This window comes from Leuresthes tenuis, unplaced genomic scaffold, assembly GCF_036924035.1.
Source record: "Leuresthes tenuis unplaced genomic scaffold, fLeuTen1.0.hap1 SCAF_22, whole genome shotgun sequence".
Taxonomy (NCBI): Eukaryota; Metazoa; Chordata; class Actinopteri; order Atheriniformes; family Atherinopsidae; genus Leuresthes; species Leuresthes tenuis.
The window spans coordinates 15,708,141-15,849,098 of record NW_027325376.1 but is presented as its reverse complement, the minus strand read 5'-3'; the positions used below and the strand labels follow the sequence as shown (position 1 = coordinate 15,849,098).

At 39.6% G+C, this 140,958-nt stretch overlaps 10 protein-coding genes and 6 long non-coding RNA genes across 18 annotated transcripts in view; 5 read left to right on the top strand and 11 right to left on the bottom strand.

The window, feature by feature from the left end:
* Nucleotides 1-9,608, top strand: part of casq1b (calsequestrin 1b) — a 22,943-nt gene extending 13,335 nt beyond the window's left edge. Inside the window, exons 2-11 of the mRNA XM_072376814.1 lie at nucleotides 4,749-4,842; nucleotides 6,081-6,181; nucleotides 6,430-6,541; nucleotides 6,658-6,731; nucleotides 6,915-7,045; nucleotides 7,224-7,269; nucleotides 7,388-7,442; nucleotides 7,519-7,619; nucleotides 7,739-7,813; nucleotides 8,792-9,608. Of these exons, the coding sequence (XP_072232915.1) occupies nucleotides 4,749-4,842; nucleotides 6,081-6,181; nucleotides 6,430-6,541; nucleotides 6,658-6,731; nucleotides 6,915-7,045; nucleotides 7,224-7,269; nucleotides 7,388-7,442; nucleotides 7,519-7,619; nucleotides 7,739-7,813; nucleotides 8,792-9,070 (1,068 nt within the window). The 3' untranslated portion in view covers nucleotides 9,071-9,608. The remainder of the gene's footprint in view (nucleotides 1-4,748; nucleotides 4,843-6,080; nucleotides 6,182-6,429; nucleotides 6,542-6,657; nucleotides 6,732-6,914; nucleotides 7,046-7,223; nucleotides 7,270-7,387; nucleotides 7,443-7,518; nucleotides 7,620-7,738; nucleotides 7,814-8,791) is intronic.
* Nucleotides 9,609-17,298: 7,690 nt separating this feature from the next.
* Nucleotides 17,299-20,119, bottom strand: LOC140282237 (uncharacterized). The gene is made up of 3 exons (XR_011909827.1): nucleotides 20,013-20,119; nucleotides 18,477-18,666; nucleotides 17,299-18,154 (listed from the first exon to the last, which is right to left on the bottom strand). It is a non-coding gene; the product is annotated as an uncharacterized lncRNA (long non-coding RNA).
* Nucleotides 20,120-28,257: 8,138 nt separating this feature from the next.
* LOC140282239 (uncharacterized) lies at nucleotides 28,258-39,345 on the bottom strand. The gene is made up of 4 exons (XR_011909829.1): nucleotides 39,312-39,345; nucleotides 29,032-29,149; nucleotides 28,716-28,905; nucleotides 28,258-28,380 (listed from the first exon to the last, which is right to left on the bottom strand). It is a non-coding gene; the product is annotated as an uncharacterized lncRNA (long non-coding RNA).
* On the top strand, nucleotides 31,436-32,475 carry LOC140282240 (uncharacterized). The gene is made up of 3 exons (XR_011909830.1): nucleotides 31,436-31,507; nucleotides 31,634-31,823; nucleotides 32,159-32,475. It is a non-coding gene; the product is annotated as an uncharacterized lncRNA (long non-coding RNA).
* Nucleotides 38,479-48,149, top strand: LOC140282243 (uncharacterized). Its single transcript, XR_011909833.1, has 2 exons — nucleotides 38,479-38,539; nucleotides 48,072-48,149. It is a non-coding gene; the product is annotated as an uncharacterized lncRNA (long non-coding RNA).
* LOC140282238 (uncharacterized) lies at nucleotides 48,119-51,906 on the bottom strand. The gene is made up of 3 exons (XR_011909828.1): nucleotides 51,799-51,906; nucleotides 48,524-48,713; nucleotides 48,119-48,200 (listed from the first exon to the last, which is right to left on the bottom strand). It is a non-coding gene; the product is annotated as an uncharacterized lncRNA (long non-coding RNA).
* Nucleotides 51,907-59,244: 7,338 nt separating this feature from the next.
* Nucleotides 59,245-62,124, bottom strand: LOC140282235 (uncharacterized). The gene is made up of 3 exons (XR_011909826.1): nucleotides 62,015-62,124; nucleotides 60,415-60,604; nucleotides 59,245-60,092 (listed from the first exon to the last, which is right to left on the bottom strand). It is a non-coding gene; the product is annotated as an uncharacterized lncRNA (long non-coding RNA).
* Nucleotides 62,125-69,543: 7,419 nt separating this feature from the next.
* LOC140282220 (uncharacterized) lies at nucleotides 69,544-80,515 on the bottom strand. Its single transcript, XM_072376809.1, has 20 exons — nucleotides 80,463-80,515; nucleotides 78,274-78,496; nucleotides 77,739-78,020; nucleotides 77,214-77,485; nucleotides 77,028-77,109; nucleotides 76,859-76,932; nucleotides 76,617-76,704; nucleotides 76,191-76,316; nucleotides 75,978-76,103; nucleotides 75,765-75,890; nucleotides 75,552-75,677; nucleotides 75,339-75,464; nucleotides 75,163-75,251; nucleotides 73,071-73,169; nucleotides 72,422-72,517; nucleotides 72,237-72,340; nucleotides 71,954-72,062; nucleotides 71,648-71,783; nucleotides 71,511-71,537; nucleotides 69,544-70,182 (listed from the first exon to the last, which is right to left on the bottom strand). The coding sequence occupies exons 2-20, from the start codon at nucleotides 78,485-78,487 to the stop codon at nucleotides 69,638-69,640; spliced, it is 2,847 nt and encodes a 948-aa protein (XP_072232910.1). The 5' UTR covers nucleotides 78,488-78,496; nucleotides 80,463-80,515; the 3' UTR covers nucleotides 69,544-69,637.
* A 279-nt stretch (nucleotides 80,516-80,794) lies between these two features.
* Nucleotides 80,795-88,327, bottom strand: LOC140282221 (uncharacterized). 2 transcript variants are annotated; one of them, XM_072376810.1, is made up of 16 exons: nucleotides 88,120-88,327; nucleotides 87,782-87,999; nucleotides 87,595-87,695; nucleotides 87,435-87,526; nucleotides 86,983-87,200; nucleotides 86,750-86,896; nucleotides 86,559-86,654; nucleotides 86,155-86,430; nucleotides 85,941-86,007; nucleotides 85,776-85,846; nucleotides 84,208-84,268; nucleotides 84,026-84,066; nucleotides 83,833-83,919; nucleotides 83,421-83,522; nucleotides 83,199-83,285; nucleotides 80,795-82,079 (listed from the first exon to the last, which is right to left on the bottom strand). In XM_072376810.1, the coding sequence occupies exons 1-15, from the start codon at nucleotides 88,319-88,321 to the stop codon at nucleotides 83,208-83,210; spliced, it is 1,857 nt and encodes a 618-aa protein (XP_072232911.1). In that variant the 5' UTR covers nucleotides 88,322-88,327; the 3' UTR covers nucleotides 80,795-82,079; nucleotides 83,199-83,207. The 2 variants fall into 2 exon arrangements, with proteins under 2 accessions (XP_072232911.1, XP_072232912.1); XM_072376811.1 differs by lacking the exon at nucleotides 87,595-87,695 and having other exon boundaries at nucleotides 87,435-87,531.
* A 1,317-nt stretch (nucleotides 88,328-89,644) lies between these two features.
* Nucleotides 89,645-111,022, bottom strand: LOC140281713 (uncharacterized). The gene is made up of 14 exons (XM_072376206.1): nucleotides 111,016-111,022; nucleotides 106,884-107,449; nucleotides 106,555-106,650; nucleotides 105,650-105,883; nucleotides 105,317-105,491; nucleotides 104,606-105,145; nucleotides 97,225-97,655; nucleotides 96,219-96,449; nucleotides 92,889-93,494; nucleotides 92,685-92,780; nucleotides 91,470-91,703; nucleotides 91,162-91,309; nucleotides 91,049-91,075; nucleotides 89,645-90,953 (listed from the first exon to the last, which is right to left on the bottom strand). The coding sequence occupies exons 1-14, from the start codon at nucleotides 111,020-111,022 to the stop codon at nucleotides 90,343-90,345; spliced, it is 4,002 nt and encodes a 1,333-aa protein (XP_072232307.1). The 3' UTR covers nucleotides 89,645-90,342.
* Nucleotides 99,504-102,777, bottom strand: LOC140282233 (E3 ubiquitin-protein ligase TRIM39-like). Its single transcript, XM_072376825.1, has 7 exons — nucleotides 102,720-102,777; nucleotides 101,819-102,404; nucleotides 101,616-101,711; nucleotides 101,302-101,535; nucleotides 100,217-100,364; nucleotides 100,104-100,130; nucleotides 99,504-100,021 (listed from the first exon to the last, which is right to left on the bottom strand). The coding sequence occupies exons 2-7, from the start codon at nucleotides 102,395-102,397 to the stop codon at nucleotides 99,504-99,506; spliced, it is 1,602 nt and encodes a 533-aa protein (XP_072232926.1). The 5' UTR covers nucleotides 102,398-102,404; nucleotides 102,720-102,777.
* Nucleotides 111,023-111,502: 480 nt separating the features above from the next.
* Nucleotides 111,503-111,976, bottom strand: LOC140281712 (E3 ubiquitin-protein ligase TRIM47-like). The gene is given in 3 exon segments (XM_072376205.1): nucleotides 111,503-111,642; nucleotides 111,645-111,936; nucleotides 111,938-111,976. Coding segments are annotated over 3 exon segments (471 nt in total).
* Nucleotides 111,977-112,995: 1,019 nt separating this feature from the next.
* LOC140281711 (uncharacterized) lies at nucleotides 112,996-114,075 on the top strand. Its single transcript, XM_072376204.1, has 5 exons — nucleotides 112,996-113,038; nucleotides 113,197-113,541; nucleotides 113,616-113,735; nucleotides 113,829-113,863; nucleotides 113,956-114,075. The coding sequence occupies exons 1-5, from the start codon at nucleotides 112,996-112,998 to the stop codon at nucleotides 114,073-114,075; spliced, it is 663 nt and encodes a 220-aa protein (XP_072232305.1).
* A 4,781-nt stretch (nucleotides 114,076-118,856) lies between these two features.
* LOC140282228 (uncharacterized) lies at nucleotides 118,857-120,033 on the top strand. Its single transcript, XM_072376821.1, has 5 exons — nucleotides 118,857-118,920; nucleotides 119,030-119,374; nucleotides 119,465-119,575; nucleotides 119,669-119,703; nucleotides 119,797-120,033. Exons 1-5 carry the CDS (start codon nucleotides 118,878-118,880, stop codon nucleotides 119,914-119,916), a joined length of 654 nt encoding a protein of 217 aa, XP_072232922.1. The 5' UTR covers nucleotides 118,857-118,877; the 3' UTR covers nucleotides 119,917-120,033.
* Nucleotides 120,034-121,745: 1,712 nt separating this feature from the next.
* Nucleotides 121,746-131,890, bottom strand: LOC140282234 (uncharacterized). The gene is made up of 5 exons (XM_072376826.1): nucleotides 131,626-131,890; nucleotides 131,218-131,550; nucleotides 126,010-126,120; nucleotides 122,038-122,072; nucleotides 121,746-121,942 (listed from the first exon to the last, which is right to left on the bottom strand). Exons 1-5 carry the CDS (start codon nucleotides 131,756-131,758, stop codon nucleotides 121,823-121,825), a joined length of 732 nt encoding a protein of 243 aa, XP_072232927.1. The 5' UTR covers nucleotides 131,759-131,890; the 3' UTR covers nucleotides 121,746-121,822.
* A 1,708-nt stretch (nucleotides 131,891-133,598) lies between these two features.
* LOC140282226 (uncharacterized) lies at nucleotides 133,599-135,947 on the bottom strand. 2 transcript variants are annotated; one of them, XM_072376817.1, is made up of 6 exons: nucleotides 135,894-135,947; nucleotides 135,486-135,818; nucleotides 135,287-135,328; nucleotides 135,068-135,178; nucleotides 134,929-134,963; nucleotides 133,599-133,841 (listed from the first exon to the last, which is right to left on the bottom strand). In XM_072376817.1, exons 1-6 carry the CDS (start codon nucleotides 135,937-135,939, stop codon nucleotides 133,719-133,721), a joined length of 690 nt encoding a protein of 229 aa, XP_072232918.1. In that variant the 5' UTR covers nucleotides 135,940-135,947; the 3' UTR covers nucleotides 133,599-133,718. The 2 variants fall into 2 exon arrangements, with proteins under 2 accessions (XP_072232918.1, XP_072232919.1); XM_072376818.1 differs by lacking the exon at nucleotides 135,068-135,178.
* Nucleotides 135,948-140,958: the final 5,011 nt, after the last annotated feature.

Sequence of the window (140,958 nt, the reverse complement as noted above, 5' to 3'; positions counted from 1 at the left end):
CAGAGGTTATAGCTGAATCCTTGCTTTTTCTTCCAGTCACAGTCAACAACAGTAAACAATGGCAACCGAGGTGGAGCAGCTGTATTTGCAGCTGGAGTTCATCAATATTGAAGAACAAATGCTTAAATTGCAAATGTTGAAGCACAGGCGACAGAGAAGACGTTCGCGGGGGTGGTCTGTACGACCGGCCGAGGCTGAACGGGTGAATTTACAACCTGGATGAACAAATTTACTTTAGATAATTTCAAATGTCAGCGAGCTTCTTTGCCGTATACAACCATTAAGACTGGAAAAGGCAACTGCCGGAAATTACGTTCTGAGCGGACCAATCACAGCCCTTACGGCCTGCATCTTTGCGACGTGTAGTTAGAATTTTTTGAAGGTGCACGTCAGGCTACGGCGGAGGGGTCAACGAAATTATGTTAAAGTATAAACTACGACTTAGCCTGCTCAGTAGAAACGGGGGAAAATGGCATTTGACCTGCTGTTGGAGGGGTTTGGGTTCTGTCCACTTACAAAAAAAGAAATTGCCCTTACCACCTCAATAATGTGGAATTTCAGTGTTCATTCACTTTTGGTGTCGCATTGTTAATGTTGATTCGATGTTCTCTTTACATTTACAAAATGGGTTTGTTTTGTGGAATGATGTCATTTGGTCTGTTATGTCGTTTTCTGAAATGTGGCGTCTGTTTTTCTTTTTCCTAAACTTGTCCTGACGAACATTACTGTAAACATTTGTGTTGCCCTTTTCTAAACATTTATTACAAAACAATTCCCGTTGTCAACAGAAGAAAAATAAAATCATGTAAATAAAAAAATAGAAAAAACCCAATATTTTGTGTATTTTTGAGCATCCATTTTGTTGTCTTTTCTGTTTTGTTAATGTTTTTGTGAAATGTGTTTTTTTGAGATGTTGTGACGCATTGTGTTATCTGTTTGCTTTTATTTGTGGAATTTTGTGAAATTCTTTATTTGGGAAAAGTTGTGTTTTGTGACATGCAGTTGTATAGCAGGAGGTGTTGAATCTTCTGACCAAACTCCATATTTGGATATCATGGAAGTGTAACTTGAGAAATTTTCAATCCCTCGATGTTTGTATTATCTTTATTAAAATTTTATTAAACACAAGGACACCGTTCTAATATTGGGAACAACTCAAAATTATTGAAATTAAAAAGCACTTTTTATCCAATGATGCTTTTTCTTGTTCTGTGCATAAACTTTGTGGTTGAAATTTCAATTAATGGACTGCACATACGGCGCATCTGCACATGAGATCCTAAAGTATTGGTAGTCCCGTGTTGCCATGATGAATTTCTGTGTAAGTTTGGGTCCGTATGGTCTCCTGTGAAGACCATTTGTGTTAAACCTGGAGGCTCTGACTATTGTGCTTTCCTCTAAAGCGTTACCTCTTCTTGCAGTTGATGTTTCACAGAAGTTTCACAGAAAATGTCTTTCAGGTATGTTGAGCTCGGCCTCTTGTGTCAAATGTTTCAAAGCTGGGCTGTGAGATTTGGATTGTCCTGCTGCTGCAGGGCCTGCTAATTGTTCCACTTTTTTCACTCCTTGACTGCAATTTAGTTTAGAAAGAAATTAAATTACGTGAAGTAACAACTTACATCGCAGACCAATGGAGACTGAACCGCTTTCAAAGTCTAGTAACAGCAGCAGCTTGGGCTGTGACACATTAAGTTCACATTGGTGAAAACAAAAGTAAGTGTATGTGGTTTGAAAAAGCCCCCGTTTAATCTGTTAATCAATTTCTAACATGTCCATCCATCCTCACAACCATTTACTCAATCACGCAGGCAAGTTCACCCAAATAATTGAAAAAAAACCCAGTCACTTCATTTGATTTGCTACTAGGGATTTTCCAGTTTGGGATTTCTTTTAGTTTTATCACCACTCTAATAGAGTGGAAATTATGTTTATGTGAGAAGCATAAAATAAAAGTTTTGACAGCTAGTTCTTAGGAAGCTTTAGTAGACATTTGCAGATCTTATGTTCCGGTACAAAATCCCCAAAACAGTTGAAACAGTTGAGTGTGACTTTTGTTGCCAGCAACAGCTACTCCAACCATTTTGCAGCAAAGAATGCTCATATGAATTCACAGAATATTTTCTTGCTCTAGCTTTTTAGGCTCAAAAAGAAGTACAAGGTCAGTTCTCTTTTTATGATTGTGGTGCGCATCTTTGTTCAGGGGTGGGCAAAGTTGGCAGATCATCATTTACAGCAGGAGTTCAGTGTGGATGACATGCAGTTCACTGCAAACTTGACAAAACAAGAGACAGTTTAAAGAAGATACTGGACCCACAATAGTGCAATGTAAACAACGCGTCATAATGAACACTGGTTAAGTCCTCCACTCCATACTTTACAACCTTATGGGTCACATGTCCACATGTGCTGGTTTTGAACTGGTTTTGCTTACCATTTAATTTATTCTTTCCTTCATTTTAGCAATCCCAGCTACTTAGTTAGGATTAATGGAATCGGTTTCTTGGTGAGGTTTAGGTACCAATGGTGTTCAGACTGAAACTGAAGTGAAAAAAATAAACTTGCTTTTACAGCGCAAATTTCACTACTGTGCACCTTTTTACCGTGCACCCAGTTAACTTCCACCATCAACAGTACCTTGTACCTGTCACATAACGTTAACATTTTAGTCAATATTATACATCTCAAAATTATAAAAACGTGGTCAATTTAACAAGACTGAGGGTACTCTGTCCTAAATCTGTCAAACGTTTTTGGAGTAGCACGGCAGCTAATGTCCTTGCTAGGTATCGAGGTAACTGAGCGTCATAAAAAAAACTTACCCAGCATAGAGCAGCTTTATCTTAGCAAGTCTTTTACAGTTTTCCACTCGTTGTTATGGGGTTTTAGTCAAACCAATAAGCCTGCTAAACTTATTGAGGCTGCCAATGCTAGTGCAAAGTTAATCCACAATAGAATACAAGCAATAGTTGAAATCCAGTAACAGAAACACATTTTAAGTACCTACCTGGTAGTCCCGCAGCTGTGCTTACTTTTTTCCATGCCTGCACTTGGACCCAAATGCAAACATGCTCACAGGTGGCAGACAGATGGTGGAATTAAAAAAGAAACTTAACAAAAGATTACAGCAGCAATGAACTAGCAAACACTAAGAGAGCTATTAACACTTGGAAGGGTTGATGAGTAGATCAACAGCAGGGGAGAGATTAACAGGGAATGTGTGCATTGACACTAATGGACAAGACCAAGGCAACTGAGACAATGGTAGGAATATGAGTAGCTTCAGCTGACCCAAGGACTGAAAAAAAACAACTAGTGACTAAATAGAACACATGTGGAATGCAAGCTCAAGAGAAACATGATTCAAAAGAGAGACAAACTCTTATGACAAACACAAGAATTTAGCAGAATCTAACACAAATGACCAAAGACTAAAACAGATTGCAGAAAGAATTGAGCTTGAACAAAATACCTGAACTCAAACAGCAACTGAACCAAAACACAGACCAGAGACCAAACCAGGGCTCTTAGAAGAGCTAAATCAAAGCACTGCGCAAAAACCAAAGCAATGATAATAATCAAGCAAAGGAGACGACTGAAGTGACGTGTTCTATTAAATATATTTGTCTTCGAAGATCATTGCTGTAATAGCAGAACTCCAGGAACCTTATGGTATTTTTATGGTGAAATTTTAACATTTTTTAATTAACTATGAGCTTATTCTTTACTGATTTAATTTCTCAGCTTTCAGCTGGAAACATGGAACTGTGTATAGACACTAAGGGAGGTATTGCGCCGTTTTTTATGATTTGGGTGAACTTTAAAAAACACTTTAAAGTAAAAGTAATCTTGCTGTACTGTCAATTAAACCGTTCCCATCAGATGTGATGTAGTCATAACCCAACCTAATCTTTTCAATATAGTCAGGTCTCTAATCTGGAGATAAAAAGAAGGGATGGCATGAAGCAATGTCCCTGAAAAGCAACATATGACACACTAAAACACTATAAATAGTGTATGGCTATTTGTGCTGGTGCTGTGGGGCATTTGGCTGCTTACAGTATGAAACCATTTTGCAGTGCTGCTTTGCAACCTGCTACAACGCTTTGGACTCACTTCACACAAAGAGTAACCTCACTTTTCAAGAGCCAATTGAATTTTTTAACCTCCTATAGATGCTAAATAATGTGAAAAAGCAACAAGAAGTGAGAACAAGTAGAACACACGCAGTGATAATTAATTGCTACAGGTAAAGAGAGAAGTGCGCTCAAGTTTGTGTGTTTACAGTGAAAATATATCAGTATGTATGGGCATTGTGCTGCATCGTTACTTTTGCAGAGTGTGAGCTCTTCTCCTTTTCCACCACACCTGTTGCAGCATCTCTTCCCTTCGACATAGTTGGCTCAAGTTCTGCCCCTCTTGTTCTTCTGGAAGCCCTGCTGTCCATCCTTCTCCCATGTCTGCTATGAGGCCTGTCAATTGTTGGCTTTGGTTTCACTCAGATTTAGAAAGTGCAAGGCAGCACTTCAGAACTGTTGGTTGGAAGGCCTTGAAACTGAGATGAAATGCCAAGGGTTTGCACACGTACATGAAACTGAAAGTATGCTTTTAATGGTATTCAAGGATTTTGAAATGTCTAATCCCATGAAAGTCGGTCAGGGATCACATCAACACTCACAGTATTAAATACAGCAGTCACTTTATATGACTTTTGCTCCATCCACCTCTTTTGTGTCTCTGTCACTGTCCAGCTTGCAGCCCAAGTTCTGGATGAACTTGAAGATGAAGATATTGGATTCGCCCTGGTGGATGAAAAGAAAGCTTCTGCGGTTGCCAAGAAGCTGGGTAAGCTTGGCGGAAATATATTAATACCAATATAACTCTGTGGCTAAATGAAAGTAATTTGTTTTAAGACACTGATACTTTTCTCAAGGCCTTTCCTAACTAAACTAATCAAATCAGTTACAATATACTATCAGAACTCTAGACTTAGCTCTTTTTGGCCCTTTTTATATAGGTATCTGATGAATAATTGATGATCATTGTATCTTATTCAACAATATAAGCTGCAAAGACCATTAATGTGGTTGATGAAAAATGTTATATTGGAATCTCTCCGTATGGGTTTCCAACTGATGTCTGTCAGGGAAAGACTGGCTGGGAAAGCAGATTATAGGCAGCACGTGAACCAACCCTGCCCTCAAGTGTTCACCAGAGACATGAAAGCTTCTTTCTGATAGCAGCTGCTTTAAAACTGAACTGTGAAAATAAAAAAATTAAAAAAAAACCAAACCCATTACTTAAAAGTGTAAAAGCAAAACTGTGTGGTGAGAACCAACCTTGATTTATTTAATGCTTGTTAAGCAGCAGGCCAAATCCCTCCTCTGGCAAAAGCTGTATCAGTTGGGTATTCAAACCTTTAAGGACGTCCCTTCTTGTCTGGCACCAGTACACCAACACCTTCGGGTCCCATAGATCGCAGGATGGGGAATCGGTTGATCTGGTTTGCATTAGAACATCCCACAGTTACCCAGTCAGGTTGGATGTAGGGACATTGGAGACCAGGTCATTGCTCTTGGCTCTTTGTCTGCTCTCATAAGGTGTTCATGAAGATTTCTTTATTTAGTTTTAATTGTGAAGGGGAGCACTGACCTAATGGGGGAGGCTTCTGCTGTCAGGGGACACCAGTAGCATGGAAGGGTTTGCTTGGCCTGAAATGACTTTTTGATGGGTGGTACATTTCACCTTTCAGTTGATCTTAACACATAATGAACAGAATCCAACAAAATCAGTGTTATTAAAAAATATATTTTTATGGAAAATGTTGTGTAAGGTGAGAAATCAAGTGAGAAGAAGGGACATGTTCTAATTCATGATCAATTCTTTAACCTGAGAAGTCTCCCCCTGCTGGCTATTTAAAAGAATGCAGGTAACAGGTTCCTTTATGGTTTAATTTTTAAATGAGGAAGCTCTGTATGTCCATCTATTATGGAGTCTACGTCAACACACTCTGCTAGAGTTGTAAAAAGCAAAAAAATAATTGATTTGAAAGTAAATGTGGAAAAAAATTTCTCTCTCTCCAGGTCTGGATGAAGTGGAGAGCATCTTCATCTTTGCGGACAATGAGATGATTGAGTATGATGGAGAGCTGGCTGCAGACACCATTGTTGAGTTCCTCTATGATGTAAGCAATGCAAGATCGCTGAAGAGAGACAGCGCCGTGTTCTGTGTTTACATTATACTTCTACAAATGTTAGATGGTAGAAGTAGTATGGCTGTATGGTAGTATGAGCTTTGTGAAATATACTTCCTTGCCCGTCTATAATAAGATGCTAATAAAGTGTAATACGGAATGAGTAGTAATGTGAATGACAAAAAAAAAGATACTTTGGTCATAACACTTTCCAATTATTTGTCTTCTGTCCCTTTAAGGTAATTGAAGACCCTGTGGAGATCATTGACAATGAACGTGAGCTGAAGGGTTTCTACAACATAGATGATGTCATCAAGCTGGTCGGCTACTTTAAGAGCGAGAGATCCTCTCGTAGGTTGACTATTGTGATCTTAAGTCTACATTTTAGTCACACCACTCTTCTGTTGCACAAAACCGCTGTTATGAGCTCGAAAATTGATCCTTTTCTCCGCATTTTCTCCATCCAGATTTCTTTGAATACGATGACGCCGCGGAAGAGTTCCACCCCTTTGTCAAATTCTACGCCACATTTGACCCCAAGGTTTAAGTTGTTGTACCTACACAGTAGATGTAAAAATGTTAAGGTTTTATACTTGATTTAGAATTTTCTTTAACTTCTGTTGTGTTTTTTTTTTTTTGTGTGGTTTATTAAGATATAAAGAGTTCCTAGTTCTTAAAAAACGTGTGGTTCTCTAACTTTGCATGTTTTGGTTCTTCTTTTCAGATCGCAAAGAAGCTGAAGCTGAAGATGAATGAGGTTGATTTCTATGAACCATTCATGAACGAACCCGTCACCATACCAGGAAAGCCCTACATTGAGTCTGAGCTTGTTGACTACATTGAGGAGCACGACAGGTGAGAGTCTGTGACATGCTAAAATAAATGGTCAAAGTCTATCCATGAGGACCTACAGTGCCCCTTACAGTATATGTTCTGATTCATTGCTGATATATTCAAACTCAAAGCAAATCTAAACCATAGAGGTGGCAGATGTGAAACCACTTTTTTTATTTTTTATATTCTAATGTTTCAGACCCACTCTGAGGAAGCTTGAGCCTCACAGCATGTATGAGATCTGGGTAAGAGATCCGAAGTTTTTGCAAATAAAACAGTATCGGTATTTACGGGTATTTCCATTTAAGGAGCAGAGTGGAAATACAGAACAACCCGTGATTAATTCTCTTTGTATGTACACAGGAGGATGACATTGATGGAGAGCACATTGTTGCCTTTGCAGAGGAGGATGACCCAGGTGAATCTATGTTGTTTATAACGTGATATTCGGTGCCAATCACATCACTACAGCTGTCCTTTTAACTATTGTCCAGATGGTTTTGAATTCCTGGAAATCCTGAAGGAAGTGGCCCAGGAGAACACTGATAACCCCAACCTGAGCATCATCTGGATTGACCCAGACGATTTCCCCCTGGTATGAATATTTCCGATCGTTTTGATCCCTGCGTTGTTTCTAATGTTTCTTCTTCTTGTTCGTGACCACAGTACATAGGGCTCATGCTGCTCTCCCTCCCATCTGTGTCTCACTTTCAGCTGGTTCCATATTGGGAGAAAACCTTCGGCATTGACCTCTCCTCTCCTCAGATCGGTGTAGTTGATGTCCAGGACGTAAGCAAACTTTTCCATCTCTTCCAAGCAAAAAGAAAACAAAAGGAAAACATAGTTTCAGGTTGTTTGTAACTGGTTTTTAGTGGTATAATGGTGTCCACACCAGAAAACAAGACTGTGTGTGTTCACTCTCAAAGTGGCTTAAACAGCTGTAATAAAAATGACAAAATGAAATGAATGTGGTAGCGCAGGAGGAACATTTTCAGTCCCTCTCAAGTTGGCCACATGTGGTCAGACTCATCTTAATATGGATTCCAAAAGCCTGGTAGAGTGTTTTGTTAATTCATAGGAACTAATAGAGAAATGTCTCAGTTACACGAGCACAAAGTCTGTTCACACAGTAGTTAGTTAAAGTAATATACGGCCATGTTCAGGTCCCTCCTCAGATCTTTTTATACTGGGTTCAGGTCCAGATTCTGGAGCAGCTTTTGACTCTCAATGTTTTTCAACAGCCATCTTTTCCTGTCCTGACTGGTGCCCCACCCTTATGATGCTGTACTTAACTATGTCCAATTGATCAGCGCAAGTGAAGTTGTAAAAAGTTTTTGGGGTTAACAATAGGGAACAATGAGATCTTTCAGCTAAGATGGAGCCGTGCCATTGAACACTAGGCATGATAAGGAAGTTGCATTTTACTGTAGATTTTACAGGATGCCTGTGTAGAGAGGCCAAAGCAAGAGGGACATAATCTTTCTCGATGGCACCAGTCAGTACACTGGCTGCACTGTTTCGAATCAACTGCAAAATTTTCATGGAGTTATTTGTCGATGGAATATTTCGGCCTTTGAGTTGTAATGAATGTACACGGCTGGTTGTTTTCCATTGTGAAAAGCCGTACGAGGAACGAGGAGGAAATCAGCAGACCGAATGTGTTTGAAGAATCTTAAACTAGATTCGGTTATTTTCATTCCTCATCAGCTTTATATCAGGAAGTCACTTACTTACACTTACTATCTGTTACTTTCTGGTATTTGGCAGGCTGACAGCGTGTGGATGGACATGGATGACCAGGATGACATGCCCACCGCTGATGAGCTGGAACAGTGGATCGAGGATGTTCTGTCTGGAGAGATCGATCCAGATGATGATGATGATGATGATGAAGATGATGATGATGACGACGATGATGACGACGACGATGATGACGATGATGACGATGATGACGATGACGACGATGATGACGATGATGATGACGATGATGACGATGACGACGATGACGACGATGATGACGACGATGATGACGATGATGATGAATAATTGCTAGCATCATCTTCTACTACATCACAAATGTCAAAGCCCCAAAGTAGAGTCATTCATTTTAAACATCTTGCAGCGGACAGAAATGTCTCTTTGCTTCCCACACGGGGCAGATATGATGACCTTGTGGGAAAAAAATGAGGGAAGGAGATTTCCAATGAATCAGAGGGTTTCTCTCTCTGATGATGAGCAGTGTTGCAGCTTGAAATGACGAAGAGTTATAGCTCTTTAGTAGCGTTCTTCAGTCATCTCTCATCTCTGACGCTCTCAATGAATGTGAAGCAAAAAAGGCTAAACCGAAGCTCCGAGTTCCCATATGTTTTTCAAACCTATGTCGCAGACTGGGATTTCTCCCTTTCTCCTTTTCTTAATTCACTGTTCTCTTGTTTCAGTACCATGTTTTTACTTGATTAAGAGGAGAAAAATGACACTTTCGTGTGCAGTTGTCAAAGAAAATAAGCCTGGTCTCACTGGACAGTCTTAAGACCCTTACAGCCTTTGTAAATTGATGTTCTGGGTAAAAACATTTACAGCATCATTTGTTCCTTCTCTCATATTTAAAGAAATTACAAATCAATGTTTTTTTTTGTGTGTGTCTTTTTTATATTCACAGCCAATCACAAAGATGACATTCAGTATGGCATCAGGATAAAATGTAGGACTCTTCAACACGACACAGCTTTTATCATTAGTGCTTACAGTCATATGCCTCTCATGTGCAACTACACTTTTAGTTTGGGTATGAAAATGATGGTGTCTGTGGTCTGGTAAATTAATAAAAGGTATAACATCTGGGTAGAGCCAGAAATTGTAAACAGTCAGAATTTAGCGTATGTATGCTCCCCCAGGAAGCTTTTTTCTGTTAATTTGTGGAAGGTACACTATATTTCCAAAAGTATTCACTCATCTGCCTTTTATGGTATGCTGAAGCATTCAGAGTTCCTTTCACTGGAACTAAGGGGCCAAGCCCAGCTCCCGAAGAACAACCCCACACCATAACCCCACCTCCACCAAACTTTACACTTGGCACAATGCAGTCAGATAAGTAATCAAAAATAGTCATAATTAAGACATTGTAATTTTACGGTTATGTGGCTCGATTGCAATCCTAGATGATCTTAATGGCCCATGAGAGACTAACTCAGAGGGACAGTTGGAGCCTTCGACAGCATCACAACGGCACTCACAAACATCGATACGCCAAACAGTCTTCCACAGGTAAAATTTACATTCTCCTTCCTGTCTGTGTTGATAAAGAAAATTTACTTCCTGTAATTAGGTGAAAGGGCTTTCATAACGTCTTCATGTCTTTATTACGTCCATGTTGAGTAAATCTAGCAAAATATAAATAACTTGTTTTTTTTTGTTTACATGTGTTCACAGACTTTAACATTTAACACTGTTTAACTCAAGGCTGACATACTAAAAACAAAAAGTTGGCATCAGTTATTGACACGATATTTGGTCAAGGACAAATGCTTGGTATGAACTGAGGATATAGATGATATTGATAAGCCTTTTAATGCCTAACTTTCTACTGTCTCAGCTTGCCACTTTTCATGCCTTGCGGAAAGCTTTGTAAATTTCTGAGATTCGAAGAGATACTGTACGCAAATAAAATTCTCAGACAGCAACTGCCTTTGAGTTAAACACTAACAACTGATAAAGTGGCTTTGCTTGTATGTATGTTCTTACTTCCTTATTGCTGTTCAGCTGATCTTAACTTAAGCGACTTGAAAGAATTGCTTCAAGGACTTAGATAAAAGAAAAAACTATAAAGACCAATGGCGTTGTTAAAGTTTAACAGGTGGTCATTAAACAGAGTTTGGGGCCATGAGGGAAAAAACTCAGAACCATTGAAAGCAGGGTCAATGAGAGCGAAGCCCGGCTCAAGGAAAGTGAAGCCAGGCTGAAGGAAAGTTAAGCCAGGCTCAAGGAAAGTGAAACCCGTCTGAGCACACTTATGTCAAGCCAGGCTGAAAAACAGTGAACTCCAGATTTTGGAACTGTGGCGCAAATGTAAAGAGGAATCAAAGTGTGAATTTAGTGATGCATTTATCAAGAATTTGGTGAATTGTGGCAGAGAACATAAAAAATCTGACTTCAACAAAACACGTTCTCCAAAACAAAACCAACAAAAGCTAAATCTAGCATTTTAGTCTGTCTTCTGTCATAAAAGTTAAACTTCACTTGGTTGTGAGGGTTTCCCGAGAATATTTGTTTTCCCAGAAAGAACAAAGGTGATATTTAGCGCAGTACTGGGAGCAGGCGATATTGCAATTGGACCCTTCAACATAAACACACCTTTAACGTACAGAAGAGTGCTTCCAAATGTTGGCAATGCCTACAATCAGTACACAGGTAAGAGATGTTTGTGTTGACGGTGTGTATATGTTATTCATATTTGTATGTGTACAAAATGGTCCTGGTAAATGATTTATCAGTGATTTATTGCAAGGATTAAATGAATCACTTGAAGCAACTTTCTGAAAGAGGAAGGCTCAGCCGGTAACTGTACATTTGCATCTTTGTCACTGATTTGAATTTAAACAAAATGAAACTATAATTATAAGGGAGTAATCCAATTAACCTCAGAAGTCGTAAGAATCACCTGGATCAAAGATATAACTGGTTGGCAGCCCTTTGTTTCATCAGCTTGAGGTAGTTTGATTGAACTATTTGGTTGTGAAGCAATCTAATGAATTATTATGTAATAATTACTCAAAGTGATGAGATTTATTTTAGCAATTTAAAAAAAAAATTTGACTGCCATCCTATTATTTCCCCAGGAATCTTTACGGCACCTGTTCCAGGAGTTTTCCCTTTTTTATCATTCTGGAACAAACGGAACACTGTTCCTGTACAACAACAACCAGCTGATCACCACGACTGGTCACAATGCTCCACATGGAAGTCACAACGGAGGGAACGCTGTGTTTGTGCAGATGCGGCGCAGTGACCAAGTGTATGTGCACTTGCCTGAAAAAAAACAGGGTTTGGGGATCCAACTTACATACTACTTTCAGCGGCTATTTGGTGACTCAGATTTGAGGAGTCCATTTAACCTGAAGATGTCATTCTTTCACTCCCATTGCTCTTTAAACTGTGAAAGATTAAAGATCATGTATAATTAAAAATGAAGATAGTGTATTTTGTATTCCATACATTTATCGTTGTTTTACTGATTTGAGTCTGATGTACATTATTTTATTTTAGTCTACATTTTTTGATTTTGTCTGACCTTGTTTCTCTCAGGTAAAGCGTTTAGCCACCCCTGTTTGATGATAGATTTAAATACATGACATCATACAAAACATTAAAGATGATCTTTCCTTATTTTTCTTAAAAAAAAAAAATCAACAACCATTTTCAAAATGCAATAAGACAGAAGTGTATTCAAATAATGGTATTAGCCCTATGAAGCTTGCAGTATAAAGAATGCCCCATGTTTAGACATGTTTATCCCTGAAAGAGCTAATCTAAGATTGTGGTGGCTGTAATTTACGGCCTGCATATGTAGTACATTACCACAGTTGACCACAATATACTCTCTACTCATTCATACTACACAAGTACTGTTGATCGTGATTTTTTTTAGGCAGACTTTCCAGAAATTGCTCACACTCTCTCATAAGCCACATTTACAGATATCGCTGCAACTGTATGGGACATTTCACCATATTTGATCACTCACTACTACGAGAAACGTGTGTAAAGTATTTATTCTTTATTCTATGGTGGCACACTCAGAAATGCAACTGGAATATTGACTCAAAACAAGATCAAGCAGAACTATATTACAGTGAAACAGAGAATGTAAAAATGTTTGAATACTCACATGAGGATGAGGATGGCCATTATGATGAAAGGGGCGTGACATCAGTGTTGCCAGATCTCGCGATAGAAACAAGCAACCAGCTCCAGGAAAACAAGCCCAAAACAAGCCAACAGGTGACCTACCACATCATGTAAAGAGTGGATAACTCTTGATAACTGTATAAATACAAAGAGTAAACACAGTCCTCATAAACACTTTGAATAACTTCATTTTTAAACCTTGATGAAAAAAAAACAAAAAACATGTGTTTTAGGCATAAATAAAAGCAAATTGACAATAAACATAAAAACTTTGAATGATTTGCACGGGGCAGTTGCATGATTTATTAATGCAGTGCATTTGGTCCGGTGTATTTTGATTTCTTTGTCAGTCAAGGACGGAAGATCCAATTAGTTCACCTGGATCCACAGCACTATCTTTAACTCGTTTGATTGTCTTGTCTCATTTGGTTTTGAGGATGTGAAACCAACCTCTGTAAGTCTCATGGAAGAGGAAGGAGCAGAGTTTTTTTTGTGCTTTTCTGTGCCGGGATGCTGTATCAAATCAGCACGGTGAGCAGGTATCTCACATTTACAGACTCAACAGAATGCCTTTGTGTTATCTTCCATCTGAGGTCATATCCAGTCTTTCAATCCACTCTCTTTCTCCCACTTTTTAGTATATTTCTTTCCATATTTTCCCCACGTTTTCCCGCTCATTGTTACTCCCTCTGTTGTTGATCTTCATGAAAGTGGGCGGGTCATGGAAAAGGACAAACTATGGCGTTGTCGTGTTCGTGTGTCTCGTTAGAGAGCTGGGAGAGAGGCAGCAAAGCAATCCCAAATAAGCGACTTCACAGAAAAACAAGAACAAAATCGCTTATAATAAGTGGACCTGGCAACAATGCGTGGCATCCTCTTCAAGTAAATGAGCTTTATCTTCAAATGTGTATGACAATAAAACTATGCAGGTATATGTTAAAAGGCAAATCAGAGTAATCTTAAAACAGCATTTTTTATTTTTTGATACCATGAGATATTTGGTGAACAAACACGCTCACAAAAAGACTAAACAAATAGATAAATAAAGAGAATGTTCTACTTTCTCTGTAATACAGTTAGCTTTTTCTGATTTACATTTTTTAGGGATTTGAAATAACAGGGCAACTAAGTTTTGTTCTATTTCCCCTGTTTCCCCATGGTAACAGATCTACAGCTTCAAATGAGTGTTTTCACCATCCCACCTCATACTGACAGAGAATTTTGAAGTCAATAAGATGCTTTTACTTGACAAATGTGAAGGGAGCGACACAGAATAACCAGAGTAAAGAGTGTGATGCTGGGCTGTGCCCGTGTGGAAGCATACTGAAGCCCACAGATTAGGTGCCCACATGAAAAGGGAATCAGTAACCTATATCTCACTGTGTGTCCTCTTGACTCAAAACTTTGCCCACTGATGAGCCACACTAAAAAAGGCTTTCAATAGTTTTGGGAAGAAAATGTGGAAGCAATGCTTTAGTAGACACCGGCATTAAAAGCAATCACTAACCTCATAAAGAGATTCAACTATCTCAATGTGGGACTTCTCTGTTAGGACAGAAGGAGGTCATATTTTAGCTTAATTGCTAGTTTCAGAGTTTCAGAAGGGACCAATCTCAATCTTTAGTTCTGCTCCATCCACAGAGCTATAAATTTGATGTGCAAGTAAAATTTTTGGGTAAACCTTGCATCACATCCCAGCAAATGAACTGGGTCTGGTGGATAGTCATGTGTTTTTATTTCCTGAGTTTAACGGTTGGATGAACCGACTGATTCAAAGTCCTCAAACATACACCAACAACAAAAAGGAAAGTAGGACGGTCATAATTAAAAGGTGGTGAGTATACAGCAAAAAAGCAGGTGGAGGGATCACACATATCAAAGATTTGGATTTGAATTGGATGTTTAATCATTTGGCTGTTTAGAAAAAAAAAGAAATGTGTGATTTTTGATTGATGAACAATTTAGATTCTCGTGTTTTTTAATAGGAACACCTGATTGGAACTTGGAAAACTGTGACCAGTAGTCTGTTCATTCCCCAGGTATCTTCACAGCACCTGTTGCTGGTGTCTACTACTTTTCTTTCTTCGATCACGCGACTCAATGCTGTATCTGTACAAGACCGACCAGCTGATGATCACGACCCACGATCACAAGTCAGATACTGACACAGCTGATAATGGAGGAAGCGCAGCATTCTTTCAGGGGCCGAGTTTCTGCGGCTCTGGCTGCACACATCTGGAAATCCAGCTACCATGCAACTTTCAGTGGTTGTTTGGCCACTCAGATGTGAGGAAATAATAAATGTACGGTGAAGCTGTACATTCACCTAGTTCCAGTCCGTTTGAGCTTTATTCCTAATTTCTTTTTATATGATTCTAATGCTTTTGTGTTCTGTAAATAACCCTAACCCTTGGAGATGCTTCCATGTTTGAAATGCTCTCTAACAGTGAAGCTGCCTCGGGCTGACTGCAACACACCTGGTCAAAAACATTAACAGCACCTATAAACACACAGGTAGGACTAACAAATACCTATTAAGACATGTCTACGGCAAACAGAGTCTGTCTAACATGTTGCCAAAATTTTTGTTCAATTCTTATTTTCTTATTTACTTATTTTTATTTGCATGCATCAATATTATTTTCAACCGAATATAGAAATATGATCAAATCTGCATTTAAAAAGAATTTGGAAGGGTATGACTTAAACACAACAGACCCTCAGACCACCTCTGCTTTAGGTGACCTCAGATCAGTCATACCACAAGTCAGACTGACCCCGAGAGCAAAGAAAGAAATCCAGGATACAAAAAAAAGAAGAAAAAAAAATGTAATGTAATGTAATTTTTTGAAAGTTGCCATTAAAGTTTTTGTGCTACAATCCTAACTGTCCGCCTGAAGACATGTTTGCTGTTAAAACTTGTTTTGAAACTTCTTTTAAAACTTTTTTTGCGTTATATTTGCATGGTTATTGTTAGAGTTTTTAGTTGTTATCTCATGATATACCCTGTTTTACAATTATATTCCTGTGCTTTAATTGCACTCATATGCTATGCCATAAAAATCATATGTGTGATGTATGGATCTTATAGTGCATTAGTTCTAATCATGTGATGATGAAATGTGTGTGTGAGTGTGAACAAAGGGAGATGCTTCAGGACAGAGCCTTCCAGAGGGCAACTGAGTTTAACTGAGTTCAAACTACAACGCACAATGCCTGATTCAAACTAGTTTGTAGATGTATCTCTTTGAATGATTATCGTCATGGTCTCACACTCTGAAGTTGCAGATGTGTCTCAAAATGTTAGACAGATTCACACGCTCTGAAGTTTCTATGCAACCTTTTGTTTTGTAAAGCTCTTCCCCTTTTCTTATCCTTGAATAAAACCAGGCTGCTGCAAGGAGGGAGTCGGAGATTGCTGGAGGTTGCTTAGACACATACACCTGTGGCTGAAGCAGCGACGGCTCTCCCCTTTTGCAAAAGCTGAACTTGATATTGATCTCTTGTGTGGTTCTTTCTGTTTAAGGTGGGACTTCGTTAATAAGAACGAAAACCCTGTCAACTATGGTAACAAAAAGTCCCTGGTCACTTTGACTCTTTACTTCACATAAAGAGTGCGAAGGCTTTCCAGCCTTGTTACAAAATAGCCAGAGTGAAATGCCTGGCAGGGTGCAAAGTCAGGATAACACTTTGTCCACTTTGGGAAAAAGTGAGAAAAAATTCTCTGAATATGTTCAAATCCTTCGTTCATTATTTTATAACTTGTCAAATTCAAAAGATTAAACACAACAAAACACCTCTCAGATCTGAGTTATCAGGATAATCCTCTTGGAACGCCTTTGCTCTTTAACTTCCTTCATTTTTGTTGAAACAAAGCTAATGTTATCATAAGATTATTTCACACCAGGTGAAGGAGCAGGTCAAGTTGATACAGTGGCGCCATCTGGTGGACTATAAGGCAAATTACTTCTGACAGTTATGTTTTCATTTGAACGGGGCACAAATGCTCAAAATCTCTCAAGTTTGAACACGTTTGCACCTCGAGTAACGTGCCTCAGAACTAGGATGAGAACTAAAAGAAACTCAAATGAATGAAGAAACAAAACAAACTGACTTACCTACACAGATACATAAGAGGAACTGAAAATACACTGGTGCTGAGGTGTGGATATTATCATGTGTATCTGGCCATCACAAACTGCTGTACAAAAAGTCCCCTCATAATTTCTATCCACAATGGGGCTGCGGATGAATAAAACATCTCTGTATGTGTGTGTGGGGCTTTTACAGAAGCCGAGAGCAGCCTTGCCTGCAAACATTTTGGATATCTGACATGTTTAGCTGTTGGACAAAAGAAACAGAAATACATGTGAGCGAGAGCAGTTTTATTGGATATTCAGCAGTATGAATTCATAGTTACACTTTGCTGTTTTTACAGAAAAAAAAGGAAGTTCAGGGCATGGACAGAGCACCTGAGTCCATTTGAGGCCTGTTGAACTACATCAACTACTGCAATGTTTTTGACAATATCCTGTATAAAGCAGAACAAATGGAAATTCTGTGTTTGGATACAGTGTAATTGTTGAAAGTAATAGTTTCCCTGTCAAAGAATCATAAAGCATTCTGTTTTTTCATGGCTACAAAGAATATTTTGCTGTAATAAAAAAATCTCCCTCACAGTGGTTAATACATCGATTTTACATTCAGCCTTAATGTAATATCTGGAATTTTCCCCTGTCGAGCAGAGCATGTGTTCATTTAATTGTGTTCATCAAACTAAATGCTATTGGAACGTGTTGAGATATGTGAAGAAGGGAGTGTAATGTCGCCAAAGCAGAAAAACTTTATATGCGGAATTGATTATTTTAGGCAGCAAGGAATGATAAAGCTAAGCTTGTCAGATGACTTGAATTTCAAGCCTATGGACCGCAGACTTCGTTGCTGGATGGTCGATGATCGTTACTTTTTTCATAATGAACAGGGAGACATTGGTTCACAACAATGTCACAAGCCACATACACATAATTTGTAGCTGACCGTACTTCTCTGACAATGCAATTACTGTTAACTGTGACATCATACACCAGTATCTCTGAGGTACTGAAGCACAAGTTGCCAGACCAGCGCTTTCCGTACCCCTGACAGATCTGGTCAACGAGGGTCTGATCCGAACTCCTGATGAAGGACTGTTTAGGTCTGTCACAGAGTGTCATGTTCCTTATGTACCTGAAGAATGAGATCAATGTCCAGAGTTATTGGAAATTAAACATTTGTTTATAAAAGTAAAACAAAGAATTTGTCCAAAGAAATCTTGGCTGTAAAAAATGTCCAGGAATGTTTACTAAATGTTTAGTACAAAGTAAACTGTCAGAATTATTCTCTTTCAATCATAATCTGTGCCAATATGAAGCTGTATAAAGCTAATATACTGTACAATAATATAAACAGTAGGATATATCATCAGGTGAAATCATCATATTTATTATTAAAAAGAGATCTAATTTATTTTCCTGTGGTCTTCAGTTGAGAACTTTGCAGTTTAACTCACATTTGCCATTCATGGTTTAATGTAGTGTTGAAGGACGCCTGAAGGATGTGTCTGTGAACAAAGTTGTTGTAAGCATTGTTGTTACGTCTGCTCGTACATGGAAGATTGGCGTAGGCTCCTACCCCTTCCGGGATAAGAACAACGGCAGTAGTGAAGATGACAGTGATCAGGATAACCATGTTCATCTTGTCTAGAGTGAGAAGAAACATAAGTAGTTCACAAAATAGAAATCAGCAAGCTTACATACACAGTTGAGCTACAGTTGCAGTTATAACTGGGCTGTTTAGTTTGGACACCGTCCTTGTTTCATTATACATGTCAGAGAGTGGAATCAAGATATCAACCAAAGTGATCATTCAAGACACTCTGATACTTCTGTAACTTTCTCTGTGGGAGATCATCATACATGCACAGGCGTTGTCTTTAAGTTAATGGAATGGTTATTTTGTCAGATGATGCAGCAGTTATGAAATTATTAAGGCTGAGGACCTACAAACATCTAACAGAACTTTTTTTTTCTGGACTCAGAGGTACAGGCATCAGCAAAGCCAAAGCTCACAGTGGCAATGTTCTCATCATGGGTTGCAGCTCCATTGTTTGTTTGTTTTCATGAAAGGAGAGATTAAAGAAAGAGGAGAGTGAAGGGAGAGGAAAGGAGAGAGCGAAAGGAGAGAGAAATTTAGACACCAATCACCAAAAACCGGGTAACCAACTGCTGCATCTGTGGAGAGAAATAAACTGCGACCATACCCGGGATCGTCAAGATCGCCTTCAGAAACATAAATGGGAAGAAACACACAGCAAAAAAACAAACAAACAGCAACAATATCACCAGCAGCAAGTATATGATTATCATGAAAGCCAAAAATCCCATTGTAATAGTGGGGTGAGCATGTGAGTGAATGAATGCTTGTGCTTATGTGTGTGTGTGTGTGTGTCAATTATACTCCAAAGGCTTTACATGAATAAAAGACGAGCGCAGGCCAAGAGCCCCACATGCCCAAGGACCACACATCCACCAGGCATGGAATTATTTTGAATTAATTTGTCAATAAGTTAAAAATTAAATCTGTGGAACATACTTTTTAAAAAATCTATTCTGTAAATAAAAACAGAACGGTAATCTGAAAGTCAGCCATATCGTGTGTGCTTCAGTGAAACTCTTAAGAAAAGAGGAAGTCACTGAAACAAGTTCAGCACCATTCAGCAGTTCAAATTCTGCTGTTGGACAGATAGAATGACATTGTTTAATTTCTCACTTTTTATTGCCATTTTATTTCTTTTTATTAATTTAATTTATTTGTTGTTAAATCTCAATAAAAAAAGGTAAATGCTGGTAAAAGTCACAAACAGCACTTATATCTTGTTTTTTCACAAGTTATTATATTTTTCTTGCAGATTACTGCGCCTTTGAACAAAAAAAAAACACCTCAGAACAACCACAGTGTTATTGAGATGAATTAAATGGATAAAACACAGATTCCACTGTAAGAGAAAACGGTTAATGTTTGTTTGCTGTGAATAAATTATTCTCACCTGCTCAGATCAGTCTGTCTCTGGAAGATCAACGCTGGTGTCTGAAGGAGATGAATATCAGCTGAAGGCGAAGTATATGATGGAGCCTGGAAATACTGCTTCCTTTATAAAGCTCTGTGTGTGAAAAAACTCAACCTATCACCTAAACCCAGAGCAAACAGCCAATCAAACCACTATAAACTTCCCTCTCACCATACATGTTCAAAAGCATTATCAAGACAGTGGTGCAATAAGGAAGTGTTTCAGTGAGACTTCTTAACCACATTAAGAATGATCACATTAACTCATGCCTATTACACTACGATCAAATTATATTAGATATCATAAAACTATCTAAGTTTCTTCACAATATATATCCATCTATCATTGTGCCTGTAATATTATGCCTCTAATCGTTGTTGAACTGTGAAGTATGCTGTATAGTTTGATCTGGAACTTTAGCTGATGTCATTTAGAACACAGAGAAAACAGATGGGAGTTTCGTTGATGGAGTCTGGTAGAGATCACCACAAACTGAAGATGAGGTCTCTGATAGGAGGCTGGAAATATTTCTGCCCTTCGCTGCCACTTGCCTTATTAGGAAAAAAAATTAAATAAACACAGGCGATATTAATAATCCACTATAAGCAGCCAATCAAAGACCTGTACATGACTTTTCCCCACCATATACATCTGTGATCACAACCACTGAATTAGTACAATAGACAAGTGTTTGTTCATAGCAAGGGATTCCTGTAAATGAGTCCACTCTTCCAGGAAGATACACTGTGTGTGTCGCTATGGGGGTGGGCAACAGTGGTTAAAATCTAATGTGTGAAAGTACGTGTTAAGTTTAAAAAAAAAAAGAAAAATGATCCATTCTGCTCAAGGTCTGCAGCCAGACCAGTGTCTGTAAAACTAAACTAAGATCTGGTGCAGGCCTTCACAAGTCATGTCAGTTCAATTCCATCTGTTCACTTGTGTGCAGTGTAAGATAATGACCCCAAGCATACCAGGGGTTTATAAGGACAATTAAATGTGTTGGAATAACCAAATCCCACACTTCCGTCTTAGTGAACATGCATGTTATTATGTATAGTAAAGCTGTTATTGCTACATAAAGGTGGCTCTGAAAAGGACTAACTCGGGGAGTTATGCATGTAATTGAACTTTTTTAATTAGTTTGTTTCATAATTAGTATTTTACACCTTCAAGTCATATTGGGTTGACCAAATTATACAAATGCCACCAAAATACAACGAACAAAAAATTTGACAGGCAACAAAAAGAAGAAGAAATGGCAGAAAAGGGGAGAATGCTTTCTAAATGCCTTTAAAATGTTTTTGTGTGCAAGACTGAAAAAGATTAACCACGTTAACCAATTCCTGTTGCGTGTTTACTCTCAGTGACATTAACAGCAGTTTATTTACTTTGTCACATGTCTTATAAACATGAAATGACTTTTCGCACTACTCACACAGTGTTGTAGCCAGTTAATCTTCACAAGTTCTGCTGAAGAAGAAGCAGAAGTGGTAATCGGATGGAGTCAGTTGTTAAAGAGACCTTAGTGCAAAAGCTGTGACAATGCCACACTGCGAATAGTAAGATTCAAAGATTCTTTATTGTCATTACGACACATGTTAAAAACATGGGGTGAAACTAAAGGAATTACTCTGATCCCAGTGCAAGCCCAATAAAAAAATAGAATAAAAAGACATAGCTAACTAAGGATATGTACAACATGTTCATGTATTTGGCAGACACTTTTCTCCAAAGCAACTTACACTGGTAGGAGGGTAGGGTAAGGGGGTTTTGTGTAAGGACCCCCAGTAAGGACCCACTGTTTGCCTGTGTGCTTGCAGGGTGAGTGGGGTCCTTTGTCATGCTGGAGGCCTGCTTCCTGCATCTGGAGGTGTAAATGTCCGTGGTAGTGTACAGGCTGTGTCCCATAGTCCTTTGTGCAGCTTTCACCACCCTTGGCAGCGCCTTCTTCTCTGCCGCAGAGCAGCTGCCATGTCACACGGTGATGCAGAAGCAGAGGACGCTCTCCACCTCACATCTGTACTTCTGTAGAACGATGTCAGGACTGAGAGCCCAAGTCTGGCGCGCCTCAACCTCCTGCGGAAGTAGAGACGCTGGTGTGCCTTCCTAATCAGATCCCAGGAATGCTTTATGGTTAAATACAATACAAAAAAAGGTTTAATACTCAAAAAATCACACTCAACTTCTATGGACCCAAGAGTAAAGACAGGTGATTTGTTCCATCAACAATATTCATTACATTTTTTTATTTTTTTAGCCACCCAACCCAAGGGAAGTGTGGTGGAAGACACTGCCACCAGAAAGGCCACTTCTGAAAAGACCCTCATTAAAAAACCAGAAGCACCTTTCAGCTGTTGATGAAGAACTCTGAGGGTCAACAGCTAGCAAAAGGCCTCATGCTGGCAGTGAAAAACATACATACATACAAACATACATACATACAAAATTTCCCTATTTTAGACTTCGAAATCAAGTAAGTCATGTGCTTGAAATAATAATCGCAATGCTAGCGAGGGCAGTGCCCGGAAAAAAAGAAAGAAAGAAACTGAGCCTCACAGCAGAACATTAAGGCAAAGCACAATGAGCAAATCAGCGTTTTTTCACCAAGCACTTGAGTAGTAGCAGCATTGACATTGGGTATGTCCTGATTAAGCTAGTATACATCAAACTAGGCTGAGAATCCATGTCATGCATGAAACAGCATGTTAGCATAGAACTTATGTAATGAGGAAACACTTGATTGGGTGGACTTCCCATACCCCTATGACAGTGTCTCTTTACACCAAAGAGGAAGGACGCTTGAATCTTATACAGCTATGAATAATATTTACTCAATGCAAAACCCTTATTTAATATCAATGATCAGCAACAAGAAAGAAACACTTACGATAGCAATGATACGACAGCAAATGTTACAGAGCAGCTACAAGATCTGAAATGTAGAGGAGACTCATAGCTGCATAACAGCACATGTATTCAGTTCCAGAGGAGAGGTCAGAGCTTGGCAGCAATACTAACTGCCATCTGCTTTTTGTACATAAAACCTAAAATGCATATCCTGCTACAATCATGGAAACTATGGTGATAAAGCAAGTTAACCTCAACAGATTTGAAATAACTTGAAGAGCCATTCCAAAAGTTATGAATCCTCCAAAACTTGTGTTCCTGAGTATTGCACATTTACATTTTTTCCCATAGAAAAATCTGTCATTGCCCTGAATTTGCTCTAGGTATACTGTACATGTGCACCTCCTACTGTGATAAGAGATTAAGGATCTTTGAACATGTTAATCTCCTTATCTATAAGTGAAGAAACCTGAGGAAGAGATTGTGCTTTCAAAGGTTTCTCCACCAGTGAACCGCAGGGCCAAGACCACTCATTCATGGGTCAGCATTCATGGCCACAGGCCCGAATGCCAAGAGATTCGTAGCCTGAGTCCCGGGGTTACAAACAAGTGCTAGAAAGAGACAGGAGAATCAATAAAAATATACTAGTTGACTCACAAGCCTGTTCTTGTTGACACATTGGACAGTGGTCTTGGTCCTACCGTTCATATACTCAGTGTTGTTATTCATGGTCGAAGAGATTACTGACCGATAGTACAAGATCGCAGATACAAGCGTCTAAAAAGGGTTTCCTTCGGAGGGTGGCTGGGCTCAGCATTAGAGATAGGTTAAGGAGCTCGACCATTCAGAGGGAGCTTGGAGGAGAGCGCTACTCCTCTGCATTGAAAGGAATCAGCTGAGCTGGTTCGGGCATCTGGTTAGGATGTCTCCTGGCCACCTCCTTTTTGGCCTGGGAATCCTGGATCCCCCAGGAGGAGCTGGAGGGTGTCGCTGGGGAGAAGGATGTCTGGGTTTCTCTCCTGGACCTGTTGCCACCACAACCCGACCTCAGATAAGCAAATGAAAATGGATGGATGGAAGAGATTAAGGCAGTGGACTTAAATGCAGTGAAGTAAAAAGGTCTTTATGAAATATAACCAAACTAAGAGTGCTGCCAAAGAGGACATGAATGTGCCCTAACAAAAGGAAGATGTCAATAAAACTAACAAAGGACGCTCTACTAACTTGACTTGAAACATTATAATTATTTATTTGGGTCACACTTGACATATATTTTACTCGGACAGAAGAAAATGAACTTAAAGAAACAAAGGGAGACTCAGACTAATTCAACACAAGAGAATGGGGAACAGGTGGAAACAATCAGCAATCAGGGGAAGACAATCAGATAGATAAGTCAAATGGGTCTACAATACACTTTTTTATTTGAAAGAAGAAAAGATGAAATACATTTTTTCTTTATGTTTATTTGATTCTAACTCTGTATTTTGATTATAGACATCAATCGTTAGTTAACTATGGATAAAATGTGATTAATCGCGATTAAATTCTTTTTTAATTGTTTCACAGCCCTAATTTCTATGCATCAATTTTAATCGATTAAGCTTTTTCAGTGTATTCCTCAAAAACATTTTCCCAGAGGGAATCGGGATTTTTCGCTTCCTGAACTTCTTTTAAAACTTTTTTTTTTCCTGATAGGTTTATGCATTATACTTACATGGTTATGGTTACAAAAAGTCCCTGTTCACTTTGACTCTTTACTCCACATAAATAGCGCGAAGGCTTTCCAGCCTTGTTACAAAATAGCCAGAGTAAAATGCCTGGCAGGGTGCAAAGTCAGGATAACACTTTGTCCGCTTTAGGAAAAAAGAAATTCAAATTGGAATAAATATGAAATAAACATGCAATTCTCTGAATGTGTTCAAACCCTTCGTCCTTATTGTCGTTCATTACTTTATAACTTTTAAAATCCAAAAGATTAAACAAAACACCTCTCAGATCTGAGTTATCAGGATAATCCTCTTGGAACGGCTTTGCTCTGTAGCTTTCTACTTTTTTGTTGAAACAAAGCTAATGTTATCATAAGATTATTTCACTTGGAGGTTACCAGGTGAAGGAGCAGGTCAACTTGATACAAGGGTGGCCTCTGGTGGACTACGAGGCAAGTTACTTCTGACAGTTTTCATTTGAACGGGGCACAAATCCTCAAAATCTCTCAAGTTTGAACATGTTTGCACCTTGAGCAAAATGCCTGTGTATGTTTTAGGCCACTGCCTTGAAAATCTCATTTATGAACATATGAAAATTTTTGCAATATTAAAAGTTTCAAAGCTCATTTTTTGTTAAATCTTGTTTTCAGGTTTTTGTCATGTTTTTAGATTCAGTTCTTGTCATGTTTCTCCCCTGCCATCAGCTTCACTCACGTCACCTGTTTCATTGTCATCAGCTGCACGTCATTCACTGATCACTCCCTCCACAGCATTTAGTCTCCTGGTTTCCTTTCAGTCATTGCAGAATCCTCACTTCCCTTTCATGCCAAATTCACGAAAAGCTAGGTCTGGTTTCCTGCCTCATAGTCTAGCCGTAGTCATAGTACATCATAGTCATAGTCTCGTTCAAGTATTTATTCATAGTTTTGTCTCGTTTTCATAGTCTTGTTTATTATTAATTCACAGCATTTTTTTAATTCGGCTCTGCCGCGCCCTCTGTTTTGCCTTGCTCCCTGTTTTTGTGTTTTTGGAAATAAATCTTTTTTTTTTTTTTTTTTAATTGATAGAGCTGCATCTGGGTCAACCCTCACCGGGTGGCAACACCCATTCCGAAATCCCACCATTCCGACATCCCGCTATTCCGACATTCAAACGTCCCACCATTCCGACAAGACTTTCCGTATATGGAAATGTGAGTTACTCAACAGGTGAGCCCCTTCTTTCTGTTCATGCAATTTATATGTTTAACACATGTTTACAGATAAGCCTTATTAAAAACACAAAGTCTTGGCAACTGGAGGAGGAGAAGCAGTACGCGGTGGTTTTCAATCACACACTCCAATGCCACTTGTTTCAACTTCCCAAAATTTAAACCAGGAAAAAAAGGCTTACAAACATGGACCGAAACGGCTCCATAATACGCATAAGAATCCAAAATAAACGAAAGTTAACTAAAATAAAGCAAATAAAAATGAAGTGGTCAGAATCGGTTTTACGCATTCCTATGTGCGTCTGGCAGATGCGTCTTTGGGCTCTCCCACGTTGGTTTGTGGATGAAAGCTATATATTCAGCTCCCCTTACATGTAAAAACAATCGCTACATGACATTTACTCCCAGGTGTGACCAGTTAGGGTGAGGAGCTTGACCATTAGATATCAACAGGCTGTATAAAGCCTTGCGCAACGGCTGTGTGTTTGTGCCAAATGCGCAAAGCCCATCCGCGCTTCCCATAATTGGAGCTCATAAATCACGTGAATAACATGAATAAACGTTTTTACTGCATTTTGTTGTGTTTTATACATTCTATGCTGTCATTTCTCTCCTCTCCTATTGGCAAGGCAAGGCAAAGTGCTCGCAACTGTGTCCTGTGCAGTAGCCGTGATATCTGCAATTGCAATTATTACTTTTGCATATGATGACAGCGGGCAAAAGACGCATGGGCTCTGTGGAGAGCTCCGCTCCAGCTGGCTGCTGTGACAGCTCACTGACACTATTTCTGCTTAATCAGTTTCAGTCTCGCCAGAGTTACATTAATATCTGTATTTTTATATTTGAAATTTCAGGGGATTTTGATAATAGATTATTAAAGTTTGTTTGCGAGGCTGTGGCCTCTGTATGTGCAGAGTTTGTGCGCCAAACTTTAGGGCGTATTTGTGCCGGCATATCATTAGTGCAAAATGTTTTGGGTAAAACATAGGCTATTAAAAGGAACTGTCGGAATGGCGGTATGTTTTAAACATTTTTTTTTTTTTTTTAAATACCGCCATTCCGACAATTGGAGGCCAATGTCGAAATGGCAGCAACTTCACCAACAACCCTGAAAAAAAGTCCAGCGAAACAGCCCTATGAAAGAGATCAACCTAACAGAACTAGGCTCAGAAGTAAAAAGAAATAGACAAAACAAACTGATCTGCCTACCCCAAACCATGCAACATATGGATCATTCCAATAAGGATGGCTGCTGCATATAAGAGTCATCAGCCCTTGGCCACACCTTTTGCTGCACCAGGAAGGAGAAGCCAAATTGCAGGCAGCTCAAAAGAAAGAAATTAGTATCAAGACAAAGTAAACAGAATCTGACCTTGCAGTGTTTGAATGTGTGCACTCCATGTCATCATTACAAGGTGAGAAAAATAAACTGATTTGTAAAAGAAATAACATGTTGAGTCGTGTGTCTGAATGTTTGCAGTAGTGACTGTAAAGTAGATTAAAACTGAAAATACTCTGGTGCTGAGGTGTGGATATTACCATGTATCTGGCCATTACAAACTGCTGTACAGAAAGTCCCATCATAATAACTATCCACCATGTGGCTGCAGAGCACACCGTGAATAAAACATCTCTGTATGTGTGTGTGGGGCTTTTACAGAAGCCGAGAGCAGCCTTGCCTGCAAACATTTTGATATCTGACATGTTTAGCTGTTGGACAAAAGAAACAGAAATACATGTGAGCGAGAGCAGTTTTATTGGATATTCGGCAGTATGAATTCATAGTTACACTTTGCTGTTTTTACAGAAAAAAGGAAGTTCAGGGCATGGACACAGCACCTGAATCCATTTGAGGCCTGTTGAACCACATCAACTACTGCAATGTTTTTGACAATATCCTGTATAAAGCAGAACAAATGGAAATTCTGTATTTGGAATCATGAAGCATTCCGTTTTTTCACGGCGACAAAGAAGATTTTGCTGTAATAAAAAAAAAAAAAAATTCCTCACAGTGGTTAATACATCGTTTTTACATCCAGCCTGAATGTAAAAACTGGAATCTTCCCTGTCGTGCAGAGCTCATGTTCATTTGATTGTTTAACAAACTAAATGCTGTTGGTAAGTCTTGATATGTGAAGAAGAGAGTGTAATGTCACCGAAGTACAAAACCATTGGAGTACGTCTGGAATTTAATTTATAATTTTGCAAGCATAAAGGCATCACTTAGCTAAGCCTGACAGAGGATTTAAAAACAAAGGCCCGTGTTCAACTCCAAACTCTGCAGCGTTGACCTTTGCGTGGTGGTCGGTTGACACTTCCTTGGTAATGAACAGGAAAACATTGGTTTGCAACTTTGTCACAAGCCACAATCACAAATCTTCTTTTTTTTGCTATATGTTTCACTCTGCAACACCTGGTGTCAACTCTGACATCATACACCACCATGCTTGAGGTACTGGTGCACAAGTTGAGGTACTGGCGAATACCTGAGCCATTACAGGTCTGCACAACAAGCTTCCGATCCTTTTGCCTGATGAAGGACTGTAAAGGCCTGTCACAGAGTCTCATGTTCTTAATGTACCTGTAGACAGAGAGATCAATGCCCAGTGTCATTACAAATTAAACAATTATTTATAAAAGTGAAACATAGACTTAAAAGAATTAATCCAAAGAGATAATGGCGACAAAAAAATGTGTATGAATGTTTACTAATAAGTAAACCGTCAGATTTATTCTCTTTCAAATGTAATCTGTGTCAATATGAAGCTGAATACAGCTAATATACTGTACAATAAGATAGACAGTAGGATATATCATCAGGTTATGAGGTTTTAGTGAAATTATATGACTGATTACAAACAGGATCCTCTTTATTTTCCTATAGTCTTTAGTTGAGAACTTTGGAGTTTAACTCACTTTTCCCATTTACGCTTTGATCCAGTGTTGAAGGACGCCTGAAGGATGTGTCTGCGAACAAAGATGTTGTAGGCATTGTTGTTATTGTTCGGCTGACATGGAAGACGATTACCGGCTCCTACCCCTTCCGGGATCAGAACAAGGGCAGTAGTGAAGATGAGAGTGATCAGGATGACCATGTTCATCTTGTCTAGAGTGAGAAGAAATATGTAGTTCACAAACAATCAGTAAGGTTACAGTTCAACTGGGCTGTTTAGTTCGACCACCAAACGTGATCAAACTTAATTTTTGTTAGCTGTGAATAGGTTATTCTCACCTGCTCAGATCAGTCTGTCTCTGGAAGATCAACGCTGGTGTTTGTCTGAAGGAGATGAATATCAGCTGAAGGCGAAGTCTCTGCTAGAGCCTGGAAATACTGCTTCCTTTATAAAGCTCTGCATGCGAAAAACAAACTCAACCTATCACCTCAACTCAGAGATAACAGCCAATCAAACCACTGTAAACTTCCCTCTCACCATACATGTTCAAGAGCATTATCAAGACAGTGGTGCAATAGGCATTAGTTTAAGTAACATTTCTTAATGTGATTAAGAAAGCAATTATGATTAAGAAATGTCAGCTTCAATGGAGGTCAAGTTGAGGTCTGGAAGACCTAAAATGTCTGAGAACTGTGTGCGGGATTGTATGAAAGGCAAATCCAAATCTATGTTTGACTGTGAGAAGGTCTTCAGGAATATCTAATTGACTATGAAGAGGTGGTGCACAGTTTTCTTTGCACTCACCCCTGCAGAAATATCATGCATGGAGGTCTCCTCTGAAGGAAAGTTTCCCTCCATCTTCAGCATAGAATTCAGCTTCCCAAGGTTGCAAAGTAACATCTTAACATCCATCTTTTTCTATACCCGCATAATCCAATTCAGGGTTAGGGGGTCCTATTTTTATTGGGTATTCAGCAGTATGAATTCACACTTACACTTTACTGTTTTTACAAAAAGAGGAAGGTTTTAGAGCATGTACAGAGCACCTGAGTCCATTTGAGGCCTGTTGAACTACAATTGCATTATCTGGCTGTGTTAGTTCGGTTTTGAGAAACTCTGTTTTGGTTGGAGTAACGTGTTTAAATCCATTTACAAACTTTGGGTTTGGTCGGACTGACAAATATGAATCATAACGCACAAGAAAAGGATCCATGGTGGTTTGTCATTCATTCATCTATTTTCTGAACCCGCTCCATGCAAGTCAGGGTCACAGGGACAGTTGAAGTCTTTTTCCAGCTGCCATCAAAAGAGAGGCAAGGTTGCTCCTGGAACAGATGCAAGTTCATCACAGAGACCAACAGCTCTTAGTCATTCCCACGTTCAATTTAGAATCACCAGCTAACCTCACATGCATGTTTCAGGACTGTTGGAATATGCATGAGTATCCATACAGACCCCACGCATGCACAGAGACACATAATTACACCACACAGAGAGGTCTGAATGGAAATTTAAACCAGGAACCTTTGTGCTGTGAAGCCACAATGCTAACTATCACACACTCTCCAGGGTTATGCAAAGTGTTTGACAATATCCTGTATAAAGCAGAACAAATGGAAATGCTTTGTTTGGATACAGTGTAACTGTTGAAACTAATAGTTCCCCTAAAAAATAATCATAAAGCATTCTGGGTTTATTTCATGGCTGCGAAGAAGCTTTTGCTATTCTAAAAAAAAAAAAAATCTCCCTCACAGTGGTTAATTCATCAATTGTACATCCAGACTTAATGTAATATCTGGAATTTTCCCTGTCGAGCAGAGCACATGTTCATTCAAACTAAATGTTGTTGGAACGTGTTGAGATACGTGAAGAAGAGAGTGTAATGTTGCCAAAGTTTATTTATATGTGGAATTGAATTTTTTAGGCAAAGAGGAATAATTAAACCCAGTTTGTCAGATGGACTTGAATTTCAAGCCAATGGACTGCAGGCCGCAGCATACTTTGCATAACCCTGGATAAGTTTGAAAATGGATTTAATAACATTACTCCAACCAAAACAGAGTTTCTCAAAACCGAACTAACACAGCCAGATAATGCAATTGTAGTTCAACAGGCCTCAAATGGACTCAGGTGCTCTGTACATGCTCTAAAACATTCGTCTTTTTGTAAAAACAGTAAAGTGTAAGTGTGAATTCATACTGCTGAATACCCAATAAAAATAGGACCCCGTAACCCTGAATTGGATTAAAAATGGATGGATGGATGTTAAGATGTTACTTTGCAACCTTGGGAAGCTGAATTCTATGCTGAAGATGGAGGGAAACTTTCCTTCAGAGGAGACCTCCATGCATGATATTTCTGCAGGGGTGAGTGTAAAGTCAATAGTCAATTAGATATTCCTGAAGACCTTCTCACAGTCAAACATAGATTTGGATTTGCCTTTCATGCAATCCCGCACACAGTTCTCAGACATTTTAGGTCTTCCAGACCTCAACTTGACCTCCATTGAAGCTGACATTTCTTAATCATAATTGCTTTCTTAATCACATTAAGAAATGTTACTTAAACACATGCCTATTGCACCACTGTCTTGATAATGATCTTGAACATGTATGGTGAGAGGGAAGTTTACAGTGGTTTGATTGGCTGTTATCTCTGAGTTGAGGTGATAGGTTGAGTTTGTTTTTCGCATGCAGAGCTTTATAAAGGAAGCAGTATTTCCAGGCTCTAGCAGAGACTTCGCCTTCAACTGATATTTACCTCCTTCAGAGAGACGCCAGCATTGATCTTCCAGAGACAGACTGATCTGAGCAGGTGAGAATAACCTATTCACAGCTAACAAAAATTAAGTTTGATCACGTTTGGTGGTCGAACTAAACAGCCCAGTTGAACTGTAACCTTACTGATTGTTTGTGAACTACATATTTCTTCTCACTCTAGACAAGATGAACATGGTCATCCTGATCACTCTCATCTTCACTACTGCCCTTGTTCTGATCCCGGAAGGGGTAGGAGCCGGTAATCGTCTTCCATGTCAGCCGAACTATAACAACAATGCCTACAACATCTTTGTTCGCAGACACATCCTTCAGGCGTCCTTCAACACTGGATCAAAGCGTAAATGGGAAAAGTGAGTTAAACTCCAAAGTTCTCAACTAAAGACTATAGGAAAATAAAGAGGATCCTTTTTGTAATCAGTCATATAATTTCACTAAAACCTCATAACCTGATGATATATCCTACTGTCTATCTTATTGTACAGTATATTAGCTGTATTCAGCTTCATATTGACACAGATTACATTTGAAAGAGAATAATTCTGACGGTTTACTTATTAGTAAACATTCATACACATTTTTTTGTAGCCATTATCTCTTTGGATTAAATCTTTTAAGTCTATGTTTCACTTTTATAAATAATTGTTTCATTTGTAATGACACTGGGCATTGATCTCTCTGTCTACAGGTACATTAAGAACATGAGACTCTGTGACAGGCCTTTACAGTCCTTCATCAGGCAAAAGGATCGGAAGCTTGTTGTGCAGACCTGTAATGGCTCAGGTATTCGCCAGTACCTCAACTTGTGCACCAGTACCTCAAGCATGGTGGTGTATGATGTCAGAGTTGACACCAGGTGTTGCAGAGTTAAACATATAGCAAAAAAAAGAAGATTTGTGATTGTGGCTTGTGACAAAGTTGCAAACCAATGTTTTCCTGTTCATTACCAAGGAAGTGTCAACCGACCACCACGCAAAGGTCAACGCTGCAGAGTTTGGAGTTGAACACGGGCCTTTGTTTTTAAATCCTCTGTCAGGCTTAGCTAAGTGATGCCTTTATGCTTGCAAAATTCTAAATTAAATTCCAGACGTACTCCAATGGTTTTGTACTTCGGTGACATTACACTCTCTTCTTCACATATCAAGACGTTCCAACAGCATTTAGTTTGATAAACACAATCAAATGAACATGAGCTCTGCACGACAGGGAAGATTCCAGTTTTTAAATTCAGGCTGGATGTAAAAAAAACAACAACATGAATTCAATTCCAGACATCCTCCAATGGTTTTGTACTTTGGCGACATTACACTCTTTCCTTCACATATCTCAACACGTTCCAACAGAATTTAGTTTGATGAACACAATTTTTTATTACAGCAAAAGCTTCTTTGCAGCCATGAAAAAACAGAATGCTTTATGATTCTTTGACAGGGAAACTATTACTTTCAACAATTACACTGTATCCAAACACAGAATTTCCATTTGTTCTGCTTTATACAGGATATTGTCAAAAAACATTGCAGTAGTTGATGTAGTTCAACAGGCCTCAAATGGACTCAGGTGCTCTGTCCATGCCCTGAACTTCCTTTTTTTTCTCTAAAAACAGCAAAGTTTAACTATGAATTCATACTGCTGAATATCCAATAAAACTGCTTTCGCTCACATGTATTTCTGTTTCTTTTGTCCAACAGCTAAACATGTCAGATATCAAAATGTTTGCAGGCAAGGCTGCTCTCGGCTTCTGTAAAAGCCCCACACACACATACAGAAATGTTTTATTCACGGTGTGCTCTGCAGCCACATGGTGGATAGTTATTATGATGGGACTTTCTGTACAGCAGTTTGTGATGGCCAGAGACATGGTAATATCCACACCTCAGCACCAGAGTATTTTCAGTTTTAATCTACTTTACAGTCACTACTGCAAACATTCAGACACACGACTCAACATATTACTTCTTTACCAAATCAGTTTATTTTTCTCACCTTGTAATGATGACATGGAGTGCACACATTCAAACACTGCAAGGTCAGATTCTGTTTACTTTGTCTTGATACTAATTTCTTTCTTTTGAGCTGCCTGCGATTTGGCTTCTCCTTCCTGGTGCAGCAAAAGGTGTGGCCAAGGGCTGATGACTCTTATATGCAGCAGCCATCCTTATTTGAATGATCCATATGTTGCATGGTTTGGGGTTTATTTAGTGCTTTTTCTGTTGTTTTCAGTGTAGCGCCTGTTTCACCAACGCCCCTCCGTTATATATTTAACCGGTTTCCCCTTTTGTATCGGTGTAGGTAGGTCAGTTTGTTTTGTTTATTTCATTCATTCGGGTTTCTTTTACTTCTTAGCCTAATTCTGTTAAGTTGACCTCTTTCATAGGGCTGTTTCGCTGGACTTTTAATATTGCAACATTTTTCATATGTTCAAGGCAGTGGCCTAAAACATACACAGGCATTTTGTTCAAAGTGCAAACATGTTCAAACTTAAGAGATTTTGAGCATTTGTTTGAGCATTGATTTTAAAAGTTATAAAGTAATGAGCGACGAAAAGGACGAAAGGTTTGAACACATTCAGAGAATTGCATGTTTATTTCATATTTATTCCAATTTGAATTTCTTTTTTCTAAAGCGGACAAAGTGTTATCCTGACTTTGCACCCTGCCTGGCATTTCACTCTGGCTATTTTGTAACAAGGCTGGAAAGCCTTCGCACTATTTATGTGGAGTAAAGAGTCAAAGTGACCAGGGACTTTTTGTAACCATAACCATGTAAGTATAATGCATAATCCAAGTAGGTAGAAAAAAAAAAAATAAAAAAAATAATCTAAAAAAAGTTTAATTCAAGTTTGATTTAAATTTAATCACGATTAATCACATTTTTTCCATAGTTAACTAATGATTAATCTCTATAATCAAAATATATAGTTGGAATCAAATAAACACAAATTAATGTAAAGTAAATGTCTTATCTTTTATTTCTTCTTTCAAATAAAAAAGTGTATTGTAGACTCACTTGACATATCTATTTAAAAAACACAGCACTTAATTTCTTTTGTTTTGTTGAGTGAGCCGTCTTGAAGTGTTTGTGAAACAAACCATTCAGAAGCCATGGGGTATTTTTTTCTATGACCACGGTTTGAATAGAAGAAGTATCCCTCTCAATCTTCTTCTTCGTCTCTGCAGTTGGTAACCAACTTGAAGGTGCCTTACCGCCACCTAGAGGTCCCACACTCCAGTCTAGTGGAGGACAAACTGGGCCGCAATGAACCGCAATAAAAAAAAATTAACTCGTTAATTATTTTAATTAATCGCATTGCGATTAACGCATTAACTATGACAGCCCTAATATAAATACATTTATAGTTATTTTTAGTTGTTAAGTTCAGTTTACAGTTTGTTGAAAATGACCTTATCCAAAGCGTGTAAGGTCACTGAATTATTTAACATTTGGGCAGTGGTCATTCAGACTTATATTTGCCACAATAGAGAACATTTATTTGTTGGATAATACATAAAGTTCTTTTCAAACTAACGGAATGCTATTTTCTTTTTCTTTAAAAATAAAAGTCATGGACGCTGCCTCCTAGAAAATCTGTCGACTCCATCAGCAGATGGCAGTATAGGCTAAGATGGTCTGACTGTTATTAACTCTACAGTAGTGACTAATGACGGTGAGTGTTGGCAATATACGTTATTAGTTGTAACGTGTTGGGAGTTTTAGTACGACTTAATTTTACAGCCTTTTGTTGCACATGTGATACATAGATGTTCTGTCTCGTCAAGTTTGTTCAATTTAGTTATGTTCATGTTCAGTGTTTTTATGTTCAAGCACTTTTTGTTTTATTTCGTATTCACCTTTTTCCCTCTCGTTTCAGGTCCCTTGCCCTTCCCTCATGTGTCACCGGTCTGATTGTCTTCCCCTGATTGCTGATTGCTTCCACCTGTTCCCCATTCTCTTGTGTTTAAATAGTCTGAGTCTCCCTTTGTTTCTTTAAGTTCATTTTCTTCTGTCCGAGTAAAATATATGTCAAGTGTGACCCAAATAAATAATTATTTCAAGTCAAGTTATTAGAGCGTCCTTTGTTAGTTTTATCGACTTCCTCCTTAAGATTGTCTTGTGTTCTTGTTATTTTTTTACCTGAAATGATATGTCAGATTTTTAAGCATGCTTTTGCCTCGACTGGTTGGAAAATTAGTCCATATAGCTTCCACAGATGGACAGAGAAAAACTTCCTGGGGGAGAATACATGAACTAAGTTCTAACTGTTTACAATTTCTGGCTCTGCCCAGATGTTATACCTTTTATTCATTTACCAGACCACAGATATCATAATTTTCAAACCCAAACTAGTTGCACGTGAGAGGCATGCGACTGTAAGCACTTATGATGTTTGTAATAATAGAAGTTGTGGCGTGTTGAAGAGTATAGATTTTATATGCTTTAATTTGAAGTGTATACGTTTATTTAAAGGTATATACTTTCAGTCATAATCTTTTTGGAACATCATTGAATCACCTTGTATTGTTATTTATTTCAAGTTCACTTTAGTTTTCTAATTATCATCATTGCATTGGTTTTTGTTCTATACTCGATATTTTGTCTTCTTCATAGTTAGTTTTTTTTTATTTTTAGGGCATATTCATGTCCAGCTTGGTCGCACTCTCAGTTTGGTTATATTTCATGAAGGCCTTTTTACTTCAGTGTCTGCTTTGTAGGAGCATGTCTGCATGCCTTCCATCGCCTTCATCTCTTCCATCCATCCATTTTCATCTGCTTATCTGAGGTCGGGTTGCGGAGGCAACGGGTCCAGGAGAGAAACCCAGACATCTCTCTCCACAGCGACACTCTCCACCTCCTCTCCAGGATTCTCAGGCCAGAAGGGACATATAACCCCTTCAATGAGTCCTTGGTCTGCCAAGGGGGCCTCCATCCCAGTAGAACATGCCCAGAAAACTTCCAATGTGAGGTGACCAGGAGGCATCCTAACCAGATGCCTGAACCACCTCAGCTGACTCCTTTCGATGGGGAAGAGCAGCACCTCTACTCCAAGCTCCCTCTGAATGGTCAAGCTCCTCACCTCTCCTTACCTCTTCCTCTCCGAGGAAACCCATTTCGGACGCTTGTATCTGCGATCTTGTACTTTCGGTCACTAATCTCTTCGACCAACAATAACAACACTGAGTATATGGATGATAGGACAAAGACCACTGTCCCATGTGTCAACAAGAACAGGCTTGTGAGTCAACGAGTATATTTTTATGGATTCTTTCCTCTCTCTTTCTAGCACTTGTTTGTAATCCCAGCACTCAGGCTACGAATCTCTTGGCATTTGGGCCTGTGGGCCTTTTTAGGGATTCATAACTTTTGGAATGGGTCTTCAAGTTATTTAAAATCTGTTGAGGTCAACTTTCTTTATCACCATAGTTCCTGGGATTGTAGCAGGATGTGCATTTTAGGTTTTGTGTACAAAAAGCAGTCAGTATTGCTGCCAAGCTCTGACCTTTGCTATTGTATCATTGCTATCGTTAGTGTTTCAATCTTGTTGCTGATCATTGGTATTAAATAAGTGTTTTGCTTTGGGTGTGAGGCTAAGTTTCTTTCTTTCTATTTTTTTTTGTGCAGAGCCCTCGCAAGCAGTCACTGTCAGGAAGTAATTTGCCTTGTTGTCCACCAGAGGCCGACCTTGTATCAACTTAACCTATCCCTCCGCCTGGTAACCTCCAAGTAAAATAATCTTATGATAACATTAGTTTTGTTTCAACAAAAAAAGAAGGAAATTGAAGAGCAAAGGCATTCCAAGATGATTATCCTGATAATTCAGGTCTGAGAGGTGTTTTGTTTTGTTTAATCTTTTTGATTTGACAGGTTATAAAATAATGAACGATGGTAAGGACACAGTGTTTGAACACATTCAGAGAATTGCATGTTTATTTCATATTTATTCCAATTTGAATTTGTTTTTTCGCAAAGTGGACAAAGTGTTATCCTGACTTTGACAAAATTTGGAAAGACTCTGGCTGCTGCAGCTGCATGTCCAGTAATTTAAAGACAACTTCTGTGCGTGTACAATAATCACCCACAGAGAAAGTGACAGAAGCATCAGAATATCACACAGACTACAGCATCAGATCACTTCGCTTGATAACTCGATTCCACTCTCTGACATGTATAATGGGACAAGGACGGTGTTCAAACTAAACAGCCCAGTTATGACTGTAACCATTCAGAGGGAGTTCGGAGTAGATTGCTTGGAGATTGAGAGCAATACCGCGAAGGCTTTTGTTTCAGCAGCCTTGCCTGCAAACATTTGGATATCTGACATGTTTAGCTGTTGGACAAAAGAACCAGAAATACATGCGAGCGAGAGAAGTTTTATTGGATATTCAGCAGTATGAATTTACAGTTACACTTTGCTGGTTTTACAGAAAAAAGGAAGTTCAGGGCATGGACAGAGCACCTGAGTCCATTTGAGGCCTGTTGAACTACATCAACTACTGCAATGTTTTTGACAATATCCTGTATAAAGCAGAACAAATGGAAATTCTGTATTTGGATACAGTGTAATTGTTGAAAGTAATAGTTTCCCTGTCAAAGAATCATAAAGCATTCCGTTTTTTCATGGCGAGAAAGAAGTTTTTGCTTTGATAAAAAAAAAAATCTCCCTCACAGTGGTTAATACATCGTTTTTACATCCAGCCTGAATGTAAAAACTGGAATCTTCCCTGTCGTGCAGAGCACATGTTCATTTAATTGTGTTTATCAAACTAAATGAGTGTAATGTCGGCAAAGTACAAAACCATTGGAGGATGTCTGGAATTGAATAAATTTTTTGCAAGCAAAAAGGCATCACTTAGCTAAGCCTGACAGAGGATTTGAATATAAAGGCACATGTTTAACTCAGCAGCGTTTACCACGGCCTGGTGCTTGCTCGACACTGTCTTGAAAATGAACAGGACGACATCGGTTATCAACTTTGTCGCAAGCCACAATCACATATTTTTTTTTTGTTAATACTTTTGTAACTTTGCAACTAACGGTGTCAACTCTGACATCATACACCACCATGCTTGAGGTACCGGTGCACAAGTTGAGAGACTGGCGAATACCTGAGCCATTACAGATCCGCACAACACTGTTCTGACTCGAACTCTTGAGGAAGGACTGATGAGCTCTGTCACAGAGTCTCATGTTTCTAATGTACCTGAAGATAGAGAGATCAATGCCCAGTGTCATTACAAATGACACGATTATTTATAAAAGTGAAACATAGACTTAAAAGAATTAATCCAAAGAGATAATGGCTACAAAAATGTGTATGAATGTTTATTAATAAGTAAACCGTCAGAATTATTCTCTTTCAAATGTAATCTGTGTCAATATGAAGCCGAATACAGCTAATATACTGTACAATAAGACAGACAGTAGGATATATCATCAGGTTAGGAGGTTTTAGTGAAATTATGATTGATTACAAACAGGATCCCATTTATTTTCTGTGGACTTCAGTTGAGAACTTTGGAGTCTAACTCACCTTTCCCATTCACTGTTTGATGCAGTGTTGAAGGTGTCCTGAAGGATGTGTTTGTGAAGAAAGTCGTTATAAGCATTCTTGTCATAGTTCGGCTGACATGGAAGAGGATTGATGACTCCTTCCCCTTCTGGGATCAGAACAAGGGCAGTAGTGAAGATGATAGTGATCAGGATAATCATGTTCATCTTGTCTAGAGTGAGAAGAAATATGTAGTTCACAAACAATCAGTAAGGTTACAGTTCGACTGGGCTGTTTTCTTCGACCACCAAACGTGATCAAACTTAATTTTTAGCTGTGAATAGGTTATTCTCACCTGCTCAGATCAGTCTGTCTCTGGAAGATCAACGCTGGCGTTTGTCTGGAGATAAATATCAGCTGAAGGCGAAGTCTCTGATAGGACCTGGAAATACTGCTTCCTTTATAAAGCTCTGCATGTAAAAAAAAAAAAAAACTCAGCCTATCACCTCGATCCAGAGCAAACAGCCAATCAGACCAAACTCCTCACATGGACCATACGTGCTCAAGTTTATTATCAAGACAGTGGTGCAATAGGCAAGTGTTTGTTAAGTAACATTTCTTTATGTGATTAAGTCAAATTGTTTGCCAATATGATTAAGAAATGTCCTATCCTAGCTGTCATTGGGCAACAGGCAGTGTACATCCTGGATAGGTTGCCTGTTCATCACAGGGCCACACTGACACACTCACTCATTGGGACAATTTAGAGTCAGTAATTAATCTAACATGCAAGTTTTTGGGCGGTGGGAGGAAAACTTTACACAGAAAGTATCAGGAACCGGCAGGACACGGATGCAGGATCAATTTCAGAATAAGATTGTTTATTATAAATAAACTCTCTTCACAGGTTTCCGAACAGAGAAAATAATCACTATGAAAATTACTATGGCACTGATCACTATAACTATAGTTGACAGATGCCGGTATAAAACTTAATCAAAAGAAACAGTCTCTCCACTCTAGGAGGAAAACGAAAATTCTATAAAAGATTATCGCTTTAAATTTCACACTCTCTTCAAAAGAGGTGAACAAAGAAAATCTCTCCTTCTATTGGAGGCACTACAAGATTAAACGAAGACCAGAAAACGAGCTTCCACTCCTATAACAGGAGGAGCTATGAAACATTACAACAAAAAACTCTTGAAAAGAGGAAACCAAAAATGACTATGAAAATTTAGTCAAAAGCTAAGCTGAGATAATCACAAAAAACATTTACCAAAAGAAACTCTGAAGGAGAAACACTCGACTTCAGGAATCCACCAATGGGTCAAAACACAAGGTACCACAATGGTCAAGAATCTGGGTTTTTTCAGAACAACGAGGGCTATTCGGAGGCTAGGATGAAGACTGTAAAGTACAACACACTGGCAACGAGACACTTGGGTAATCAGGGGAGACACGCAGACACAGGACATAGGAGGAAGAGCAAGTTAACTGAAACGAGTTAATTTTCAAAATAAAATCGGAAATGACAAGTTTTAAAACTAAAAGTATACAGGAATCATGACAGAAAGTTGCTAGCCACCACACCACCTCGCCGCCCCAACATATTAACAAATCTTTAAAATTTTGTAAACACGTCTGTGGATAAAGAACACTTAAGTGGAAGTTTTTGGCAACAATGAAGAAAGCTATATTTGTAGAAATAAGCGATTCAGAATTTTAAGAAAAGAGCCGCTTTCAAACTCTTCATATGGATTGATCGTGATTTGATCTTGTGTTGCATCCAGTGGCGTAGAGAGCATTTCACTGTTAGAGGGATTAATTGAGCGATTCAAAATACCGCAGAAATATGGGAGCAAATTTCAAACAATCAGTCAGGAAAAAAGTTGAAAAGTTATTTGTTTGATTCAAATGTAAATTTCAAAGAATGGCACACGCAGGGTTTTAGTCATTCATAGTCTTTCATAGGGGTGTCCAAACTTTTTTCAAGGTTTGCTTCAAATGTAACACTGTCAATGGTCAGTTACAGCACCAAACCAGTATTTTTGCAGTAATGTCGTAAACAGCAGTATATCCAGTACCTCATCTTTGACAAACAGGAACGCCTATGAAATCAACATTGTATCTTTCTGCATAATCAAAACGGCTTCATCAGTTCCTCTTCATGTGTGCTGTTGAGAAAGAAGAGAGATGTTAAGCTACAGTAAGAAAGCAGAACTACAGTAATAGAAATTCAGACCTCAGCTGTAAGATAACTTTAAACTAGGTCTCAGACTTGAGTTGAGGATGACTGTACTTGAGTCCCTAGTCAATTCCTGGTGGACCAGGTTTCTTCACCCAGAGCCTCATTGTCTACATCACCTCTGTGTTGGTTCTTTGGATCATAATGAAGGTTGAATGGGGCTGCACGGTGGTGTGGTGGTTAGCACCGTCGCCTCACAGCAAGTGGGTTTAAAATCCCTGCTGGGGCCTTTCTGCGCGGATTTTGCATTATCTCCCCGTGTATGCGTGGATTCTCTCCGGTTACTCCTGCTTCCTCCCACCGTCCAAAAACATAAATGTCAGGTTAATTGGTGACTCTAAATTGTCGCTCGTAGTGAGTGTGAGCGTGCATGGTTGTGTGTCTCGTATGTCTTTGTGTGGCCCTGTGATGGACTGAAGACCTGTCCATGGTGGACCCCGCCTCTGGCCCAATGACAGCTGGGATAGGCTGTGGTCCCCCACGACTCTAAATTGGATTAAGCGGGTATAGAAAATGGATGAATGCCGGGGTGCAGATGGGATTCTTGAACTTTGGGGATCAAGCTGTCAACAAATGATTTCAACTCAATAAGTTATTTTTGAGTAATCTGGGCACTAACTGGCACTCAAGTATTTACTTTTGTAATACCCAAGGGCCAATAGTTTGCACTAAAAAGCCATTGTAGAATTATTTGAAATAATGGATAAACAACAAAGAACATTGTTAAACAAAGGCCTGCCCAATTAACACCAGCCATACATTATGAAACTGTCTGGTATACCAATCACCCACCAAAACCTCATGCTTGACGCAAAGTATGTTTTACTTAAACATTTGTGTGTGACCTTGGAATTGGAAACCACAACATATTTTTATAAACCAAAATAAGTATGCATACTGTCAATGGTTCTCATTTTAAATGACATGAGTGGTACAAAAAGGAAATACCATTGTCACGTCTGTGGGTTTTGTTGTGTTTTTGGTTCTTGATTTTTCTGTTTTTCATGTTTTAGGTTTCTATTAAGTCATTAGTTTTACCATTGTTTTTGTCAATCTTGCCCAGTCATTAGGTTCGTCCACTTCACCTGTTTTGTTCTCAGCTGCACTCCATCACCAATCACCTCCCCTCAGTATTTAGTTTCCAGGTTCCCTCATGTTCACTGCGAAATCCTCACCGTCAATACTTCCACAGATGCTCATGTTATGTCTTGTCATGTGTTTTCCACAGCCAAAGTTTTGTTTTGTTAGTTTTTCCTCATAGTCTTAGTTACGTTTTTGTATTGTACAGTTGAGAAAACAAACAGATGTTTGTTAATTATGACGTTTCAATTCAGATTGTGTCACTGGTTCTTATCTCTGGCACAAGCTGCCTGCTGACCTAAGGTCTGACACAACCATGTCAAGATCAAACTGAAAACTTCTTTCCTCAAAAGGCATTGGTTAATCACTTTGAGCACATTTTGGTTAGTACTCCAGTGATACTAATTTCTACATGTGCTTCTACTGGTTTGTGCTTTTGGGGTTGAGTTACTGTGCAATACTTTGGATGTACACACAGGATATGATTTAGTAAATAATATTCTATATATCCTCTGACTGTGTTGTTTGTTTAACTTTTGTTTTCATAATTATTGTGTCTTTCAGTGTAAAGTTTATATGCAATGAAATGTGTAATATAATAAAATGCCATATTTTGAGATTGTTAAACAAAGCTACACTACTGCTGGGACAAAATCTGAGGTGAATCTTTAGTTTCATACCACGCACAGAAGTTGTCTTTAAGTTACTGGACATGCAGCTGCAGCAGCCCGAATCTTTCCAAATTTTGCTAAATTTTTGTTCAAGTCTGACTTTTTGTTTATGTAATTGTTTTTATATTATTAGAGCACGCATCAATAATTTTTATAGTGAATATAGAAATATGTCTGCTTTGAGCGACCTCAGATCAGCCAGACCAAACATCCACCTAGGTAGCGCAGCTGATCCTGAGAGGAATGAATGAAAGCCAAGATGTTGTGTTTGCGAGTGTCCTGTCAAGTGGATAGAAAATATAAAAAAAATACATTCCTACTAATGAAAGGGTCAATCATGTTTACCAGGTTTGTGGTGGAGCTACAATCCCAACTGTCAGCCTGCAGACACACATTTGTTGTCCCAGCCAGCGCTGTCTAAGCTTCTTTTAACACTTGTTTTGTTTTTTGTCATTGTTTATTTATTATTTTTTTTCCTGCAAGGATTAAGCATTAACCTTATATACAAAAAGTCTCTGGTCACTTTGACTCTTTAGTTCACATATATAGGCTTTCCAGTCTTGTTGCAAAATAGCCAGAGTGAAATGCCTGGCAGGCTGCAAAGTCAGGATAACACTTTGTAATACATAAATATGAAATAAACATGCAATTCTCTGAATTTGTTCAAATCCTTCATTCATTACTTTAACTCCCAATCTAAAAGATTAAATTAAACAAAACACCTCTCAGACCTGAGTTATCAAGATAATCCTGTTGGAACGCCTTTGCTCTTTCGTTTCCTCCTTTTTTTGTTGAAACAAAGCAAACGTTATCATAAGATTATTTTACTTGTGTCACGAACCGTGAAGCACTGGACGCAGATGCAGGGTAGAAACAATAACCAGATTTTATTTATGTAATGATAGTCACTTGCAGAGCAAAGCAATAGATTATGAATTCCTAACTCACTCTTCTCGATACCTATGGGGAGAAGAGTGCGACTATAAAACTTATCAAAAGAAAACTCTCTCCACGCTAGGAGGAAATGGAGGGTATGGTCCAACAAAGCAGGGTACCAGCTTGGGTGAGGGAACCTTGAGGCGGAGGTGTTTTGCAGACAGCCATTTTTCTTTCTGCCCGGGTTGGTACTCTGGGGCGGGCTGTCTCCTCCGGTTGGCAGACCCCTTGATCCTATCGCCTTGTCGTGCTAGCACCTGTCTGGCGGCGGCCCAGATGCGATGGCAACGACGCACCATGGCGTGGGCGGAGGGAACTGTGGACTCAGTCTCGGAACTTGGAAACAATGGAGGTTGGTAACCGTACACACAGTGGAATGGTGACAGACCAGTAGCAGAGGTAGGCAGGGTGTTGTGTGCATACTCAACCCAGACCAGGTGGGAACTCCAGGAAGCCGGGTTCTGGGACACCAAGCATCGGAGGCCGGTTCCAATTGTTGGTTGACACGTGATAACCTTGGGGTGATAACCTGATGTCAGACTGGATCTGGCACCAATGAGCCTGCAGAACTCCCTCCAGAACCGTAAGACAAACTGGGGCCCCCGGTCTGAGACAATGTCCTTAGGGAACCCATGAAATACCTCTTTCATCATTATGTCGGTCATTTCTTTGGCGTTGGGTAACTTTGGCAGGGCTATGAAGTGGACCATTTTAGAAAACCGATCTACTACTGTTAGTACGACGGTATTACCCTTAGAAACCGGGAGCCCCGTGATGAAGTCCATGGAGACATCTGTCCACGGTCTGGAGGGAATAGGAAGAGGCTGCAGGAGAACCATACGTGGGCTGGACGAGGTCTTATTCCTAGCGCAGACCGAGCATGCCCCGATGTACACCCGAACCTTTGAGAAATGACAAACATAGTGCGGCGGACCCCCGGATGGCAGGTAAGCAGCGAGGTGTGGGCCCAATGAATCACCTGAGGGCGCAGGTCGACTGGTACATACAACCGATTCTCAGGGCAGCCCTCAGGTGGTGGTGCCCCACCGTTCGCTTGTTTTACCTCTTCTTCTATGTGCCAGGAAACTGCCCTAACCACACAGGTTCGTGAGAGGATGGGCTCTGGTTCCTTGGCAACTGGTTCTGGGTCGTAAAGCCGAGACAGGGCATCTGGCTTTACGTTCCGGGAGCCCGGCCTGTAGGATAGGGTGAACGAGAAGTGGTTAAAAAACAGTGTCCACCTGGCCTGGCGAGAATTAAGCCTTTTGGCCTGCCTGATATATTCCAGGTTCTTGTGGTCTGTCCAAACCACAAACGGATGCACGGCCCCTTCCAGCCAATGTCTCCATTCCTCCAGGGCAATCTTCACCACCAACAGTTCCCTGTTGCCGACGTCGTAGTTGCGCCTCACTGAACTGAGCCTGGGCGGAATGCACAGGGATGCATTTGGCCATCTGCCGACCGTTCGGACAGGACCGCCCCAACCCCGTCGTTAGACGCATCCACCTCCACCACAAACTGCTGCTGAGGGTCTGGAAGGGTGAGGATGGGTGCTGATGTGAAGCGGCCTTTCAGTTCCTTAAAGGCGCTCTCCGCCTCTGGGGACCAGAAAAATTGAACCCGGGGTGAGGTGAGGGCATGAAGAGGAGCCGCGATGGAACTGAACCCCCTAATAAAGCGTCGGTAAAAGTTGGCCAATTGGCCACCGCGCTGATCTTGGCTGGGTCCATCTCCACTTTTCCTGGAGCTACAATAAATCCTAAAAAGGAAATGGTGTTCACGTGGAACTCGCTTTTTTCAGCCTTTACATACAGGTGATTGTCTAGAAGACGTTGTAACACTTGGTTAACATGATTTCTGTGGGACACAAGATCAGTGGAATAGATTAAAATGTCATCAAGATAAACATACACAAACTTGTCCAAAAACTCTTGTAGTACATCATTTATCATGGCTTGAAAAACGGCTGGAGCGTTCGTAAGTCCAAAAGGCATGACCGAGTATTCGTAGTGTCCTCTGGGGGTGTTAAACCCGGTCTTCCACTCGTCCCCCTCCCTGATGCGTACTAGATGGTACGCGTTGCGGAGATCCAGTTTGGTGAACACTTTAGCTTGTTGAAGCTGGTCAAAGACGGAGGACATGAGTGGTAGAGGATACCGGTTCTAGTCGATGCAGGGCCTCAAGGACCCATCCTTTTTTTTCCACAAAGAAGAAGCCAGCCCCTGCTGGTGATGATGGGTGAATGAGGCCATTCTCCAGTGAAGCCTCAATGTACTCATTCATTGCCTGGCGCTCAGGATTAGACATGGAGTAGAGTCGGCCCTTTGGGATGGCGGCGCCTGGCAGGAGGTCGATGCCACAATCGTAAGGTCGGTGAGGAGGTAGTGAGGTGGCCTTGGTCTTATTGAAAACCTCCTTAAGGTGGTGATAACATTGGGGTACGCTGGTCAGGTCCGGGAATTGCGAGTCTGTGGTAACGTGAGCAGAGACAGCATTAAACTCAGAACGTTTTTCTTTGTAATACACCTGCCCTCACACGTGGGACCCCACTGCTCGATTTGCCCCGTGAGCCAGTCCAGGTGAGGGTTGTCTTTGACCAGCCGTGGGTACGCCGACACTAGTGTGCGTGCGTTGGATCTGTATAGGTAAAAAGGTAATTGTTCTGTGTGTTTGCCCAGGATCAGATCTACTGGTTCTGTGACGTGAGTAATGGTAAAAAGTTCCCAACCATTGAGCGAACGGGCCATAATCGGCTTAGCTAGAGGACTAGTCTCCAGTGCCAATCTCTGGGCTAGCCCCCAATCCATGAGACTTTCATCCGATCTTATCGATACCTATGGGGAGAAGAGTGCGACTATAAAACTTATCAAAAGAAAACTCTCTCCACGCTAGGAGGGAAAAACAAAAGGTTATATAAATCTTACAATTAAATTTATCCCTCTCCGAACCGTCGGAGGCTCTATAGAAATTTAACAAAACCAATAAACAAAAGAGGCTCCTTCTAATGGAGTTGCTATGAAAGTTATCACTAGAAATCACTAGACACTCCTCTACCGGAGGTACTACTGAATAAACGACAATACAAAGAAAACTTCACTTGGCTAAATCTATGAAAAAACTTACAACAAAAAATCACTCTCAAGGAGGAAATCATTAACAAACAAGATCTTTGGTTTACGTAGGCGTGGATCACTGTGGAGGCTAGCGGACGAAAGCTCGAGAGACAATTCAACACACTGGCAACGAGACAAGGGAAGACGCAGACTAAATACACATGAGGGACCAAGGGGAACAGGTGGAAACACTTGGGAATCAGGGAAGACAATGAGACACATGTCACGGGAGGAAGGGCAAGTTATCTGAAACGAGCAGAGTTGTTAATTATTTTAAATATTGAATATTGCAAACATTTTGATATCTGACATGTTTAGCTGTTGGACAAAAGAAACAGAAATACATGTGAACGAGAGCAGTTTTATTGAATATTCAGCAGTATAAATTTACAGTTACACTTTGCTGGTTTTACAGAAAAATTAAAGTTAAGAGCATGTACTGAGCACCTGAGTCCATTTGAGGCCTGTTGAACTACATCAACTACTGCAATGTATTTGACAATATCCTGTATAAAGCAGAACAAATTGAAATTCTTTATTTGGATACAGTGTAATTGATTAAAGTAATAGTTCACCTATATAAGAATCATAAAGCAGTCTGTTTTTTCATGCTGTGAAGAAGCTTTTGCTATTCTAAAAAAATCTCCCTCACAGTGGTTAATACATCAATCATACATTCAGCCTTAATGTAAAAACTGGAATTTTCCCTGTCGTGCCAAGAACATGTTCATTTAATTGTGTTCATCAAACTAAATGCTGTTGGAACGTATTGAGATATGTGAAGAAGAGAGTGGAATCTCGCCAAAGCAGAAACACTTTATATGTGGAATTGATTATTTTAGGCAGCAAGGAATGATAAAGCTAAGCTTGTCAGGTGACTTGAATTTCAAGCCTATGGACCGCAGACTTCGTTGCTGGATGGTTGTTGTGCGGTACTTTTTTCATAATGAACAGGGAGACATTGGTTCGCAACAATGTCACAAGCCACATACACATATTTTGTAGCTGGCCATACATTTGTGACAATGCAATTACTGTTAACTGTGACATCATACACCAGCATGCTGGAGGTACTGAAGCACAAGTTGCCAGACCAGCGCTTTCCTGACCCATTACAGATCTGGTCAACGAGGTACTGATTTGAACTCTCAATGAAGGACTGTTTAGGTCTGCCACAGAGTCCCATGTTCGTTATGTACCTGAAGAATGAGATCAATGTCCAGAGTTATCGGAAATTAAACATTTGTTTATAAGAGTAAAACAAATAATTTGTCCAAAGAAATCTTGGCTGTAAAAAAACATGCATGAATGTTTACTAAATGTTTAGTACAAAGTAAACTGTCAGAATTATTCTCTTTCAATCGTAATCTGTTTCAATATGAAGCTGTATAAAGCTAACATACTGTACAATAATATAAACAGTAGGATATATCATCAGGTGAAATCATCATATTAATTATAAAAAAGAGATCCCATTTATTTTCCTGTGGTCTTCAGTTGAGAACTTTGCAGTTTAACTCACGTTTGCCATTCATGCTTTGATGCAGTGTTGAAGGACACCTGAAGGATGTGTCTGTCAACAAAGTTGTTGTAAGCATTGTTGTTACGTCTGCTCGTACATGGAAGATTGGCGTAGGCTCCTACCCCTTCCGGGATAAGAACAACGGCAGTAGTGAAGATGACAGTGATCAGGATAACCATGTTCATCTTGTCTAGAGTGAGAAGAAACTTAGTAGTTAGTAGTTCACAAAATAGAACTCAGCAAGCTTACATACACAGTTGAGCTACAGTTGCAGTTATAACTGGGCTGTTTTGTTTGGACACCGTCCTTGTCTCATTATACATATCAGAGAATGGAATCAAGATATCAACCAAAGTGATCATTCAAGACACTCTGATACTTCTGTAACTTTCTCTGTGGGAGATCATCATTCAATTCAATTCAATTCAATTTTATTTATATAGCGCCAGATTACAACAATTGTCATCTCAAGGCACTTAAGTAATATAGTCCAATTCAATTCATTGTAATCATAATCCAATTAATTCATATAGAGCCAATTCAAAAAATTAATATCCTAGCTAAGGAAACCAACAGATTGCACCGAAACTTGTCTTCAGTCCAATCTCCCGTCCTGAGCGTGCCTGTGGCGACTGTGTAAAGGAACGACTCCCTTTTAACAGGAAGAAACCTCTGGCAGAACCAGACTCAGGAAGGGTGGCCATCCGCCTCGACCAGCTGGGGTTTAAGAAGACAGAAAAGAGGGAAAAGAGGGGGGAAAAACACCATAACGCCATTCAAAGGATATCTGTTGGAACAGGGAAACATACGTTAATAACCACAATAATGTCACATGTACATAAAATCAATTGTGAAATTAAACAGGAGGAAAAAGAGAGCAAAGTGAGGAAAGGTGTGACAGATGAGGTCCCCCAGCAGTCTAAGCCTATAGCAGCTTAACTATGGGATGTTTCAGAATTACCTGAGCCATCCCTAACTATAAGCTTTATCGAAAAGGAAAGTTTTAAGCCTAATCTTAAAAGTGGAAAGGGTGTCTGCTTCCCGGACATTTACTGGCAGCTTATTCCACAAGAGAGGGGCCTGATAACTGAAGGCTCTACCTCCCATTCTACTTTTAGAAACTCTGGGAACAACAAGTAAACCTGCAGTTTGGGAGTGAAGTGCTCTGTTAGGAAAATACCTTTCAATTAAATCTTTAAGATATGATGGAGCTCGGTCATTAAGAACTTTATATGTGAGAAGAAGAATCTTAAATTCTATTCTGAATTTAACAGGGAGCCAATGAAGAGAAGCTAAAACTGGAGAAACATGATCTCTCCTGTTAGTTCTCATCAGAACTCTGGCTGCAGCATTTTGGATCAGCTGGAGGCTTTTCAGAGAATATGTGGGACAGCCCAATAATAAGGAATTACAGTAGTCCAATCTTGAAGTAACAAATGCATGAACTAGTTTCTCTGCATCACCCTGAGACAGGATGTTCCTGATTTTAGCAATATTACGAAGGTGAAAGAAGGCAGTCCTAGAAACCTGTTTTATATGTGCGTCAAATGATAAATTCTGGTAAAAAATAACTCCAACGTTCCTCACTGTAGAACTAGAAGCCAAGGAAATACCATCTAGAGTAACTATATAACTAGACAATTTCTCCCTGAAGCGCTCAGGTCCAAAGAGAACAACTTCAGTTTTGTCTGAAATTTAAAAGCAGACAGTTCTGAGTCATCCAGGTCTTCATGTCTTTAAGACAGGCTTGTAGTCTGACCAACCTGTTGGTTTAATCTGGTTTCATAGATAAGTACAGCTGAGTATCATCAGCATAACAATGGAAATTTATGCCATGCTGTCTGATAATGTTACCTAATGGAAGCATGTATAAAGTAAAAAGAATCGGTCCAAGCACAGAACCCTGAGGAACTCCATGACTTACTCCAACGTGTGAGGAAGATTCTTCATTTACAAGAACAAACTCTATCAGATAAATATGACTTAAACCAGCCTAATGCAGTTCCTTTAATCCCAATAACATGTTCAAGTCTCTGTAACAGAATGCTGTGATCGATCGTATCAAATGCAGCACTGAGATCCAACAGGACAAGCACAGAAACAAGTCCGCTATCAGAAGCTAACAGGAGATCATTGGTAACTTTCACCAGTGCTGTTTCTGTGCTATGATGCACTCTGAATCCTGACTGAAACTCTTCAAACAGATTATTTCTATGTAAATGATCACAAAGTTGAACTGCAACTATTTTTTCAAGAACTTTAGACAAAAAAGGGAGATTGGATATAGGCCGATAATTAGCCAACACTTCTGAATCAAGAGTAGGTTTTTTAAGTAAAGGTTTAATTACAGCAACCTTAAAAGTCTGAGGTACATATCCTATCAACAATGACCGATTGATCAAATCCAATATGGAAGTGTCAATTAAGGGGAAAACCTCCTTGAACAGTCTGGTTGGGATTGGGTCTAACATACAAGTTGATGGTTTAGAAGAGACTATTGCTGTTGTTAGCTCAGAAAGATCAACTGGACAGAAGCTGTCTAAATACAATTCAGGATCGAAAGATACTTCTAAAGCTGCTCTACTTGATGATACATCAGTGATAATAATGGGAAGAATTCCATTAATCTTCTCTGTGATAGAAACAATTTTATTGATGAAGAATCTCATGAAATCATCACTGCTGAGAGTTAAAGGAATACATGGCTCAACAGAGCTCGGACTCTTTGTCAGCCTGGCAACAGTGCTGAAAAGAAACCTGGGATTATTCTTATTCTCTTCTATCAATAATGAATAATAATCGGTTCTAGCTTTACGAAGTGCTTTCTTATATGTTATTATTGTTATCATACATGCACAGGCGTTGTCTTTAAGTTAATGGAATGGTTATTTTGTCAGATGATGCAACAGTTGTGAAATTATGTAAGTTTTGTTGGTTTTTTTTCAAGCAAAGCAAAACTCTTGAAATGCTTTAAGCGACCACAAGCTGACACGTAGTTTAAGGCTCAGGACCTACAAACATCTGACAACATTTGATTTATTTGTTGTTAAATCTCAATGAAAAAAGGTAAATGCGGGTAAAAGTGACAAACAGCACTTATAAAATATTTTGTTTTTTCACAAGTTATTATATTTTTCTTGCAGATTACTGCGTCTTTGAAAAAAACACCTCAGAACAACCATAATGTTCTTGAGATGAATTAAATGGATAAAACACAGATTCCACTGTAAGAGAAAACTGTTAATGTTTGTTTGCTGTGAATAAATTATTCTCACCTGTTCAGATCAGTCTGTCTCTGGAAGATCAACGCTGGTGTCTAAAGGAGATGAATATCAGCTGAAGGCGAAGTATATGACAGAGCCTGGAAATACTGCTTCCTTTATAAAGCTCTGCATGTGAAAGAAAAACTCAACCTATCACCTAAACCCTCAAACCACTATAAACCTCCCTCTCACCATACATGTTCAAGAGCATTATCAAGACAGTGGTGCAATAAGGAAGTGTTTCAGTGAGACTTCTTAACCACATTAAGAATGATCACTTTAACTCATGCCAATTACACTTCGATCAAATTATATTAGATATCATAAAACTATCTAAGTTTCTTCACAATATATATCCATCTATCATTGTGCCTGTAATATTATGCCTCTAATTGTTGTTGAACTGTGAAGTATGCTGTATAGTTTGATCTGGAACATTAGCTGATGTCATTTAGAACACAGAGAAAACAGATGGGAGTTTCGTTGATGGAGTTTACCGGGCCCTAAAAGTAATGGAATAGGAGAAAACGCTTACTAAGGTAAAAGCTAGAAAAAACCTGATATGAGGCCATGGAAAGTACCAAGGTTTAGCTCTGTGTAATGTCAAGCCAATCATTAATGCCATGGGAAAGTACCCAGGTGTAGCCACGTCAAGCAGTGATAAAGACATATGTACTAAAGATAATTAACAGGAGATATGAATGTAAAGGGGAGGTCAGGAGTAGTGGGAAGGACTATTACATGAATAAAGGTTTAAAAAAAGACAGGACAGGGGGCCCAGACTCGGGTACATTAAGTAATTAAGACATAACGGTGGAAGATTAGGGAATAAACGCCATACGAAAGGAGGGGCCCGGGGAGGAGCATCCACAGGCCCAACTTGTATAAAAGAGGGGAACTTTCAGAAGAGTTTTCAGACTTAGCCTGGGCTACTTCTCATGTATGGTCGAATTGTAACTCTGCAATAAACCATCATTGGACCGCGAACCAGCTGAATCTGTCTCATCTCTGATACTTTGTGACATCTTTAACTACTGAGTATAGCATAATAGGTCAATTGAACTCCACAAAAGTCACAACAGAGTCTGGTAGAGATCACCACAAACTGAAGATGAGGTCTCTGATGGGAGGCTGGAAATATTTCTGCCCTTCGCTGCCACTTGCCTTGTTAGGAAAAAAAATTAAATAAACACAGGCGATATTAATAATCCACTGTAAACAGTCAATCAAAGACCTGTACATGACTTTTTCCCACCATATACATCTGTGATCACAACCACTGAATTAGTACAATAGACAAGTGCTTGTTCATAGCAAGGGATTCCTGTAAATGAGTCCACTCTTCCAAGAAGATACACTGTGTGTCGCTGGTGGGGGTGGACTACAGTGGTTAAAATCTAATGTGTGAAAGTACGTGTTAAGTTTAAAAAAAAAAAGAAAAAATATCCATAATGCTCAAGGTCTGCAGCCAGAAAAGTGTCTGTAAAACTAAACTAAGATCTGGTGCAGGCCTTCACAAGTCACGTCAGTTCAATTCCATCTGTTCACTTGTGTGCAGTGTAAGATAATGACCCAGAGCATACCAGGGGTTTATAAGGACAATTAAATGTGTTGGAATAACCAAATCCCACACTTCCGTCTTAGTGAACATGCATGTTATTATGTATAGTAAAGCTGTTATTGCTACATAAAGGTGGCTCTGAAAAAGTTATGCATGTTTAGATTGAACTTTTTTAATTAGTTTGTTTCATAATTAGTATTTTACACCTTCAAGTCATATTGGGTTGACCAAATTATACAAATGCCACCAAAATACAACGAACAAAAAATTTGACAGGCAACAAAAGGAAGAAGAAATGTCAGAAAAGGGGAGAATGCTTTCTAAATGCCTTTAAAATGTTTTTGTGTGCAAGACTGAAAAAGATATGGTCTGTGACAACGTTAACCAATTACTGTTGCGTGTTTACCCTCAGTAACATGAACAGTTTATTTACTTTGTCACATGTCTTGTAAACATGAAATGACTTTTCGCACTACTCACACAGTGTTGTAGCCAGTTAATCTTCACAAGTTATGCTGAAGAAGAAGCAGAAGTGGTAATCGGATGGAGTCAGTTGTTAAAGAGACCTTAGTGCAAAAGCTGTGACAATGCCACTGCGAATAGTAAGATTCAAAGATTCTTTATTGTCATTACGACACATGTTAAAAACATGGGGTGAAACTAAAGGAATTACTCTGATCCCAGTGCAAGCCCAATAAAAAAATAGAATAAAAAGACATAGCTAACTAAGGATATGTACAACATGTTCATGTATTTGGCAGACACTTTTCTCCAAAGCAACTTACACTGGTAGGAGGGTAGGGTAAGGGGGCTTTGTGTAAGGACCCCCAGTAAGGACCCACTGTTTGCCTGTGTGCGTGCAGGGTGAGTGGGGTCCTTCGTCATGCTGGAGGCCTGCTTCCTGCATCTGGAGGTGTAAATGTCCGTGGTAGTGTACAGGCTGTGTCCCATAGTCCTTTGTGCAGCTTTCACCACCCTTGGCAGCGCCTTCTTCTCTGCCGCAGAGCAGCTGCCATGTCACACGGTGATGCAGAAACAGAGGACGCTCTCCACCTCACATCTGTACTTTTGTAGAACGATGTCAGGACTGAGATCCCAAGTCTGGCGCGCCTCAACCTCCTGCGGAAGTAGAGACGCTGGTGTGCCTTCCTAATCAGATCCCAGGAATGCTTTATGGTTAAATACAATACAAAAAAAGGTTTAATACTCAAAAAATCACACTCAACTTCTATGGACCCAAGAGTAAAGACAGGTGATTTGTTCCATCAACAATATTAATTTAATTTTCTATTTTTTTAGCCACCCAAACCAAGGGAAGTGTGGTGGAAGACACTGCCACCAGAAAGGCCACTTCTGAAAAGACCCTCATTAAAAAACCAGAAGCACCTTTCAGCTGTTGATGAAGAACTCTGAGGATCAACAGCTAGCAAAATGACTCAAGCTGGCAGTGAAACAAACAGAAATTATAGTACATACAAAATTTCACTATTTTAGACTTCGAAATCAAGTAAGTCCTGTGCTTTAAATAATAATCGCAATGCTAGCGAGGGCAGTGCCCGGAAAAAAAAGAAAGAAACTGAGCTTCACAGCAGAACATTAAAGCAAAGCACAATGAGCAAATCAGCGTTTTTTCACCAAGCACTTGAGTAGTAGCAGCATTGACATTGGGTATGTCCTGATTACGCTAGTATACATCAAACTAAGCTTAGCATGTTAGCATAGAACTTGTGTAATGAGGAAACACTTGATTGGGTGGACTTCCCATACCCCTATGACAGTGTCTCTTTACGCCAAAGAGGAAGGACGCTTGAATCTTATCCAGCTATGAATAATATTTACTCAATGCAAAACCCTTATTTAACATCAATGATCAGCAACAAGAAAGAAACACTTACGATAGCAATGATACGACAGCAAATGTTACAGAGCAGATACAAGATCTGAAATGTAGAGGAGACTCATAGCTGCATAACAGCACATGTATTCAGTTCCAGATGAGAGGTCAGAGCTTGGCAGCAATACTAACTGCCATCTGCTTTTTGTACATAAAACCTAAAATGCATATCCTGCTACAATCACAGAAACTATGGTGATAAAGCAAGTTAACCTCAACAGATTTGAAATAACTTGAAGACCCATTACAAAAGTTATGAATCCTCCAAAATTTTTGTTCCTGAGTATTGCACATTTACATTTTCTCCCATAGAAAAATCTGTCATTGCCCTAAATTTGCTCTAGGTATACTGTACATTTTCACCTCCTACTGTGATAAGAGATTAAGGATCTTTGAACATGTTAATCTCCTTATCTATAAGTGAAGAAACCTGAGGAAGAGATTGTGCTTTCAAAGGTTTCTCCACCAGTGAACCGCAGGGCCAAGACCACTCATTCATGGGTCAGCATTCATGGCCACATGCCCGAATGCCAAGAGATTCGTAGCCTGAGTCTCGGGGTTACAAACAAGTGCTAGAAAGTGACAGGAGAATCAATAAAAATATACTAGTTGACTCACAAGCCTGTTCTTGTTGACACATTGGACAGTGGTCTTGGTCCTACCGTTCATATACTCAGTGTTGTTATTCATGGTCGAAGAGATTACTGACCGATAGTACAAGATCACAGATACAAGCGTCTGAAAAGGTTTCCTTCGGAGGGTGGCTGGGCTCAGCATTAGAGGTAGGGTAAGGAGCTCGACCATTCAGAGGGAGCTTGGAGGAGAGCGCTATTGAAAGGAATCAGCTGAGCTGGTTCGGGCATCTGGTTAGGATGTCTACTGGTCACCTCCTTCTTGGCCTCGGAATCCTGGATCCCCCAGGAGGAGCTGGAGGGTGTCGCTGGGGAGAAGGATGTCTGGGTTTCTCTCCTGGACCTGTTGCCATCACAACCCGACCTCAGATAAGCAAATGAAAATGGATGGATGGAAGAGATTAAGGCAGTGGACTTAAATGCAGTGAAGTAAAAAGGTCTTTATGAAATATAACCAAACTAAGAGTGCTGCCAAAAAGGACATGAATGTGCCCTAAAAAAACTAACTATGAAGAAGAGAACATGTGGAGTATAGAACAAAAACCAATGCATTGATGACGATTAGAAAACTAAAGTGAATTTGAAATGGGAGTAATTGTGCAGTATTTTTGCAGTTACGTCGTAAACAGCAGTATATCCAGTACCTCATCACATCTTTGACAAACAGGAACGCCTACGAAATCAACATTGTATCTTTCTGCATAATCAAAACGGCTTCATCAGTTCCTCTTCATGTGTGCTGTTGAGAAAGAAGAGGTTATCTCCCCGTGTATGCGTGGATTCTCTCCGGTTACTCCTGCTTCCTCCCACCGTCCAAAAACATAAATGTCAGGTTAATTGGTGACTCTAAATTGTCGCTCGTAGTGAGTGTGAGCGTGCATGGTTGTGTGTCTCGTATGTCTTTGTGTGGCCCTGTGATGGACTGAAGACCTGTCCATGGTGGACCCCGCCTCTGGCCCAATGACAGCTGGGATAGGCTGTGGTCCCCCACGACTCTAAATTGGATTAAGCGGGTATAGAAAATGGATGAATGCCGGGGTGCAGATGGGATTCTTGAACTTTGGGGATCAAGCTGTCAACAAATGATTTCAACTCAATAAGTTATTTTTGAGTAATCTGGGCACTAACTGGCACTCAAGTATTTACTTTTGTAATACCCTATGGGCCAATAGTTTGCACTAAAAAGCCATTGTAGAATTATTTGAAATAATGGATAAACAACAAAGAACATTGTTAAACAAAGGCCTGCCCAATTAACACCAGCCATACATTATGAAACTGTCTGGTATACCAATCACCCACCAAAACCTCATGCTTGACGCAAAGTATGTTTTACTTAAACATTTGTGTGTGACCTTGGAATTGGAAACCACAACATATTTTTATAAACAAAAATAAGTATGCATACTGTCAATGATTCTCATTTTAAATGACATGAGTGGTACAAAAAGGAATTACCATTGTCACGTCTGTGGGTTTTGTTGTGTTTTTGGTTCTTGATTTTTCTGTTTTTCATGTTTTAGGTTTCTATTAAGTCATTAGTTTTACCATTGTTTTTCCCCAGTCAATCTTGTCCAGTCATTAGGTTCGTCCACTTCACCTGTTTTGTTCTCAGCTGCACTCCATCACCAATCACCTCCCCTCAGTATTTAGTTTCCAGGTTCCCTCATGTTCACTGCGAAATCCTCACCATCAATACTTCCACAGATGCTCATGTTATGTCTTGTCATGTTTTGACTCATGGTTTTCCACAGCCAAAGTTTTGTTTTGTTAGTTTTTCCTCATAGTCTTAGTTACGTTTTTGTATTGTACAGTTGAGAAAACAAACAGATGTTTGTTAATTATGACGTTTCAATTCAGATTGTGTCACTGGTTCTTATCTCTGGCACAAGCTGCCTGCTGACCTAAGGTCTGACACAACCATGTCAAGATCAAACTGAAAACTTCTTTCCTCAAAAGGCATTGGTTAATCACTTTGAGCACATTTTGGTTAGTACTCCAGTGATACTAATTTCTACATGTGCTTCTACTGGTTTGTGCTTTTGGGGTTGAGTTACTGTGCAATACTTTGGATGTACACACAGGATATGATTTAGTAAATAATATTCTATATATCCTCTGACTGTGTTGTTTGTTTAACTTTTGTTTTCATAATTATTGTGTCTTTCACTGTAAAGTTCACTGAGTTTATATGCAATGAAATGTGTAATATAATAAAATGCCATATTTTGAGATTGTTAAACAAAGCTACACTACTGCTGGGACAAAATCTGAGGTGAATCTTTAGTTTCATACCACGCACAGAAGTTGTCTTTAAGTTACTGGACATGCAGCTGCAGCAGCCCAAATCTTTCCAAATTTTGCTAAATTTTTGTTCAAGTCTGACTTTTTGTTTATGTAATTGTTTTTATATTATTAGAGCACGCATCAATAATTTTTATAGTGAATATAGAAATATGTCTGCTTTGAGCGACCTCAGATCAGCCAGACCAAACATCCACCTAGGTAGCGCAGCTGATCCTGAGAGGAATGAATGAAAGCCAAGATGTTGTGTTTGCGAGTGTCCTGTCAAGTGGATAGAAAATATTAAAAAAATACATTCCTACTAATGAAAGGGTCAATCATGTTTACCAGGTTTGTGGTGGAGCTACAATCCCAACTGTCAGCCTGCAGACACACATTTGTTGTCCCAGCCAGCGCTGTCTAAGCTTCTTTTAACACTTGTTTTGTTTTTTGTCATTGTTTATTTATTATTTTTTTTCCTGCAAGGATTAAGCATTAACCTTATATACAAAAAGTCCCTGGTCACTTTGACTCTTTACTTCACATACATAGGCTTTCCAGCCTTGTTGCAAAATAGTAAGAGTGAAACACCTGGCAGGGTGCAAAGTCAGGATAACACTTTGTAATACATAAATATGAAATAAACATGCAATTCTCTGAATTTGTTCAAATCCTTCGTTCATTACTTTAAAACGATTAAACAAAACACCGCTCAGACGTGAGTTATCAGGATAATCCTGTTGGAACACCTTTGCTCTTTAGTTTCCTCCTTTTTTTTTTTGTTGAAACGAAGCAAATGTTATCATAAGATTATTTTACTTGGAGGTTACCAGGCGGAGGGATAGGTTAAGTTGATACAAGGGCGGCCTCTGGTGGACTACAAGGCAAATTACTTCTACCAGCACAGATACAATCATTCAAACAGCCTGACAGTTATGCTTTCATTTGAATGGGGTACAAATGCTCAAAATCTCAAGTTTGAACATGTTTGCACCTTGAGCAAAATGCCTTTGTATGTTTTGTATGTATTGCAAACATTTTGATATCTGACATGTTTAGTTGTTGGACAAAAGAAACAGAAATGCATGTGAGCGAGAGCAGTTTTATTGGGTATTCAGCAGTATGAATTCATAGTTACACTTTCCTGTTTTTACAGGAAAAAAAAGGAAGTTCAGGGCATGGACAGAGCACCTGAGTCCATTTGAGGCCTGTTGAACTACATCAACTACTGCAATGTTTTTTGACAATATCCTGTATAAAGCAGAACAAATGGAAATTCTGTATTTGGATACAGTGTAATTGATTAAAGTAATAGTTCACCTATATAAGAATCATAAAGCATTCTGTTTTTTCATGGCTGCGAAGTAGCTTTTGCTATTCTAAAAAAAATCTCCCTCACAGTGGTTAATACATCAATCATACATTCAGCCTTAATGTAATATCTGGAATTTTCCCTGTCGTGCCAAGAACATGTTCATTTAATAGTGTTCATCAAACTAAATGCTGTTGAGATATGTGAAGAAGGGAGTGTAATGTCACCAAAGCAGAAAAACTTTATATGTAGAATTGATTATTTTAGGCAGCAAGGAATGATAAAGCTAAGCTTGTCAGATGACTTGAATTTCAAGCCTATGGACCGCAGACTTCGTTGCTGGATGGTTGTTGTGCGGTACTTTTTTCATAATGAACAGGGAGACATTGGTTCGCAACAATGTCACAAGCCACATACACATATTTTGTAGCTGACCATACATTTGTGACAATGCAATTACTGTTAACTGTGACATCATACACCAGCATGCTGGAGGTACTGAAGCACAAGTTGCCAGACCAGCGCTTTCCGTGCCCCTGACAGATCTGGTCAACGAGGGTCTGATCCGAACTCCTGATGAAGGACTGTTTAGGTCTGTCACAGAGTCCCATGTTCCTTATGTACCTGAAGAATGAGATCAATGTCCAGAGTTATTGGAAATTAAACATTTGTTTATAAGAGTAAAACAAAGAATTTGTCCAAAGAAATCTTGGCTGTAAAAAATGTGCAGGAATGTTTACTAAATGTTTAGTACAAAGTAAACTGTCAGAATTATTCTCTTTCAATCATAATCTGTGCCAATATGAAGCTGTATAAAGCTAATATACTGTACAATAATATAAACAGTAGGATATATCATCAGGTGAAATCATCATATTAATTATCAAAAAGAGATCTAATTTATTTTACTGTGGTCTTCAGTTGAGAACTTTGCAGTTTAACTCACGTTTGCCATTCATGCTTTGATGCAGTGTTGAAGGACCCATGAAGGATGTGTTTGTGAACAAAGTTGTTGTAAGCATTGTTGTTACGTCTGCTCGTACATGGAAGATTGGCGTAGGCTCCTACCCCTTCCGGGATAAGAACAACGGCAGTAGTGAAGATGACAGTGATCAGGATAACCATGTTCATCTTGTCTAGAGTGAGAAGAAACTTAGTAGTTAGTAGTTCACAAAATAGAACTCAGCAAGCTTACACACACAGTTGAGCTACAGTTGCAGTTATAACTGGGCTGTTTAGTTTGGACACCGTCCTTGTTTCATTATACATGTCAGAGAGTGGAATCAAGATATCAACCAAAGTGATCATTCAAGACACTCTGATACTTCTGTAACTTTCTCAGACGTTGATGCACAGGCGTTGTCTTTAAGTTACTGGAATGGTTATTTCGTTAGATGATGCAGCAGTTATGAAATCTAAAGTGTGTTGTTTTTTTTTTCAAGCAAAGCAAGACTCTTCAAATGCTTTAAGCGACCACAAATTAACATGTAGTCTAAGGCTAAGGGCTCACAAACATCTAACAGAACTTTTTTTTTCTGGACTCAGAGGTACAGGCATCAGCAAAGGGAAAGCTCACAGTGGCAATGTTCTCATCATGGGTTGCAGCTCCATTGTTTGTTTTTTTCTTAAAAGGAGAGATTAAAGAAAGAAGGGAGTGAAGAGAGAGGAAAGGAGAAAATATAGACACCAATCGTCAAAAACCGGGTAACCAACTGCTGCATCTGTGGAGAGAAATAAACCGTGACCATACCCGGGATCGTCAAGATCGCCTGCAGAAACATAAATGGGAACAAACAAATAGCAACAATATCACCAGCAGCAAGTATATGATTATCACGAAAGCCAAAAATCACATTGTAATAGTGGGGTGAGCATGTGAGTGAATGAATGCTTGTGCTTATGTGTGTGTGTGTGTGTGTCAATTATACGCCAAAGGCTTTAAATGAATAAAAGAGGAGTGCAGGCCAAGAGCCCCTCGTGCCCAAGGACCACACACCCACCGGGCATTGAATTATTTTGAGTAGAATTTGTCAATAAGTTTAAAATGAAATCTGTGGGACATACTTTTTAAAAAATTAATTCAAGAGTAAATAAAAACAGAATGGTAATCTGAAAGTCAGCCATAGCGTGTGCGCTTCAGTGAAACTGTAAAGAAAAGAGGAAGTCACTGAAACAAGTTGTTAAAAGTGGGCGCACCATGCTTGTTGCCATTTTATTTATTTTTCATTGTTTATTTGTTGTTAAATCTCAATAAAAATAAAAAATCTTGGTTCCAAAAAAATTTAATAATCCTGAATTCTTAAATATGTCATTATTTGTTGTTCACTAAATGTTTTTTTTATTCAGGTAAAAGTGACAAACAGCACTTATAAAATATTTTGTATTTTCACAAGTTATTATATTTTTCTTGCAGATTACCATGACTTTGAAAAAAAAAAACACCTCACAACACCCACAGTGTTATCGAGATGTATTAAATGGATAAAACAGAGCCACTGTAAGAGAAAACTGTTAATGTTTGTTCGCTGTGAATAAATTATTCTCACCTGTTCAGATCAGTCTGTCTCTGAAAGATCAACGCTGGTGTCTGAAGGAGATGAATATCAGCTGAAGGCGAAGTATATGATAGAACCTGGAAATACTGCTTCCTTTATAAAGCTCTGCATGTGAAAGAAAAATTCAACCTATCACCTCAACCCAGAGCAAACAGCCAATCAAACAACTGTAAACTTCCCTCCCACCATACATGCACGGAACTGCACGGAAAGAACAGTGTGTGTCTGCTCATGTAAGTTTTTCTAAGCTTCTTTGCCAAAATCAATATTTGTTGTTGTTGAGAAAGTGATCGAAACCCATCCGTGGGTGAAACCTGCTGCCTAGTAGCCTCGGTTGGGCCATCGCAAAGCAGTATTCAGTATTCAGGGGCTGTGAACTTGCAACTTGAATGCTCTTGCAAAGGCTTATGTCACAACTCGGTCCCTCCGTTCGTTCCAGGATTGTCGTCTAGCAGCTCCTACACCACGCCTAAGACAATCCAAACTCTTTTCATGTGTCGTCCCACGATGGTCTAATGACCTACCGAGCGCTACCAGAACAGGGGCGTCCCTGTATATCTTCAAGAAGCTCTTGAAGACCCAGCTCTTCAGAGAGCATCTCCTATCCCAGCACTTACCCTGTACTTCCCCCTCTATCTCTGCACTTTATCTTTCTGTACTTCCCTCTATGCCTGCACTCTATCTCTACTCTGTCACCTCTGACAGAGTCAGACTAGTGGGTTCCTTCTATGTAGTTTATGGTTAGCTTTTTATATAGCTTGTTATATCTGCATTTGTAAGTCGCTTTGGATAAAAGCGTCTGCTAAATGCATAAACATAAACATGTTGGTGTGTCAGTGTTTCAGTGAGACTTCTTAACCACATTAAAAATGATCACTTTAACTCATGCCAATTACAGTAGATATTCTAAAATGTCTAATGTATCTAATGTATCTCGTAATGGTGTTCTGGGTTTGACATTGAGAAAATAAATCAAAGTTCAGTGTGATATGCCTGCATTTCAGTGAGAAAACAAAACATACAAATGTGGAACAATCTAATTAACTATCCATCTAGTTCAGCAGAGAACAATAAATGCCATTTTTCTTATCTTTTTAATTCACTCTTTGATGGATGATAAAAGATTGTTTTAGGATTTGCCGCTGAACAAATTTTGTGGCGTGCACTTTTGTCTTTGATTTTCATACAGGGGTGAGGATTGCAGTGTTCCACTCCTCCCATGACAAGAATGAGGTTAAGCGTGTGCATGACCCAGTCAAGCCAAGCGTTGAAAAAAATAAAACAAATGGCCCCGTGGGGCTCCAGGATGCTGCCGAACACATATTCTCAGAAAGTGAAAGTGACCATTTTTGGAAAAAAATGTGTCTCTGTGGACAGTTCTTTTTTTTTTTTTTTACTTGTTCAACACTTTAACTTCCTTTTCTTTAAACTGATCAAGAAGAAGAGGAAGTGAAAAACCAGTACTATCTTGTGCAATCTGAATCGAAATGATTATCAACATCAAAACAAAATCCCTTCTCAAGCTACTCTTGACCTCTGGTAAATCTTTTTATTCAAATCTTACCGTAACTTTTTTATTAACCATTCCAACAAACGGACATCCGAACAAATCAAACCAAACACCAAAGTCTCTCAAGCTTTTAAATACCCAGTGATTCACCAGTTTTTTTTGTGTCTTCATATTTGAGCATCGACACAAAATATAATATATATATATAATATAATGGAATCCTATTGCTCTATGTGAAAATAGATATGCTTTTAAATCTAAGGGCCAATACATTAAGTACAAACTTTCATCAAATCATTTTTTTTTATTTAAAAAACATCCTTTGACAAATATAAGACTACAAGCCTGTCTTAAAGACATAAAGACCTGGATGACTCAGAACTGTTTGCTTTTAAATTCAGACGAAACTGAAGTTGTTCTCTTTGGACCTGAGCGCTTCAGGGAGAAATTGTGTAGTTATATAGTTACTCTAGATGGTATTTCCTTGGCTTCTAGTTCTACAGTGAGGAACCTTGGAGTTATTTTTGACCAGAATTTATCATTTGACGCACATATAAAACTGGTTTCTTCGAATGCCTTCTTTCACCTTCGTAACATTGCTAAAATCAGGAACATCCTGTCTCAGAGTGATGCAGAGAAACTAGTTCATGCATTTGTTACTTCAAGATTGGACTACTGTAATTCCTTATTATTGGGCTGTCCCACATATTCTCTGAAAAGCCTCCAGCTGATCCAAAATGCTGCAGCCAGAGTTCTGATGAGAACTAACAGGAGAGATCATGTTTCTCCAGTTTTAGCTTCTCTTAAAAAAAAAAAAACTGATGAATCAATGGGTATTAGGCATTGCCCTGATGTATTGCAAAATTCGGAAGTCGGAGACAGCAGTCACAGGCCCCAAGCTGTCCGGCATGTTTGAATCGGTGGGCAGTGCTATCGGCTCTCAGACTATGGTCATTAACCGCAATATGGAAAACATCTTGGTGAAGCTGGTGGCTTTGCAAAGTCGTATGGATCGTTTTTGTGACCAGAATGGACAAATAGAGTGAGTCGTGTCCATTGAAACCGACTACTCGCCCTAACCAACAATCATAATCTAATTTGCCTTCCTGCTCTACGGCCTTGGCCCAGGCTGCAGCTGAAACAACTCCCCTGAGATCACTGCTGTGACACGCTCTGAACTACTTCTCCCCCTCCCTTCTTCTTGGACACCTGGTGATTGTTGACTCCGACTGGGACCCAATCAAGGACTTCTCCAAGGCAACCTGCGGTGGTATCACGATGACATCTTGTGAACTGAAACCTTGGTTGAGAGCCAGACATAGCAACTCTCTGGGCTTACCCCCATCCCACTCCTTCGTATGTCTTGCGTCTTTTATGTGTGAAACGAGCAAATGTTTGTTTATGTTTTGAGTTTTTATGTTGGATGGTGACCTATGTTACTGTTCTTGATGTGCTGAGGTTTTTTTCCCGGCCCCACATTGTACTCCCTATGGAGTATAGTCTGTGGCTGTGGTTTTTTCCCCCTCTCCTCTCCTCTTGTCCCCCGCTCCCCCCTCCTCATCTGTCACACCATTCCTCACTTTGCTCTCTTTTTCCCCCTGTTTAATTTCTCAATTGATTTTATGTACATGTGACATTATTGTGGTTATTAACTTGTATTTCCCTGTTCCAACAGGTATCCTTTGACTGGCGTTATGGTGTTTTTACCCCCTCTTTTCCCTATTTTCTGTCTTCTCAAACCCCTGCTGGTCGAGGTGGATGGCCACCCTTCCTGAGTCTGGTTCTGCCAGAGGTTTCTTCCTGTTAAAAGGGAGTCGTTCCTTTCCACAGTCGCCTCAGGCACGCTCAGGACGGGAGATTGGACTGAAGACAAATTTCGGTGCAATCTGTTGGTTTCCTTAGCTAGGATAATATTTTTTTAATTGGCTCTACATGAATTAATTGGATTATTATTACAATGAATTGAATTCCAATTGGCTTGAATTGGACTATATTATCTAAGTGCCTTGGGATGACAATTGTTGTAATTTGGCGCTATATAAATAAAATAAAATTGAATTTAATTTAATTGAAATATAAGGACCCACAAAGTGAAGAGAGGTTTACGAGTTTCTGCTGGATCTAACCTTCACCTCTAAATGAACTATTTATAAATCTTACTTGTTTGTTTGCCTCCATCATTGGGGTTTATGGGGTTGAACAAAAACTGTTTACAGTAAACTTCCATTTTCATCAGACTTACATCTCAAATAATGAAATGTTTACTTGAACTTTACCTAAAATCTATTCAAAAGCCAGGCCTTGACAAAGTGCATTTGGACCAGTACCACTTACGTCTATGACATTCGTATTTTTTCCATTGTATAAATACAATATGATATGCCAAAGGTTGTAACAACAGCTATGTTTGCACATATTACTCTTTTAATTATCTCTTGAAAAGATAAGGTTCAGGTCAACTTATCTTTCATAGATTAAAGAGGTTCTTTACTGAGTGAAATGACTTAGAAAAAACAGCCATATGAAAGAACGGGAGGTAGCTCATGTGTTGTGACCGTCTTTCGTAAGACCAACATTTTGGAAGCAGCTAGTTTGATTAACGCAAGGAAGATTTCTTTAAGTCAATCAACATGCAGTTTTTGGCCTGTTGCAAATATGTTTGTGCATCTTCTGCTGTCAGCGCACCGCTCTCTAAACCATAGTTCTCACTACAAGATTTTAATTGTCACATCGCAGACAAATCGACGGTTCGATCTGTGGTAACCAATCGCTGTGCGTGAAAGCTTCAAAGATGTAACTTGTGAGGCTCATGGAGATGCCCCATTCTCTGTCTAAACATCTAGTATTTTAGACCTTTTTCAAGGGGTCAGAGAACGGGCAGCGTTAGAGTGAGTGATGACTGAACTAAAGTCTTCTGCATGGAACTCTGAGGTTTTGTGGAAACTGCATCAGTGCAAGACTCCGATAAACAAGAGTCCCGCAAAGAAGGCATGAGTTGTGTCTCTAAACAACTTCTATGCCAAGGATTATGTTTATCTAAGTGGATGAGGGAAAAAGTCCTTTTTACAGATTTCTGGTTGCAACAGAGTGTTGTGTAAGGAAAGCAAGAATGAAACCACAAACCTATTGTGAAATATGGTGGTGGAAAGTAGTACTGTGGAAATTCACACCAAAATCAAACTGAACCTGCCGTGACCTAGGTTTCCATCTTTGTGGAGAACAGTTCATGCTGCAGTGCATTTTCAGTAACACATTAAAGAACTTCAAAAATAACTACCTAAAGACCAATATCCCGCCATTCCGACATCCCTCTAAACCGACATTCAACCCATAACCCTTTCCATATAAGGAAATGTGCGTTACTCAACAGGTGAGTCTCTTCTTTCTGTTCATGCAATTGATATGTTTAACACATGTTTACAGATAAGCGTTATTAAAAACACAAAGTCTGGGCAACTGGAGGAGGAGAAGCAGTCCGCGGTGGTTTTTAATCACACACTCCAATGCCACTTGTTTCAACTTCCGAAAATTTAATCCAGGAAAAAAAGGCTTACAAACATGGACCGAAACGGCACCATAACACGCACAAGAATCCAAAAGAAACGAAAGTTAACCAGAAGAAAGCAAATAAACAGCATGAAGTGGTCAAAATCGGTTTTACGCATGCCTATGTGCGTCTGGCACAATGCGTCTTCGGGCTCTCCCACGTTGGTTTGCGGATGAAAGCTATATATTCAGCTCCCCTTACATGTAAAAACAATCGCTACATGACATTTACTCCCAGGTGTGACCAGTTAGGTCCTTAAGATATCAACAGGCTGTATAAAGCCTTGCCAAATGCGCAAAGCCCATCCGCGCTTCCCATAATTGGAGCGAGTACTCATAAATCACGTGAATAACATGAATAAACGTTTTTACTGCATTTTGTTGTGTTTTATACGTTCTATGCTGTCATTTCTCTCTTCTCCTATTGGCAACGCAAGGCAAAGTGCTCGCAACTGTGTCCTGTGCAGTAGCCGTGATATCTGTAATTGCAATTATTACTTTTGCATATGATGACAGCGTGCAAAAGACGCATGGGCTCTGTGGAGAGCTCCGCTCCAGCTGGCTGCTGAGACAGCTCACTGACACTGTATTTCTGCTTAATCAGTTTCAGTCTAACCAGAGTTACATTAATATCTGTATTTTTATATTTGAAATTTCAGGGGATTTTGATAATAGATTATTAAAGTTTGTTTGTGGGGCTGTGGCCTCTGCATATGCAGAGTTTGTGCGCCAAACTTTAGGGCGTATTTGCGCCGGCATATCATTAGTGCAAAATGTTTTGGGTAAAACATAGGCTATTAAAAGGAACTGTCGGAATGGCGGTATGTTAAAAAAAAAAAAAAAAAAAACATACCGCCATTCCGACCATAGGAGGAAAAAAGTGTCGGAATGACGGGACGTTTGATAAAAAATTAAGTGTCGCCATTCCGACAATTGGAGACCCATGTCGGAATGGCAGCATGTAACCAAACAAAACTACAGAGAGCTAACTGAATTAACGTCACCCGGCTCTCCTTCACGAAGCATAAAGTAAAACAGGAGTGAACCACGACAAGTGTGCAGTGAGGGGCAGGTTAACACTAACTATGAGTAAGTGTTGGGTGTTTGGTGGGCAACATAGTTCAGAGAAAGTGCAGAGAAAATGTAAGGCAGAGGGGGAGAAATATTTTTCAGCTAAAGGGAGAGGAAAGAGACTTCATTCACATGTAAAACAAAACAATGCCAAACATGTTCTCCTCTTTTATTTCTTACCAAAACTAGTAAATAGAAAATCAATAAAATAATAAATATTCCACAAAAGTTGGTTACTTTAGTGCACTTACAATAAAATATCTCATACAAAAATCTCATACAATAAAATATCATATAAATCAGTGAATTTCGACTTTTATATAGGCTCACGTAGACTATATTCAAAAGAGTCTGACTGAACATCAGTAGCCACGGAAACCAAATGATGTTTGTACGGTTTGTACGATGTACGGTGGCTACGTAGGGGGATACCAAGTTGCAAAATAGGAAAGAAAATAGCTTGTGCATGAATGCTTAACATTGTATCTAAACAAGTGTGAGGGCAAATTATATACAGTTGCTCAAAGAAGAAATAAGTTAGTCAACCCCTGGACAAACTAGAACATTTTCTTTAATCATTCCTAAAATGTGGCCTGAATTCAGGCAAATACAGTTATACTTTGTACATCTTTACAGCACAGAGTGATCAAAGGGTAAAGAAAGTCATTTCAGTCAGACAACTCACATGTGATTGTGACTTTTATCAAAGTGTAGGATTTAAGTTTGGTGTCTAGGTTCCAAGGTATGCTCCATTTCTTAAGGTTTCATCTTCACTAAGACAAATTGTCAACAAATAGAAGAAATTTGTGACTGTTGCTAATCTCCCTGGGTGAGGCAGTCTTGAAAGACGTTTTATTTTCTATTTTTTTGCAAACACGGAACCAAGTGTTAACAATATGGAAAATACAAATGAAAATCTCTGCATCTTCCTTTAACCTATGTAAGTGAGCTCAAGGTACTGAAAAAAAACTGAATAAAATTGGTAATAAAGAAAAAAAGGAAAACTCATATTTTAGAATAAACACATAGCAAGTTGTTTTGCAGAAGAAGTGTTTAACAGAAGAAGAGAAATGAGTGCAGATTTTTTAGTTGTTCCAAAGAGTTTCTTGTAACTGTATGAACGGCAAAACCTGTAATTTGTAGGTATGTAATTACACTACAGACTGTACATGTCTGACATATCCCAAATTGTTATAGTGTTAAAGTTATAGTCCATATAGTGTGCATTATTCAATTAATCTTAGGCTTAAAAAGTTGCATGATGTTTCTAGATTTTTTCTTGAGTTGAACATTGAAAGCTGGCATCTTAATCAAAACAGGACTATCTGTGCACGATTAAAAAAAAAAAAAAAAGAAATGGGAAAAAGATTCTCTAATGCATAAACCACTAAAATATAAAAAGTAAACTCTTGCTGTGCACCCAGTAGTGTGTTCTGTATATGCATTGGTGCATTCAGCACACCGGTGCCACACATTTCAGAGAACCACTACTGCTTTTGCACAGCAGAGATGATGAGAGGATCAGCATTTCCACCATTTTCTTTAAGGTGTGGGCTGAAATACGGGACAATCTCACCACCGAATGAACACTCAGTAAATGAGTAAATGTGAGACTGAGTTTTTACATCATAGAAGGACACGAGGCCTTCCTCGTAGTCTACAAACACCCCCACTTTCTGAGGTTTCACTCTCAGAGGCAGGCTGACTGGTGGCACAGTCAGTGCCGCGTATTTTTGGCCTTCATAATGCACAGCCACCCAGTAACCATTCTCTGTGTTAACGTCGAGAATCCCCTTGCGTTTTGCACTGCGTCGTGCCACACCCAAATCCCACCCGGTTTTGTTGTTGACCTCGACCTCCCAGTACGACTTTCCAGAGGTGAAGCTGTTTAGCCCCAGGACGCTGCCGAACACGTCAAAGCTCTCAGGGACATCAGGAACTTTTGGTTTGTTTCCACCGTCTTTCACGGTCTTCAAGTCATCAGAAAGAACAAGGCACTGATGTGCGGTGGCCGAGTCCAGCTTGATGTCCACTGTGACCAAACAAAAAAAAAAACAGTTGAACAGTTAAAGGATTGAGAAACGTGAGAGAGAACTCACACATTAAGTGTGAATATTGGTGGAAACACTTTCATGTCCCAAGGCTGCATCTTTAAAAATCAAATACCAGGTCTACAGTTAGTTGTTACCATCTTTGAAACAGTCAACCTTGTGCAGCTGTCAACTGCTCCCAGTGCTCCTGCCACACTCTAAACACCTGGAAATGCCTGGTGATCGCTTGCGGTCTCATCCTGAGAAGCTAGTTCGTAATCAAGTAATTGAAGTAATCAAGCATGGCTTTGGTCTCTGTTTTTGGTCTCAGAGACTAAAAGTCATTCCACTGAACAGCGCTGTCCGTTTGAACGATTGTTATTCATATGAAGGAAAAGTTAGATTAACACCAAATCTGAGGTTAGCAAATGTGCACCTGCAAGTCGTTAGGAAAAGATTTCCAGGAAGACTGATCATCACGACGGGACAACTGGGAGCAGTGACTAATCAAAATAAAATCAGGAAGAGTTTTGGCACTTAATGCAAAATAAACTAACTTTTAACTCTTTTAAACTGAAAAATGAAAAGCTGGTAAGGGGGAAATAAATGAAAACTGTAAATTAAGAATATGTATAGCATTTGAAGTATTATTTCTAACGACAGTAGAATCTCCTTTCAATGCTCTTGCTACTTCAGAACCAGGTTATGTAGAGTGTGATATAGCTAACTTATGATGCAAATGTTTTTATTAACCAAGAATAAACTGTATTTAAGATTAACTTTATACATATTATATTTTTGCTTCCGCAAACGTATTGCGGTGATGCCATTAACAACTGTTTTTGGTCCCAATTTTTTTTATGTCATTAGAAAGCTTTTTTAGCTTGTTCAAGACTTCAAGGCTTTAATTTCTTCAGAAATGATCAATAAGAAAAGGAGGTGAAATGCCAGCATTGTCTTCTGTAATCCTAATCTAGATAAACATCAACATTTAACCTTCTAGGTTTACTACTCAGATTCTTTTTCATTCAAATCTTACCACAAATATTTGATGAACTATTACATAACATCAAATTGGATAACCATAACAAACAGACATGCAAATAAAATGATCCTAACACCAAAGTCTCCCCAGCTTTTACATAGATGCCTATTGAGTCATCGTCTATTTTCAATTCAATTCAATTACATTCAATTTCCTTTTATTGTTATTGTATGCAAGATACATCAAGATTGCAATAGCTCCCCACACATTACATACAACAATAAAAAAATCATATTAGTTCAACACAATATACATACAACCGTATATTAAGAATAGTATACATACCTTCAAATGTTGAAATCCTCTTGATCTCTGTGAAAAGAGATATGCTTTTAAACTTAAGTGGAAACACACAGAATAAAGACTTTAATCAAAACTTTAAAAAAGAATAAAAGATAAGAATAACAGATAAAAGGACTCACCAAGTGAAGAGAGGTTTTCTAGTTTCTGCTGGATCTCTTTCACCATGGTAGAAGTTGTAACTCTCAGGGTACCAAAGGACAATGACGTGTCAACACTAACATTTTTCCAATCTGAAGGTTCACCCAACCCAGGGACCTGTGTATGTACAGGGAGGAGGTGTAATACTGACAGTGTACAAGATCCATTGTGATGAATCACATGTAAGACACAAGTGAGCAAACTGCATGAAGCTGGAAAATTGAACAAAATGTTTCTTGTTTCATGTTACAATGGCAGAATGGCTTGATTCTACAGGGCTGTCTCACTTTCAAGTCGGGGTTACTGTCCAACTCATTGATGCTTTCTTTCAGTCTGTCAATTTCTCTTTGCAGCTTTTGCTCCAGGTCTTGTGCTTCCCTCTTAATTTCCTGTTTCCTAGAAATAACCGAGCACAGTTGACTGTTAGTTTCCATAAAATATGCACTGTAATAACTACATAAAATAGCTCCAACAGTGTTGATTTTAAGCTTCTCTACACTGATAAACCCTTTATGTACAACTTCTAATTAATAACATGTTATAACTGTTATGGAGCCGCATGGGACCGACCTCTTCTCCAAAGGCTCAAGGGCTTTCCTCCGAGCATCATCCACAACTCTCATCACCTCTGAGAACGCATTATGTATCTCCAGCCACTCGGCTTCCAAAAAGCCCTGAGAAGAGTGATGGAAAAACAAAGGAGTCAAAAAAATATCAACACCAAAATCATTAAGTTAAAAAGACTCTTGGCTTACCTCGCAGGTTTTTACAGAAGATCTGACTTTAACCTTCTTTTGCTCTCTGGTGTGAATTTTCTGCTGTAAATCGGCCCTCATCCTGTCCTTCCTTGCCTTGAGAGAAGACATAATGTATAAGTGAAAGAACCAATAGAATTCATGCCTGAAGCTGAATCAGTTTATACAAAGTGTAAGCATTACTGTATTTAGGGCTTGAAGTCACCGCCAGTATTCTGATGTCACAACACACATCAACAATGCTTACTTTTGGATATTTAAAGGGGAAAATAGCCCAATAACAATCCTAGATTAGTATTACAACATGCTAGCATATGCTAATTAAGACAGAAAATGACAAGTCATACTTTCTGCAGTTATTTGGTAGTAAAATATCGAGTCTTAACCTGATTCATGCTGTACCAAATTCCAAAGCAATGAATTTATGAAAGGAACTGTGGAACTGTGTGAACTGTGGTTAAGAGTTGGGGGGGTGTGGGTCGGCAGTAGGTTTATCAGGACAATGTGGTGGGAAGTTGCAAAAAAGTAAAACCAGATCATCTCTTACATCACATGACTTGTTATGACTAACAAGTTATCTAAGTTATTCAGGGTCAGGCTTAGCCGGTTTTGGTTAAAAACATTAACTGTGCTATTAATCTTGTATTACCTGTAGCTGTTTTTCCCTTTCTTCTGTCTTTTTTTTCTCTTTTAGAGGATTAACTGTTTCCTGAGCCGTGGTTGTTGAAGGCTCCCATTGTTGTTGCTCCTGAATTAAAAAGGCATTAGGTCAAACATGATATGATAAAAATGATAAACCAACAGAAAGGCTTTACTGGCTTTTCCATTGATGTTAAAACAGCTATTTTGTTGCAGAAAAGCAGAAAAAAAAATACAAAATAAAAGATAAGTGATTCACAGGAAGTTGTCAGCTTGGTTGTGTTTTACCCTAAAAGTCTGATGCCTGTAGCATTAAGCCTCCATCAGGCCTTTTTCTAGTGGTGTTTGCTCTGGGAGTGCCTTAAAGTATCTTAATTCATGCTCCCTTATGTCTTCATTTCATTGGTGTTTCAAAAATCATTCTCCTCAATCATCATGCAAGATCTTCCATTCCCCTAAATGCACCTTAAGTGTCCCTAACTGAATCTCTTGCTAACATATTCACTACAACAAGCTAAGATGCAATGAGGAGACAAGAATAAATATTTCATAAGTCTGTATATTAAACCCTGCCCTTCCCTTTGTAAGTTACCTGCACATCTGTCATCTCTAATTGTTTTAATCAACCTTTTTTTCCCCTTTCCTTTCCTTTTTGTTTGTTTCTTAACGACTTCTGTTTCCCACTTTGGATTTTCTTTTGTTTGGGCCTTTTGCATTTCCTGTCTTTTTGATGCATCAACTTTTGTACATTCAGCAAGCTGAATCAAATTGCACGTGTTCATAATGTCCTGCTTTTACTGTAGGTTCTCCACTTCTTCTGATAGCAGTCTGGTATGAATGACAAAACAGGTCATGAATTTACTCTCACTTATTGTGAAAGCACATAAAGGTTATTGGCAGTTTGGCACACGAGGGACTTGAAGTTGGACAGTTTTGGCCAGTGCATGAAACAGAACCCTTTTTATGGGGAAAAACAATGCTATCTACTGGGGTAATTGTGTTTACACCCCTTTTAAGTTGCAGCACCAGATTCCTTTTGGTGAAGTGCGACCTGAAATGGAGCTCTCTGAGATCTAGTAGACTTTGTAACTTCGTAACTAAGCTTTTGGCAGAAATATGAGGTTTGGTTGAGCAGGCACTGCATGTACAGGGGCTGAAGGTATTCATCACAGTCGGGTTAGGTTCAGTCCTGGCCCATGGTCCTCTGCTGTCATGTCATTATGTCTCTTTGCCTACTTTCCTATCCTCTCTCCTCTCTGAATAAAGGCTGCTAGAGCCCACACAATCTTAAGTCAAGTGCCCACTTTGGATTATTAAGTCTATGGGTACAGTCGAAAAGTAAAAAAAACACGACTTCCTATCATCTTTTCCTCAGGTCTTGTCTTTGACCTGATTGGAAGATGTCATAAGATCAAGGAACGTTGGTGAAATAAATTATTAAGAACTTACTTTAAAGATAACTGCATTGCAATGAGAATCCAACCACACTAAGCTGTGATGTGGATCTGTAGCACCGAAACTAAAGCTGTTTCATGACTGTTCTGCAAAAAGTGCTTTAGATACTTAATCTTTTCCAATCTTACCATGTTGTTTTACACACATTACACACTGTTTTTACTTTTTTTTACTTTTTCTTCATTAAGTGGGTTGAAATATGGGACAAACTCTGCTTGCAATCTTATCGTTTTGTTTTAGAGAGCCCTTATTATATTAAGATTACTTCATTATCAAGGTTGGTAGAAAAAATTAATTAAAAGGGAGAAATGTGAAAGACACAGTCACAGGCTGCAAAATAAATAGTCAAGCATTTCTTTGTTGCAGTCACAAGGAACTATGTGACAAAATGATATTTCGTTTCACAGCGGAGTTAAGGGAGTTAATAAAGAAAGTACTGAGGCTCATCTCCTTAGCATTTAGAGAATTCCACCAACTCTTTTCATGGCAGCTGCTTTGATACTTCGGGGTCATTTCATTCAGTCAGGAACCTTCAACAAGACCCTAAATGTGTCCTTTCCCAAGAACAACTCAAATAGGCTCATTCAGATTTCAGGAAACACGCTTATTTAAACACTTTTAAGTCCACAAAAATCTACTGCACTTACGTCTACTCCAGTGGAGAAGTCCAGCACTCGACGCGCTTTGTCTGAGGGTTTACCAAGGGTTTGATGTGAGAAAATTGGAGACTCAAAAACTGTAGGGGAACAAGAAGGTTTACAGGTTTTACAGGTTACTCTTTGTTTCAGTCCTGTCAAGAATCAAAAGTACGTATAAAGCTTACATTGTGTGTTTGCATCCTGTACTGGGGTTTGCATGGCTACAGGATTCATTTGGGTAAAAAAGCTCTGTGACGCTGTGTCTGAGGGTTCACCGAGGGTTTGATGTGAGAAAATTGGAGACTCAAAAACTGTAGAGGAACAAGAAGGTTTATAGGTTTTACAGGTTACTCTTTGTTTCAGTCCTGTCAAGAATCAAAAGTACGTATAAAGCTTACATGGTGTGTTTGCATCCTGTACTTGGGTTTGCATGGCTACAGGATTCATTTGGGTAAAAAAGCTCTGTGACGCTGTGTCTGAGGGTTCACCGAGGGATTGATGTGAGAAAATTGGAGGAACAAAAACTGTAGAGGAACAAGAAGGTTTATAGGTTTTACAGGTTACTCTTTGTTTCAGTCCTGTCAAGAATCAAAAGTACGTATAAAGCTTACATGGTGTGTTTGCATCCTGTACTTGGGTTTGCATGGCTACAGGATTCATTTGGGTAATAAAGCTCTGTGACGCTTTGTCTGAGGGTTCACCGAGGGTTTGATGTGAGAAAATTGGAGACTCAAAAACTGTAGAGGAACAAGAAGGTTTACAGGTTTTACAGGTTACTCTTTGTTTCAGTCCTGTCAAGAATCAAAAGTACGTATAAAGCTTACATGGTGTGTTTGCATCCTGTACTTGGGTTTGCATGGCTACAGGATTCATTTGGGTAAAAAAGCTCTGTGACGCTATGTCTGAGGGTTCACCGAGGGTTTGATGTGAAAAAATTGGAGGAACAAAAACTGTAGAGGAACAAGAAGGTTTATAGGTTTTACAGGTTACTCTTTGTTTCAGTCCTGTCAAGAATCAAAAGTACGTATAAAGCTTACATGGTGTGTTTGCATCCTGTACTTGGGTTTGCATGGCTACAGGATTCATTTGGGTAATAAAGCTCTGTGACGCTTTGTCTGAGGGTTCACCAAGGGTTTGATGTGAGAAAATTGGAGACTCAAAAACTGTAGAGGAACAAGAAGGTTTACAGGTTTTACAGGTTACTCTTTGTTTCAGTCCTGTCAAGAATCAAAAGTACGTATAAAGCTTACATGGTGTGTTTGCATCCTGTACTTGGGTTTGCATGGCTACAGGATTCATTTGGGTAATAAAGCTCTGTGACGCTGTGTCTGAGGGTTCACCGAGGGATTGATGTGAGAAAATTGGAGAAACAAAAACTGTAGAGGAACAAGAAGGTTTACAGGTTTTACAGGTTACTCTTTGTTTCAGTCCTGTCAAGAATCAAAAGTACGTATAAAGCTTACATGGTGTGTTTGCATCCTGTACTGGGGTTTGCATGGCTACAGGATTCATTTGGGTAAAAAAGCTCTGTGACGGTGGCATCACACTGCCCTGAAAGAGAAAAGCGGTGAATATAGATTTTAGAGTATCCGTAACAATTGATTTTGTTTTAAAACATGTTGCAAAAATACAAAAAAAGGATGGACATAGGGTGCAGTGTATTTGGGCAAACATGTCTGTCTTCACAACAAGAAATCTGTCATACCTGTGCTCCGAAAGTAAAACCAAGCGCATGCTTGCTTCTGTCCAAGTCAACGACTTGCTGCTCAGTTTTAGCCACTGTAGGGAAAGAGGAGGGTTCACTGTTACATAAAGTGTTTTCATTTTCTTAGTCTTGGTTCCTGTTATGAATAAGCTTAAATCACGCTGCATACACGATTGGAATAAATCCATCTTTGAAGCTTGACTGGCTGCAAGACTCGTTTGGGTGATGAAGTTTGGAGACATGAGCGCTTTCTGTCAGAGAGAGGTGGAAGATAAGTTAACATGTGAAAACACAACTTTCACATTAATCAATCAAACTGACAAGTCTCTTAGAATCTTATTGCTGTTTATGATACCTCATCCTTGTCTTGAATGCTGATAAATGGTTCATTGTCCTTTTGATGATATTCCTCCCTCCTGTTTCCCCAGCGGTACTGCTCACTCTCAGGGATCCTCATTCCCTTGGGTGTGCATCCCATTTTTCCCTGGTGGATTCTCAGGCCATGGTAGGTCGTCACTTTGGACCAGCCACAGTGGCAAACCTGCAGGCTATCGTCTGTTGATGAAGAGTCTGTTTGAGTGATAATGGAAGAATCCAATTTGACGTGGCTTTTTCCAGAAAACGTTGCTGTGTAAAATGCAAATAAAAACAAAATTCAGTGATCTGAAGATCTCATGAATCAATATTAATTTACAATAGAACACAGAAAGAGACAAATGTTGAAATTGAGGCATTTCAATATTCCATGAAAAATATCCGCTCACTTTGAATTCGACGGCAGCAACAGTCTCAAAAAAGTTTGGATGGTAAAAAAAAAAGAAAAATGGAAAAGTAAGTGAGAAAAGAAAAGAAAACATTGAAAATGTTTTGCAACGCTCACAAGACTTTGCAGGACGCTTGAAGACATCCAACGAAGGATCTTTCAGTTTGATTGGAGCAGGCGAGTAAGTTATCTTCGGAAGAGAACTATATCTTTCACTCTCAGGGATCCTCATTCCCTTGGGTGTGCATCCCATTTTTCCCTGGTGGGTTCTCAGGCCATGGTAGGTCGTCACTTTGGACCAGCCACAATGGCAAACCTGCAAGCTCTCGTCTGTTGGTGAAGAGTCTGTTTGAGTGATAATGGAAGAATCCAATTTGTGGCTTTTTCCAGAAAACGTTGCTGTGTAAAATGCAGATAAAAACAAAAATCAGTGATCTGAAGATCTCATGAATCAATATTAATTCACAATAGAACACAGAAAGAGACAAATGTTGAAATTGAGGCATTTTAATATTCCATGAAAAATATCAGCTCACTTTGAATTCGACGGCAGCAACAGTCTCAAAAAAGTTGGGATGGTAAAAAAAAAAGAAAAATGGAAAAGTAAGTGAGAAAAGAAAAGAAAACATTGAAAATGTTTTGCAACGCTCACAAGACTTTGCAGGACTCTTGAAGATATCCAACGGACGATCTTTCAGTTTGATTGGAGCAGGCGAGTAAGTTATCTTCGGAAGAGAACTATATCTTTCACTCTCAGGGATCCTCATTCCCTTGGGTGTGCATCCCATTTTTCCCTGGTGGGTTCTCAGGCCATGGTAGGTCGTCACTTTGGACCAGCCACAGCAGCTGCAAACCTGAAGGCTCATGTTAAATATCTGGGGAGGATGTAAATGTATATGATATAGTTACTTTCAAATCAATGTTGATTGATGTGATGACAACCTGGATGTGTAGGGCAGTGATATGTCGCCCTCTAGTGGCACAGTCTGTATTGTATGGTATGGACTATCCTGCAGATTATCAAACACAACCAGAAAGCATTTAAATCAAGTTATGGTGGGTGTCAGTGTTGATCACATCAAAGAAAATAATAATCACTGAGATCAATGATATCAGCTGGCATAATGAGATGAGTTGAATGTACACAGGATAGCTCAATAAACTTTGTACAGTATACTGTACACTGTCTGGTATGGGTTTCTAGCTGCTCAACAGTCTTTAGGTGAAAGGTCTGGACTGCAGGCAGGCGAGTCCAGCACCCAGACTCACTGTGTTTTTATTAACATTTTAACCAGTGTTCCACAAATGGGGTCTGATGATTAGGTTGACATCTGTGTGTAATGAACTGAATTAGGCATCAGTATGAGAAGAAAAACTCTAGATGTGCATTACTTCTGTTGGCTAAAGGCAGACACTGTAGCAGAGCCAAGGCAAGGGTCAGAGTCTCTAAAAAGCGTGAAAGTCAGCTGGTTCTTCCTTCCTGCACTGACACACCTCAGAGCAGCTGAGGCAAACCTCTGTCAGGTGTTGACTTTAATCCATGTTTGGCGAGGGAATGTACCTGGAGTAAGTGCTTAGGCAAATAAGCATAGATGTAAAGGGTATACACTCAGGCCAACCAGAAAATAAAATATTATTTTTTTCAGTTCATTAAGACCAGTTGCTTTCAAAGCCTGACATAGTAAGCTCTCCCTCGGGAAAATAATTAAAAAAACTACAACTCTGATTCCACCTTTTTGCTTAAGTTTGCTAAAATCCTTGATTGGAAATATGTTGTTTGATCTCATACACGCTATTAGTATGTGTATTCTTATTGATCATTTATTCACTTAGCCTCTTGTATATTTGCTTAACTGTGTGGATTGAGATGTTCATGTCTGCTGTGGCTAGGCAGGTTTAAACAGGTTAAACAGGTTTCACAGAACAGGTTATATTTTATCCAAACACATTTGCGTGTGGTATTTGAATCTTAATTTACTTACTGTAATCACAATTAGGGAATCTACTCTTCTGACACATGTTTGTTTTTTGGCCTGATGGGTCATTCATGGTTTTTGTATTTTAGGGTACAAATTGCTCCGTCCTAATCTTAGGGGTCAGGGTCATGTATGTAATAGCAATACACACACACATATATATCTATATATATATATATATATATATATATATATATATATATATATATATATATATATAGATATATATATACACAAAATAGTATCAACATGATCATATACAATCTATTTCGTTTTTATTTTCTACAACTTGATAGAATTACAAATGCAACATTTTTTATTTCCTATATGAATTTTTTCATACAGCTTTTACAGCATCGCGCTATGGAACAGGTTGCATAATCAGATCCAATGACAACTTTTACTGGCATTTGCACTGTCAGCTTCATTTTGTTTAAAGCCGACAGGAGAAAAGAAGGAAGGAACAGGAAAAAAAGAACATACTGAAACGAGATATTTCGCGCATTTTAAGGTTTACTGGCCAGAGTTACATTGCAGGGTAATAAGAAGCGCTGTCTTACAGTTTTACCCCCTCACCTGCGAATGCGACGTCACACAAACAAATGTTTACGGGCAACAATATAAAGCGCATTCTTTTTTCTTTTTACATTTTTAGTGAAACAGATCTACGTGACGTAAACTTTATGGAAATCTAAGCCATACAACTTCACATATATATATATTTTTTCTGTCATCCATTGGCTGAAAACTCTTACTTTACACACAGAGAAGGCAGTGTAACCTATCGCGAATAAATGAGTTATCTGTCATTACTACGAAATGGAATACAGCCCAAAGTTACCAATTCAAAGGTGCTGGAACCTACCTGTCGCTCCTGTGTCGATATTCCGCTGTGAGGTCGACTTTCCTCTTCTTCCTTTGCCGACGCCTGAACGGTTTCAGTTTCGTTTCAGCCACAACAGCCTTTTTTTTTCTTTTTTTTTGACGTAACATGACAAAACAATGGTTTCCGTTGCATGTCTTTGCAAGTCAAAAGAGCCTTGAGCTTATTTCCACTGCTGCGGATTATTAAAGAAGGCGGCAATCAGGAGTAATCAGGAACCCTGCAGCTACTAGTCCTAAAATCCTGTTTATACATGACATTTCAAACCTGGGTGAAGCTAAAAAAAACATCATGCGTTGAGCAATAATGGGTTTTACAGCATTACTTGGTCGTTAAACATTTTATTTGTCTTTTAATTTTTTTTTCTATATACTCAAAAGGTACATATGCTATTTGAATACAGATATTTCAGCAGATTGTCTATTTTTTTGTCTGCTGTAACTTGTGCTTATTTGCACATACACTAAAGAATACAAAGCTACCAAGAAACAAAAGCAGAATATTATTCATCAGACATAAAGAGAAATATGAAGACTATGCAAAATTCACATAAAAAGGTTAAAATTCTTGCATAAAAAGCTCAAGTCGAATCCCCGAAGCCACCCTGGAGACCCAGATGGGAAACAGTAATGAGTGATGAGTGAGAATGAGAGATTTGGTCCAAGTCAAGACTTTATTGTGTGGTCACTACTCTCACTGATTTCATCCCAGTATGAGCAAACTGAGAGGTGGCTGTGTTGATGCTGCAATGAATGAGTCAGCCCTTAGATATGCCTATAAATGTGTATTTCTGAGTGGTTATCTGTGTTGTGATTAACGGTTAATCTGGAATTGTCTTTTTATGAGGCATTTTGCATCTTTGTTGCCGTTTCGTCGACTTGTTATCACTTTTTAATGGGTTAGGATTAGGGTTAGTCTTTGAAGCTCCTTTACCACTTTTTAAAAAAAAAAACCTTTCCTGTCTCTTTGTAGTGTATCTTTTTCAGGCACATATAGCTAAAGGGGTCTTTAAATCTCGGACTTGTGCTTGTTAGGGACTTTTTAGTAATCTATGCTTGATCCCATCTCGGTCTGTATGGTACATAGTGGTATTCCTCGGGGGTATGGACCAGAGTTGGCTAAGAGCTCATTCTTGGATGTTTTGAAACAAACCTTTCCAACATAAACATTAAAAGTTCAGTAAACCAGATGATTAAAATACAAAATGTTAGTAATTTTGAGTAAAATGAGGATGTTCCACTGCACCTACATGCTGAATTATGGAGCATTAACAGGTGAGATGATCAGAGGTTCCGCACTTAAACTTTGAGGTGCACACTGAAATAGGGGCATATCTCTCTGGTGAAAACACACTCAGTAAACGAATAGATGACAGACCGAGCTCTCACGCTGTAGAACGACACCAGACCTTCCTCATTGTTTGCAAACACTCCGACCTTTTGCAAAAAGTGAATCAGTGGTGTTGTGAGGGCGAGCAACCATTAACTGAGTCTGGAGAGAGATTCCCTTTGCGGTTTGCGTCATTTCTTTCCACAGCTGAAAACAGCCAGTCTTGTTGCCAATCTCCACCTCCCAGGGAAACCTCCAGCTTCACATCAACTACAGTAAAGAAAAAACAAACAAACAAACGTGTTATAGGCTATGATACGGAAGCCCCGAGAGGCAAGTGAAGAAAAAAAAAAAGATTCTGGGCATCGATTTATTTTTTTTTTTTTAAAGCCTGACCATATTTTTCTCCTCAAGCTGTGAAAAAAAAAATCTGGTCATTGTTTTTTAAGTCTGACAAAACAACAACCTTTAAGTCTGCCAGAGGTCATTCAAAGGCAGTGGAAAAATCGATATGAAGTGGGGAAAAATACTCCAGAAGGTGTAGTTTTTTTATGTGAAAGTATTGTTAGGGGGCTCACTGCTAAAATGACTGGACTGATAAGAAAAATATATAAAAATAGTTCAAGGTGAATTTTAGCAAAAATGGCTCATCTGTCAGCTTTGAATTCTGCTACCTGCATTGCTAATGAATAGCAGTCATAGATTCAAGCGTTTGGGGAAAATGCCAAAAGCTATGGACGATTCTTAGGAGCCGAATGATTACCAAGACAAGGAAAGAATGTCTTACGTATGTTTGAAAGTTTCCTGAGAGCTTTTTTTTTAAATTTCAGCTTGGCTTTTGACATAGAAATACATGTCTTTGTCCTTTGTCCTGGGAGCAGCTGTATACATCAATGTAAGATACGAAGTTGTCCTTACTGTTACCACAAGTGCTTATCAAAAGGCACAATCTGACCTCCTAACTTTCCATATCAGAGATAAGAAACCTATGGCGAGACACTTTATGTAGGCAGTAAATTTGTCTAAAACAAGACCAAATGTGGATTTGCACATAGACAGTGTCACGACTAGCTCTGAATCATGACAAATTACAGGGAACAACACCAACATAAAGGAACGACAAATTAGTTTTAGTAATCAAACCAACTTCACTTCTGAAAGGAAAAAGGAATGCATGAGCTGGGAAAATCAGCTAATCACTGGTGCAGGTATGAATGAGCGAGTGACTATTTCTGAGTGAGGAATGGTGTGAAAACCAAAGTGCATGGAATGAAAGACAGAGTGAAGTGCCCTCCCCGATGGCAAACCGCTAGGAAGCCATTTTATAGTGGGAACACCGGGCCCAGGTGTTTTCCAGTTTCTAAATCAGATTTACTGTGGGTCCACTACCTGTGCAGGCTATTCTTCTTTTGCCTGCCTGTCCTTCGGTCCGACTGCCCCTCGCGTCGCTGAATACATCCGAGTAAGATCCTTGACCTGTGGACATTTGTAATATTTCAAGCAAACTGGACCCGGACAGAAAAGGAGAACGGTGTGAGCTGCTGAGCAGCATAGAACTGAGCGGGATGTACGGCTGCAAGTAGGTTTGATCTGCAGGAAGCGATGTCCTACCTTCGGCCCCGGGGGAAAACCCAAGAGTAGAGCGGTAGAGTGGTCCTCAGCTGCTGCAGCAGGCTTGGTTTTGGTGGCCGCCCTTGTTGAATCTGTTGACTTCTGCCAGAAACAGGTGGATGATGGTTTATAGCGGTTGAAACGTTGGGTGACAAAACAAAACAAAACACATTCCTGCCTTCTGCATTTGTCTTTTCACAAGTTTCATTCAGTACTTGTTTAAATCAAGCAAACCTTGATATTGTCCTTTTAAGATAAAGTAAAGAATCTGCCTTAGGAGAGGCTGCAAGGACTGATTTAAAAAATGGAGCAGGAAATACAAAGATGGGCGAACACAGATTGTTTTCTGTGCTCAAACAACAGTCTCCCACCTGGCACCATGAGTGAGATCAGACCGAGACGGGTCGACTACCTGCGAGAGTTTGCTCTTCGCTCCGTGTTTCTCCGTTGGTCGGGCTGCTGGTTCCAGGACTGAAAACATCCGGGCGCGTTCCCTCACCTGAAATAGGTCCAATCTTCAGTGAAAGTGGGACTTGAAAAACAGAGCACCGTGTTGGTTTTGCTCCACAAGATATTTCACTCGTTTATACAGAAGTCCACTGTACCGTTCTGCCTGTGGGAAAATCGTCCTGCGCTGCCTCACACGCTGCAGAGAACAGCAGGAATATCGTTATTCACGTGATAATTAAGAAGATATCTTGGGCTGAATCAGAGCAATACTTGCGTGATGTCAGACTGTCTTTATGTGTGAGTCCTGCTGCTGTTGTTGCTTTTTAGATGTCTGTACCTCTGACACTCTGCACCTCCGTTTCCTGCCTTGCTGAGACTCTTTGAGCCAGAGGCTTTGCCTGAAAATGTTAAGTATTTAAGTACAGTTGTCAAACCCAGCAAAAGACAGGGTTATGAGCATAACACAATGTGTTATCAAACTACTACAAACTCAACAAAAAATCAACAAAGTCCCGTGCTTTGATGACTAAACTGAAATATGCTTGCATAACATAAAATGTACTGAGTTTAGATTGGCTAAGGGAATCATTCCTGTTGGATGTATTTCCACACAATTACACGATTTTCTTCTAGCATTAAGCCATCCTGCGCATGGATCAGCATCATTCATTAAGGTTGACTGAACTTACTTACCAGGGCTGGGCGTCAATTGATCTGTTGGGCTGAACTTATTTAACTTTAGTTAAATAATGAACTTATTTAACAACTCTGAACTTCTTGCTCCAACCCTGATTCAGACTTCTTTAGCCTTGCCTTGAATAAAGATGAGTCATTCTTCTTTGGTGGCACCTCAGGAGGAGCTTTTGGACGTTCCCTGACCGATCTTTTTACCTGAAATGATGCCAGTTAAACTTACGAGGCACAACTAAGCTGAGGTTACGAGGTTTTTATGCTTCACCTGCTCAGCAGCACAGAGATTCGGCAGCTGATGGCCTGCTGTTTTGAGAGATCGCTGTGCTGGAGTAAAAGCTGTACGGAGAGAAAAATAATCCGTCTCTGGCTTCTTCATTTTTCTGGATGTTTATTACACTCTTGTGTTGAGAAAATGATCATCTTGTACATATGTGACTTGTTCTCCTCTGTAGCTGCTGTTGTTGCTGACGCTTCAGCGCTCACGTTCTGATGCAAAAATAGGGCAGATAGTTCAAATAAATCAAATGTAGGATTCGTATTTCCAAATCCAAAGTAGATTTCCATTCATTCTAAAACCAAACTGACCGACTTCTGCTTCACAGATTATCACCGTCTGTCTGACCCAGCTAACTGTATCACCCTGTTTACCTCTCATGCTGATCCTTCCCCCTGTTGTTCCTACTGGAACTGTGCTGTCAGTGACCTCAGCATTACTTTCCACGTGCATTTTCAAACCACAAATACTAAATTATGGCTTATTAGACTGTAACGTTTTCAGGATGATAACGATGGAGGTCTGGCCAAATGTAAATAGCTTACAGTAAACTGAGCGTAGTCACAGGGCAGCTTCAGCAGCTCAGGTTAAATGGGATGGAAAAAGACATTTTCCTTAAAGTGAAAAATGTGTCAAATGCATTTGAGATGGATCCAAAAGAAAAAATTACCTAAAGTCTCAAATACCAAAAAAATAATCGCACCTTAGTTACTGTCTAACATAATGTTAATCAATCTTGTTGAGTTATGCATATCATGACTGTTTTTTGGCCGATGCTGACAGCAGTTCACTTTTGGGCCATGGCTGTCATTAATAATGGGGGTTTTTCTGCGGCTGAACGTCGTTGACCAAAAATACAGAAAGTGAACAAAGGGAATGAAAACAAACTCCAAGCGTATGCAACAAGAGACATTTGTGTTTCAAAGGCGATACTTCACCTGAGAGCCGGACTGACGGCCTGTTTCTATGTTTATGGGTTTTTTGCGCAAGCGCAGTACTGGTGTCAAAGCTGTATGGAGAGAAAACAAACACTCGGTTATTTTCTGTCTTGGCTGACTCCTGAGAAAATATTAGCATTAAACAAATTACTATCTTAGACTTACGCGACTTGTTATCGGCCATCATCGCTGCTGTTGTCGGTGAGGTGATGATCGGCGAGATCGACACATTCTGACACAAAAAGACGGACAGTTAAAAGCACGTTACTTATTTGCAAGTAAACTTCTATTTATTTTCACACCAGTTGGATCTTTTTCAGTTTTTTAAACATGATTCTGGTCGGGACATTTAAAGCCATAACTGTATGTTGATGCTCACCTCAGGGGCTGGTTCTGCTCGTCTCTTGTCGCTAATTTCATCCCCTCTCATCTTGTTTTCACGCTGCAAAAAATTCTGAATTTCTTGCTGCAAAAAATTCTGAATTTCTTGCTGCAAAAAATTCTGAATTTCTTGCTGCAAAAAATTCCGAATTTCTTGCAGCTCCTGACACTCTCTTGATCTCTCCTGCCTCGCCGTGCACAAAGGTGAGTCCTTCTTCTTCTCAGGCGGGACCACAAGTGGAGCTAAATGCTGATTTTTGACTGATCTGTTGTCCTAAAAAGATGGAATTTACGTTTTTATCCATCTGGTTGTGACCCTATTGTCACACCAAAAACCAAACTGTCTGACAATACTTATTGGCATTGAATATGACAGACTGCAAGCATTCAAAGGTTTGATACCTGAGACCAAGTTGGTTCCTGCCTGTGTTTCTGCTTTGGTTGCGCAACTGGTTCTGGGTATGTGACTGGCGAATGCTCTCTGACGAAACCCATCACCTAAAAGATACGTAGGATTTAACTAATAAAGTAAAGTTGTCATTTTGGTAAAAAAAAACATGAAAAAGTAGAAGAATTTCTGATCCATTAATTACCTGGGGCGGTGTCTGATCCCTCGCTCCTCTCTCCTTAGGTCGGACTACAGGAGCAGCTGGAGGCTGACGCTTTGGGTTTGTCTTCTTAGCTCGAGCTACATCTGCAGGGTTTGCTGGTGTTGAAGGCTCCCAGACTGTCCTGTTGACCTGGGGGACATTTATTCAATCTAGGGATGACTTTTCAGACTCATGCTGAAGTCAGAGAGTCCCAAATGTTTGTGCCTGCACTTTACCTGTGGACGTGTGGAGAACGCCTCCCTTTCTGCTCGAGGATGGTTGCTGTGATCCACTTCTTCTTCCCAGTCATACTGCTCGTTCTTCGGGATTCTCCTTCCCTTTGGAGTACAACCCATCTTCCCCTGGTGAATTGTCAAGCCCCTATAAGTGGTGTTTTTAGTCCAGCCGCAGTGACAAACTTGGAGACTCGGGTCAGAGTTGTCGCCTGTGGTTTCTGTTCCAAGACATAATTCAAGAGCCGATTCATATTACTTATTGGATCTAATGTTGTGAATTGGTGAGGGAAAGTTTTAAACAAGCTGCCGGCCTGACTTTGTCTTTGTGGCTCTTTGGACAGAGAGGTCTGGAATTGCAAATGTTTCAATGGAAGGAGATAAACATTTTACTGATCACAGCTCAAGTTCAAAATCCAGTCATGAATAAACCGTTATTCCTTCTTTAAACATACGTGACTTGGGCTCCTCATTGACTCTGGCTGCTGCTGGTGCATAGTCACTGAAGCTGTCAGTGCCCCAGTAGCCCTCCGCAGCTCCACTGTACGTATTCTAAAAACAGCAAAAGTAAACTTTTTAAGAATGTAGCAGGAAAAAACGTTTTTTTCTGAGCAGGTTATCTGTGGTAACGTCTGACGCTTTGGGTTTGTCTTCTTAGCTCGAGCTACATCTGCAGGGTTTGCTGGTGTTGAAGGCTCCCAGACTGTCCTGTTGACCTGGGGGACATTTATTCAATCTAAGGATGACTTTTCAGACTCACGCCGAAGTCAGAGAGTCCCAAATGTTTGTGCCTGCACTTTACCTGTGGACGTGTGGAGAACGCCTCCCTTTCTGCTCGAGGATGATTGATGTGATCCACTTCTTCTTCCCAGTCGTACTGCTCGTTCTTTGGGATTCTCCTTCCCTTTGGAGTACAACCCATCTTCCCCTGGTGAATTCTCAAGCCCTTATAAGTGGTGTTTTTAGTCCAGCCGCAGTGACAAACTCGGAGACTCGGGTCAGAGTTGTTGCCTGTGGTTTCTGTTCCAAGACATAATTCAAGAGCCGATTCATATTATTTATTGGATCTAATGTTGTGAATTGGTGAGGGAAAGTTTTAAACAAGCACGACACTATTCATATTAATTTATAAAACAATACCTGTTCTGAAAGAGGTGTGAATATCCAACCTGGGGTCCATTTGAGCGTTTGTGAGCACCACATAGTCCCGCATGTACGGCTGTTCAGGCTCTGCAACCCTCACACCCTTCAGCGTGCATCCCATCCTCCCCTGATGGATCCTCAAGCCCTGGTAGGTGGTCACTTTGGACCAGCCACAGTACTGGCAAAGCTGGAGGCTCATCTCCGCTGTCTGCACATAGAAAACAGATGACTAAAAGATACTCACGAAGCTCAAGTGGGGGTGCGACGTGAAAGATCTGTTCTCTCGTGTTTTCTCTCCGTTCCTCTGTGCTCTCTTCCTCGCTTCTGCTCTCCTACACCATCAAAATAAGTCAACCTTCAAATTTCACTTCAGTGCCAGCATCCAATCTGGTGTTTTAGCCTAATTTCACTGTCCCAATCGGCAATTTGCCTCTCACGCAGTGTTGTGCAAAGCTCCTCCCTATTTGGGTTCCTGTGGGCATCTCAACTGTCTCAGCTCAAGACCACTTTAAAAGAATTGCTCTCTGCTTGAAAGCTAATTACAAAGTAAAGAGTTTCGGCTGCATTTTGTGACTAAAATGTTTGCTATATTGAAACTGACACACACACACACACACACACCTCCAATACCTCTCCGGGATGCAAGAAGAGACAAACTTGTGTTGTTTCAAATGAAGTATCTTTGAATTTTTAACTGTAGTTCAAACTAAAAAGACATCAAGTGTGTTTTTTTTTTTCTCAACACAACAATAGACATCTGGACAACAAAGACCAGTCACTCAAACAAACTTCAGCTGTTAAGAGCCGCAGTATCCAGGGCAGTGAGTGAAAAACCTCCCTTCGTCACACCAACCACTGTGGGTCTGTGTTCTCATTCACCTCATTATCCGGCTGCTGTTGCACAACCAACCATTATGACGTCCAAAGAATAATTACATAAGGAAAAGTGGCAATTCAACAAGCACATGTTAGTCCTCTCAGCAAGACTAACATCTCATTAAATACCCGTTAGCTTTTACTTTTTACTAGTTAATAGTTCACAGCACATACAGTCATAGTCCGCGGTGAGCTGTCATGAAGCAGTGACTTTAAGACGCTCCTTAATGAACTCAATAATGTTGATTAACTTAATATTTCCCTGTTATTGTGGTTAGACCACTGGCGCTCTTAGCCGCACCAAACTGCGTACAATCTCGCCCCGTTATCACGCCCTTACCCATTAAACTGATGGACTTTGTTCACGGACGCAGCTTGTCAGATCTAAAAGGAACGCGAGCGATTTAAAAAAAAAAAGAAGAGAAAGAAAAACAGGTGGGACTTGCTCACCTTACCTGAGTTTTTTTTTTTTTTTAAATCCCTCAAGCTCTATAAAGATGCTTCTCCCGCGGCCATTGAGATGCTGTCTAACTTTGTCTGTTAAGATTTAAGTTTCGTTTCTGGGGAAAAAGGAAACGAAACTTTTCTCTCCGTGCCCAGACACGAAGACGCAATTAAACATGTAATTATTTTCAACAGCCAGATGTATTTGGAAAAGACAACATTTATTCACACGTTGAAGAAGCCTCAGGATATTCACTCAGTTACAGACAGCATTATGCATTTACAGATGATATTTCTGACACACACGCTGTTCTTCTTCTATACTTTATGCACTTTGCAGTAATCACTGCTTTAGTAGGATGCAAATACCAACCTGTCAAAAAGACTGAACCACAAGTTGAAGTTCTGCATTTAAAATCAAGCAAAAATAGAGGTATTTGGTGCAGCTATGTGTCATTTGAAGCTATCAAAGCAGCTCATAGAAACCCTGTTAAATTTCGTATCCCTTGAATGGCCGTTCTGTGCCAAATGTAGAAGTTGCATATGTAATATGCTGGCTTTTGGTAGAAATATTAAGGCGTTTTAGTTGACCTTACTTGGAAAAGCGCAGTTTCAAGAGGATTATTTAATCGACTTAATTCATTATTAAGTAAATCATTACTGTGGAAAGATTCTAAACCAGGATCAGGTCTCTGAGCCCATTGAGAACTTTGGTTTCACGCTCTGGAAATATGAAATAATTAGCTAGTTTAACTTGTTATTTCTTCGACCTGTAAAACACTGTTATTGTTTTTATTTTATTTTACAGTGGAGTTATTTCAACCTGTTATCGTGCTGGAGACCCTAATTTTGATTCCTGGCAAGCTTCAAATAACTGACAAATTTCCCTCCTCTTTTTCATTACTCGGAGAGTGCAATACTCTCACAAACAGAACCCAAATCCATCTTCTCTTCATCCATTTCCTTTCCCAGGTGTTTCCCAGGTATAATAACCAAGGGCTCAGAGTTCTTCTCGCCCTCTTTCACATGTGGACTGAAATATGGGTAAAGCTCATCTTGGAATGAACACTCAGTGAAGGAGTAGATATGAGACTGAGCTGTCACGTCATAGAAGGACACAAGACCTTCCTCGTAGTCCACAAACACCCCGACCTTATTAGGTTTTTCTTTCGGGGAAAGCCGAATGGGTGGTGCTGTCATGGCTGCAAAGTTCTTCTCTTCATAATGTACCAAAACCCAGTAGCCATTATCTGGGCTCAGCGTGAGTTTCCCCTTTCGGTTGGCGCTGCCTCTTGCCACACCCAGATCCCATCCAGTCTTGTTGCTGACCTCCACCTCCCAGTATGATTTCCCAGAAGTGAAGCTGCTGGACCCCAAGACACTGCCAAACAGATCGAACCTCTCAGGAGAATCTGCTACGTCCTTGTCCTCCCCCCCGTCTTTCACTTTTATCCCATCATCAGAAAGAACGAGGCGTTGGTGGGCAGTGTTCGGATCCAATTTTACATCCACTGTTAGATAGATCCAATTAGAAATGATTGAATGAGGAATGGGAATTAGTTTTATATTCAGAAGATGATGATGAGAAAAAGGTTGTGTCACCTACCTGCGAACTTTGAGAGTCTCTTCAGTTCTGTGAAGTGAAGAAGAGTTAAAGATAAGATAAATGATGTAATCTTTTTAGATTTTAACTTTATCTGCTGTAAAATGAACTCTTACCAATGGCAGCCAGCCCATTAACTTTCTCTTGAATTTCTTCTATCATTTTTGTTGTAGTTTTCATCATGGTGCCAAATGACAGCGATGTGTCCAGCTTCACCTCTGTCCAGTCCCTAATGTCATCAGGGACTGCAATAGATGGGTACTTCTGGGGAACAGAAACAAAGACAAAGAGATTAACAATTTAACAGTCTTACAACAGAATGGAACAAAACATCTGCAAAATATCTCACTGTATACAACATTAACTAAAAAGGGGAGAAGAAACATGAAGGTAAGCATCAAAGATGTTAAACATTTCCTCTCACTTCTAAGAATAAGATGTGATCCTCTAGCGACGCTATGTCGTCCATTTCAGAGATTGTCTTCTCAAGTTTGTTGATTTCATGCTCCAAAGTATCTTTGAAGGCTTTTGCGTCTTTTTCCAGCAACTGCCTCCTTTCTGCCAAAGGCTTAAGGTCTGCCGCCTGGGCTGCCTCCACAATGGCAAGCACAGCTGTGAAGACATTCTCAACATCCCACCACTCTTCTTCCAGCTGGTCCTGTACGCGAGTAAAAACAATGCCATTCTTTATTTGATAGATACTGTTATGGGATTTCATTTTCAGCAACCTCCTGGAAATCGAATCTGGAACCTTGTTAACTCACAGAGGTAAAGTCTCCTTTGGGAGTAACAACACTCCCTCGCATAGCCTCTCCGATGTTAGGATTACCAGGATATTCTGATCAGATTTTCTAAATCAAGTTCCAACTCTTAATGTTACAGTTTGAAGTTAGAGTAACTGAATAAATGGTAGATTTGGAATGGACCTCCACTTTCCATTTGAATAAAATCAGATTTACAAATGAATCTGTCAAATAAGATATTCTGGACTCACGAGGCATGTTTGATCATTCTGAGGTTGATGATTCATGTTCTTTTCTAACACTGTGGGGAGTGATGCACCAAAAGTGTTACCATTGAGATACAGTACATTGACCAAGTCTCCATAAAACAATATCAGACCCATACAGACACAATCACTGCTACTTGTCTTTTTCAGAATCGGTGTGCAGTTGATACACGACCGAATTTGATTTCCAATGTCGAAACTTTAGAACGTTTTGGGATTTTAATAGAGAGTCACATTCAAGCCTATAAGGCACGAAGAGGATCTTATCATGTGAAACGACTCTGATCGGTTTTTAGAGGTTTGATGAGTCTGAGTACACTGACCTGCAAATGAAAACTCTGTTACAAGAGACATTTCCTCTCCACAAAATTGCACTGATTTTGCAAGATAAATACTCATTCTTTTTCGGAACTAAATGAAATTAAAGGACAGTTGTGGTGTTCAGTGAGCTGGGGATTCTTGAGATTCTTGCTGCACCACAAATAAGATTTATTTGTAGACCACCAAGTGTTTTGTGTACATGTGTGTTTGAGTGTGTAAATGAACTAGATCTGCTCTTTACTGTGTACCAACTGGTCTGACTGGCTTTTCTATGCGAGATCAGGCAAACTTCCCTCTTTTGGAGCTTACCTTGCAGCTCTTCAGAGCTGTAATGAACTCGTCCACTTTTGTTTTTCTGTCCTTAATTTTCTGATCTAACTTTTCCTTGTCGTTTTGAAGTTGAAGCTGTAGAAGACAGAGAGCATGTCAAACATTCTCCTTTGGATTTGCTGTGTTATTATGTAAAGTACACACAGAAGCCAGGATATGAATGTAACTTATATAATAATGCACCTTCTTCTTGTGCCACTCGTCTTCAGCCGAGACGACTTCCCCTTGATCTTCTTCCATACATCGAACACAAATACACCTCTGCAGCCTCCTGCTGAACAGCTCAAAGGGGCGTCCATGTGACAGACAGGCCCTCGCGTCCAAGTTCTCCACAGGCTTCACCAACCTGTGGCCCTTCAGCCTTTTAGCTGAATAATGATTCTGGATGTGAGTTGAACAATATGAGGCCTGACACACAAGGCAGGACTTCTCAGCCTTCAACTTTGGCTCTGTGCAGACATCACAAGCCACTTCTCCAGGAGCCCCAGTAAACTTATTGGGAAGTTGACTTTTCAGCTTGTTGCTGTTGTTCATTTGGATAATATCTCTGAGCACAATATTCACACTAGGGGTTCTGTACACATGTGCTTTACAAAGGGGACACATGCTGGAATTAATGTCAAATTGTAAGTGAAGGCATTTCAAACAGAAGGAATGACCACAGGGTGTAGTGACAGGGTCTGTAAATGTTTCCATGCAGATGGGGCAGGTTAAATGATTCACAAGTGAACAAGGTGCACTGGGTGATTGAGAACTGTAGGCCATATCTGCTAAAAGACAGCAGAAAATATTACAATTAAGTCACAGTCTTTTCATTTCCAGCAAAAAAAGAATCAGAATTTGCTGTTTTTGTTACATTTACTCTTCCCGCAATGAGATAAATCTTAGTCTTGCAACACCAGCCCACACCCAGAGTCAGCGGCTAGAGAGGGGTTCTTTTGAGTTGAGAAATTTACATTAACTGGTGGAAAAGAAAATCTAAAGCAACCTTTTCAAGAGAAATGATAAGAATGAGATATGTTTCAATGACACGTTTGAAGCAAATAAATTAGTGTTGCCAGAGGGTGTTTCTATAGGTCAGGTTTCTGTGGTTGTAACTGAGAAAAAGAAGTAGTTGTCCCAAACAGGAAAAAAAAGGAAAAAAAAAACTTGATGAGGGAAGAACAACAACTGCGGTGGACATCCTTGAGAGGGAAGTTAGTGAGTTTATTGTTTGTCTGCAAAGACTGGAAACAAGTCGTTTTCAGTTGCCCCTGGTAAGCGTCAAGTCATCTTTAAAACAGGTGAGGACCATCTCAAGTGTGCATCAAAGAACGTTTTTCTTTTTCTTACATTTTTCGTCGACATTTTCTTATTTTTAAGTGTGGATTTAAAAAAAACAGCCAATTACACCAGTCAATGGTAAAGTGTCTGACGGTTACAGATGAATGTAGTTAATTTACAACCAGGCAACCTTATTTCTTTCCTCCAAAAATGACATAACCATACTTTAAATCATCAGTAATGAAATGATCAACTTACCGCTGTGTCTGTTTCTTTAAGCTGTCTGCAGTTTGGGATCTGCCCAGTCAGTAAACTGAGAATAAGAGCAAACAAGTGTGACACACGGATTGTTGACTGAGGCCAGCATGTGCAACGCTTATTTAAACTTTAAACTTTTTTTCTACTCTTTAAATGGTGTTTGTGATATAGCTTTCTGTTGTCTGCTGAAGCATAGAGAGAACAAAGTCTTGTAGGGTTGCAGGCATTTGAAACCCGGAAAAGCGACTATTTCTTCTCCTTTTGTTTTTTCTGAACTCACATCCAACTGGGATTGTGGTTTGTGAGTGAGACGATATGTAGAATGTATAAATCTACAATAAACAATCATGGACAGCTCAAAACTAGTAGTAAACAGTGAATACTAGTACCCACATCAATAACTGCATAGAGGAGGCTTGGGTGTGACTGTTACACAACAACACCAGAAAATTACAAAAGCATTGCAGCCAATTACATGAAAAACTGTTAAATCAATAAGTTGAACAAACAAAGAAAAAGCTGTGATCACGTGTTTTATAACTCGGTGCCTTTCATTGCAGAGTAAATGATTACCGGCAGCCAAAGAGTGGAACGAAGCAATAAGATTTGTTAAGGCTGCCATTTCTGGTCAATCTCTTTACAATAATACAAAAATGACTCCTATGATTAAAAGAAAACAAAGACATGCGGTATGCAGAGTATAAGTTTACCGTCTATCTTCAGAAGTGCTCGAATCTCACAGGCGTAAGGCTGCTCTCCCTCTCCTTCCACCTAGTGTGTGTGTGGGTGTGTGTGTGTGTGTGTCCTTCCTTTTAGATTTTTTTCCCTGTGTTAAGTTTCATTTCTGTTCAAGCCCTTTATTCCTTCCTTTATTCAAATAGGGAGGCTGGCACACAAATGAGCAACCAAATCAGCTGCGATCTCTCCGCAGAGCCGGATAAATGTTGAGCAACACATCAAATACTCGACTTGCTGAGATGTTCTGATGGGACATGCAAAGCGAGTCTTCATCTACAGACCTGTTTATTGTTCTAAGGGAAGCCTGTTTGACTGATAAAGTCATAGGGCGTGCTACCTGTGATGTTTATTTTCCACTTCTGAGCCAAAAACATCATTAAAAACAACCATGAGGATGTTCATTTAAATAGTTTTTACTCACACTTCTTGCATCAAACTGCATAAATACAACATTTGGCTTTGACACCTTATTAACTCATCGGCAAAGATGAAAAAAAACACTGAAATATCAACCTTAATCACATCATCCACCCAGACACAAGTTACATCCAGTTCAACTTCGTCATGTTTCTTATTCATACCATTCATTATTCATACCATTATTCTAGCTCTTGAGGTTTGCTGTTTCTTTCAATCTGTTTGAATAATTTGTATTCTTATCTATTTTACATGATTGTCGAAAACACAAGATACATCTATTTACATTAAAAAATACGAAACATGAGGATTTTAATACATAAAGTTGTGACAGTTTCTAGCTTTATGCAACGGAAACTCTAAACAGTATACTTGATATAGCCTGTTCTCCAACCAAATACCTTCCAATGTTTGTTCATACTGGCCCACACATACCAAAAAAACCACGTGGGCCTCAGAAAAAGGTTTGTCTCTTATTAGGCAGCTGTAGTAACAAGATGGGATGGCCCACTGCATTTCTGGATATGAAGTGTTCATTCTGAGGTCATTTAAACACATAAAGTCTTAGTTTCAAACAATTCTACTGCAGTAAAGACATGATGATGAATATTATAATGCATTTCTGCAAATATCAGAGGACAGCAACAAGTTGGTACCAGAGCTCTGTGGTGAAGGCCAATCATTGTGATGTTCTTCCATTCAGGAGGCACAGTACAGGAATGTCTGCAGAGACAAGAGAATCGGGTCATGAGTTCACCGATGATAGATCTTATGACATGCAACACCAGTAATTATTTCCACTGACTTAATTGGCTGACTTTGGATGGCGATGCAAACCTGTAAGAAGTGCAGGTCGTCTTCAGTCTGTGAGAGCTGCTCCAGCTCAGCGTTTCTCCCCTGCAGCTCAGTGATTTCTTCTTCCAGCTGTTTGACGAGCTCTTTATTTTTTGTCCAGGCCGCTTTTGGATTTTCTCCACTGAGGTCTACTGGAAGCTTGATTTTCTCAACCTTGCTCAGTCTCTCTTGAATCTCTTGCTGAAGTTTTGTCCGTCTGCGTTTTAGTTTAACCTAAGGACAAACAGTATGTCAGCGAAGCACAACAAAAGCTGTTCTTATGGTTGTTTTAATGGTATCTGTAACACCCTGAGGTGTGTCGTAATCCTGACAACCCTCCAGTACCAAAGGGCAGTTTATGCCTTTTACAGCTGACATAAAAACAGCCCTGATTTTGAGACCATTGATCTATATTCAGTTTTTTTCCTCTACATAGACACTGTGTTTGTTAATCGTGTTCAATGTTGTATCAACTGTGGCAGTTTGCATAAGTGTGGTGCAATAAGAACATTCTTTAAATCTCCACGTCCCTTCTTTTGTTTTCCAGTTGATTGAGACCAGATGTTCTTTGAAAGGTTGGAGCTTAGTCATATAAATAACACTTGTGCAGCTCCCCTCCACATCCATCTTTTATCTTAAACTCCTCTGAAGAAGGTCTACTACAACGTGCAAATAGAAGAACATGTTGCCAAAGTGCTCGAAGGTGATGGCTAAGGACACAATTACGAGCAGATTTCCCACAAGCTTTGTAAGAAGAGGTGTAGATGATTCCAGTTTTAAGATCAAATGTCAAATGGTAACAATTAAAAGCAAGAACATTCAACTTTTGGTCAACAGCTTCCACAACAAATACCAAAGAATATTATTATTATTATTACACTTAAGCAGAACCTTGTTCATTTCTTATTTCTTACAACTCTTGGAAAAATTACAGTCATGATCAAATCCCTGTCCAAATAAATTGCATACGGGACTGTTGCCCTTGTGTGATGCTTTTTTTCCGCTTTACCTTCTTCTTTGCAGCTTCATTGCTGATAGAAATAATGTGGTGCCCCCTGTGCTCTGTCTGAGCACACTTTGTGCAAATGCATGTTTGGTCACTCTTGCAGAAACGTTCTAACCTCCTCCCATGCAGCCTGCACACAGAGTCCTCCAGGTTTTTTGTCACGCTGATGAGAAGATGCCGTCCAAGATCTTCATTCTGGTAATGCGGCTCCAGGTGAGCGGCACAGTACGAGGCCAGACAAGCCAGGCAGGACTTGACTGCGGGGCATTTTGTTTGGCAGAAATCACAAGGAACCTCACCGCCTTTTAGAGGCACAGTTGCATCCTGAGTCTGCAGTGCCTGGTCTGTTTTCAGCTGTGGCCTTTTGGGGAAGACTGCCTTGCAGAGGGGACACTGGCAGGCTTCATGGATCCTCCAGTATTCTCCTATGCATCCTAGGCAGAAACAGTGTCCACAAGGGAGGGAAGCAGGGTTGATGAATTCATCCAGACAGATGCAGCACCCAGGAGGTTCCGACATCAGGTCGACACTTAATGTCTCTCTTTTCTTGCAGCCTGAGCACAGATGATGCCGTAATCCCCTGTTTAATAAAGTGTGTAAGAAGTCTCAAATTGGCATTCCTACAGCAATATTCATCTGCAATTTGGCATTGTTAACTGACCGCATTGGATCAAAGATCAATGAGGAAACAGATAGTAGGTAATCCTATTAATTTCTTCATTTACAGGGCACACGCATTGGGGCCTTGGTTATTTTGCTGCTCTGAGTTATCATATCGCTACTCTGAATACCTGAGTGTGTGAGGCTGTTTAGTTATGGACTTCTGAACTGGAGCTTACGTGTAACTGAAGTGTACACGACAATTAGAGGTCAGATCTCCTTGTCAGGCTACAAAACATTACACCAAGAACTGTCAGAGCCCAATCAGCTAATTGTTTTCTTCAGTTAAGTGAACTGTACAAGTGATGAAAGTTTCCACTGTAAGTCTGAACAGCCTCAGATGTATGTGACCTAAAAAAAGTTTTATTGAGTCTTTGAGTTGGTATTGACGTAAGAGACCCAAATAAATGCTCTCAAGCTCATAAAAAAACAAAATTTTTTTGCCCCCCCCCCCATAATATCCATCCATCCATTTTCTATATTTGCTTAATCCATCAGTCAGGTCGCGGGGGGGCTGGAGCCCCTCATTCAAGATATTCTGTTTTCTGCTATGTTTGGCACAATCTGACACAGTTTTAAAACATGTTCCTTGTTCACGAGTAACAATGAAACACTGACTCGGATGTCACTTTATTTTGACAAGGATCTCCCTTAACCATCACATTTGTGCAAAATATCAGGTAATTAAGCTGTGAATGTAAAACGCACATACCTTTCAGGAACAGCTACCAACTGGTGTTTCTTAAGACTCCAACACTGTTGTCATTCTTTATTAGTTTGTCCTTACACCTAGATAAGTACAGACACGCCTATCACTGCAGGGAAAGAGGCGGTGGCCCCACTGGATTTCCTGGATGCTCATAAACTCATAAGCCTGCCATCTAGAGCTGATAAAGCTGAAGTCTTTCCTCACAAGGGCCAAAAAAGGGCAGCGAGAGCCTTGGAAGCTTTATTCCTGAAGTTTATTGCAATCAGAATGGACATATGTACCTTTAACACCAGAGAAGAAAGTCAACAAAGCTTGTGGAAACAATTCTCATCCTTGTTTTCTCATGACAACATTGTTAAATAAACACAGTGTACCATCCCCATAACCATGCTCATCACAAATGTAGAGGGATGTACTTTCATCTTGCTCTTCGTTCGCCATCTTTCTCGAATGCCTTAGTTTTGTTGTTGTTGGTGGTGAAGACGTCAACCGGAAGTGGCTCTATTAGCAATAGTTGAAATGGGTACAGCGACACTTATCTACTGTGGTATTGCATGCTTTGTGTCAGTGATTCGATTCATTCACCGCCATGAATCCAAGGATAATTACCCTTGCTCAGATAAGGAGCATAACCCAACTATAGCTGAAATCGAGTTAATCTCATCATGTAAACCCACTGACTTTCATTAAAATTGTTACATAGGCCACAGGATGTACTCTCCAAGTGCCCTTTGAGCTCTAAAGTTGGTCTTATGAGTAAGCTGACAGCATGCCAGGTTTTATATCAGTGCGTCTGGGCTTTGAAAGTCCAATTCAATTCGAGTTTGACCCAACAATAATCTTATGCTGTTCAGTTATTTTTTTAGTTTGTTTAAAAGGGAATGAGGGACAGGAGAGATTCTTAGTCTAGCATCTAACTGATAACCAAAGCCTCAGATTTCTTTGCTTTACTGTACAGATAAAAGTATGGAAAAAGTGTCCCTGAGAAACACTCCCCAGTGAAAGAGTGAATGCGCAACTTTTCATCCATGTCATAGAATGACACTCTGCCTTCTTCATAGTCCACATACACCCCCACTTGTCTTGGTCTGGGACAGAGGTGGAGAACTGTGTAGGGTGTACAATGAACTTGATAGTCAAACCCCCTCTTTCCTATGGCAAAGAATCCATTCTCTCTTTTGATAGTTACCCTTCCCGTTTTATCAACAGTCTCCTTAGCAACACCAACATCCCAGTTGTTTCTCAGGCCTACTTGGACCTCCCAGAAGTGCCGACCAGAGGCAAAGCCCTTTGTCCCAAAAATCATGGGGCAGTCGAAGCAGTCATCAGAAGATGAGGAGCCTGCAGTTATTTTGCGATATTTCAGACGAGTTCCAAATTCCATCACCACAAGGCCGGCACCAGCAGTGGATAGGTTAAAGGTGAACGATTCTAAAAAGAATGCAAGTTTAGTTCAAGTTAACATCTGTAGAAAAAGTTATTAAAAGTAAATTTAACAGATTCGTGACATCACCTTTATATTGTCTCATTCTGGTCAGTTCTATATGCGGTAAAGACACAAGGCAATCATTGCAAAACTTGCGATAGAAACAGATATTTAGGAATGAAACAAATACAGTATTTTACCTGTGTTTGTCAGAATTCTCAGTTCTGCTTGAAAAGTGTGCACAAGATGAGACACGGCTCCCCTCACCGTCTGCATGCACAGGTCTGAGTAAACCTTGATCTTGGACCAGTCCTTGGTGTCTGAGACGATGTTCAGAGCCTGCAAATTCTGGAGTGATTCACCAGCACATGATAATGAGTAGAAGCAATTCTTCTGTTAGGCAATTCTTCATTCTTTAAAACCCAACCATGATGCACATGGCTGTTTCTTTTGGAGTGTGGGATGTGGGGGAGTGAGGCAAGGCTACAAACAGAATGGCATCAACACTGAGAATATGAAGAGAAATTTGTTGTTTTTCTTGTAAATGTGCCACAAATTGAGAATTGCATCCACAAACAATGAAAGTTTATGGGGCGATTTTGGTAAATTTTATCGACCTATACTCCCCAGATCGTTGCTCTGGGAATATCAACAAAAGAAAGTTCCCTGAACAGAATTTCTCTATTCAGAACACCCTAAAACATGATGAGCACAAACAGTACTCTCTCCATGTAGTACACTGGTCACGTATTCACCTGAGATATCCATGACCTCTGCTGTAGTAACATTTGTGCCAAAAGCTAACAGTTAACAGCTCCACAGCTGAGCTAGCTAACTAACATTAGCTTAGCTTGCTAATAGGCAAGTTTTAATGCTTTGTTTTCTTCAACATAGGAATGGGGTGATTTTTTTCCAGTTTTAACTATGATTTTGTTTGCTGGATTTGAGTCACATCAAAGCTCATCTCTGTAACTGTATTTATTTTTCACTCTGTTAATGTTAACACCTGATGACCACTTTGTGAAGTTGCCTACTTTCATGAGATACTGCAGTACTTTTTGGGTCTTAAACTAAATTTTGTACCACTGCAGTTAATCAAATCACATATTATCATATGAATTCATATTGATATGCTGAAATGTCAAAACTGATGACTAATCGTAAAAAAAAAGATAATTTGTTTATGGCCAGGAATTCACGATGCATCCATCATAAATTGATGCACAGATCATTTATCATCATAAATGAAAAAGGATTACTTCATAATATGATCTTTCTGACAAACCTGCAGAAGTTTAAGATGGTCTTCATTTTGTGAAAGCTCCTCCAGCTGTGAGCATTTCCTCTGCAGATCCACGATTTCCTCGTGCAGCTCTCGAATCATTGCCTGGTCCCTCTCCTGCGATTTTCTGAGCTTTTCTTCAATGTTTGACCTCAGTTTACTATGAATCTCTTTCACTTTATCCATCAGAGTGTTGAAAAGCTTCTCGCTGTCTTCAATCTCTTTGTCTGTTTTCACCTATTTTAAAGAGCATTGTGTTACAGGGGAAAATGTAAAGTGTCACATTTTTTATGTGTGAAGTTTGCCTAAATACTCACTTTTCTCATTTCAAAGCAATCACTAAATTCCTTTATCTTTTCTTTTCTTTCATCAATCATCCGTTTGATCTCTAATTGTTTGGACTCAATATTTTCCTGAAATATGAATAACATGTCAATAAAAGAGTCATTTCTTCATTTCATGCTCCATACTCTCTCAGGAGAGTGCAAACTAAATTTTAGCATAAGAAATAGTGTCTCACTTTCCGTTGAGCCCCCTCCTCTTCAACAGGCACTGTCTCATGGTCTTTGTGCTCCGTCTCACAGCACAGCAGACAGATGCACACTTGTTCATACCTGCAGAAAAACTCCAGGATCCTCGCATGCTTCTGACAAACCTTCTCCTCCAGATTCTCCACCGGGTCCATCAGCTTGTGTCTCATCAGGGAGGGAACTCTTTGGTGAGGCTCAAGGTGTGCTTCACAATACGACGTCAGACACACCAGACATGATTTCAAGGCCTTGAACTTGAATTCTGTGCACACATCACACTTTACCTGCCCCGGTGCATCGTTGCTTTCAAGTGCCTCAATTTTTCTCCTTTTTATTTGGACTGAAATTTCTGAGATGACTGCATTTGTTGAGAACTCGGGCCTCATGTGAAATCTTTTATTGCATATTGGGCAGTGACATAACTCACTGTTGTCCCAGTGATGGTTGAGGCAGATCCTGCAGAAGTTGTGACCACAAGGTGTGCTGACAGGGTCGGTGAAGACGTCCATACAGATCGAACACCGGAAATGATCCTCCGGCAATGAAGCAAGGACACTGAATGCCGACATCCTTTCTCTGTGGAAAAAAAATGTTTATTATGTTTGTATGTCTGATCTGTTGCACTTCATACATAATGGTTAATGATACCTGAAATCATGCTTTTGTCACAGCCTCATTGTACAAAAAACAGGAAGACGGATCCTGAAAGTCAGACAGGTTCTCAGTCAAATCTATTTTCAGGATGTAAACACACCAACCAGCCCCACCCAATGAGTCATGTTCACATGAAAACTGGTTGCACATCAAAATCCTGTATCACGCTCCCACAGATGTTTACTTCAAAAGCTAAAACAGCAGAAAAAAAGCTACATTTGTAAAAGAATGACTCACCAGGCCCTCTGTATTTCTAGCAGAAAGCAGAGTCTTCGACTTGTCTCATGTGCAGGATGATACGTCGCATTAAGACACTGTGAAGCCAGCAGTGTGAGTCTCTTAAGTGGAAATTGATATAAATAAATACTGAGAGGCTGGATCAGCTACTGCTCTTTAGTGGGTGTGGTCAAAGCCACTTGACTTTACTGAAATACAGTAAAACTAATAAGTGTTTTATTGCCAAAGCAAGAAATACAAAATGTTTTTGTCATTTTTTAAATAGGATTTATTGTGACGTTGTAAACCTTTCCCTTTTAACATTCAACTAACTTATGTAGGATTACTCATGCAAATATGATATTAGACAAGTAAAAACTTTAACTTTAAAAAAAAAAATTCAAATTCAAATTACAAATTGATCTTATCCAAATGTCTTGATCGATGCTGCTCTTATGTCTGAGCACTATGTATGAGGCGTGGAAGCATGCTCATTAATCAAAATAAAGAAAAACAAACACACAAAGTTGAGCAAACCCTGTTTGACATGGTACAGTTTTATTCCTGTATTTTTTATTTATGGACAGATTAAACAATTGTAACAGCTTTTAGGTACAGTGCTAACAGGAAGTTTCCAAAGCCATTCAGGTTTTTAATTTGTTATATTCCAGGCTCATCTTAAAAATCCTTCTTTCTGTCATCAGTTTACTCACAGTTCTCCACCATGACATCCTGACATACCTGAACTCAGAGTCATACTGATTTCCCATTCATTTGCCATCATTGCTTGCAGTACAGTACTCATTACTTAAGTATAAATACAACTATCTGCTGATTGTCTCCTTGATTTAAAAGACTGATGTATATCAACAAAAATCTGAAAACAAAATCATAGACACACAGTACAGACCCAAGTTCTTAACCCAAAACTTAAGAACATTGGAAAAAAAATCAAATAAAAGGGTGAAAAGATAATTATTTTTGAGTAGTCAGTGTAGACAGGAGAATCAAGATGGTCTTTTGACAGGGGAGGCAAGCTATAAGCTACTCAGAAGAAGGCCATGTTTGTATTTGCTGTGGATTTTTACAGCGTTGCTTTTTGGCAACACTGCGCCAAAACAGAGTTAGCCGTGTTAGCCCGGCCCAGTAGCTGTCTGATACCAAAGTGACTAGGTTTCTAAATTTGCTGTTTTGCACTTGCTTAAACTGCAATGAAACTTTCAAAGTTTTAGTTTTTTCAGACGCTGAAAAATGCTTTATCTACAGCTCCATTCCTACTAACCGTGTTAGCAGTTAGCTTAGCTCCCCCGTCAGAATTCCTTACTACTTTTACAAACATCACTTTGAAAATAAATAAAAAGCAACACAGGCTATCCCCATTGACAACACAGTTCAACACAGTAAGTTCAACAGCAGGAAATGTTTGTTATTCTTAATTGCAAAAACTTCTCTTTCTTTACATTTATGAATTGAACCACACTTCCAGACTGTCTAAAAAAGGATTAATATAATAATATATAATATAAGTGTAAAAAATAAAGAGTTAGGCAAACCTGAAAGGAGAGCTGCAAATGGAATGTTCCATAAGCTTAGAATTTCTAATTACCCAATTCAGGCCATTGATCATGCCAGGCCCTTGAAGTTGATTTTTGAGACAAAAAATGGTAAAATTGTAATTTAGCCAAATTGAAAACGATTTTTATTATTTCTCTTAACTTAAAACTGGTGGGCATTTGCTACAGTGTTGGAGACCTTAACGCTTAATTTTCTATCAAGTCTCAAATAAATATCAAATTTTCTCTCTCATCTTCTGATCACGATAAGGTCCTGGAGCACCAAAATTCAATGCTCTGGCTAAATAGAAATGGAGCAGAAACGCATCCATTCTTTATTCATCTCCCTTTCACCGCGTTTCCCAGGTAAAATAACCAAGGGCTCAGAGTTCTTCTCGCCCTCTTTCACATGTGGACCGAAATATGGGTAAAGCTCATCTTGGAATAAACACTCAGTGAAGGAGTAGATATGAGACTGAGCTGTCACGTCATAGAAGGACACGAGACCTTCCTCGTAGTCCACAAACACCCCGACCTTATTAGGTTTTTCTTTTGGGGAAAGCCGAATGGGTGGTGCTGTCATGGCTGCATAGTTCTTCTCTTTATAATGTATCAAAACCCAGTAGCCATTATCTGGCCTCACCCTGAGTTTCCCTTTGCGTTTGGCACCGCTTCTTGCTACACCCAGATCCCACCCAGTCTTGTCGCTGACGTCCACCTCCCAGTATAATCTCCCAGAACCGAAGCTGTCGAACCCCAGGACACTGCCAAACAGATTGAACCTCTTAGGCGAATCCGTTACTTCCCGGACCTCGCCTCCGTCTTTCACTTTTTTGCCATCATCAGAAAGAATGAGGCGTTGGTGGGCAGTCTCCGGATCCAGTTTTAGATCCACTGTAAGATCCAATTGAAAATTATTCAATGAGAAACAGAAATGAGTTTATTCTTTGAAGGATGATGTTAAGGGGAAAGTTTGTCACCTACCTATAAACTCTGAGAGTCTCTTTAGCTCTGTCGAGTGAAGGAGAGTTTAAGATCAAATATGTCAAAATCTTAGTCGTTAACTTTTAATGCCACGAAATGAACTCTTACCAATGGGCACCAACTTGTCCAGTTCCTGTTGAATTTCTTCCACCATTTTTGTTGTAGTTGTCATCATGGTGCCAAATGACAGCGATGTGTCCAGCTCCACCTCTGTCCAGTCCCTAATGTCATCAGGGACTGCGAGAGATGAGAACCTCTGAGAAACGAAAAGAAAGTCAAATGGATCATCTAACCATAAAACTTCTGCAGATATTCTGGATTAAAAAAAAAGATCTTGTGTCATAAAACGTTCTTTGATTAAGGGGAGAAGAAACTTTCCAGTGAGCTCCAGAGTTGTTTAACACTTCCTCTCACCTGTAGGAAAAGGATGTGATCCTCAAGTGCAGATATGTCATCCAGTTCGGAGATGGTCCTCTCAAGTTTGCTGATTTCGTCTTCCAAAGCGCCTTTGAGATATTTAGCTTCTTTTTCCAGTAACTGCCTCCTGTCTTCCAGCGGCTGAAGTGCTGTTGCCTTGGCCGCCTCCACAATAGAGAGCACAGCTGTGAACACAGCCTCAATTTCCCTCAACTCATTATCCAGCTGGTCCTGAAAATGGGTAAAAATGATAGCACTGTCAATTTTTTTTGTCTTTATATATTGCTCTGTGATCTTACGGTACAGCAACCCTCTGGAAGTCAAGTTTGGAACCGTGTCAATTTGTTCAAATGAGTAGTCAACTAAATTATCAGTGATGCGTACAAATGACAGCCTCAAAAAAAATTTACTCCGAGAGGTAGAGTTGTGACGGACAACTCTGTGCTCGACGTAGGCTCCCCAATGTTAGGAGAACCAAGGTATTCTGATCAGATTTTTTTCAATGAACAACCTCAACGCTAAAACCAGATATCTGCACACATACATGGAGCATCACAGGGTAAGACTTTAATACAGGAGAAGGTTTCAGGTTTATGTTTGTCGTTCTTTTGTTCTTAGAGCTGTATTGACCAATATGGTGCAAGGTTTTAGTGTTATCCACTAAAAGGTGATATGGGGAGCAAAAGAGGCAGAAATATAATCCTGAATCTCTCATCTGATTCACTAGCACAAACTTGCACTGTTATGCAACAGGTTTGCATTTTTCCATTTGTTTTGTAGACCAGAGAGTGTTTTAAGGTGTGTGTGTGTGTGTTAGTCTACGCTTGCTCTGATTCTCATAATCTGGTCTGAGTGGCTTTTCTCACACTTCCCTAAACAAACTTCCCTTTTCGGCAGCTTACATTACAGTTCTTCAGAGCCGTGTTGATGTCATCCACTTTAGTTTCTCTCTCCCAAATGTTCAATTTGAACTGTGTCTTGGCGTTTTCAAGTTGAACCTGTAGAGGACAAAAAACATGTTTTTTTATACTTTGCATTTGCTGCAAGCTTTCCAGATTCAAATGATCAGCTCATCAAGCTCTGCAGCTGCCTAATAATGAACCACTCATTTGAATCTGGTGTGTTGGAGCAGGAAACATCTAAAACATGCAGGGCAGTGGTCCCCGAGGACCAGGATTGAAAAACACTGTTCTTCAGTTAAGATTTAAATTGAATGAATATGAAAATGCACCTTTTTCTTGTGCCATTCCCTTTCAGCCGACACAACCGCCTCTTCACCTTCTTCGATACATTGAGCACAAATACACCTCTGCTGCATCCTGCTGAACAGCTCAAAGGGGCGTCCATGTGACAGACAGGCCCTCGCGTCCAAGTTCTCCACAGGCTTCACCAACCTGTGGCCCTTCAGCCTTTTAGCTGAATAATGATTCTGGATGTGAGTTGAGCAATATGAGGCCACACACACTAGACAGGACTTCTCAGCCTTCAGCTTTGGCTCTGTGCAGACCTCACAAGCCACTTCTCCAGGAGCCCCAGTGTACTCATTAGGACGTGGACTTTTCAGCTTTTGGGTAATATCTCTAAGCGCAATATTCACACTAGGGATTTTGCTCATAAGCATTTTGCAAAGGGGACACATGCTGGACACATGCTTCAGTTGGTGGTTTAGGCATTTCGAGCAGAAGGAGTGACCACAAGATGCAGTGACAGGGTCCGTAAATATCTTCATGCAGATGAAGCAGGTTACATCCTTCTCAAATGAACAAGATTCACTGTTAGGATTGGAGGACATGTCTGCTAAAAGACAGCAGAAAAGATACCAATTAAGTCTTTTAATTTTCAGCATCTCAAAAAGGAGTCACTTTTGTTCTATTTAATCTGAAGGTAGATATTTATAGAGATTACAGGATTGTTGATTACTTTAGATGAGAATATTCAAATTCAAGTTCATCTTCTCAATAAAATTAGTTTTCTCATCAGTTTATTGTTTGCCAGCTACGACCGGAAACAAGTCATTTTCTTATTTACAACCTCTAAATGTGAATTTAAAAAAGGAGGCAATGGAAACCCAGACAATTACATTTCTGCTGAATAACAGCCTCAAGCAACACACAGACAGATCCTCTCTGGTGACACGGCACCGCTTCGTTTATTCTTTCCAAACCAGTCAATGGAAAAGCGACCTTTTAAAAAAATTTTGGGGTTCAAAAATCGTTTTTACGATGTGAATGTAGTTAATTTGTAACTGTATTTTTAAATCATCGATAATTAAATGATCAACTTACCGTTGTGTTGGTTTCTTTAAGCTGTCAGCAGTTTGTGATCTACAGTAAACTGAGAATAAGAGCAAACAAGTGTGATATACAGTTTGTCGACCAAAGGTCTACTCGTTAAATAGTGTTTATATAGGTGTCTGTTGTCTGCTGATGCATAGAGAGTCCTGTACGGTTGCAGGCATTTAAAAGCCAGAAAAGTGATTATTTCTGCAACGACTGCTCAAATCTTTCGTTTTTTTTTCCTGAAATTGTGTTCTTCTTATTCACAAGTAGTAGAAAACAGTGAATACTAGTACCCACATCAGGGTGTGACCATTGGGTACCAAGAGCAGAAAACTGCAAAAATTAAATGAAAAGCTGTTAAATCAAGTCGAACAAACAACAAAAATAAAAAGCTGTGATAAAATACGTTAAAGCTGCCATTTTTTACAAGAAGCGAAAGTCATACAAAAATAACTTGAATGAATGAAAACGGCATTTAGTGTATATCTTTACCTTCTGGCTTCTGAAGTGAGAGACTCTCTGCTATCACCGGTTGTGTGCGTGCGTGTGTCCCCTTGCTTTTGATCCCTATCTGTCATCTACAGACCTGTTTATTGTTTAAAGGCTTTACATATCCCATCAGGACTTCTCAGTCAGCTGAGCATTTAATTTGTTGCTCATCACGCCCCTGCCCTGCAGCGAGCTAACAGGTAATTTTGCTCATTTGTGTGCCAGCCTCCCTATTTGAATAAAGGTGGAAATAAAGGACTGGATTTCAACAGAAATGAAACTTACCACAGATAGGGTTCAAAAGCAAGGGGACACACGCACGCACACAACCGGTGATAGCAGAGAGTCTCTCACTTCAGAAGCCAGAAGGTAAAGATATACACAACAATAAACAGGTCTGTAGATGAAGAATCATCTACAGACCTGTTTATTGTTTAAAGGGAAGCCTGTTTAGACAGGTAAACTGGCATACTACCTCTAATCACATCTGAGCTAAAGGAATCATTAAAAATCAATCATGAGAATACTGATTTGAATAAGTTTTACTCCCACTTCTTACACGAACCAGCATAAATACAGCATTTGGCTTTGGCAGTTTATTGACTCATCTCCAAAGTTTAATGAAATAAATGAAAATAAATGTGGGAATAATTCTAAGTCCAGATGTGACACTCCAATATTCAATTAATTGAATTGAATATATTGTAAAATACTCTGTTCAATAAATCTGTTCAAGCAAAGTTTTGACAATCGGGAAAATTGATCAGGTGGAGAGTTAAATAAAATGAATAATAAACTGATGTCATCAATGTGAGTATGGCCTAAAAGGTGGTTAACCTAGCCCAGTTCAGTGATTAGATACACTGGAACACAGCTGGCTGCCTCTGTCCAGCAATAAAGATTTCACTTAGGAGGTGTTATTACTTAGGGTTTGTGTTCGAGTATGTTTCCGGACTTTACAACAGACAGTTTAAAGATACAGTTTACAAGGCATAGCCTACCGTTTAAAAGCAAATTATAAGAGATAGTCTTCTCCCAAAGTAAAGCTTTGACAGTTACTTTTTTCTACAGTTTAGACATATATGAGATTCATTTTAATACATTATCAGTCTGATAAATTGAAAACTGCTGCCTTAAACTTAACTTAGCCCAATCCAGTGACTAGGTACACTGGAACTCAGCTAGCTGCCTCTGTTCAGTATCAAACATATATTTTAGGAGGTGTTATTATTTAAATATTGCGAAAAATGTTCAGGCTTTACAACAGACAGTTTAAAGAAGCAGTTCATTTGCTACAGCCTCAAATTTGAAATCAAAATATAGGAAGGATAGTCTTCACATCTTTGCTGGCTTGCCAAAAGAAGTTGAAGTAGTTGTTTCCCCGGATTGTCAGGACAGGTTGGACAGGACAGGACTGTTCTCCACCTAAATAGCTCCCAATGGGGGCGTTCATTCACACAGGCTAAAACTGCCGACAATTACATCTCAATAGATTATGTGACCTGAAAGGTAAGTGTGAAAATGGCTTCTATGGAGGTAACGGTGATGTAGCGAACTCACTGAGAAATAAGTGATGCTTAATCTCTGGGAGACACATTAACATTCCTGTGTTGGATTTTAGCTTCATTTTGTTACAACCTTGTAATCCAAGAAAATTAAAAACATGGGTCGTTTTTTCATGGTATCACACTGCCATCTAGCGGTCATATTTGCAGAATGTTTAAACCTAAAATGATGAGTTAACAAGATATCAGAATAATAACCTTAACTCATCCATCAGTCCATTTTTATTTTATTCGTTTCTTTGTTTTAACACAGAATAAGAGTCTAGCTCTTAAAAAATAAAATCCTTTCATAGGTCTTTTTAACATTAATATGTTTTATGTTGTTTTTGCTGCCTCACATTCCACTTGGCGCTACACCTGCTTGAATCAAAACCCCAGAGAGAAGGAGGAAAAGAAGAATTTGAAAGAGATGTACCGGAAATTATTTGAATTTGAAACAAGGAGATTTTAGTTTTTCCTCGTTTGTTTTGGTGCCTGTTTTTTGTTACTTGTGTTCCATGTTCCTTGTTTTCTTTGCATGTGTTAATCTCCTCCTCTGCTCTTACATAGTAAACTTTGAGATTTTTTTCTCCACACAAAACTGTTTTTGTGAACTGAATTAAAGGTCATCTTACAGGAGTTGGCTTATTTTACCAACCAGACCAACTTCAAACTAAGGACCCTCAGGTGAAAGCCACCCATAATTTCTTCAGTCATTTTGCAACATCGGCAAAAGCTCCATCTCCTTTGTGACGAGGCCCCAGAGAGGGAGATAGACCAACAGCTTGCTGAAAGCCTGCAGATACTGATCAACTGACTGCTGATCCAAGGACCCAGGCAGCAGAACCCGGGAAGACATCACCTTTGTACCGCTCCCAGCATCCGGTGTTGCTCAGACCAGCTGTCTAGCGGGGCATGATCACGGCCTCCACTACAACCAACGATAGGATCCATCCTCTCCCTTTGTTTTTAATATCATGGTTGGTGTCTAGAGATGCAGCGTTGTAACAATTCATTAGTTCAAAGTTGCAAGCTGTTAACCCATATTTACTGTACATGGTGTCAAGAAACAGGACCCCAATTTTAACTCAGCGACTCAGTTTTCCCATCGTCTTGGTCTTTTGAAGCATCTCCATAACTCAAATCCATATGGTTAAATATTGTAATTCATCTCTCCACACATAGTCACAAGTTGTTTCCTACCTCAATTCAAATTCCATTTGTAATTAAGTTCACACGACACAAGGACACAATTGCAACCAGATTTCCCACCAGCTTTGTAAGAAGAGGAGGAGATGACTCTGCTTTTAAGATCAAATGTCAAAGGGTAACAATGAAAAGCAAGAATATTCAACTTTTGGTCAACAGTTTTCACAACAAATACCAAATAATATTATATGCTAACACTTAGGTTATGGGTATGTATTCAAACTTAAGCAGAACGTTGTTAATTTATTATTTCTTACAACTCTTTAAAATTACAGTCATGATCAAATCACTGTCCCTCGTGTGGTGATTTTTTTTTTCCACTTTGCCTTCTACTTTGCAGCTTCATTGCTGATAGAAATAATGTGGTGCCTCCTGTGCTCTGTCTGAGCACACTTTGTGCAAATGCATGTTTGGTCACTCTCGCAGAAACGTTCTAACCTCCTCCCATACAGCTTGCACACAGAGTCTCGCTGATCAGAAGATGGCGCCCAAGATCTTCATTCTGGTAATGCGGCTCCAGGTGAGCGGCACAGTACGAGGCCAGACAAGCCAGGCAGGACTTGACTGCGGGGCATTTTGTTGGGCAGAAATCACAAGGAACCTCACCGCCTTTTAGAGGCACAGTTGCATCCTGAGTCTGCAGTGTCTGGTCTGTTTTCAGCTGTGGCCTTTTGGGGAGGACTGTCTTGCAGAGGCGACACTGGCAGGCTTCATGGATCCTCCAGAAGCAGTGTCCACAAGGAAGGGAAGCAGGGTTGCTGAAACTCATCCAGACAGATGCAGCACCCAGGAGGTTCCGACATCAGGTCGAATGTTTCATCCAACATGTGCTTCTGCTTAATAAAGTTTGCAGCAATTTGGCATTGTTAACTGACCTTAAACAACAAGAAAAAAAACCTTTGCACACCCTGTCACCATATTGGACCAAAGATAAGTGAAGAAACAGTTAGCAGTGAACACTATTAATTTCTTCATCTACAGGACACACAGGCATTGGGACCTTTGATATTTTGCTGCTCTGAGTTGTCATAGCTCTGAAACAACGTGAAACTTACGCAGCCTCATATCAAAGCATTCACTCTGCTAAAAGCTGCACGTTTTCAGATGTTACAAAGATTCAGAACCACAGCAGGTGAAGGTTCATCCATCTCCACTGTGACATATCTGTGAGCCTACGTAGTCTGGCAAACATTAATCCAATTATTATCATTAGCCATGTGAGATTTAAACTGCTGTTGCTGATGTAATCACTTTTGCAACATTTGTTATAAACTTGAGACTCACTTCACAAGCAGCAGTTGGTTAAAAATCAAACAATATGTGGATTTGCAGCAAAGTGAATTACATTTCTATACGTTTCCAATTATTTAAATTAATCAGGTAAATGAAGCACTTTTTATCTTTTAATTAAGAAGGGGTATAAATGATTTCACTAAATATGACATAATATCATCATGAGCATAACTATGGACCAACAGACTCAACTAGTCAAAGAAATAATTAAAATGTTATTCAAGACAACAGTTGAACATCTGATTTATCAACAAGTACATTTAATCTAATAATTCTGTACCCTGAGTTAACTGATGCAGCTGCTGTGAAATCTTCTTTAGTTCATTATGTGGAATATTTAAAGAGTCATAAAAACAGGTTAGTGGTGTTCATTAGAGATTCATTTGTAAATGTTCACCTATAGTCAGGCTTTTCATCAGCGCAAACTGTCCAATAGCTGAAAGAACAGCCCACCTCTTCATGGTGAGACCACTAACAGCACAGTTCACAGTTACTATCATTACACTGATGGAGTCCTGTCGTGTTCACAATGATGAGCGTCACATTGATACTGGCTTTACTCTGCAGCTTCAGTAAGTACACCAACATGTTTCTCTTTGAAAACTTTCTGTTTGTCTGTAGTAATCCAACAGAAGTGATACACACCGTTCACTTATAACATCAGTTAGTTATTATATGGTTTTTGTTGAATTTTGACTTTATGAATGCTTCATCTGGTGGTTTGTTTCAGGTTGGATCTCTGTGTCAGTGTTGGAGTTTCACACTGTGGCGGTCCAGCCTGGTGAAGAAGTCACACTGCTGTGCTCCAACTTCACAAGTTTTCCTACTCACATCTTTTGGTCCATAATGGCCAACGGACCCAACACAGGCTGCATCTCATCTATGTTCAGTTCTGACTCCAGTGCTTCACTTTGTGATGGATTTCCAAACAGTAAATATGATATGACATCTAACACCACAAACCTTTTTCTGAATATCAAACAAATGGATTTATCCGACTCTGGACTGTATTTCTGTGAATACAACAAAGATGGATTCTCAGTCATTTTCAATGCAACATATTTACAGGTTCAAGGTAAGATTGATGTAATTAATATTTCAGTCACTGTCAAATGATTCCAAACTAATGCTGCTGTGTACAAATTGTAGCTGTTTCTCCTGTAGATGTAAATCTGCTGATCATAATCCTGGGCGGTGGAACCATTTTCCTTGTAATACTACTATTATTCATCATCTGCCTGGTTGTCAGAATCAGGACATTTCATACAGGTAAGTTTTCATTTTAGTTGGAGATTTAGAACATTTAGAAACGTTAAACTGTGAAACGAATAACCGACCGGATTAACTGTTGTTGTCATTCAGCTCAAACTGACAAACAGAATCCACAACACAGTGAGGTAATCACACTCTGATTTAATTATATTTTGTTTTTTTAATCATCATATATTAGGTTTTTTTCATTAGTGACTGTAACTACTTTCATTTACAGACGCCCTCTGATGACCTGAACTATGCAGCAGTGGGTTTCCGTCCCAAAGCTGAAAGAAGCAGAAAGCCGGTGCAAGACAGAGAGCTGGAGCCACATGTGGTGTACGCTGCCACAAGATAGATTCACACACTGACAGAAATTAAAATGATCCTTTATTATACTCATCTGATTGTTGTGTTTTGTGTGTTTGTTTGATTTATGAGGAGAATAAAAAGACAATGTAATTCTTATCAGAAATTCTCTGTTCATTGAAATTCTTTTTTTATCTTTAAACATAACAACATGGCTGGTGTTTGATGGAAGAGGAGCCTGTGAGCTCTCTGATGGCAGCGCAGAGAAAGTTGAGGTCTTCTGCAGGGGACTAAAAAGAGAGATGCACATATTGATAAAGAGGAAGAGGCAGCACAGTGTGGTCTGACCACAGCCGAATATTATCAAGCCTTCCTCTTCACCAACAAACATTACTATTTTCCACCGTGGTCGCAGCAGACAATGAAAACAACAAGAAGATTTCCTCTCACCTCTCTTCAACATAATTGCTCAACAACATCTGACGAGTTTGGTTTGTTGTAGATGCTTGAAGATTTGTAGAGTTTGTACATTTAAATTGGGCTGGTGACACCTGGGACACTCTCAAGCAGCGCTGCAATTAATTTGTGGTGTGAGAGTACAAAAATGTATGCTCCATAGTTAGCGTCCTCCCCTCTCTCTCAGATTCCCTACTGGCTCTAGTGTGGATAAAACCTGCCTTTACATTAGGGATAATTTTATTCAGACTCCTCCTAACTACCTCTCTCCCCCCTCAGAATACTGCCTTACCTGGATTCTCCTGTCAAACCACAATCATCTCCTCCGTGCAATAAACTCTGTTAACCGTTATTCCTCCCTGTTTTCAGTGTCTGCTCTAGGGTCTGAGTAATTTTAATTTGATGGCTAGCAACCTAGGCGTGATAGCAAAATTTGCCCATCAAAATGGACCCAGCAGACACTTTCAAAACAGCTTTCTCAAGACAGTCTTTCTCGGCGAGCACGAGAGGCACTGCATTCCCTGGACGAGCAGCAGGGTGCTAATAAATAATGCCTCATCCAGGTTTTTGAACTATTGCAGCATATTCACAAACGCTTGTCTGTTTCCTCCCCAGGCACGATCCCAGCCAGTACTGCTGCTCCGCCTTCCCCTAATCATAATGCTACACCCGAGCCTATTTTCTGCAATGCCTCCTTCCCTAACGCAAGGCTTTCACTACAGATGTCAGCAAGAGCGGATGGTTCCTTAGCCACCACCCATTCTCCACGTCCCTTCTCTTACAACTCAGCTAAGATCTCCTGTCGTTGCCTTATTAAAAGGGAACTCTGGTATTTTTAAACCTAGACCTTATTTCTGGCATGAAATACGTTTATCTACTCACCAAGAACAGTTTGGTTAAAGTCGGCGTCCTTAGAGGCTGCATTGTCTCAGCCCCGTTCACGCCGTTATATGGATCTCGAGGAATCAAATATCTTCCGAAGGACTACCTCTACCTCTTCAAGGAGAAGAAGAGAAGAAAACACGGCGTGGAAGGTGTTTGAGTGTACATGAGTTTGGCGAATAAAGGAGCTAGTGAAAAGAAGTCCTGATTCCACGGTGATTCTATTTTAGCCACCTACATATAGAACAGAGTCCACCAAGCCTATCTCGGTGGGTTGGGCAAGGCTTTCCCCCAAGGAACGTCTTCATTGCCTAAGAGCTAACAATTTCATCTATTGCAGTGCAAGCAATCACTTTATCGTTACCTGTCCCATTCGACCAAAAGAAGAAGCCCACCATTTGAGGCAGGATTACTGGTGGGCAACACAATTAAAAAGAATCCTCCCCGACTCACCTTATTGGTGACCATCCAGATTGACAACTCAACCAAATACTTACTGGCGTTAGTGGATTCTAGAGCAGAGCAGAACCTCCTGGACCCCACCTTATCTTTGCAGCTCCACTTTCCCCTGGAACTCCTACCTTCACCCATGACGGTTTCAGCTTTGGACGGAGGTATGCTCACAACCATCTCTCGCAAAACCATTCCCATCCCTCTGATAGTGTCTGGTAACCACAGTGAAAGAAGAGAGTTTGCTTTGTTCCCCATCTCAAGTTTTCTAATGATCCCTGGTTTTCCGTGGCTAGCCTTACACAACCCACATATTCTCTCGTCAGACCATCGTATTGAGAGTTTGAGTCTGTTCTGCCTGTCTAACTGCCGCAAGTCAGCACTTCAGTCTTCCAGCTCCCCTCCAGCTGACACCATCCCTTCCCAGGTTAACCTGTCCCTCATCCCTGCAGAATACCATGACCTTGGCATGGTCTTTAGTAAAGAAAGGGCTCTGTCCTTACCATCTCATCATCCATATGACTGCTCCATAGACATTTTACCCGGGGCACCCCTGCCCTCTAGTCGGCTTTATAACCTGTCACACCCGAACACGAGGCCATGGAGCACTACATTCGTGATTCATTAGCCACTGGTATCATCAGACCATCTTCTTCCCCAGTTGGAGCGAGATTCTTCTTCATCAGAAGAAAGATAAGACCCTGTGACCATGCATTGATTACCGGGGGTTAAATCAAATAACCATCAGGAATAAGTACCATCGGCCACTCATCACATCCGTCTTCGAACCCATACAGGGCGCAACCACCTTTTCCAAGCTTGACCTCTGTAACGCTTATCATCTTGTGCAGATTTGAGAAGGGCATGAATGGAAGACAGCTTTTAATACACCACCCCTAACTAAATTAACCTCAGTCAAGACCACTTTCTCTGGACTCCTAAAGCAGACCTAGCTTTCTAGTAGCTCAAGGACAGATTCACCTCAGTTCCCATACTTATTCAGCCCAACCCCGACCAGCAATTCATCCTGGAGGTGGATGCTTCTGATTCTGGTGTGGGCGCAGTTCTGTCCCAAAGATACGACCCTGCGGGGAAGCTGTCCCCATGTTCCTTCTTATCCCAATGACTTTCGGCCGGGTAGCAGACTTATGATGTGGGTAATCAAGAGCTCCTGGTCATTAAATTAGCAGTAGAGGAGTGGAGGCACTGGTTAGAAGGCACTAAATAGCCTTTTATTGTATGGACTGATCACAACAACCTCTTGTACCGTCAGAGTGCAAAAAGGCTAAACTACCGCAAATCTATTTTTTGGACGGTTTAACTTTTCTATTTCTTATCACCCAGGTATCCAAAATGTTAAGCCAGATGCACGATCATGACAGTTTGCCCCTGAATCCACAGAGCCTGCCCTGATTCTCCCCTTGGCCTGCTTGGTCGGGGGACTTGTCCTGGCAGGTCGACAACCACACAAGTCAGGGGCTAGTTTTGGACACAGACCCAGGCACAACCCCTCTTGACCCCCGGTTTGTCCCCACTCCAGCCCGCTCAGCCATCCAATGGGCCCATACCGCCAAATTCGCTTGTCACCCTGGAATACACAACCACACTCCTCCAGCGCTACTTTTGGTGGCCATCCCCCGAAAAGGACACCAGGGAGCATGTGACCACCTGCTCAACCTGTGCCAGGAGTAAACTACTACAGCCATTGGAGGTCCCTGGTCGGCACTGGTCACACATTTTCCTGGACTTTGTTATTGATCTACCCCGCCCTCTCGAGGTAAAAACCACCATTCTGAACGTTATTTCACAATACGCCATAATATAGGATTTTTAATAATATCCTAATATAGGATTTTCGTACTAGTCTGTAGAGTCAACTACTGACACCATTATGTCCCAACAGGAGCTTTATCAAAATAGAAGGAAATTTGAAGGCAAAGAGCTATTGCCTGAAAACATGGCATATCTCAGCATGGTGTGCAGTGTGTTCACAAGATATTTGTGGAAATTGGATGAGTGGAGGACAAAAATTATATATTTAACAAATTGGAAAATATCAAAACAGGGAGAAAAGCAGATCTGGTCTGAAAAGCTTTGGCAACAGTTCTTATGGAGTGATGAGTCATATGGACTGATGGAAATCTTTCAAATCGTCAACATGTACAGAGAAGTTCAGGAAACTAGGACAACATGTAGTGTTTACAGCCATCTATAAAACACAGTGGAGGGTGTGTCATGGTTTGGGGAAACATTTTATCCAGTGGTGTTTGGGATCTTCTCATATCTGATAGAAAAGAATAAATAATCTACAGTTGCAGTTTGCTTCACCATGAAATGCAGTCAGGAATTTAAATCTATTTCCTGTTTTCCTGGAAATACATAAACACAGATCAACCTAACAATGGAGCTGCACTACTAAAAGCTACCAACACTGTTATTTCAATTAGAAAAGCTACATGTTCTGAACTTCTCTAAAGTTTAAATCCTCAAACCGTCCCATTTAGCACATTCAAACTCACATCACTACTCTGTATTGAACACTTGCCTCTTGCAGAGTGACATCTGCGCAGCCTCATATCAAAGCATTCACTCTGCTAAAGGCTGAACATTTTCAGATGTTATATTTTCAAAACCACAGTAGTTGAAAGGTCTAACTGCAGTTCTGCTGTTGCCAAGTATATGAATGACTTACCTTTGGCACCTTTAGAGTTTGTTTTCAAGAGTATGACTATTTTCTTGTTCGGTGAGACCAACTTACTGCTGGACTTTAAGACATCTGGGTGTATGTTCAATTCACATGTGTGAAAGTATCTCTGCTTGATAAAAATTATAACCATATTTTCTTGAGTGGATGTAGATAAACCAAAGCATTATCATACAAGAAAATAATCACGTCTTCTTCATACAACTTTTAGTTTGTAACTGTTTTCTTAAAATCATCATCAGTGTCAGTGTGAGCGGTTGGATAACTGAAAGAACAGCCCACCTCCTTACAGTGACTACAGTAACAGGAGCACAGTTCAGTTACTATCATTACACTGACGGAGTCCTGTCGTGTGAACAATGATGAGCTTCACCTTGATACTGGCTTTACTCTGCAGCTTCAGTAAGTACACCAACATATTTTTATTTGTACAATTGATTTTTTTCTGTTCCGTGATTGCTTCCTTCTGGTTGAATTTGAACCATCCAAATGTTTAACCTGTTTGCTTCAGGTTGGAGCTCTGCATCAGTGTCGGAGTTTCACACTGTGGAGGTCCAGCCTGGTGAAGCAGTCACACTGCTGTGCTCCAACTTTAGCAGCCTTCCTGGTCACATTTTTTGGTTCAAACTGGTCAACGGAACCAACACCAGCCGCGTCTCATCTATGTTCAGTTCTGACTCCAATGCTTCAGTTTTTGATGGATTTCCAAACAGTAAATTTGATATGACATCCAACACCACAAACCTTTTTCTGAATATCAAACAAGTGGATTTATCCAACTCTGGACTGTATTTCTGTGGATGTTGCAGAGATGGACTCCCAAATATTTTCAGTGCAACAAATTTACAGGTTCAAGGTAAGACTGATGTAATTAATATTTTTAGTCACTGTCAAATTATTCCAAATCAATGCTGCTGTGTACAAATTGTAGCTGTTTCTCCTGTAGATGTGTTTAATGGGTCAACAAATCCACTGATCATAATCCTGACCGGTGGAACCATTTTCCTTGTAATACTCATCATCTGCCTGGTTGTCAGAATCAGGACATTTCATAAAGGTAAGTTTTCATTTTAGTTGGACATTTAGAACATTTCCAAACGCTAAACTGTGAAACGAATAACCGACCAGATTAACTGTTGTTGTCATTCAGCTCAAACTGACAAACAGAATCCACAACACAGTGAGGTAATCACACTCTGATTTAATTATATTTTGTTTTTTTTAATCATCATATATTAGGTTTTTTTCATTAGTGGCTGTAACTACTTTCATTTACAGATGCCCTCTGATGCCCTGAACTATGCAGCAGTGGGTTTCCGTCCCAAAGCAGAAAGAAGCAGAAGGCAGGTGCAAGACAGAGAGCTGGAGACACATGTGGTGTACGCTGCCACAAGATAGACTCACACACCGGTACGGACAGAAGCTCAGAGTGAAAATAATCATCTGATTGTTGGGTTTTGTGTGTTTGGATGAATTGCAGTGCCAATAAAAAGACAATCTACTTTAATAAAAAAATCTCTGTTCATTGAAATTCTTCCTTTATCTGTGAACATAACAACATGGCTGGTGTTTGATGGAGGAGGAGCCTGTGAGCTCTCTGATGGCAGCGCAGATAAAGTTGAGGTCTTCTGCAGGGGACTAAAAAGAGAGATAGACGTGTTGATTAAAAGGAAGTCTCACTTCAGCTGAAAACCATCAAGTCTGTCTCAAATAGACAGAAAATAATCAGTTTGGGTAGTTGAAAAACCTCTGTTTCACTGCTCATCAGATCAAGTCACACTGAACACATTCAATACTTCCACAAACTCACATCACTGCACTGTGTTGAACACCTGCCTCTAACAAAGTGAAACTTGCACAGCCTCATGTCATAGCATTCACTCTGCTAAAAGCTGCACGTTTTCAGATGTTACAGAGATTCAGAACCACAGCAGGTGAAGGTCCATCCATCTCCACAGTGACATATCTGTGAGCTTACTGAGTCCGGCAAACATTAATCCAAATATTACCATTAGAAATGTGAGATTTAAACTGCTGCTGCTGATGTAATCACTTTTGCAACCTTTGTCATAAACTTGTGACTCACTTCACAAGCAGCAGTTGGTTAAAAATCAAACACTATGTGGATTTGCAGCAAAGTGAATTACACTTGAGTTTGTGATGTGAGTTTGTGGAAGTATTGAATGAGTTCAGAGTGACTTGATCTGATAAGCAGTGAAGCAGTGTAATGGAAAATTAATTCTAATGTAGCCTGGCTAAATGGGCTCAGGACACAAAAATCCTATTTTTGGGGTCTTTATTCTGAGCAGAAACATTGGTGTTCACTTTACATTAAAGAAAAGAATAAAATACAACTCTCAGTTGTTTTCAATAATATTTGGTATAATCCTTACCACAGAAAACAAAACAAAATAAATTGCTTTCAGAGGACTCTCCTCTATATACTTGCTCTTTGGCAAAGCAAAGGTTTCATCAACACTTAACTGGTGATTGATCGCAAGTTCTGGCAACAGAAGTCAATATACAAGTACAAACAGAATATAACAAGAGTGCAAAAATAACTATAATGGCCGATCTATGGTTATCTGTCCGCAACACCAGACACTGCAGAGACGAGGCTCTCCGCCATTACGGGAAACAGACCCGTGAATCCGCTTAAACAACAGCTCACTCCATCCAGAACCAAACCCACATGTCTGTGTTGTTCTAATCAATATGTCGTCTCACATCCGGTTCTTCTTCGGGGCTGTAAACCAAATACCACAGCCCATGGTGGGACTCCTTAATTGAGACAGCGCCATCTAGTGGTGTAACCGTCTAGTTCTTTATTTCCCACCTGGCTACACTAATATGCATTGTATTGAGTGTTACTGTGTATAGCCTGTAACCTCAACTGTGGAGGAAAGGTAGAAGAATGATTAACTATACCCAAGGAGAGATGACGTGACAAATGGGCAATATAACTGGTGATATAACTGATTATCATCTGTCCATCTGAGACAGACTTGACGGGGCTGTGCTGTCTCTTCCTATTCATCAACATGTGTATCTCTCCTTTTATTCCATTGCAGAATACCTCAACTTTCTCTGCGTGCCATCAGAGAGAGACCTCACAGGCTCCTCCTCCATGAAACACCAACCATGTTGTTATGTTCGCACATTAAGGAAGAATTTCAGTGATCACAGAATTTATTATTAAATTAAATTGTCTTTTTATTCTCCTCGTGATTAATCGAAATACACAAAACCCAACAATCAGATGATTATTTTCACTCTGAGCTTCTCTCAGTATCGGTGTGTGAGTCTATCTTGTGGCAGCGTACACCACATGTTGCGCCAGTTCTCTGTCTTGAACCGCCCTTCTGCTTCTTTCTTCTTTGGGACGGAAACCCACTGCTGCATAGTTCAGAGCATTAGAGGGCATCTGTAAATGAAAGTAGTTACAGTCACTGATTAAACAACTTAAATTATGATTATTGAAAAAAAAAACAAAATATAATTAAATCAGAGTGTGATTACCTCACTGTGTTGTGGATTCTGTTTGTCAGTTTGAGCTGAATGACAACAACAGTTAATCTGGTCGGTTATTCGTTTCACAGTTTAGCGTTTGTACATTTTCTAAATCTCCAACTAAAATGAAAACTTACCTTTATGATATATTCTGATTCTGACAACCAGGCAGATGATGAGTATTACAAGGAAAATAGTTCCACCGCCCAGGATTATGATCAGCAGATTTACATCTACAGGAGAAACAGCTGCAATTTGTACACAGCAGCATTAGTTTGGAATCATTTGACAGTGACTGAAATATTAATAACATCAGTCTTACCTTGAACCTGTAAATATGTTGCACTGAAAATGTTTGGGAATCCATCTCTGTAACTTCCACAGAAATACAGTCCAGAGTCGGAGAGATTCACTTGTTTGATATTCAGAAAAAGGTTTGTGGTGTTGGATGTCATATCAAATTTACTGTTTGGAAATCCATCAAAAAGTGAAGCATTGGAGTCAGAACTCAACATAGATGAGACGCGGCTGGTGTTGTTTCCGTTGACCAGTTTGAACCAAAAGATGTGAGCAGGAAGGCTGCTAAAGTTGGAGCACAGCAGTGTGACTTCTTCATCAGGCTGGACCTCCACAGTGTTAAACTCCGACACTGACGCAGAGCTCCAACCTGAAACAAACCACCAGATGAAGCATTCATGATGTCAAAATTCAACAAGAACCAAACAATGACTAACTGATGTTAAAAGTGAATTTCTGGTTGATCACGGTATGGACTAAATAAAAATATGTTGGTGTACTTACTGAAGGTGCAGAGTAAAGCCAGTATCAAGGTGAAGCTCATCACTGTGAACACGACAGGACTCCGTCAGTGTAATGATAGTAACTGAACTGTGCTCCAGTTACTGTAGTCACTGTAAGGAGGTGGGCTGTTCTTTCAGTTATCCAACCGCTCACACTGACACTGAGAATGATTTTAAGAAAACAGTTACAAACTATTAGTTAGCAAAGAAGAAGACATGATTATTGTCTTGAATGATAACACTTTGGTTAATCCACATACGGTTTAGCAAGGAGGTTTGAACACGAGAAAAGATTTATTAAACCGTATACAGTGTACAGATCCTTTCTGCTAATTTATGTTTTAAAGACATGGTGAAGAGTATTAAGTTTTCATTATTATAATCGTTAAAGACTCCACTTCTTACATTTTAGATTAGATTTTCTATGGTTAAATAAGAAAATTAACATTTCAGCAAAGTTATTTGCAAACAAGCGATTTTTATCACAAACTCCATTCAAAAATAGAAAATAATTGTCATCTTCTCGGAAAAATACTCATACCCTTTAACTGATACCATCAATATTATGATATTATGAATGAATTAACTAATTCATTCATAATATCAGCATAATGATAAATGCTCAAAAACCTCTGAAAAGTGCAGACTGATGTTTTACTTCATGTCAGTGAGAGTATGTCAGAATATCTAAGTAAGTATCTAAGTATCTAGTCTGAGAATTAAGTCAGTTTAAGTTAAAAAAAATCTGAATTGCTATTGCTCACCTGCATGTCACAGTGGAAATGGATGGAACTTTCACCTGCTGTGGTTTTGAATCTGAGTTCACAGATTTGCAGTTTCTACCAGAGTGAATGCTTTGATTTGAGGTTGCGAAAGTGTCACTTTGCAGGAGTCAAGTGTTCCATAAAGAGCAGTGACGTGAGTTTTTGTTTTTGTATTGTATGTGTTCAGTTTGACTTGTAATCTGTTAACAAGTAAAGCAGTTTTAGACTGATTCCCCCAACCAAAAAAAAAAACGAGAAAGGCCAAGTGTTCAGTAAATCTAAGTCAGTGAAAGGACTGAATTAATGATCGCACATGTAGCGGAGTCCTCAAATGTCATAGAGATGTTCTGGAGTTGTGGCATGTGCGAAAGTAAATATTCCATTTTCTTTTCAGATGAATCCTTGTAAAATCTTGGGAACATAAGCAGGTCAGACAACATGCGTTTGTCGAAGCAAATATTCAGCAGCATTTACTGCCTGTGTGGGATTGAGAATTTGTATATGCTTGTTCTCTTTAATGCTGACCCATTTTACTGCTTCCTCTGTATCAACTCCTCCCCCTTTTAACTGTAAGAGCGCATCTCCAGCAGAAAGTCTCCAAACATTGAACACATGTATGAACAGCAACTGCGAAAAAAATAAAATTTTAATCAAATTTTCTGCATTTTGTCCTGAAAATCTTGAGTGATCATGTGTGAAAATGGCTTTGAATCGTCATCAAAATGACAAAGTAACTGCCAAAAAAGTCAAACGACAATGTTTACTGGACTGGACAGTTTTCATCTGTGATGAAAGAGACATTTTAATCTCCCATAAATAACATAAAACATGAAGTGACTGCATATTTTGACCAGCATTCTTATGCCAGACAGAACAAAAAAGATTTACAACATTGACTGGACCATAACTGCACACAGAGCAATGTCAAGCTCTTCAAAGACTGAAAGGGTGTGGGAACTACACAATGAGTTCTGGAACACATCAGAAGTGGTTTGGTGTCGAAATCTATGAAAATAACAACAAATATACCTCACCTTCTTCACATTACAAACCTTTGTGCAACTCTAACTTCTAAGTTAAGAGACCGATATCAGCATTGCTTCCCCTCTTTCAACAAACACAAGTCCAGTCCTCAGACCCAAAAAAAAAACATCTTTATTTCAAAATTAAATTTTTTGACAGAGATGCAGGTAACAGCCCCTTACTAGAGGTCTCATACAAACAGCAGATTAAAAAGGCATCAGTTCAACTTTGAGCTGCAGTTTAGTTTTCTCCTCAAGTCTTATCTGGTGGCAGCATACACAGCGTTTGGCTCCGGCTGTCTTCTTCTTCCTTTTTGTATAAATGTCACCGTAGCATAGTTCAAGTCATCAGAGCCAGGGTTCTGTAAATAACATAAAAGCAGTTACAGTAAGTCATCTAAAATATTTTGATGAGACAAAACTTTCTACTAAATGATTGAAGAAAAAATTCAGAACAATATTCACCCCGCTCTGTTGTGGATCTTCTTGTTCACCGGCTTAGGGACAGAGAGACAGAGCACATGTGGTCAAAGAAAACATTTTTGTTGCATATTATGAAGAAGCCCCTGTTATAAGAGCTTGATAGTTTTTAATTAGCAAACAGATGCTAATTATTTAATCTTCATTTCTATTTGGTAGACTGGTACATACTTTTAAATCTATTAAAAATTCCTTCACATTAGGCAATGTCTTCCTTGTCTTACATGCTATCATTGGTTGTCATGTTACTTTAGATGCCACACTGACTAACCACTAACATTACCCACTAACCCTAATCTCCTCTTGCCAAATTTCAGCCTGTGAAAGTCCATCGTGATGAATAGGTTACATGGTCTAATTTTCAATCTCCAACTCAGACAGTCTGGTTGACATTACCCACTAACCCCAACCAGGCGATTGGGTGTAAGTTGGATTTGGGCAGGATTGGATAAGATATTTTTTTTCATTCAGATAAATAGTGATGTAGTTATGGATACAGTTTTAATCGCAAACAAGGGGGATGACGACATAATGGATTATACTTCTTTACCTTTTGTCAAAACTCAGTGAAGTTGGGATATTTCAGTCTCTGCTGTTTTTAAAGTCCTCAATGCCCTTTTTCTGGAGGCCTGTGGCTGCCTATTTGAGTAGAGGGTGACAAGTTTCTCTCTCTTTCTAATAGCCGTCTTCAAAAGTAATCAAGTTATCCCAGGATAGCATCCTTAATGTTAAAACCAACAATATTCCTCTGTCATGTTGAGTTAAGTTTTTATGTTTGTGCTTTGGGGGCAGTAGCTTAATGATCCAAGTAGAAGTGTCCGCAGAATGAGCATTAATTAATCAAAGTAGCCATTTCTTAGTCAGCGTCATCCCTACTCTTAGGTTGGGATGGATTCAGTAGCTTTCAAGAAGTACCTTTTTGTAGTTTCTTGATTTGAACAACCAGACCAATGATAACTACTATGAGGAAAACAGTCAGACCACCCAGGATCACACTCAGCAGATTTGTGCTTTCACAAGATGTTTCTGCAACAAAAAGCATTAATCCGGACATAATAGTGGATTAAGATGTGGCTAACTAATGGTTTGAATAAAGACATCTTTGTTTCTGACTTTGACATTCGCTGTCGATGTCATCATCAAATTCATGCGTGGCTTTCGATAAAGTGGCCAACAATCCGTTAGTATGTGGGTTATCATGAAATGTAATATATGACGGAAATAAGCGAAAACATAAAGAAATACACATGATATCTTAAACTTACCTTTCACATGTAAATGTATTACACTGAAACTATGACGTCCATTTGTGTAAAATCCACAAAAATACAGTCCAGAGTCAGAAAAATCCACCTTTTTGATTTTTAGAAACACAGTGGAGATGTTTGAGCTCATTTCAAATGATTCACTTTCAAATCCCTCACAGTACGCAGCTTTGTCAGCACCATCGTACATGACAGAGATGCAGTTGGCCTTGGTTCTGTTGACCACTCTGAACCAGAATGTTACAGACATATAGTTGGAGATGTTGGAGCACTGCAGTGTGACATCATCACCAGGCTGAATCTTCAAGGTCTGAGGCAGAGACCAACCTGAAACAGAAGCAGTCATTATTTGCCTTAAATCAAAGAAAATAGTTTGGAACATTTAACTTACTGGAGTTAACAAAGTCCTAATTTTCGTTGAGAGGAATTGGGAACCAGAACTTACTACAGCTGCAGAGAAGTAAAGCTGACATCAAGCTGAAGGTTTTCATGCTGTATTGACTGCAAGAAAGTAATGTCCGCTAATTAACTGTACCCCAGTCAGTTTTAAGTATTAGGAGGCAGAATTTTTTATCTCTCTCTCTCTCGCTCGCTCTCTCTCTCTCTCTCTCTTTTTTTTTTTTTCAATTTTCTTGAACCTTTGTTTCTTGAACCAACCACATTTGCACATTCAGGCAAAAAATGGCTTATAATAAATGTTGGCTCGCAGATATTTTTCACACCAAGCTCTTTAACAGCAGTGCCAGAACTTACTAAAGATGCAGAGAATTAAAGCTGTCATCACGGTTAAGGTTTTCATGATGAGTTGACTGCAGGAAAGCAATGTCCCCCAATGAACTGTAGCCCAGTCAGGAGTGTTTCGGGCAGGTAGGTCTTTCTTTCTTCTTTTTTCTTGTTTTGTTAACGTGTTACTTGAACGAACCACATTAGCACTTACAGGAAAAAGGAAGAAAAAAAGTGCTTTTAGTGAATGTTGAAAAAATTATATAAAGTTTATGTTTCCATACAAACCTAACAGCACCACACTTTCAGGGGAAGTTCATTTTTTTTAAACATGGATCTAATTTCTGGGATAAAATACGTTCATCTACTCACGGATAACAGTTTGGTGAAAGTCGTCGTACTTTGGAATATATTTAGATTACTCGAGATCAGCGTATATCCATATAACAGGAGAGAACGGGGCATAGACAATATAGCCTCTAAATAAGGCTGTCACTGGTCATTTCCTGTTTTATTTTGAAAGCACTATCTTCCCTCTCGTTTCAGGTACCTTACCTTTCCTCCTGTGTCAAGTGACTGATTGTCTTCCCTGATTCCCAAAGTGTTTCCACCTCTTCCCCATGGCTCCTCATGTGCTCAAATAGTCTGCGTCTTCCTTGTCCTCTATCTAGAGACCTCTATCACTCCTAGGGACAATTTTAGAGACACCAATTAACCAAACATGCATGTTTTTGGACAACAGGAGGAAGCCGGAGTACCCGGAGAGATACCACGCATACATGGGGAGAACATGCAAACTCTACAGGGAAAGGACCTGGGTGGGGATCCATGTTAGAACCCTCTTGCTGTGAGGTGACAGTGCAAACCACTACATCAGTTTTTTATTTATTTTTATTTTTATTTACAACAAGAGGGTTTTTGGTTCAAACCCCATCTTTTCCCAGTGGAGTTTGCATGTTCTCCCTGTGCATGCATGGGTTCTTTTTGATTTTCCTCCCACTGCAGAAAAATATGCAAGTTCGGTTATTTGGTAATAATTATTTGATGATAACCCCCGCCCACACACATGCAGACACACAACCCACCCCACCCGACCCCTGACCCTGAGACCCAGAATTGGAGTAAGTGGGTACAGAAATTTCAAAAGATAGGTGCGAAACCTTGGTGTGAAAGCAAAACTACTTTTGTTTCATGTGGTTTTATTGCAGAGCAAAAGGCTAGTCTCATGGTGACTTTTTGTTCCATTTCTAACTGATAAAGTGTTGCGACCACAGTGGAAAATGACAAGGGGTTGAGGGTGGGGTGGGGCATGCTGCTTTACAGCACGTGTATGCAAACACAGACAAGTAAGAGAACCACACCTTTGTATTTTTCATACACACACCCACTGTGTAATGATTTAGTAGAGAAAAGTTTTTTTTTTTACAAATTTAAAAGTTTTATTCTAAACATAAATGTTTAACCACACAGTGCTTTTCCTGTCAAACAATGCAATGCAGCAGCCATCTCTGTTTTGGTGGTTCAGCCTCCATCACACCTCTCACTTGTTGTTTCCTGTTCAGTTTAGTCAGTGACCAACATAGTCAACAAGAAAAAAACTGCGAAACATAGGTGTGAGATGCCGAACTAAACACAAAATGATGCAAGTTTTGACCATGATTTTAATCTAGATATGCTTTACTTGTTTAAGCAATAATTTATGCAGTTGTTGCACCTGCTAAATAAAAAAGGAGGGTTCAGTCTTACACTTTGAGTGGTGCAATCATTAGTTGTGATCCTTCATGTTACAGCTAAGCTACAGTCTGATGCAGACTACATGACTGTTGTAGAAACTCAACGTTACTTTTGAATTCAGGTTTTCTGTTATATTTTTCAGGAGACTCAGTGGTTCATTATTGTTCATATAAAACTTCAGCGGAACAGAGAGTTCTTCAACTCACAGCAGTATTACTCTCGATCTCAACAAGTCATTTGATGTTTGTGGTCAGTGCTGCAGTCTTCCTGTGTTAAAAGCTCATACAGATCATGTTTGTCATCTCAGTGTTCTGAATGATTTGTTTTTGAACAATAAGTCTGCACCAACACAAAGGCAGATGATATCAAATCACTTTTCATTGCCTCTTTTCAGACTCTTCATACTGACAGTGGAGACCTGCAGAGTCCATCTCTGCTCAGACCACACTGTGCTGCCTCTTCCTGTGCAGTGATGCATATCTCACCCCTCCCTCCCCACAGCAGTTTCTCTCACTTTGAGTTTTACAGTCTATTTCTGGTTTGGCTCCTCCTCATCAAATGTCAAAAATGTTTGTGTGCCTTACAGATGGAGTCAAAGTAAAAGGAGACACAAACTCTGCTTGGATATGTTAACTTTATTACAAAAAGTAATCCTCCATCACTCACATAGAATCGCATGTCTTTCTGCTGGAAGCATAAATAACATGAGTCTCCAGTGCTCTCTCTTCTGCAGGTCTCCTGCTTCCTTTAGTTTGTTTAAGGAACCTCTGTGTCGCAGAGTTCAGGTCAGAAGAGTTTAGAGTCTGAAAATGAAACATTTACAATCACAAAGTGAAACCAGCACAGTCTGTACATGTCCCATCTCTGTTCTTGAAGATCTTATGTGGGGAAAAAGTTGCTGCTTGTTGTTTTGGCTTTTGACTACATCTGATCATCCTCCACATCTCTGTCAAAGAGCAACAAGGCAGCTTCCTGTTAGGAAGTTCAGATCTGAATAGTCTCCTCAGCCCCATTTCATGAAAAAAGGTGAAATAGTTACTTCACAGAAAGCTTGGTGTGTCGAGGATGAAAAGGATGAAAGTCATTTCATCTGTTTTTTTTCTTTCATGCTATTCAGGTGCATGTGTCTGGCATGGTTTGTGCAATCAACTGAGGATGCAGCATGTATTCCAACAAAAGGATCTATTGATGTGAATTTTTTGTAAGCTATCATGTTTTCCTATCCTTAGGAATACCTATCCTTAACCAAGTAGTCTGGAATGTATGAAACAGCGAGTGAAAGCACAAGAACTGCAGAAGGAAGGAATGCAGAAACACTATTCCAAAGTAAAGTTACTTGAAAGTATTAGTGGTTGAGATGGGACCTGATCTTGACTCTCCCTCTCGGTTACCATCCTCCACGAACTTCAGCCTCTGAACTTTTTTGCCGATTAAATGTGATGCAACAGTGTGGTTGTTTGTCTCGTTTGTCTCTGTGTGGCCCTGTGATCGACTAGCGACTTGTCCAGGGTGTATCCCGCCTCTCGCCCAATGACAGCTCGGATAGGCTCCAGGCCTCTCCCGACCCAACCGAGCGGGTATAGAAGATGGATGGATGGATGGATGAATGTGATGGAACTGTCAAAACGTGACTATTTCACAAAATACAGTGACATAATGTTACTCTATGGAGGCTTTTCTTGTGTTTGTGTGAAGTCCCATGAAATAATCAGTTAAAATTTGCACAGATGAATCATATTTAAATGCATTCCAATCTATTTAAATATAAATAATGATAAATGAATAAAAAAAGTTTCATAGAAATAGGTTCACCTTGCTCTCTTTTGGCTGCTGTTCTTCACTCGCAGCTAAAAGGTAAATATAAAAGAAAGAGTTAATCATTACTGTCTCTATAACTTCTTAAATTTCTTGTAGATTTATCCTCCAGCTTACAGAAGGATGTGCATTAGCAACAGTCAGTTGTACCTGTCTGAAGTCTCCTGATTCTTACACCCAGAATAATGACTGCTATAGTGAGGAAAACAGTCGGAGCTCCCAGGATCACACTCATCAGGTCTTTCATTCTATCAGCTTCTTCTACAAGATATTTACACATAAAACATTTCAAAGTCAGCTTCATGTTTGGTTGATACTGCAATAACTAAAGAGATGTGAGATAAATCTCCAGAGAAAGAGGAACCTTACTTTCAGTGTTCAAATGTGCTTCTTCATCAGATTCATCGTTACCTGCAAAGAAAACGCTGGTGTGATCTAATTTGATTCACATGAATGCCCTGTTTGTCTTTGAGCTGTTTTAATGCGTCTATGATGATAACTTTGAGATTTACAATTCACATGATGAAAACAATTTATATGATGAGAAAAAATAAAGTCTATATTGTACAAAAGAACCTAATCTTACCTCGAACCATTAACTCTGTTGCACTGACAAGCACTATGTGTCTCGTCATGTAGAATCCACAGAAATACAGCCCAGAGTCAGAGAAATCCACCCGTTTGATTTTCAGAAAGACAGTGGTGATGTTGGAGCTCATCTCAAATTTTCCACCTTGAAATCCATCACAGAATGAAGCTTCACCATGAGCACCAAACGTAGAGGCGATACAGCTGGGTTTAGTTCTGTTGACCACTCTGAACCAGTCTGTCTGGGTTGAAGATGTGGAAATGTTGGAGCACAGCAGAGTGACGTCTTCACCAGACTGGACCTCCACAGTGTGAGACTCACAGATCCAGCCTGAAACAAACAGTAGAGACAACATCACATACTGAATATTCAGCTGTTACTGTGACTACAGGTGGCAGTACTTACTGAGGCTGCAGAGAAACAAAGCTGTTATCAGGATAAAGATCCTCATCGTGTGTCTAACCGTGTCACTGTAACGTTTGGTCCTCTCAGCTCTTATAAAGAGGTCCATAGGGGCGGGTTGTTTTTTCTTTTTCATGTTGTCAAGCACAGTGAGGTTCAGATGAAACAGAGTTCTCAGGTTGGTGGTTGGAGACTAATAGTCCTGCGTCAGATGAACCTTGGAACATATGGTGTCTGTCAACCAAAAGACTGGAAACACTAACAGTTTTGAAAGCTGGTAATAATGTACCTCAGTTGTCTTCAGATTGTTTCTGATCTCAACATCGATCAGCCTGTGTGAACAAGTTGAAGCATGAATTCTTTCTTCATCCACTGTGTTCACATGGATTTTTGTCACACAAAAAAAGGAGGAAATACATCATATTATGATTCATCATCACACTATAGTGATATTGTTTGTTATTTATTTGTCTCTTTATTCTATTCTATGAACTGCAGCCATTTAACAGCACCAAAACTGAGAACTTTCAACATTAAAAATGAAGGGATGGTCAGTGATGCCAGTGAGGGTTGGCTGATCTCACAGAGGACTAAATGTCATAAAGTTCATACTTCTTGTATTAGTGTGAATGGTAAGCTTGAATATATACTTGATGTGTTTCTCCTTGCAATCACGTAAGCATCCATCTCTGTTCACAGTTTAACTGCTCACATACTGTCCTGTGTACTATGGTCATTACCAGAGGGTTCCACAAGGGGGCACACCTGATCACCCAGACTGGAATCTGCTGTTGGATTTACAGGATATGAGCAGAATCACTGATAAAACAGGAAACATGGCATCAATAGAAGAGGATAGCATTATGTTGATCTTCAGATCACAACAGAAAACGTGACAGTGGTGGTATCGTAGATTTGATGTGATTCCCTTAAACCAAGCACGGCTCGAAAAACAAACTGTGAAGAACAATGAAGCATCAAACACAAGCCTTACACACCTCCTATAGCTCACCTACATATTACAGCTTATGTACGCATAACATTGATTTCTGAAGACTTGCACAACCGATGCCTACTCACATTACCACAGGTACCTGCCATCCAGAAGGCCATCGACCTGTTCTACCTAAGCACTGTTTCCCATGGAACCTGGACTCATAAGGACACTCACAATTAACAAATCATTGCTTGTAATTATTGTAAACTAATCCTAACAGCTGTTGTATGGATTCCAGTAATTATGTGAAGACATTCATCGTTCCAGAGAATGGCTCTCACTGAACTTAGTGGTTTTGTATTAACTGCTATATTAATTTCCCTTTCACATTGACACTGTGTAAAGTTAACATGCTGTCATTTGACCACAGCTCTCCACAGTGCCTCTTTATCAGCAGCCATGCTTGTTGGTTATTGTCCTTTTTCATCCTGAATACCACTTATTCCAGCTCAGTTCACTTGTAGCTCTTGGTGTTGTTGTAAGGAATGCATCATGTTAATGGTAAAACCCTTCAAATAAAGAACAATTTGTTTGAGTGAGAAGGTAAAGTGGGTAGTGTGAAGTTATGACAGGGGGAGTGATTTACCAGTGACAGATATGACTGATACAAACTTTAAGGAAGCAGTTTTATTGCTATATGATATATTTGATCTCTGGTGGAAGCTGCTTTTGACTCATGCAGACAGTTCTTATGATGTCCAGCTGGACTGCTTTAATATATTGTTTTTAATAAGATTATACTGATGTTGTTTCTATATTTTCCGAAAGAGGTTTGACTTCATAGCCTTCATGATTTTCATCTCAGCTGAGCTCAAACCACACTCTGCTGTTTCTTCCTGTTTGACACTCATGTGCATCTCACTCCTCCCACAGCAGACCACTTGACTCTCTTCATTAGAACATCTGCAAAGTGGGCCCAGACTTTGACAGCAACAGAGACAAAATCAAAAGGATGAAAAAGACACTAAGAGTCTGAATATGGGAACATTCAGTTTATTTTTTGCTCAGGACTCTTTCAAACAGACACAGAAACATCAGCAGGTGAATGTGATGAAGCCTGAGTTCCTCTCTGAGCTGCAGTTCCAGCTGCTTCCTGACTCTATCTGGTGGCAGCATACACAACATGTGGCTCCACCTTCCTCTCTGATGCAGGCCTGCGGCTTCTCTTTGCTTTGGCCTGGAAATTTAGAGCTGCGTAGTTCAGATCATCTGAGGCCTGATTCTGAAAATGAAAATGTTCAGTCACACACTGCAGCTGAGTTGGTCAGAAATATGAAAAACTGCTGGATTTTATTCATACCAACTAATATTTTCAAAGTTGTGATCAAAGTTTAGTTGATTTTAACTGAAATGATGGAACCAGATGTTCAATGGAATACCAGCTGTGCTGAATAATCTAAAACACTCTCAAAAACAAAGAAAAAAAACCTGCTGTGACGAAGGACTGAAATGTTTGATTGATGGATAATAGTGAAATAGTGAAATAAATAGTGAAGCTGAACAGGTGAACAGGTTTTTTTAGACTCTCGTGATACTTCCCAACAAATTTACACTGCTGGACATGCAAAACCTCCTTTTGGAAAAGATTTAAAATGTAAGTTCCTGACAAAACCTAAATATTGAATATTACGATGTAAAATTTCAAGGTTTAGTCAAGCTGGAGGTTTTCTCTGCTCTTCAGTCTAGAAAAACGAAGCATTCAGAGTTTCACACTGAATGACAGAAAGCTAAACACAGAACTGACAATGCAATGACTTTAACATAATCTTGAAATTAATGTTTCAGTTCTTTTTAGTACTTCTTTACTGCCATTTACTGTCTGCTGTGACATTGCATTTCAGTTCAAACTATTCAATAATTTATTAACTTACATTATTTGACTTTTTTGATTTAAGCTGCATTTCAGATTTTGCAAACACGCTTCAGAGGCGAGACACAACTCAATGGTTTAGTTCTCCGGTGCAGCAGAAATGATCTATTTTGATAAAATAACTTATGGTCGAGTGTTTCAATCAGAAAAAGCCACTTAAGTTAAGGTAAAGGTAACAAGTATTGTTCTAACTTTTTTTCACACATCACAGTAAACAGAAACCACTAAAATTGAAGTTAAACTGAAAATTACAGTTCACACTAGAGTTTTAAAATGTTCTGTAACAGCACTAATGATGAGAGACTATGACTGCCTGTCTGAACTTACCGTTTGAAGCCACAGGCAGATGTTATTCACAGATTAATCATATTTAAATGCATTTAAATTTATTTCAATGTACATTTTTTAAAAAGAAAAAAGTTTATAGAAGTAGGTTCACCTTGCTCTTATTTGGCTGCTGTTCTTCCCTCACAGCTAAAAAGGTAAATACAAAAGAAAGAGTTAATCATTACTGTCTCTGTAAGCTGGAGGATAAAAATACAAGAAGTTACAGAAGGATGTGCAACAGTCAGCTGTACCTGTCTGAAGTCTCCTGATTCTTACACCCAGAATAATGACTGCTATAGTGAGGAAAACAGTCAGAGCTCCCAGGATCACACTCATCAGGTCTTTCATTCTATCAGGTTCTTCTACAAGATATTTACACATAAAACATTTCAAAGTCAGCTTCATGTTTGGTTGATACTGCAATAACTAAAGAGATGTGAGATAAATCTCCAGAGAAGGAGGAACCTTACTTTCAGTGTTCAAATGTGCTTCTCCATCAGATTCATCGTTACCTGCAAAGAAAACACTGGTGTGATCTAATTTGATTCATATGAATTCCCTGTTTGTCTTTGGGCTGTTTTCATGCTTCTGTGATGATAACTTTGAGATTTACAAATCACATGATGAGAAAAAATAACGTCTGTATTGTACAAAAGAACCTAATCTTACCTCGAACCATTAACTCTGTTGCATTGACAAGCACTATGTGTCTCGTCATGTAGAATCCACAGAAATACAGTCCAGAGTCAGAGAAATCCACCCATTTGATTTTCAGTAAAACAGTGGTGTTGTTGGAGCTCATCTCAAATTTTCCACCTTGAAATCCATCACAGAATGAGGCTTCACCATGAGCACCAAACGTAGAGGCGATACAGCTGGGTTTAGTTCTGTTGACCACTCTGAACCAGTCTGTCTGGGTTGTAGATGTGGAAATGTTGGAGCACAGCAGAGTGACGTCTTCACCAGACTGGACCTCCACAGTGTGAGACTCACAGATCCAGCCTGAAACAAACAGCAGAGAGAACATCACAAACTGAATATTCAGCTGTTACTGTGACTACAGGTGGCAGTACTTACTGAGGCTGCAGAGAAACAAAGCTGTTATCAGGATAAAGATCCTCATCGTGTGTCTAACCGTGTCACTGTAACTTTAGTCCTCTCAGCTCTTATAAAGAGGTCCGTAGAGGCGGGGTGTTTTTTCTCTTTCATGTTGTCAAGCACAGTGAGGTTCAGATGAAACAGAGTTCTCAGGTGGTGGTTGGAGACTAATAGTCCAGCGTCAGATGAACCTTGGAACAAATGGTGTCAATCAAGCTAAAGATTGTTAACAGTTTTGAAAGCTGGTAATAATGTACCTCAGTTTTCTTCAGAACATTTCTGATCTCCACATCGATCAGCCTGTGTGAACAAGTTGAAGCATGAAGTGTTTTTTCATCCACCGTGTTCACGTTGTTTTTTGTCAGCGAACAAAACATGAAAGCAAATGCTTAATATTTTCATTAATCATCACACAACAGTGATATTGTTGGATATTTCTTGATCTCTCTATTCTATTCTATGAACTGCAACTATTCAAGGACACCTAACCCGAGAATTTTCAACATTAAAAATGAAGGGATGGTCAGAGATGCCAGTAAGGGTTGGGTGATCTCACAGAGGACTAAATGTCATAAAGCTTATTCTTCTTGTATTAGTGCCAGTGACAGGCTTAAAATATACTTGCTGTTTCTCCTGGCAATCACGTAAGCATCCATCTTTGTTCACACTTTAACTGCTCACATACTGTCCTGTTACTATGGTCATTACCAGAGAGTTCCACAAGGGGGCACACTTAATCATCTGGACTGGAAGCTGCTGTCAGATTTAAAGGATATAAGCAGAATCACTCTGATAAAACAAGAAACACGGCATCAATAGAAGAGGTTAACATGATGTTGCTCTTCAGATCACAACAAAAAAAAATGATAGTGGTGGTATCCTAGACTGTGGTTCCCAACTGGTGGGTCGCGACCCACTTTCGGGTCGAGGACCGGTTTTCAATGGGTCGCCAGACTCTGACTGGGAAAAAAAAATCTTCAGAAAAATGACCATGCTTTAATTTTGAAGGGCTCAGAATGCATGCCATTCACACTCCTAAACAGTAGGTGGCGACAATACCCTGTAATGCTAATCGACACCCGCCATTTCACAGACAGAAGAAAAGCTCCGGTTTGTTTTCATATGAGAGTGACCATGGGTAAACGCAGGTACGACATTGACGATATAAAATATGGATTTTCTTATATTGAGGACAAAAGGGGGGAAACGACCTCAGTGCACTTTTTGATTTTGAATAAAAATGCAGCCACTTGAGTGTTAAAGGGAATTTTTCCTCTCAACCGTCACACTCTTTTGTTTGCTTTTGTTTATCGTTAAACTTGAATTTTGTGACTATTGACACACTGTGATATTCTGTTTTATGTCATGTTCAAACTGCAACATGTTTTCATTAAAGACATTTGAGATTTTAAAAATGTTCCTGGATCGCAGCTTGTCTATAACAAATGATGGTGGGTCCTTAAGCCAGACCAGTTGGGAACCACTGTCCTAGAAGGTATGTGAGGCTGTTAAACCAATCACGTCTCAAGAAAATTGGCTGTGAAAAACACTAAAACATCAAACACAAGCCTTACACACCCCCTACTGCGCACCTACATATTACAGCTTGTGTACACACAACATTAAAGCGATAGTGCGTAACTTCTGATGACCCCTAGAGGATTTATACGTTATTACAACGATGCGGCCGATGGACTGGTACAACCCTCCCCTCCCCTCCCCCCTGCCGAATGGAAAGCCTTTTTTTTAGTGCGATCCACTTCTGAAACTCTTGGTCGCTTCTTTGTATTCTCCATGTGGCTTCCAGCAGCCCTCTCCTCCCCCCTCCCTTCTCGTTTTAAGGCAAAACCAAGTAGAATACGTCATTTCCTGTGCACCAACGTGTGAATGTCACCCCATGACGCCAAACACAAAAAGAAGAAATACTGAAAAATTCAGTGAGGTGTTAGAGGAGCCGAATGGCTGAATCAGCGTTGTATCAACTCCTCTTATAGCTCCTTGAGTGAAACGGATATTTATAGACACATAAAACTTACACACTATAGCTTTAATTTCTGAAGACATACACGACCGACGGACTAAACAAACGCAGGATACATGAGGCAGCCGTGCTAAACATGCGTATGTGTAGTTAACCGTGTACATATTTCCAGCCTTAGGGTGAGTTTGAGTGTGATCTTTCTCTGTTCTCCAGCAGTTTCTCTGTGCGCAGCAGTTCATCATCATCTCATAAGTGGAGCTGCTTTTCTATCCTGGTTGGAATTCCACGTTTTGCTAAATTGTTTAGTTTCCCTCAGTGGTAAAAGTCGATTGATTCTCTCTTCTCTTCTAATCTTGTTTTCTGACCTTAACTCCTACCTTACGTTCTCCTCAGAAAGAACCAGTCATCTGCTTCATCTGTACCTGCTCAAGGAATTATCTCCTGATGCCATCACACTCTGCCACGTTGAACCCACAAACTTCCTTAAAGACTTACCTGTCAGCCTGGCTCCTCCGTCCACCCTGTTATTCACGAGTTCCCGGGAATACTCACCTGACAATTTGGCTCCACCGATCCCATTGAAATCCACCAGCCTCCTGGAAGGTTACATAACTGCTTGGATCCCTCGTTCCATTAGTATCCACATGTATACCCTTTTATGACAGAACACACCTGCCTGCCCACTCACATTACCACAGGTTCCCGCTGTTCCTGTCGTCCAGAAGGCCATCGACCTGTTCTACCTAAGCACTGTTTCTCATGGATTTTGGACTCATAAGGACACTCACAATTAACAAATCATTGCTTGTAATTATTGTAAATAAATCCTTTTAATCACCTCTGTGTTTTTTTTGCCTTTCTGGGTCCAAACCTTCAGACTGTAACTCTAAAATGTCCTCACAGTCATACATCAATCAATTTTATCCTTCTTATTTTTACTTTTCTCATCAACATTTTCTTATTTACAACCTCTCAATGTGAATTTTAAAAAGGGGCAATGGAAACCCAGACAATTACATTTCTACAGAATAACAGCCACAAGCAACACACACACATCCTCTCTGGTGACACAGCACTGCCTTGTTTATTCTTTCCAAAGCAATCAATGGAAAAGTATCTGACTTTTCTTATTTTTTGGGAGTTCAAAAATAATTTTTACGATATGAATGTAGTTAATTTGTAACTGTATTTCTAAATAATCAATAATTAAATGATCAACTTACCGTCATGTCGGTTTATTTAAACTGTCTGCAGTTTGGGATCTGCCAAGTCAGCAAACCGAGAATAAGAGCTAAAAAGTGGGACACTCACTTTGTCAACCAAAGATAGCTGAAGTTCTAATGGCACATGGAAAGCTATTCTTCATCTACAGACCTGTTTATTGTTCAAAGTTGTTTGACTGCTAAACTGGCATACTACTTTTAACTTTCATTTTCCACATCTGAGCGAAAGGAATCATTCAAATCAACCATCAGAATATTTATTTAAATACATTTTTCTCCCACTTTTTGCACGAACATGCATAAATACAACATTTGGCTTTGACAGTTAATTGACTCATCCCAAAAGATTAATGAAATAAATGAAAATAAATGTGGGAATCCTTCTAAGTCCAGGTTTCCAGCAGAGTGATTGGGATGACAGTGGGCAGGCAGGTAAGTCCCTCCAGGGAAGATATAGAAACAGGGACTCCAGGAAGCAGAGGTGCCAGGTAGTAATGAAGCCTTCCAGGAAAATGAAGCACATCAAAAAGATGAGGTAAGCCAAAACGTTTGATATGCCATTCAGTGTACTCTCAGAGTGTAGTCTTCAGAGTAAAAAGAGGATCCACGTCAACAGGTGAGGCTTTCAGTGCAATGGTTACTGAGAATAGTCTCTCCGGAGGGTTCAACTTAGATAAGTTGTGGATTCTTCCTAAGGTCAAAGAACAAGCAACTAGGTATTTTTGGCCAACAGTGGGAAACTAAATGATCTAACGTCCAGTGGACATCCAAACTAGAGTAGACAAACAGATCTGATGATAAGGTGATGATGAACAACTGTGTCACGGGCAGCTCTCATGATGAGGTGATGAGAAACAGCTGAGAGGACTGGGAAACTGCCTGAGAGCAGAGAGTACCACACCCACACCACACTCACATTCACACAGCATTCATACAGGTGGAGGGGGACTCCAGATGGCCAGAAGCCAGTACTACACCCACTGAACTCAAAAGTAAACAAACACAGGTAAAAAAGCTGGAGGGATGGCCTCATTTAAAGGTTTACTGTTTTCTTCAGACTGTTTGAATCATTTGTATATTTTTATTTTACCTGAAAGTTAGAAATTGAAACTAAATCTAATTATATTAAAACACATATTGTAAAATGGTCAAATAAATCTGTTCAAGTAAAGTTTTGACAGCCAGGAAAATTAGTGGAGAGTTAAATAAAATCAACGATAAACTGATATCATCAATGTGAGTATGGCCTAAAAGGTGGTTAACCTAGTCCCAGTCCAGTGATTAGATACACTGGAACACAGCTGGCTGCCTCTGTCCAGTATCAAACATTTACTTTAGGAGGTGTTATAATTTAAAGATTGTGAAAATGTTCAGGCTTTACAACAGACAATTTAAAGAAGCAGTTCACTTGCTCCAGCCTCAAATTTGAAATCAAAACATAGGAGGGATAGTCTTCACATCTTTGCTGGCTTGCCAAGAGAAGCTGAAGTAGGTGTTTCCCCAGAATGTCAAACTGATGTTGCAAATACAAAATACAGGACTGTTCTCCACCTAAACACCTCCCAATGGAGGTGCAAGAAAGAGAAACAGGAAAGGAATAGAAGAAATGATCGGAGAAAACAATCATAAACCAAATAACCAGCTGCTACACCTGCAGAAAGACCTCTTGAAGACCTTATCCCACTTTCCTTTCATATTGTGTCTTCTTCCTCCAAGTTTACTTCAGAGTTAACTTCACTATTTCTTTTTTACACCAATGTAAAAGTCTATATCTCTTCCAGACTTGTTTACTTGTCCCACACCAATTTATGGAAATGCACCAACTTGATCTTCTTACGCT

Excerpts from the sequence above, each read along its gene's own strand:
- LOC140282220 (XM_072376809.1), bottom strand. The coding sequence starts at position 78,487 with ATGAGCCTTCAGGTTTGCAGCTGCTGTGGCTGGTCCAAAGTGACGACC. Across the intron at positions 75,465-75,551 it reads ACAGGATGCAAACACACCAT|TTTTTGAGTCTCCAATTTTC; the intron begins GTAAGCTTTATA and ends GTTCCTCTACAG. Across the intron at positions 72,341-72,421 it reads CTTCTGTAAAAACCTGCGAG|GGCTTTTTGGAAGCCGAGTG; the intron begins GTAAGCCAAGAG and ends CACTCTTCTCAG.
- LOC140282221 (XM_072376810.1), bottom strand. The coding sequence starts at position 88,321 with ATGAGCCTCCAGCTTTGCCAGTACTGTGGCTGGTCCAAAGTGACCACC. Across the intron at positions 85,847-85,940 it reads GATGGCCGATAACAAGTCGC|CTTTGACACCAGTACTGCGC; the intron begins GTAAGTCTAAGA and ends CTCTCCATACAG. Across the intron at positions 83,523-83,832 it reads CGAAGAGCAAACTCTCGCAG|AAGTCAACAGATTCAACAAG; the intron begins GTAGTCGACCCG and ends TGTTTCTGGCAG.
- LOC140282233 (XM_072376825.1), bottom strand. The coding sequence starts at position 102,397 with ATGTCGGCATTCAGTGTCCTTGCTTCATTGCCGGAGGATCATTTCCGG. Across the intron at positions 101,536-101,615 it reads ATTGCTTTGAAATGAGAAAA|GTGAAAACAGACAAAGAGAT; the intron begins GTGAGTATTTAG and ends TCTTTAAAATAG. Across the intron at positions 100,365-101,301 it reads ACCATCTTAAACTTCTGCAG|AATTTGCAGGCTCTGAACAT; the intron begins GTTTGTCAGAAA and ends GAATCACTCCAG.
- LOC140281713 (XM_072376206.1), bottom strand. Across the intron at positions 105,492-105,649 it reads ATCACATCCTTTTCCTACAG|AGGTTCTCATCTCTCGCAGT; the intron begins GTGAGAGGAAGT and ends TTCGTTTCTCAG. Across the intron at positions 96,450-97,224 it reads ATGAAGCTGCAAAGAAGAAG|GTTAAACTAAAACGCAGACG; the intron begins GTAAAGCGGAAA and ends GTTTGTCCTTAG.
- LOC140281711 (XM_072376204.1), top strand. The coding sequence starts at position 112,996 with ATGATGAGCGTCACATTGATACTGGCTTTACTCTGCAGCTTCA. Across the intron at positions 113,736-113,828 it reads AATCAGGACATTTCATACAG|CTCAAACTGACAAACAGAAT; the intron begins GTAAGTTTTCAT and ends GTTGTCATTCAG. Across the intron at positions 113,864-113,955 it reads AGAATCCACAACACAGTGAG|ACGCCCTCTGATGACCTGAA; the intron begins GTAATCACACTC and ends TTTCATTTACAG.
- LOC140282228 (XM_072376821.1), top strand. The coding sequence starts at position 118,878 with ATGATGAGCTTCACCTTGATACTGGCTTTACTCTGCAGCTTCA. Across the intron at positions 119,375-119,464 it reads AACAAATTTACAGGTTCAAG|ATGTGTTTAATGGGTCAACA; the intron begins GTAAGACTGATG and ends TTTCTCCTGTAG. Across the intron at positions 119,576-119,668 it reads AATCAGGACATTTCATAAAG|CTCAAACTGACAAACAGAAT; the intron begins GTAAGTTTTCAT and ends GTTGTCATTCAG.
- LOC140282234 (XM_072376826.1), bottom strand. The coding sequence starts at position 131,758 with ATGAAAAAGAAAAAACAACCCGCCCCTATGGACCTCTTTATAAGAGCT. Across the intron at positions 122,073-126,009 it reads AATCAAGAAACTACAAAAAG|CTCAAACTGACAAACAGAAT; the intron begins GTACTTCTTGAA and ends GTTGTCATTCAG. Across the intron at positions 121,943-122,037 it reads AGAATCCACAACACAGTGAG|ATGCCCTCTAATGCTCTGAA; the intron begins GTAATCACACTC and ends TTTCATTTACAG.
- LOC140282226 (XM_072376817.1), bottom strand. The coding sequence starts at position 135,939 with ATGAGGATCTTTATCCTGATAACAGCTTTGTTTCTCTGCAGCCTCA. Across the intron at positions 135,179-135,286 it reads AGCACATTTGAACACTGAAA|AAGAACCTGATAGAATGAAA; the intron begins GTAAGGTTCCTC and ends AATATCTTGTAG. Across the intron at positions 133,842-134,928 it reads AGCAGCCAAATAAGAGCAAG|AATCAGGCCTCAGATGATCT; the intron begins GTGAACCTACTT and ends TTTCATTTTCAG.